Consider the following 137,894-nt stretch of genomic DNA (forward strand, 5'->3'; position numbering starts at 1 on the left):
TCACTCAAGCCATCCATGACCTTGCTTCCCATTTCACTGAGGGAGCAGAAATTATCCAAAGAGGCTCTGCTAACACCTACATTCCTCTTTCTGAGGATGATCTGTCAACCCTGCCCCTCACCACAGTCCACCTCCACTGTGTCCTACACCCAGCCCTCCTACTTTCCTAAGGAGGGCACTCCTGCAGTGTGTACCCCTCTTTCTCCTGCATTTTTATCTTTCCTGTTTTTGAGGCAGGGTCCCTGATGCCCAGGCTGGAGTGCAGTGGCACCATCATGGTTCATTGCAGCCTCGAACTCCTGGTCCTGGGCTCAAGTGATCCTCCCACCTCAACCTCCCAGGTAGCTGGGACTACAGTTGCACGCCACCACACCTGGCTAATTTTTTTTTTTTTTTTGTATTTTTTGTAGAGATAGGGTTTTGCCATGTTGCCCAGGCTGGTCTCGAACTCTTGAGTTTAAGTGATCTGCCTCAGCCTCCCAGGTAGCTGGGACTACAGGCATGAGCCCCATGCCCAGCCCTCCTGCATTTTCATTTTTCCCTCTACAGGATCTTTCCCATCATAATCACAGGCATGTACTGCTATTTCTCCATCTTAAAAAACCTGTCTCTCATGCGCCTGTAGTCCCAGCTACTTGGGAGGCCAAAGCAGCAGAATCACTTTAACCCAGGAAGCAGAGGTTGCAGTGAGCCGAGATCACGCCTCAAAAAAAAAAAAAAAAAAAAAAAAAACCTGTCTCAACAGCACATCCTCAGTTCTCTCCTTTCCTTAATAGAAAGAAGATACATCCAAAGAGCTGTCCTTTTTTTCATCCCAATTCCTATGCATTAGGAACTAGACTCTCCAGTCTTTGCCCTTCCATGTCACTGATATGACTTTGTCCAGGTCTCCAGGGACTCCAACAGCCAAACATTCACCCTGCCTCTGTCAGCTACAATCGACTCAGCTGATCACACCCTCCTCCTTGAAATGCTCTCCTCCTGGCTTCCAGGACACCAGGCTCTCCTCTCACTTGAATGTAAGCTCTGGAAGAAACAGGATATCTGTCATCTTGCCCACTGCTGTATCCTCACCACCTAAAACCGTGCTTAGCAACAGTGGAGACTCAACTCTCTTCATTGAATTCGTGAAGAGACTGCTGGTTGTCCCTCAATATCCATTCTTCCCTTCCTCTACAGTAATATTAATAGTTTAAGCTGAGTCTATGGCTACCTAGATAAAGACTACATTTCCCAGCTTACCATGCACATGGGCATGGCCACATGACTGGATTCCAGCCAATGAAATGAGGGCAGATATAAGTTGTGCAATTTTCTGTTCATGCCTTTCAAAGAAAAGGTGTATTCCTCCCTTTGTTTTTCTGCCCTTTCCATGGGCTGCAATGCAGATGTGATGGCAGGAGCTGCAGCAGCCATCATAAACCAGATGGTGAAGCCACCTGCAGGTTGAGGAAGACAGGTAATAAAATAAAAGGGGCACCCTCTCACAATTGGTCACATTATGTTCAGATTGTCACTGACAGAGAAGTAAATGTCTATCTTATTTAACTCATGGTCATTTTGGCCTTGGTTACAGCAGACAGACCTGTACTCTGAGGAAGGCACTGTTACTTTTTAAAGCAATTGTAATTTGAGTTTCCATAACTTGCAATCTGATCCATCCATCCAGGAGGGAAATGTGCACCACTATTAATTCAGGTCTTCTTCATCACGTAACAGTGATGCGGCAAGGGAGGACGTTTCTGGGGTAAGTTAATGAATACTTTGTGAGCTGGAAAGGGATGCTGGGAACCGGACCGGCAGAGTGCCCACCATGTGTGCTGCCAGGAAGGGCACCACTATGTGGATGGAGGCACCTGCTCCAGAATCCCAGCACTCGGCACTTATTCACAGCGAGCAGCTGGTGGGCAACAATGTACCTCCCAATCTTCATGCAGCACAGAGAGAAACTGAGAACATTACAATTAATCCCAGGCCACTGAGCAGACATCATTTTAGCCAGCTGTCAGAAGAGACGGGCAGAATAAAACTGCTTTTCCAACCTGACAACTCTCACTGTGGGATGAATGTGCATGTCAAGTGTTTTTTAAATGAGGGATGAGATTTTTTCAATCTTTTTAATCTTGCTTTTTTAAATTTTGTTTTGTTTTGTTTTTTGAGACTGAGTCTTGCTCTGCTGCCCAGGCTGGAGTGCAGTGGTGCAATCTCAGCTCACTGCAACTTCCGCCTCCCAGGTTCAAGTGATTCTCCTGCCTCAGCCTCCTGAGTAACTGGAACTGTAGGCATGCGCCACCACGCCCAGCTAATTTTTCATTGTTGTTGTTGTTTGGTTGGTTGGTTGGTTGTTTAGCAGAGATGGGATTTCGCCATGTGGGTCAGGCTGGTTTTGAACTCCTGACCTCAAGCGATCTGCCCACCTTGGCCTCCCAAAGTGCTGGGAGTACAGGTGTGAGCCACTGCACCTGACCTAAATTTTTTTTTAATTTTTTAAATCTTGCTCTGCCAGGAACCATGACTCATGCCTGTATTCCTAGCAATTTCAGAGGCCAAGGCGGGAGGATCTCTTGATCCCAGGAATTCAAGACTTCAGTGAGCTATTACCACATCACTCCACTCCACTCTGGGTGACGGAATGAAACCTGTCTCCAAAAAAAAAGTCTCTGTATGACACCATAATGCCATTGAAAATCACTCCTTTGATTTTAAGAAACATGACTCAGTGACACAGTAAGCACCTTGAATGATCTGACTCTGTCTCACCTTAGAGATAAAATACAATTTTCACATTTGATAAACGGTGGGGCAAACTTCTTGATCCCCAACAGCCTGACTCAGTCCCAGTCCTGGATGTTTTTGTCCACTGCTCGGGCAAAGAAATCAATGACACAGCAACGAGCACATTAAAAGCACATCCGAGCGCTGCTGTCACACAAGAAGGCATCCTCTCGAGTATGAAGTATTAAATACAACCAAAGCGGGGTCCGGGACGTTTGTCTGGACAACTTGTCAGCTCTTGAGTGTGCTGTGTGGGGCGTCTCCTCTTCTGACAGGTACTGGAAGGAGGCTTCCATGAGAAATCACCTTTTTGTCACTTCTGAAGTTGTGTCTAATCCCCAAAGCCCAGAAAAGGCACTTGCAGGCACCATCTCTGACCAACTGGCACCTAGCAAGGGGCTGCTGGCTGTGGGGAGATGAGTTCAAGGGAAGAAGCCGCCTGGATAGAAAACACGAGCTGCTGGTAGAACTAGCTTGCCATCAAGCCAGCCGGGGCCATTTGTCCACTCAGCAAATGTCCTACTATGTGCTGGTCCTAGCCGGGCTCAGTGGCTCACACCTGTAATCCCAGCACTTTGGGAGGCCGAAGTGGGCGGATCACCTGAGGTTGGAAGTTCAAGACCAGCCTGGCCAACATGGTGAAACACCATCTCTACTAAAAATATATATATATATATACTATGTGCTGGTCCTACTTGAGGACCTACTACGTGCTGGAAACACAGGGCCTGGAGACACAATGGTGAACAGGAAAAAAAAAAAAGAGGCAGAAGGATTGCAAACAGAATCATCACTCTCAGTGACACAAAACCTTGTTTTAAAAAAATTGTGATAAAAGGCTGGGCATGGTGGCTCACACCTGTAATCCCAACACTTTGGGAGGCCAAAATCGGGCAGATTGCTTGAGCCCAGGAATACAAGACCAGCCTGGGCGACATGGTAAAACCCCATCTCTACAAAAAAAAAAAAAAATACAAAAATTGACCGGGCATGGTGGTGCTTGCCTGTAATCCCACCTACTTGGGAGGCTGAGGTTGGAGGATGGCTTGAGCCCAGGAGGCAGAGGTCGCAGTGAGCTGAGATCACTGCACACTCTACTCCAACCTGAGCAACAGAGCCAGACTGTCTCAAACAAAAACAGAAACAAAGTGATGAAATATACACAATGTAAAGTTTACCATTCTTAACCTTTTTAATATTTTTTTTGGAGGGGGGATGGAGTCTCGCTCTGTCACTCAGGCTGGAGTGCAATGGCACAATCTTGGCTCACTGCAACCTCTGCCTCCCAGGTTCAACCAATTCTCCTGCCTCAGCCTCTCGAGTAGCTGCGATTACAGGCACCTGCCATCACATCCAGCTAATTTTTGTATTTTTAGTAGAGACGGCGTTTCACCATGTTGGCCAGGTGGGTCTGGAACTCCTGACCTCAGGTGATCCGCCCACCTCTGCCTCCCAAAGTCCTGGGATTTTGAGCCACCACACCCAGCCCTATATTTAACTTTTTAAGGAACTGCTAAACTGTCTTCCACAGCAGCTGCACCATCTTACATTCTATTATTAATTTTACACGTTATATTTGATTGCGATTTTTTTAATGATGACAAATCTTTTTTCAATTTCTTGATTGGTGATACACAAGGGCCCCCTGTGCCATCATGTATGTAGTCCAAAAGGTCACAAGTTTAAACGATGCTGCTCTGGGGTTTTCCAATTTTAAGATTCTGCAATTGAAGGCTGAGATGCTAAGATCTTTTCATGTGCAGCGCTCCGTTCTGAGGTTCGGAGAGCCTGGACCTGTGTGTTCGCTTCCGGACCACCATGTGTACGTGGGCTCAGCCTGCTCTGTCTTCTCCAAACTGCTTAGGGGGAAGGCTGCCAGAGGCTGGGCAGCTGGGGGGAGGGGGGCAAGAACGTACCGCCATCAGCAGCGGCAGTGGAGCTGGGACTGTGGGAATGGAGAGGAACAAGTGGACATGGGGACAGATGGAGGAGGAAAGAGCAAGACCTGGGGACTCACTGGAGAGAAGACACGAGTCCCAGGTCACCTGCCTTCCTGTCTGCCTGCCTAGGGCTGGTGCAGTGAACAGGAAGGGCTGGGAGAAGAGAAAACGTTCACTCATTCAACAGACATCCATGGAGCACTGGGATGCCAGCTGTGGGCAGAGCATATGGAGCAGAAAGACCCAGCCCTGCCCTGTGCCCACTCTTGTCTCTCCTTTCACCGAGTCTAAGCAGCCTGCCAAAGATCTCCCCAAAAAACCCACTGTCACACAAGCAGAGCCATTATGCATACAGGGTCCACTTCATGCCCCGCTTCGTTCTAAGCACTTTACCTGGATTATGAATCCTCGCCACCTGCGCCACTTTACGGGTTAGGTGACTTTAGCTCAGAGAGGCTGAGTAGCTTCCCCAGGGTCACACAGCTGGGGAGTGGAGGAACCCACAGTCGCCACCCCAAAGTGCCTCTCTACCTGCACAAGCCTTCTCAGAGGATCCTGAAGGTGAGATGTGGGAAGAGATTGACATACACAGCCAGATGCGGAGGCTCACGCCTGTAATCCCAACACTTGGGGAGGCCGAGGCGGGTGGATTGCGAGGTCAGGAGATCGAGACCATCCTGGCTCACACAGTGAAACCCCATCTCTACTAAAAATACAAAAAGTCAGGCGTGGTGGCACGTGCCTGTAGTCCCAGCTACTTGGGAGGCTGAGGCAGGAGAATCACTTGAAACCAGGAGGTGGAGGTTGCAGTGAGCCAGGATGGCACCACTGCACTCTAGCCTCATGGAGAACAGAGCGAGACTCTGTCTCAAAAAAAAAAAAAAAAAAAAAAAAATGGATAGACACTCAGTACACAAGATCAGACACTTCCAAGTCCTCCTGGAGGCAGCACCGCCATCAGTATCCCTCTGGGTAGCCCCCCACAAGCTGTCTCCAGGTCTCTCTTCCTTCTGCCCAGATCCCTGCAGCACCCACCCCACCCTCTGCAGCAACAAATTTCTCTGCCTTCTGTAAAGCGGTGGCTGACATGCCCAACCCACCATGGGGCCTCCACGGAAAGCCGGGCCGTCTCCCTCCTCATAAGCAGTAAGGGCTGCTAAGAACAAACATTTCTCCCCTTTGTCACATAGAGTAACAGACTCTTCAAAAATCACATTCCGGGAGGCTCATGGCTGAATCTTATAATCTGAGACTCTCCATCAAAGAACCTCAGAGCCACCGACTAATAGAATCTTGAAGTCAGTGACTGGAGAATCCCACGATGCTGCTCTCTCTCCATCACCGACTGGACAGCAGCTGATGTCACCGAGCAAGGCAGGCAGGGAAGCTGAGGGGTCCAGGAGGCAAGAAAGCCCTGGGGTACAGAGGACAGGCTGCGGTGCTGGAGGGAACCCCAGCCTGTTGTCATGCCGGAGGAAGCAGTTGGTGGGTGAGGCCTGGCTCTGTTACTCCGTTACTGATGGTTTTCAATTATGTAAATCAGCCCAGGGCCTGCGCCTGGCACAGGCTTGGCATTCATCTGCTGGCAGCAGAATTAATCAATAAATAAGCAGCTGGATAGGCCTGGGCATGAACACCCAGCCGCACCCCCACCAGCTCTCCAGAGGGGTCCTTCCAGGTGGGCAGGGGAGGAGGAGTTACATGGAAGCTGCAGCTCTCGGCTGTCAGTGCAGTTACACACATGTACACACATGCACGCATGCACACACACACGCGCGTGCATCGGCAGCTTGGACTCATGTGCATATGCCCAGGTGGACACACCCGCACATCCAGAGGGACGTGGCATACAAAGCGCGCACTCTACCCTCCTCCCCCACAGCCCAGCACACATTAGGGAATACAGCCGTAAGAGACGAGGGCCTTGCTGCATTTCACAGCTAAGAAACCCTCGCGTTTCACAGCTCACAGCCATGCCATTCCCCTCCACAACCCACCCTGGGAGCCTGGCTGGGCTGGACTGGGCTGAAGCCCTCGTTTTACAGATGAGGAAACAGACCCAGAGAAGGGACTTGTCCAGCGGTCCTTCCTCCCCACCCACCTCCACTCCAAGGTACAAAGGGGCTGCAGACCCAAGAGAACTGAGGAAGAAAAGTTGGGGGCATGGGTGCTAGGGGCCCCAGAGCTTCTGAGGCAAGGTCCCCTCCCTGAGAGCAAGGGCCCTTGGTGACCTGGCAGAGAATAGGGCAGGGCAAGTGACCCAGTGGGGGCACAGGCGGGGGCCAGGCAGGAGCAGGCAGTGGGGCTGGGAACCGTGATGGATGGCCCCTCCCGGCTGGCATGCTCACCCCCACTCCTGGGGCTGCCCCATAAATCAGCTCCCTCATCTCTGCCATGACTGTTCCTTGATCACTTTTCAGCATCCAGGGAACGGGGGAAGTTCACCATCCCTAGCTGCAGGAGGGGGCTAGCAGAGAGGATCATAGAATTAAGAGATTTTCTCTTCCCCTTTCTGCCTTCTGTCCACCTCCAGCTTTCTGCCAAGCCCTCTCTGGCTGGGGCTCACTAAATACTGAGGAAATAAGACCTGGACGTGGATGACTCTCTGAGACATCTAGCACGGTGTGTCTCTGTCACAACTTCAGCCATGGGGTTTCCTAGCAGCCCCCAAAGGCCGGGAGAGGAAGCAGGAAGGCGCCTTGCCTGGTCCAAGCAGATCTCAAGTGGCCCTGGAGGGAGGCCAGGAGAGGGCCTGGAGCACCGCCAGGGACCCCTTTTGGAGCCCCCCGCCCCTTGGAGCAGCTGATGAAGGGTGTGGGTGTCTGTGAAGGCCCTGGGAACTCGACGCCACACAACGCAGCAGTCAGCAGTTCAGCCTCTGGGACCAGCCTCCCCAGTCCAAGTTCAGGCTCTGCCACTTAGTAGCTGCTTGACCATGGGCAAGCTGCTTCCCCTCTCTGTGCCTGCATCCTAATCAATAGATACATATTCTTTAGAAAAGTCACTGGGGATTATAGACTTAAATGCTCTAAATATTATCAAGTGTCACCTTTCTTAAAGACAATGGTTCTCAGACCCGTGTGCTTTCACTGGAGGCTTTTCAAACCCTGATTGCTACTCCCTGAGTTCCTGTCTCAGTAGACCTGGGGAAGGGCCCAAGGTTGCATTTCTAACAAGTTACCAGCTGATGCTTGGACACTGGTCCCGGGACCACACTCTGAGAACCCACTAGAGCCCATGTTGGTATCACTGATCCAGCTCAGCCCCCTCACCACTCTATATCTTAAGAACTGAAGCCAGGCGCAGTGGCTCACACCTGTAATCCCAGCACTTTGGGAGGTAAGCAGATCACCTGAGGTCGGGAGTTCGAGAGCAGCCTGACCAACATGGAGAAACCCCGTCTCTACTAAAAATACAAAAATAGCCAGGCATGGTGGTGCATGCCTGTAATCCCAGCTACTCGGGAGGCTGAGGCAGGAGAATCACATGAACCTGGGAGGCAGAGGTTGCAGTGAGCCGAGATCGCACCATTGCACTCCAGCCTGGGCAACAAGAGCAAAACTCCATCTCAAAAAACGAAAAAAGAACTGAGGCCCAGAAAGGTGAGCTTGTGCCCAGACCCATACGCAGTGAGGGTGACCCAGGCCTCAGTCTACCAGTGGGGGCGGTCCTCAGCAGGAAGTCAGGGGAGGGGACCTGGAGGTGGAGGCACCTCCATCACGACCACCACCTGCCCTCCTTTCTCCCCCACTCCCCCTGCCAGCTCCAAGAGCAAAGAGACAGAATTTGCCTTCCTGGCCAGAGGTAATCTTTTAATCTCTTTGGCTTTAATCTTGCAGCCCAACATAAACCCAAATCCGTACAGGGGAAGGAAGGGGGTAGGAGACACAGATCTCCTGTCCTGGGGAGGGAGAATCTAGGCTTTGCCTTTCACTTTGCCACAGATCTCCCATACCATCTCTGCCTTCCCCGCTCCTGCTTCTGGGAGCACTGGGCTGAGAGGCGGATCAAATAGGGCATGAGGAGGCAGACAGAGCAGCCAGATGGGGGGAGGCAAGGGAGATTCACTTGTTAAAAAGACCCCACTTTGATAGGCAAAGTTTTCTTAAACAAGACATAAAAAGCATTAGACATAAAAGGAAAAAAACTGCAAATTGGGCTTCCTTACAATTAAAAACTTATGTTCAGCAAAACACATCATCAAGAGAAAGAAAAATTAATCCACACATTCAGAAAATAAATTTCAGTACATATATCTGACAAAAGACTAGTAGCCAGCATATATAAAGAACTCCTATAAATCAATAAGAAAAAAAAAATATTTAAGTGGGCAAAAGATATGAGCAGGCACTTCACAAAAGTGAATATCAAAATACCCAGTTTACACTAGAAAACGACACTGACCATGAACAAGCAGCAGAGATACACAGCTTGAAATTACCCCAAGCTGTCATTCACACTCACCAGACTGGCAACATTTAAAAGAATGAAAACATCAAATGTTGGAAGGATGAGGATCAACTCTGTTACGCGGCGAGTGGGAGTGTGAATGGTTCGATCACTTTGAAAAACTGTTTGGCAGTTTCTTCCTGCCATGGTTTGAAGGTTTGCATCCCCTCCAAAATTCATGTTGAAACTTAGTTGCCAATGGGGTAGGACTGAGAGATGAGACCTTTAGGAGATGATGAAGCCATGAGGGTGGGAATGATGGTTTTATAGAGGAGGTTCAAGGGAGCTGTTCATCCCAGTTTGTCCCTTCCACCGTGTGAGGATGTAGAAAGAAAGCCCAGGCCCTCACCAGACACTGAACTTGCAGGCATCTTGATCTTGGACTTCCCAGCCTCCAGAACTATGGGAAATATATTTCTCTTATATGAATTACCCAGTCTCAGGTATTTTGCTGAAGAAGGGACTAAGATACTTAAAAAGCTAAATCAACACCTGTTCTATAACCTAACCATTCCACTCCTAGGTATTTCTAGAAGATAAATGAAAGCAGGCCAGACGCTATGGCTCACACCTGTAATCCCAGCACTTTGGGAGGCCAAGGCAGGAGGATCACTTGAGGCCAGGGGTTTGAAACCAGCCTAGTCACATAGTAAGACCCCATCTCCACAAAAGAAACATAAAGAAAATTAGCTGGGCGTGGTGGCACGAGCCTGTAGTTCCAGCTACTCAGGAGGCTGAGGTAGGAGGATCGTTTGAGCCCAGGAGGTCGAGGTTGCAATAAGCCAAGATCATGCCACTGCACTCCAGCCTAGGCGACAGAATGAGACCTTGCCTCAAAAAAAAAAAAAAAAAGAGAGAGAGAAATGAAAGCCTATGTTTATACAATGAACACAAATGCTCACTAAGTTTAGCTCAAAACAGAAAACAACTCAAATGTCCATTAACAGGTGAATGAATAAACAAATTCTGGTCTATCCCCACAGTGGAGTTCCACTCAGCCATAAAAAAGGATCGATTCCTGACATACAAACCACAACCCGGAAGAATCTCACAAGCTTACGCTAAGTCCAAGAAGCAAGAGAACATACTTTATGAATCTATTTGAGGCGTAAGAACAGGAAAAACCAATTTTTAGTGATAGGGGTTAGAAAAGTGGTTACCTTCGTGGGATGAGAGGTCAGTGACTAGGAAGGGACACAAAAGGGACGTTTGGGGGGTTTTGTGTTTGTTTTCGTTTTTTTGAGACGGAGTTTCCCTCTTGTCATCCAGGCTGGAGTGCAATAGCGGAATCTCAGCTCACTGCAACCTCCGCCTCCTGGGTTCAAGCGATTCTCCTACCTCGGCCTCCTGAGTAGCTGGGATTACAGGTGCCTAGCTAATTTTTTGTATTTTTAGTAGAGACAGGGTTTCACCATGTTGGCCAGGCTGGTCTTGAACTCCTGACCTCAGGTGATCCACCCGCCTCAGCCTCCCAAAGTGCTGGGATTACAGGTGTGAGCTGCCATGCCAGGCCAAAAGGAACCTTTTTGGAATGCCAGAAATGTTTGGTAAATGTATGCATATCACTGAACTAAACACTTAAAACCCATGCACTTTCTTTTCTTTTCTCTGTGTAAACTATACCTCAATTTTTTTAAGTTAAAGTAAAAAAGAAAAGGCACCGCATTTGGAGATGCACTCAGGCCATCCCCCACCCCCCTGGGAATCAAGGACGCAGGGACCCAGTCCAGCTCTCCCACCGTGTGACTTCCACCTCATTTTTTAGCCTCCCTCAGCCTCTGCACCTGTACACCCTCCTCATCTGTAAAACGGGGATGAACATCTCTGCCCACCCTATCCAACGTGGGGAGGACCAATGGAAAAATGGAGGTGAATGTCCCTTCCTGATTAAATGTTCCCTCTCATTGTCACAACCCTCATGATGCTCTCCCAGGGCCCAGCAGAAAGAATGAGGAGCCGGGAGCGTGGGCTTGGTCACTGGCCTTGCCACAGAATCTCAAGAGGCTCTTTCTTCCAGGCGGCCTGGCATCTGCGGGCCACCACAGCCGCAAGACGCCAGGGTGCTTCTGTCCTGCCCTCCCAGGTGGACCACCAAGACCCCCCAACTCAGAGCGATACCTGCGGTGCCAGACGACTGTACTGTCACTGCTATGGCCACAGTTCCTCGCAGAACATACCCGCAAGGCACAGAGACCCTTGCCTGGCAGCCTTCTCCTTCTCTCCCCACACCCCTCCCTGGCTGTCCAGCAGCATCTCCCTCCCCAGGGCTGTAACTGCCACAGCGTACTAAGGGAGAAATAAAACCCGGAACTCAGGCTGGGCACGGTGGCTCACGCCTGTAATCCCAGCATTTTGGGAGGCCAAGGCGGGTGGATCACAAGGTCAGGAGTTTGAGACCAGCCTGGCCAGCATGGTGAAACCCCTTCTCTACTAAAAATACAAAAAATTAGCTGGGCATGGTGGCGCACACCTGTAATCCCAGTTAGTCGGGAGGCTGAGGCAGGAGAATCGCTTGAAACCAGGAGGCAGAGGTTGCAGTGAGCCGAGATCGTGCCACTGCACTCCAGCCTGGGCGACAGAGCAAGACTCCAACTCAAAAAAAAAAAAAAAAAAACCCAAACTCAGCTGAAGGGGTGGGTTTCCAGTGCTCGCCTATGGGACTCCTTCCTTCTCACCTATCTGGCTGTTTGAGCTGAAACAGTCACAGCGCTTGGACAAATAGGTCACACCTCGGGGTGCACAGGAGTCTGCTGCACACTGTGGCAGAGACTGTGGGGTGCCCTTACCAAATCCTGTCTCCCACTTGCCTCAACAACCAATAGACCCTTGGATGACAATGTGCCTGGCCAAAAGGCTCCATTTCTCAGCCTCCTTGGCAGCTAGGAGTGGCCAATGAGGCCCATGTGTAAGTTGTCAGGTGGGACAGAAGGGAACATTGGGCCAGTGTGTGCCCACTCCCCACTGGAAGTTAGATGTGATGATGGAGGCCCAGCAGCCCTCTTGGATCATGAGGTGGTGACCTTGAGGATGGGAGCTGGATGCTAAGGTTGGTGGGGCTGAAAGAGAGAAGGAGCCTGGGTCCCTGAAAACACCATTGAGCCCCCACCAACCCAGGATGCCTACCCCCTGACATGTTTTAGGTAAGAGAGAGAGAAATCTGGATATGGTTTCAACCACCATTATTAATATTTCCAGCCACTTTCCTCAGCAATGGGAAATAAGCCCTGACTGACACACAAACCCTTTGAGGTTGATACTGCTGTGCAACCCCTGCCTCTTGCACCTCCGCTTTATAGATGCACCCCCAGCCTCCCTGCCTCCCTCTGTGAGGTCCACCATGCCCAAGAGACCAGCGTTCCATTCCCAGCCCCGTGACACAGTAAGTCAACCCCTGCTGGACCTGGAGTGGGCCCCACGGCTGCAATGTCAACAGTGCTCCATGCAGACGGCTGCAGCTGGAGCTGGTGACATGAGCGCTGTTGAGAAAGCAAAGTGTTGTCGTGGACACTGTGCCTGCTGTAGAGATCAAGGGGAAGCCGGAGAATATTTACAAACCCCAGAGAACAGACACACGAAACGAGTACTAGATGGGTATAGCAAAAAGCCTCTTTGAAACCTGTCCTCCTCATTCTTTGCCATGTGAAATTAACTGGTTGGCAACATGCTCTCTGGTGACACTAAGGTTTGCGGTTCTGCCTCAGGAAACACCGTGCATTCCACGCCGTGGCCACCTGCGGAGCTGCCCTGCAATGCCAGGCACAGAGGCTGGGTACTTGGCAAGGATGCTACATGGCCTAGGCTCTCATCCCTGCTCCGTGAACTGGTTAATCTCGGGACAAATTACTTCGCTTCTTTGTGCTTTAGTTTCTGCCTCTGTGAAATGGGCAACAGAGGGCAGCTGATCTGGGAAGAGCTTAGACCGGACCCTGCTGCAGAGGAGGGACTATTAAGGATCAGCACCACTCTCGGATTCACGGTGAGAACTTAACTTCCTAATGAGGAAATTGTCTGTTTGTTATAGGAAACTGAATTTACTCACCAGCATGGGAACGTTCCATCCGCTGAGTCACACTCGCTTCTCTTATCATCGTTAACCCTGTGTAGAGGCTCGTGGCGCCAGGAGGAGCAACCCTTTCTCTTGGTGAGGTTGGTGTGAGTCAAAATCAGTGGTGATTATAAGTGATTCATTTGTCAAACGCAAGATCAAGGGTCCCAGTTTGTACATGTCACTAAGGCAGCATCAAGAAGCTCCCCACATCCCATACTGTCTCCCCTCCGACAAGACGGAAATTTCACTATCAGAGCCAGGGAACTCCGAGGAGGAGAAGTGATTTCTGAGCACGGCATCTTAGCATAAATGCACATATCAAGATCAGCTGGGGGTGTGAGGGGTGGGGGAATCATGGCAAGGAAAGGGAGGGAAGGCCACGGGCAAGCGTTTGGACCCTCTCAGGGTGGCTGAGGATTCTGCAGCCACTAAAGGTGCATGCACACACACGCACACACACACGCACGCACACACACACATGCCGGTAATCGCTTTACCCCAGTAGCAGGGGCTTAAGCCTCTATCTAGGCTAGCCTCACCCCCACCCGCAACTGCACCAGCCACCTCTGTCCCAAGGCAGGATCCCCAGAGGTTCAGCAAGGAAACCCTGCAGGGCTGGAAGCCGAATGCAACAGAATTAGCAGCTGCCAGTGGTCATATACAACTCACACACACACACACACACACTCACTCACTCACGCACTCATACACACAGACAACACACTAGACTCAGGCACCCACCGAGCTGTCCTCTCAAGGTCATGACAAATATAAAGAGATGTCCACAGAATTGTCCTGTCCCAGAGAAAGCTACAGAAACACAGGGAGATGTGCACTGAGATGGTCACACTGCCCCCAGATCTCTCTGCCTGGGTGCCCCTGTTCCTGCCCCTAGATAGACATTCTGTCCCCGGGGAGACAACCCCAGCCAAGGTTTCCTCTCCACACCTCTCCTTTCCAAGGTACGCAGGCCCCCAGTACATTTTCACCTCCTGTACTTCCTCCACGTCTGCCCCTTCTCGCCCGGGACCGGTGAGGACCCAAGAATGAGGACAGTCTGTCATTTTCCTGCAGCTTCCCCAGCCCCCGTGGCAGGAGCCACAAATCTCCTCCTACCCTTCGCTTAGGGTTCACGCCTCATCCCAGTTCCTCGGAGAAGCTGGTGGCTCTTCTCATTTTCCAGTGAGTGCGTGAAAATACAGATTAGTCCAATTAGGGAAAAGTCATCAGAGGGCAAGGCGGGAGCCACCACCGCACTCGATCGTCAGCTCCAGCAACGCACGATGAGGCAGACTCACAGATGACAAACACACAAATTCCGATGCAGGAAGGGGGTGGCTGGAGGGGGACGGGCGAGCTGCATTTTAGATCCCCTTGTTTTTGTTTAGATGGCTCTCCCCTGTTGGCAACCCACTTCCACATCCATGCTCCCAGGAGAAGCAGGTAGGGTGGGAGTGATTTCGGTCCCATCTTACAGAAGGGGAAAATGAGACCCAAGGGACTAGTAAAGGACAGTTGCAGAAGTCCCGGGCCACCCTCACTGGTCTTCCTGACTGGGCTGGAGGTGAGGATGGGGGGGCCAGTCCCCAGGAGAGCCCCCATTGGCCGGAAGTCTGCTCTACATTCGTGCTCCTCCTTGCCCAGGGACTGTGTCCCACTCCTCTCTCTACAAAGAACCAGCAGCGTTGAGTGGAGGGCGGGTTAAGGGGCAGACCACGAGTGCACTGTTTATCCAGTGGGCTTGGCATGTGCTCCAGGGGCAACCTTGCCCTTCACCAAATGCCGGGATTATTTAACTGATGGCTGCTGTCCCCCAAATGGTCACGTTTGTTAAATCTGGTAAGGAGACGTGCTGTGTGCTTTTCTTCCCCCAGCTGGGGAGGATTTTCTCCAAATCTGAGTGCAAGAGGCCCACTTTCATGCCGTTATCCCATAAGGCCCCTCCCAAGCCTGGCGTGGTCCCCCCAGCGGCACCCCAGTCATCTTAACCTTCCAGCCAGGGCTGCCTTGCCCTCGACCAGATGAAAAGCCAGTGGTGAGGCATGAGTGGCCCCTGCTGGTGATGTTATGCACTGTCCACTGGGACTCCAACCTCGGGTCCAGCCAGGTAGCAGCATCCCCCACACAACTCCAGGACTGCCTGGCTGGGTGAAGGAAGGAGTGGGCATCTGTGGGAGGAGCACAGAGCCCTAAGAATGTGTGCTTCTTAAAGGCCTGAGGAAGCTGGGGACAGCCCCATTCCTGTTCCGGCAGCAGGGGGTGTGACTGTGGGTGGCAGGTACACACTGAGCATTTTCCAGCAGGGGAGCAGGCTAAGGTGCCTGTCATTGAGTATGGACTGTCAGAGAGGCTCACAATATACGGGATGGATGAAGAAAGGAATGAGTGAATGAAGGAATGAATGAACTCATTTCCTAAAAGTTCATTTGAATAACACTAGTAAGCTCTCAGGGTCATTTTTAGATAATAGTGATGAACTTCTTTAAGAGTTATTTTTATTGTATCCAACCCGTCACATTCATTAATATTTAAAACAAATGTCTTTAGGTACAAAAGGATCCATGTAAAGGAACACATTAGGTAAATAACATGTATGTAGTCTCAGCTGCTGGCATAGGTATTCAATAAATGCTAGGAACGAATGAGTGAATGAATGAATGAATGAGTGAATGAACGAATGAACAGGTGCATGTATTGCTGACGAGGCAGATCGTGGAAGATCATTATAGGCCAGTAGGTTCCACACTTAGCTGTACCTTGACATCACCTGGGAGCTTTACAAATTATCTCTGGGCAACTCTGTGTCTCTGAATCTCAGGGGGCTTGGGAGGAAGCTGGGGCACCCCGGACAAACCCTCAGAAGAGGAGAAAATCACAGCCATCCAATTTGGGCCGCAAATCAGAAGCAGCATGGATTCACTGCCTTTTGAAATAGTGAAACTGCCATCATTGGAGAAAGGCAAGCTGTGCTTAGGAGACCTGGGATTCCTCTGCTGGAAGAGAGGCTGAACTCGGTGAACTTGAAGGTTTCATGCGAGGAAAGAGAAGTGAGCTGATATCTGTGAGGTTTGTTCTTGGGTTCTTGCCGAATTTAAAAAGAAGAAACTGAGGCCAACACAAGAAGATCCAATATGAAGGAATTTATTCAGGCTCCCGGGCGAGGTTCTGCGGTCCGACAGGAGGGGCCGGAGAAGTCACACGCACTCCTCTCAGACGTGGGGTTTCATAGGGAGTGAAGGAGCTCGATTGGTTGTGGGAGAGCAGGACTACTATTAGATAAGGTTACAAACCTTTGTTTGCATACAGGACTTGGCTGCTATTGGTTAGAATTACTCGGCTGCTATTGGCTAGAATCACAAGACCCCGCTTGCATACTGGGTTCTTAAGGGAAGGCCAGGCTATGCAAGAAAGGGAGAAGGGAACATGCCCGAGCATGTCTGAGCTTTCAGAAAAAGGGTGGGGGGGTGTGTGTCCGAGCTCCTGGCAAGGCAGCCGGCCTTACAATATCTATGTAAACCAGCTTCTAGATTGACACTGAGTATAAAGCTAATGTATTTACTATAGCTTTCATCTATACTGATTAAGAATGTCGGCCGGACGTGGTGGCTCACGCCTGTAATCCTAGCACTCTGGGAGGCCAAGACGGGTGGATCACCTGAGGTCAGGAGTTTAAGACCAGTCTGACCAACATGTAGATACCCTGTCTCTATGAAAAATACAAAAATTAGCCGGGCGTGGTGGTACACACCTGTAATCCCAGCTACTCAGGAGGCTGAAACAGGAGAATCGCTTGAACCCAGGAGGTAGAGGTTGTGGTGAGCCGAGATCGCACCATCGCACTCCAGCCTGGGCAACAAGAGCAAAACTCCATCTCAAAAAAAAATTTTAAAAGAATGTCTCATTTATTCACCTGCACATCATGTTTTACTTGGCATAAGTCTAAATATTACATTAGTTGCTTACAGAGCATATGGAACTTGCTGTCCTGAGTTTATTTACAAGTTAGTGCTTCATTTATGAGACTTTTGGCCCCTTAAGAACCTCCCCCTCCTTGAAAACTGTGACTGGTTCATTATGAGCATATATTCATATAATGGTGTTAATGTGGTTATCATCTGTTTATCTCTTTTAATTAGGTCCTGATGTGCCCATAACAATTTCACTCACTTTCTTAATTACGGTTGGAGGAGTGTGTGGTTTGGTGTGGGCCTGGTAAAGTGCTGCTGCCTGCTTCTCTAAATCCACACATAGCATAATCTGTGCAGGTTGAGTTAATATTTGATATGTCAGTTGTTCCCTTATCTTGTTAGATACTCTTGATAAAAGAATTCCCAGTCATGAATTTTCATGGGAAAGAATTGAGAAACATAAATGTTGTACTGTTTGGAAAGATTGACAGACACGTTGCAACTGAGTCTGAGTGTTGATATCAGCTTAATGGTATTCAAATAGCAGCTCTTTTTTTTTTAGCTCTGAGCGGATTTTTAAAACATAAAGCATAAACAGATTTGTCATAGTGCAGGGTCAAAATTAGTTCTGTTGATGGCAAGTTATGCAATATTAATTCTGTCTCATGAACAAATGCAATTAAGTTGCAAATCCCTTGACAGAGTGCAATGTTAGGCCAATGTTTACGTCGGTATAAGGAAATGTAAGATTAGCCTCCCCAAGGAAGACAAAAATCTTGGCACAATGCTGAAAACATACGTGTTTGTTTTATAGCTGTGCCTTGCTCTCTTACATGACCGATGGGAATAAAAGCGGACGCACTCTCAAGGACAATTGGACAGCGTCTACCTAAATGATAAATGCACCTTCTCTTTAATCCACCAATCCTCCAATATACTTACACCTGCACATAATAGCACGTGTATGAGAAAATTCACTGTAGTATTGTTTGAACAGCACATGATTGGAAAAACCATCCAAACGCCCATCTGTAGAGGACTGGTCAGTAGAATACTGTACAATTATTATTTAGAATATTATATGGCTGCCAAAAAAAAGAATGAGGACTCAACAACAACAAAACCACCTGAATAAAAACTGGGCAAAAGAGTTGAATAGATATTGCTCCAAAGATGCTATACAATGGGTGGCCGATAACAGCTGAAAAAACATCCAAGATCCCTAATCATTAGGAGAATGCCAATCAAAACCACAAAGAGAGGCTGGGCGCGGTGGTTCACATTTGTAATTCCAGTACTTTAGGAGGCTGAGGCAGGCAGATCAAGAGGTCAGGAGTTCCAGACCAGCCTGGCCAATGTGGAGAAACACTGTCTCTACTAAAAATACAAAAATTAGCTGGGCGTGTTGGCAGGTGCCTGTAACACCAGCTACTAGGGAGGCTGAGGCAGAACTGTTTGAACCCGGGAGGTGGAGGTTGCAGTGAGCCGAGATTATGCCACTGCACTCCAGCCTGGGTGACAGGGCGAGACTCCGTCTCAAAAAAAAATTTTTTTTAAACAGAAAATAAGTGTTGGCAAGGATGTGAAGAAATTACAATCCTTGTGCGTTGCTGGTAAGAATATAAAATGATGTGGCTGGGTGCAGTGGTTCATGCCTGTATTCCTAGCACTTTGGGAGACTGAGGCTAGCAGATCATGAGGTCAGGAGATTGAGACCACCCTGGCCAACATGGTGAAACTCTGTCTCTACCAAAAATACAAAAATTAGCTGGGTGTGGTGGTGCATGCCTGTAATCCCAGCTACTCGGGAGGCTGAGGCAGTAGAATCGCTTGAACCAGGAAATTGGAGGTTGCAGTGAGGCAAGATTGCACTACTGCACTCCAGCCTGGTGACAGAGCAAGACTCCATCTCAAAAAAAAAAAAATGTTCTACTACAGAAAACAGTATACCAGTTCCACAAAAAAATTAAACAGAATTCTCACATGATCTGGCAATTCTGGATATATGCCCTGAAAAACTTGAAAGTGGGGACTTAGACAGATATCTGTAAATCCACGTTCATACCAGCATTATCCACAATAGTCAAAAGATGGAAGTAAGCCAAACGTCCATTGACAGATGAATGGATAAGCAAACTGAAACATATTCATTCAGTGGAATAGTATGCTGCCATAAAAAAGGAATGAGATTCTGATATATGCCACAACATGGATGACCCTTGAAAACATTATGCTTAAACATTACAAAAAAGTTGTGATGATGGTCACACAACCTTGTGAACAAAATCAGTCCCACTGAATCGTACACTTAAAAGTGGTGAAAGACCAAGAACAAGAGGATTGCTTTGGGAGAGGCGGGAGGATCGTTTGCCCAGCCTGCGCGAAATGGCAAGATCCCATCTCTACAAAAAAAAAAAAAAGATTTAAATTAGCCAGGGTGTGGTGGCATGTGCCTACAGTCCCAGCTACTCAGGAGGCTGAGGTGGGAGGATGGATTGAACCCAGGAATTCAAGGCTGCAGTGAGCTATGATTGTGCCAGCACTCCAGCCTGGGCAACAGAGTGAGACCTTGTCTCAAACAAACAAAAAAAAAATTGTTAAAATGGCAAATTTTGTTATGATCTTTTAATGCAATTCTTAAAAATTAATAATGTCATTCTTAAAAGCGTGGCAGTCTGGGGCGGGGCACGGTGGCTCATGCCTGTAATCCCAGTACTTTGGGAGGCCGAGGTGAGTGGATCACTTGAGGTCAGGAGTTCAAGACCAGCCTGGCCAACATGGTGAAACCCCTTCTCTACTAAAAATACAAAAATTAGCTGGCATGGTGGCATGAACCTGTTATTTCAGCTACTCGGGAGGCTGAGGCATGAGAATCGCTTGAACCTGGTATTGGGGGTAGGGGTGGAGGTTGCGGTGAGCCAAGATACTGCCACTGCACTCCAGCCTTGGTGATAGGGCGAGACGCTGTCTCAAAAATAAATAAATAAATAAAATAGTGGAAGTCTAAATCCCCTCCCTTCGAATATGGGCTGACCTTGGTTACTGGATTCTATTGGCATGATGCTGTCTGCCTTCCTAGGCCAAGTAATAAGAGGTCCTTTGACTTCTACCTGGCTGTCTTAGCTGAGAGTCCTGAGCCAACATATAGGAGGCCAGGTACCCTGCAACAAGGTACTGGAGAGTCCTCATAGCCTTAGTGAATGATGCCCGCCTGATGCCGGCCCAAGAGGACAAGCTGTTCCAGCCCCAGCTATCAGGGTCTGCCCCACCTGGGCCTCAGACAGGTGAGAAAGCCTCCAGATTGTCCCAGCCCCCACTTGGGGCCACCTCAGCCAACACAGTACAGAGGTGGATGGAGCAGAGATGAGCTCTCCCATGGAGCCTGCCAAATTGCAGATTCATCAACAAAGATGAGTGTTGTTGCTGTTTTATGCCATGAAGTTTTGGGGTGGTTTGTAAAACAGCTGTAGATAAATGGAACAGTAAACATATTACTTATGTAGTCGAATTTATTTCAATTTAATTTAAAATCGTCCGATTTAAATAAAACGGATTTAAACTACATAAATAGGTCTCTTGCAAACCAGTTGGTAAATTGGATGGTTTTCATTCTCATGGTCTGCATCTTGCCTCTATAAAGGTATTAAAGGTGCAGAAATGCTTTCACCTGAATACTGAACAAAGCTTAGAGTTTTGGGGTGATCAGTGAAGTGAAGCGATGGGGAATATAGTTCTATTGGAAAGCTCTGCCTCCAGAAGGCAAGGGTGGGGAGGAGAAAGGTGGCTGGGGCTACATACCATGAAGGGGCAGGTTTCCAACCCAGAAATTAAAGACAAACCTGGACAGCAGGTCCTTGGAATAAAACCCAGAATGTAGAGGAGTTAAGTGAGTGACCGATACCCTTGAGATGGGATTTCAGGAGGCTTCAGAAGGGAAGGAAGTTATATGGCCTAAGACCAGGACCACTGAGGAGCTAAAGGTTTATTCGTTAAGCTTAGAAGAACTTAAAAGAGTCGGGTGCAGTGGCTCACGTCTGTAATCCCAGCCCTTTGGGAGGCTGAAGCAGGCGGATCATGAGGTCAGGTGCTCGAGACTAGCCTGACCAACATGATGAAACCCTGTGTCTACTAAAAATACAAAAATTAGGTGGGTGGGTGGTGAGCACCTGTAATCCCAGCTACTCAGGAGGTTGAGGCAGGAGAATCACTTGAACTTAGGAGGTGGAGGTTGCAGTGAGCCAAGATCACGCCACTGCACTCCAGCCTGGTGACAGAGCAAGAGACTCAGTCTAAAAGAAAAAAAAAACACTTAAAAGAAATCCATAATGTATCCTCCCCAAGGATTCTCCACTGTCCCTTCCTGTTTATTTGTTCCATCACTCCATCATCTCTGAAACTCCTGCTTGTTTGTACCTGCTTGATGTCTGTCTCTCTGTACTAGTCAGGACAGGCTAACTGCTGCAACAAACACCCCAAAATGTAGGGCCTCAACTCAACACTGGTGTGTTTCTGTTGCTCGTAACAGTTCAGTGCCACTATTTGGTGAACAGACTTCCCCCAGCTGTGTCTGGGACCTGGGCCCCTCCTGTCTCCAGGCTCTGCCCTTTTCTCACCCAGAGGCTTCTCTAACCAGCCAGGGATGAAGATGAAAAGAGATCATCTCGTGGGGGAGGGCTTTATGGGCCAGGCCTGCAAGTGGGGCACATCCATCAGGCAGAACTCAGTCACATGGCCACCTTCACTGCAAGCGAAGCTAGAAATGTCGCACAGCTGGGGGCCCAGGAGCAAGAGAGGAGGAGCCATGGCTGCCTTGCTCTCCCAGTCTCAGACCCCAGCATATCAGCTCTCATCCACCTTATTGTCTGTGTCTGGCACTGCACCTGGCGTGTAATGGGTTGTGGAGTCTATGAATAAATGAATGGTGCTCAGTCTGGGTCCTGGGAGCCAGGCCAGGTGGGCACTTTCCTAGTACATGCTGAGCGGGGAGAGAAGGGGATAGAGGGAGGGATGCAGCCACTCCCATTTTTCAGATCAGGAAACCGAGGCTCTGAGAGCAACGCCACATGCACAAGGCCACATAGCTTCTCAGTGCCAGTTCTCAAATTCAGCCTCTGCCACCAAATGTCTGTTGTCTCCACTTCCCTGGCTGCCTCTTTAACACGCACACTGACCGACTCAGAGTCTGGTTATCTTCAAGGCTGCTCTCCTTTCTAACAACCAATGAACCATGTTTGACAAGCTGCAGGTTGCTTGAGGCGGCGGCTGTACCTCTCTCATCCCTACATGCCCTGTGGCTACTGGCACAGCCCTTGAACACAGTAGGTGCTTAAACCATGTTTGGGGGATTAATTTGTTCACACAGGCTCAGGCTTCATGCTTTGCTGCTTGCACAGTATGGGGGTTACTTACAACTTATAAAAGAAATCGAGGGGATATTTATTACATGGCCCCTCCCTGGGCAGAGTCGGAGCTGTCTCTGAAACAAGACCATTGTCCTACCTGAAACTTGCTCCCGAAGCAGGGACTGGGGCTGCGTCATGTGGGGGTCAAGACCACAGATGTCACCTGGCCCCCATTAGGGTTAGACTATGGATCCCTGCCACACACAGAGACTGATGTTCCTTGGGAAAGAGAGTTGATGGAGGCGGCTGTGTGTCTCTGTCCACGGTGCTGAACTCCCCTCTTTTTTTTTTTTTTTTTTGAGACGGAGTTTCACTCTTGTTACCCAGGCTGGAGTGCAATGGCGCGATCTCGGCTCACCGCAACCTCTGCCTCCTGGGTTCAGGCAATTCTCCTGCCTCAGCCTCCCGAGTACCTGGGATTACAGGCACGCGCCACCATGCCCAGCTAATTTTTGTATTTTTAGTAGAGACGGGGTTTCACCATGTTGACCAGGATGGTCTCGATCTCTTGACCTCGTGATCCACCCGCCTCGGCCTCTCAAAGTGCTGGGATTACAGGCGTGAGTATTTTTATTTTTACTTATTTTATTTTATTTTTTGAGACAGAATCTTGCTCTGTCGCCAGGCTGGAGTACAATGGCGTGGTCTCGGCTCACTGCAACCTCCGCTTCCTGGGTTCAAGTGATTCTCCTGCCTCAGCCTCCCTAGTAGCTGGGACTACAGGCACATGCCACCACACCCAGCTTTAGTAGAGACGAGGTTTCACCATGTTGACCAGGATGGTCTCGATCTCCTGACCTTGTGACTACGTGCTTTGGCCTCCCAAAGTGCTGGGATTACAGGTGTGAGCCACCGCGCCCGGCCTGGGTGCTATTATTATTAATGTTGTCATCATTGATATTGCTGTGTGGCAACTGGAATCCAGTAACTGGTGGGGGGTGTCAGTTGGCCTCTCTGATTTGGGACGTGTCACGGTCTGCCAAGTCAGAGCCCAGTTAGCCCAGAGATGCTGCCCTCAAGATGATGAGTCAGTGCCGGGACCTGAGGTCCGCTGGCTGCAAAGTCCAGGCCCAGGCCCAGGTGTGGGTGGAAGTTACTGATGGGGAAGCGTAAGGACAACTCCAGAGAGGATCAGCTTCCGTTCTTGGGGGGCAGATTATGTGAGTCCAAGAAGGACATGCAGAGAAAGGACAAAGGATGAGACAGGCCACCTTGATGAGGCTGAGTGGTGGTCGGAGACCATCCTTTGCCTGATTTTAGCAGGTAAACATGCAGGAGGCTCAGAGAGGGTGAGGGCCTGGCTCAGGGTCACACAGCAGCTGTCGCTGGGAGCAGGCCTGCCAGCTCCGGGGCCTGGGTGCTGTCCCCCTCTGTGAAAGAGGGAGGTGATCGTTTATCAGGGGAGTTTAATAATTAATGAAGTTGAAGCGTCTTTAATGCAGGCAGCAGGCCTGAAGTAATAAGGGATCCTGTATTAATTCAGAAGTTAATGAATATGCAGGTGTGTCTGAATGATTAATGGGGCTCCTGAAGGCCTTGGAAAGGGGTACGTGAGCTGCTGCTGATGGAAATATGAATATTACATACATCTGGGAAGTTGGATAAACCGGGGAGCCAGATGGGCATCAACCAACCGGAGGGCTCCAGCAGCCGAGACTGGAATGTACATATGTGTGGGGACAAACGTATACGGGCGTGGGGAGCACGTTCACTTCTTGTAATGTGATCGCGGGGACATCACTTAACCTCTGTGAGCCTTACTTCCCTCACCCGCGGAACGGGTGTGAAAATAATACCTGGTTCCTAGCATCCCGAGGATGAATCTCTTAACAAGGGCAGGCTCGTTGGGAGCCCCTGATGGACACAGGTACAGCCTCTTTAGAGAATAGGGCAGAGAAGTGGTTGAGGAGGGCCAAGGAAAGTGTAACTAGCAGTTAACGGCCGGGCGCGGTGGCTCACGCCTGTAATCCCAGCACTTTGGGAGGCTGGGGCGGGTGGATCACGAGGTCAGGAGTTCCAGACCATCCTGGCCAACATGGTGAAACCCCGTCTCTACTAAAAATACAAAACTTAGCTGGGCGTGGTGGCACACGCCTGTAATCCCAGCTACTCGGGAGGCTGAGGCAGGAGAATCGCTTGAACCCGGGAGGTGAAGGTTGCAGTGAGCTGAGATCGCGCCATTGCACTCCAGCCTGGCCACAGAGCAGTTAAATTCCCTGAAGATGGGCGGTGCTTCTGTTGCACTGACAGTAAGAAGGAAGAACAAAGATAAACGGCACTTTACAGTTTATAAAGGGGAGTTGCTTAGCGGGTATCCTTTTTCTCCTTCTTGCAGCAGCTACGTGGGGCAGAGGAGATGGGTCTTGGGGAAACTGAGGCTCCGAGAGAGCCAGTCCCTGTCCATGTCACTGAGCCAAGTGAGGGCCAGAGTTGGTCCTGGGCCCTGGTCTGCCCGCACTGCCTGAGAAGGGCCTTTCCAATATTTGCCAGGCCTGGGGCTAGGGGACAGGGTCATCACTCAGAGCCTCAGTTTCTCTCCCTGTCATGTGAGGGTGTGTCTGCCGCTCAGGGTTGTTTTGAGGCTCTGAGGAGGAAGTGGGATACTGTCCCCTCACCTATGCTTGGCCTTCGGGGAGTCCCAGACACCGTCTCTTTGATGGTCAGCCTGCTGCATCAGCTGGACTTACATCTGGGGAATCGTCATGAATTACTCGGGGCCACTTTAGCTGTGGGCTCTCGGCACGTCTCTTGCTGTTTCTCAGCCTCAGTTTCCTCATCCTTCACATAGGCACGACAGTGTGGCTGCCATGTGTGAAGTGTGCAGGGCCTGGCACACAGTGGGTACTGGATGGGTGTGCTCCTGTCCTCAGACCCGTGTGATGGCCCTGTGCAAGGTGGCTCTCTTATGTTTCCAGGGTGATGGTTTTCAGCTGTGGGCATATACAGAGAGCCTGCCTCGCATGGTGCTGGGCCTGGGCTCACAGGGTGAGTGAGACTGTCCACCACCTGGTCCCTGCCCTCTATGAGGCCGTGGTCCAGGCAGAAGGTGGATGTAAAACCAGTGTCCCTGTCATGCGAGCTGAGATGGGGGTGGGGAGCCAGAGGGCGGCCCCTTCCCAGCCTTGGGTGGAGAGGGAAAGAGATGCCCATTCATCTCCCCGTCTTCCCCACCAGAGCCCCAACTGGAAGCCCAGGCTTTGGCTGTGAGTCCTCCGCTCGCAGGAGGCGATGCTCACAGAATGGCTGTTTGAATGCAGAGGGAGTGAATGAACGAATGGCTGGTTTCTAGGCCCCTTTCTCTGCCTCTTCTCAGTTCCAGGCCAGTGCACAGGGGCATAGGCAGGCCCCTCACTCGACTGTCTCCGGGATCCGGGGTGATCCTGCTGAACAACCTTCTCTCCTCCTCAGCACCCTGGGCCAGCCTGGCTGGAGTCAGAGAACTGTGTGTTGCTGGGTGAAGAGCCTTAGGAGTCACGGTCATGGTGCAGCCTGCTGTTGACAAGCAAGGAAACCGAGGCCCAGAAGGGAGAGGGGTGGCGGGAGGGGCAGGGCCGGGGTTAGAGCTTCTGTCTTGGCTGTGCCAGGTGGGCGGCCCCACAGTGTCTAGCCTGGTTGTGTATTTATAGTCCCTACTGATCTATATTAACACCCAGGCCTGCCCAGCCCTTTGCAGCCTCCGGATCTGAGGATGACTTTGAACCCTCTGGGGGGCTATAGAATCAGAGCTCACCCCCATGGGGAGGGGCAAATGCAGCTTCTCACCCTTCCCTTCACAGCCCTGGGCCCTTTGCCTGCAGGATCTTTGCCAGCCTGGGCGAGCCTGGGGCCACCCTTTGTGGGGTTTAGCTTCTTCGTCTGGGGTTCATTATCACACCTTGATTCCCTGTGGCTTGGCAGGGAGGCCGTGTGTACAGCATGAGATGAATGCATGGGCTGCGTGGCCTTGGGCAAGCCAGGCCCCGCTCCAAGCCTCAGTCTCCTCATCTGCAGAATGGGCATCATTCCCACGTGACTCTCCTGTGCCAGGCACTGGGCACTCCATGCTTGTGAGCTAGGGGTCACTGTGTACACTCCTCATGTCTCTCTGGTCCTCATCACAAGCAGTCCTCAGAGCCTGGAGGGACCGGAGTGTCATCTCCATTTGACAGATGAGGCCAGTGAGGCCCTGCCACAGCGTGACGTACCAGAGCCATGCTGCCTGTTGGGGCAGAATTCGGACTCATCTAAGTCTGAATGGTCCAGCTTCCCAGGCCCCTCCCCAGGGCCCGTGGGCTCCTTGGGGCAGGGCAGACTCCTCACCCCGCCAGCTTGGTTCCCGCCCCCTGGTCACCATGGGGAGAGCTCCACTAACTCTATGCTTTTCTTACAGAGCAGAGACGACTGGCTGCCCTGAGCGCAATTCAATTCAACAGACATTTACTGAGTGCCTACTATGCGCCAGGCCTTAGGCTGGGCACTGGGGGAGGGGTGCAGAGAGGAAGATGGGGTCCTGTCCTCAGATAGCTCCAGGCTGGGGGGCATGGAGGGGACAGGCAAAGGCTGAACAGCTCAGCACCAGGAGAGAAGCCGCTTGGTGGGCTGCATGCAGCAGAGCCCTGGGTTCGAGTGCATCACGGAGACCTGCCATTCCTCGTCTGCACCTCAGTCTCCCCATGTGCAAAATGGGGGAGACGATCTCTAGGAGCCATGCAGGATTCCAAGAGCAATACCTCGGGGTTGTGGGGGCAGAGCAGAGGGGTCACCCTGCAGAAGGGAGATCTCCAAAGGCTTCTCAGAAGAGGTGGCATAAGGTCTGGACCCAGGGGTTGGGGACAGGTGGGCATGGCTCCCAGGGTTAGGACCGGCGTGAGTGAAGGCCTGGTGCACGTGGCTGTAGGCATGCTCCCAGTTCCATAGGGTTGTGAGGGGACACATCGGGGTGGGAGTGAGCTTAGAGAGGGACAGAGGGGTTCTAGGGCCACAGGTCGGGGTGGGAGCCATTGCGGGCTGTTGAGGGATAGCCAGGAACAGCTGGTCCTGCTGTGTCCCACCTCCTTCTCCCTCCCTCTCTGGGGCACACTTCAGGATCACTTCCTGTAGAACCTGGCAGCTGTGTGGCCTCGGCAGCACCTGCACTGTGCTAGGCACTGTGTACATTAGTCCTCACTGGGCCCCAATTCACAGAGGAGGACACCGAGCTCTGAGAGGAAGCTTCTTGCCCACGGTCATGATCTGACTCCCAAGCCCCCCATGCTTTTCCCATTACCTCCCACTGAGAGGGTTCCTGTTCTCTGCGACCTCTCCCATCCTGGGGATCCCCCGCAACAAAGCCCTGGGGAGTGCCCACCAAGGGCAATGCAGTTGAGTTTGGAGGGCGAAGGTAGGAAAATCCCAGATGTTGGAAGGACTGGCTTTCTCCAAGACCTGAGTTTCTGCCCCAGCATCCACCCTCTGGGATAGAGTGAGGCGGGACTCCTTCCCACTTTACAGATGAGTAGACTGAGGCCCTGAGAGTCATGTGGCTAGTCCAAGGTCAAACTCAAGGGAGTGACAGCCTCGGCTAGAAGCTGGTCTCTTCATTGCCCAACTGAGGCTGGAGGGAGGCTCAAGTCCTTTGAGATCTGTGCAAAAGCTGAGCGCCCCCCCACCGACCCCCGACCTCCCCAGGTAGCAGAGAAGCCCGGCCCTGGAGTCGCAGACCTGGTTCAAATCCCGGTTTTGTCTTTGCATGAACTGTGTGATCTGAGCAAGTCATGAATTACTCGGGGCCTCGATTTCCTTATCTACAAGAGGGCAGCGAGCTGGCCTCCTTCACTCAGCTATGAGCAATTATTTATTGAACACCTACTGGGAGAAGCAGGGTCCTTCCTCAGGAACTCAGTCCAGAGGTAGCAGCAGCAGTTATGATTCCGGTTGTGATGGAGGAAGTGCAGGGAGCTGTGGGGACCCATAGGAGAGACCCCAGCCAGGTGGGGAGAAGGCAGGTGGGTAGGAGAGCAGAACGGGCAGTGGCTCCCGCAGGACCACGTGGGCTGCGCTCTGGATGCTGTTGGAATTTTCCCAGATCAGCCGCAGCCAACGAAGGCTTTCTGGCAGGGGAGTGCTATGCTCAGGTTGACGTTCTAAAAAGCTCATCCTCTGCTGGGCTCGGAGTGGGGAGGTAGGGTTCGAGGTAGAGAGGCAGCAGGAGCAGTAGGGCAGAGGGGCAGCACCAAGGTGGCAGTGAGGGCAGCCGGGCAGGTGTGGCTGCCTCTCACCGGGTCTGGGAGCTGCAAGAGAAGTGGGGGAGGAGGGGGAAGGGGCCGTGGGAGATTAGGCCAGTCGTGGAGGTGGACGTGGATAAGTGAATTTCAGGTGCCAGGAAAGGGCCCCCCCGCCCCGAGGCTGCTGGGTATGGTGGTTTGGGTGTGGTCAGCCCGGAGCGGACATTAGAAGCCTTGGTGGGAGGGGGGCGCTGATGGGCTCTTGGGGTGGGGGAGGGGGAAGCAGGTTTGAGAAGGGCAGTGAGCAGAGACCAGGACATCAGGGGAAGCCACTGCTTGGGTACAAGCAGAGGAGCCTGAGGGGACGCAGCCTGGGAGGTCTCGGGCAGGTCCCCAGCCCGGGAAGGAGGTGGCGGGGCTTAGGTCTGCGGAGAGATTTCAGAAGGCGGCGTGTCGGGCACTGTGCCCTGCACCGTCGCAGAGGAGGTGCCCGGGAGGGTCAGCTCCCGAATCTTTTCACCCGAAGGCAGAAGCTGAGTTTCTGTCCCTTGCCCTCCTGGGGAGGAGGAGGCTGCAGAGGGGGAAGGTTTCGGGGAAGGAGGACAAGGGGAAAAACATTTGCATGCATGACAAGGCTGAAGTGAGAGAGAGAGAAAGGGGGAGAAAGAGAGGAAAATAAATTACCATACACCAGGATCTTGTTATTCAAGCTAATTTTCAAAGGACCACAGCTGTCACACTGAGATAATTCGTTAATTATAACAGCCATTGTGCTTTGGCAGTGGGAGAGGAAACCAAGGCCGGAGAACAGGCTGAAGGTGGGGGTGGGAGCAGGCCGCTGGGAGGCCTGGACTTCAGAGAGGGGACAGGGACAGAGGCAAAGAGAGGTGCGTTACCCTCAGGACTGAAAGGAAGACATTGCCAGGTCAGCCCTGTCCCTCCTCACTGTCATTGTTGCGGTGCAGGCCTGTGCCACGTGCCATGCACCAGCCGCCCACAGCGACACCTGCAGGAGGCAGCTTCCTGGAGTAGTGACTGCCCAGACCCTGGCCTGTGGCCGTTCCCTCTGCAGCCCGCTGAGCTGGTGCCCTTCTTGTCGCACTTTACAGAAGAGGAAACTGAGACCCAGGGAGGATTAGCTTGCCAGGACCAGGGAGTGAGGTGGCGTAGCCTGATTCGAGCTGAACGTGGACCCAGCACTTTGGCAGCACGCTAGGGAGGGCCGGTCTTGGCGGACTGGCCACGTGGAGTTGGCAGACACACGAGCTGTCACATAAGATAGCCTCACGTTCGGGCTGTGGTTTCTGCCCAGCCGGCAGTCCTAGGGCGGCCCTCCCCCGGGAGTTTCCGGGGCTCCGTGGCGACCCCTCTGTGGACAGAGCCTCCTTGTTCTCTGATGCCGCAGCTGCAGGCCCCCTGCAGCCTTGGAGGCGGCTGTCAGTCTGGGCTGGGCTCTCCCACCTGCTCCAGAGAAAGCGGCTCTCAGGGCAGGGGGAGGGAATTCGGACCATCCCAGGTGGTATCTATGCTGACCCCTTGCCACCGTCTGGTTAGAGGTTGGAAGGTGACAGAAGGTGAATGGGGTTTCTCAGCTTGGGGCTGGAGGGCCTGGAGGGATCCAGGACCCTGGGTGCTGAGGCCTGGTAGAGACAGGGGGCTGGGGGAGGCAGGCACAGGTGAGCAGAGTGAGGGACCCTAAGTCCGTGGGGAGAGGGGTGGGACCCAGGAGCCGTTCCAGAAACCCCAGGTCCCCTTGAGCTGCAGTGTGGCTTCAGGAACTCAGGGGTCCTGGGGTTCACAGTGGCCATACCTAGAGACAGCACCTAGGCTAGGCCAGCTGGCAGCGTTCTGTGGGGTGGGAATAGTGTCTGGGAGAGGGTACCCCTCAAACCCCAGAAGGACCCCCAAACTTGGCCCAGGCAGCGTTGTTGGCAGGGGAGCAGTGGGCCCCACAGGGCGACAGGTGGGCCTAGGGTGGTCGTGTGGGGGCCCCCTTGGCTTGGGGACCTCTCCCCAGTGGAGCTGCTTGGAGCCAAGGGGAAGCTGTCGGAGGGTCAGGACAGCTTAAAGTCCTGTAGATTTGGTGACCCACGGAGGCCAAGACACAGGAGACTTTTAGGATCAAGCAAGTGACAGATACACCCTAGAACCCTCAACGCAGACTCCCTGAATGACAGATCCACGCTGTTGGTGTCCTGGTGCTAAAACTCAAGAGCCATGGGTCAGGAGGACAGGGGATGGGGCTCCAGGTCAGGCAGGGGCCAAGTGCAGGAGGCAGGGACTGGGGCACCCCTGGGTCCCAGGCTGAGAGGCTCATAGGATTACCCCTGACAGGCTGGGGTTCTGCTTGTCCCCACTCGGGGGTTCCCCCTTGTCGCTGGCCTCATAAACTCCAGTGTTCAGGGGTCAGCTGGCCACCCAAGCCAGACAGGCAGGGAGGAGGTTGGACAGCGCCCCGCTGTGCCACTGTCGTCCCTCCAGGGATGCAGACCTAGGGAAGCCAGATCTTCCCTGTTTCTCAGTGGATTCCAGAAACAGGGATTTTTGAAACAAAATCTGCCAAGTTTTCAATATTGGCAACTGATTTAAAAAATGTGAAAACCACCATCCAGCTGAGACAGGATCCCACTGCGTCTCTCGAACAGAGCCTGGGGGCGTGGAGGGTGGAATCCACTGCGTAGCAGTTGTGAGACCTCAGTTTCCTCATCTGCAAAGTGGGAATAGTGATAGCGCTTTTAAGACTTTTAAAATTGGCTCGGGATTAAATGAGTTAACATGGGAAGTGCGGAGGCCCAGCCGGTGCAAGTACTGAAGACTCTTCACTTTGTCGGAGGCTGCCCATCCCTCCCCAGGCCAGCTCTCAGGGGGCTTCGCTCTCCGCCGCTGGAACCTCCACTTCTCCCTGGGGACCCCCACATGCCCTGCCCCTGTCTTGGGACAGCCCTGAGGATGCTGGAGGGCAGGGAAGCGTTTGCCCCTTGGGACCCTGGAGGAGGAGCAGGTGGAGGAGGCAGAGCTGGGAGGGTGGGCCTAGCCGGTGCCTGGTACATAGTAGGTGCTCCATAAATGTTTATTGAATGAATGAATGGAGGCCGTGCAGGCAGAGGCAGCCGTGCTGCGCAGGCACTGGTGAAAGAGCGGGTCCAGTGGAGACTGGTGAGTAGTGCCCAGGGGCTGCAGCTGAGGGGGCCAGGAGGGGCCCGGGGTGGGGGAGGTGAAGGTCAGGTTGGGACAGGGCAGGGGTCAGATGGGGAGAGGCCAGGGGTCAGGTGGTGAGAGGATAGGGGTCAGGTGTGGGAGGCAGGGTCAGGTGGGGGAGGTAAGGATAAGTGGGGTGAGGCCAGGGGTCAGCTGGGGAGGTGGGATCAGGTGTGGGAGGCAGAGTCCATGGGGGAGCTGGGATCCAAGGGAGGAGAGGTAAAGGCCAGGCTGGGGAGAGGGGGGTGAGGGAGGAGTCTCCTGAGTAGCCTGGAGGATTCTGGGGAAGCCAGGAAACGATCCCTGAGGTGGTGCCAGGAGGTGGGTTTTTAATACAGGTCATCCTTGACTGTGGGACAATCCTGTCCCCAGGTGCCTGGTGGTGGGTGGGCTGTGGGGGTTGGGGGGTTGCCAGGGAGTGGACCCTCCCTGCTCACAGGCCATGAGGCTCAAGCCTCTCCTGTCAGGCCATGGGGTGGTTTGCCAAGGCCAAGAGCTTTGGTAAAACCCTCCACCCCCTGCCTCCTTCCACAAAGGCCTTGACACAGAGTAGGTACTAAAGATGACTGTGGCACCCTGTGAGCAGGGGAGGCACGGGGACCAGGTGAGCCATGGGGGGTGACATGGTGGACAGGTGACAGGGCTTTGGGAGGGCCCCAGCAAACCAGAGACACATGTGTACTGTGGTTTTCCTCCAAACAGATGAGGAAACTGAGGCCCAGGGAGGTGAGGTGCCGACTTGCCCCAGGTCACGCTGCAGCCCAGCTGCCCAGCCCCAAGCCTCTTCTTTGGCCGAGGTTACGCCTGGAGAGGCGTGTCCAAAGCACCTCAGCCTTGCAGAGCCCCTGACACCTTGGCTGTCAGCTGTTGGTGCTGTGTCGTTCTTGTTAAGTTCTTTTGAGTAAGAAGGCAACTTAGTGAAGGGGAGGCAAGTCTGTGTGCTCCAGGGCCAGGCACGTAGCAGGGAATACATGTGGAACATGTAAGAAATGTGGGCGGGGCCGGGTGCCGTGGCTCACACCTGTAATCCCAGCACTTTGGGAGGCGGAGGCAGGCGGATCACCTGAGGTTGGGAGTTTGAGACCAGCCTGACCAACATGGTGAAACCCTGTCTCTACTAAAAATACAAAAAATTAGCCAGGTGTGGTGGCGCATGCCTGTAATCCCAGCTACTCGGGTGGCTGAGGCAGGAGAATCACTTGCATTGCTTGAACCTGGGAGGAGGAGGTTGTGGTGACCCGAGATCACAGCCATTGCACTCCAGCCTGGGCAACAAGAGTGAGACTCTGTCTCAAAAAAAAAATTAAAAAAAAAAAGTCAGCTGGGCATAGTGGCGCACACCTGTAATCTTAGCTACTAGGGAGGCTGAGGCAGGAGAATCGCTTGCACCTGGGAGGAGGAGGTTGTGGTGAGCCAAGGTCACGGCCATTGCACTCTAGCCTGGGTGACAAGAGCGAAACTCATCTCAAAAAAAAAAAAAAGAATGAAATGTGGGCAGGTGTGCGGCTGCTTGGGCATCATGCCTCACCCAGGCAGGGCCCCTAGCCCGGACCTGGTCCCTGTTTCTCTGTGACACAGATGCAGCCATGGCCTGCTCACCCAGTGCAGGATGACACAGAGCCTGGAGTAGGTGCCAAGGAAGTGAGGGTCAGGAGCCAGCTCCCCTGGGACCCGGAGCAGCTGGTGTGCAGAACTGAGACTAACAAGACATGATTGAATGGGGGTGGACGAACACCCAGCATCTTGGGCGGGGGGACCTAAGCAGATGCTGCCCAGAGCTGCCCGAGGACCTTGTGAGGGCACCAGGGCTGCCTGGCCGTGTGTGCCAAGGGCCTGGGGGTTTGGTTGACATCTAGGACACGGTGAAGACGCAGCGCTGGTGCCTCCTGCCTCCACTGCATGAACAGAAGCAGGGAGCCCAGCCGAGGGAGGTGGGGGCCTCTGGAGCTGATCCTGCTCTGAATGCATTGGCACTTGGCTCCAGGTGACGCGTTGTAAGAGGGACCTTGACAGCAAGCATGACTCGGGCAGCTGGACCCGAGGGCAGGAGGGAGTTGACACCTCAGCACAGGAAGAGCAGGTAGAGGACGCGGTGCTGTTCAGCCTGGATAAACGGAGCGATGATAGACCGGTAGATGTCGGAAGAGCCTTTTATGGGGTACTGGCCTCGTCCCTAGTGGCTCCAGAGAGCGAGCTGGCACCCATGAACAGAAGTACAAGGAGCCAGACTTGGCTTTGTACTAGAAGAAGAAATTTCTAGCAATCAGAGCTGTTCAGGAAGGGAATCTGGGCCGGGCGCGGTGGCTCGTGCCTGTGATCCCAGCACTTTGGTAGGTGTAGGTGGGTGGATCGCTTGAGTTCAGGAGTTCAAGACCAGCCTGGGCAATGTGGTGAAACCCCATCTCTGCCAAAAGTGCAAAAAATTAGCTGGGCATGGTGGCAGGTGCCTGTGGTCCCAGCTACTTGGGAGGCTGAGACACGATGAGAATTGCTTGCGGCTAGGAGGCAGGGGTTGCGGTGAGCACCACTGCACTCCAGCCTGGGTGACAGAGCTATCTAGACTCTGTCTCAAAAAAAAAGAAAGAAGAGAATCAGTAGCTTCAAGTGGGTGCTGAGAGCCCTGTCACTGGAGGTCTGCAGGTGGGTGCTGAGAGCCCTGTCACTGGAGGTCTGCAGGTGATGAGACATTGTCTTCCAGGGAGGAATCTTGGAAAGCCTGCCCATTCCACCAGCTCAGGCTGGCCTGGGTTCTTGGCTGTGTGGTCTAACAGTGCCAGCCATGTGGGGTTGATGTAAGATTCCAGGAACATCAAATGTCAGACACGAAGGAACCATTGGATAAGGGGCATATGACTCTCTTAGAGGCCAGGAGACTGAAGCCCAGAGGAGTTAGGTAATGTGCCTGATGTCACACAGCTCAGCATTCAATCCCAGATCCCTTCCCCACACCGTCCACAGCCTGCAGCTGGATTCATTCATTGCACTGGAAATGCAGTTAACTTACCAAAGAGTGTTCCTCGGCGAGGGTATAATCATCCCATTTTACAGAAGAGGAACTGAGGCCCAGGGAGCTCCATGAGGTGGAGGCAGTGACAGCACTAGTGTTCAGACCCCCGGCTTGAGTCTCTTCCCCAGGGGGTGGCAGGCTTTGTCCCCGAGGGCAGAGTTCCCGGCCTGATGCTGGGCTTCCAGCAGCGAGGGGCGAGGTGGCTGCCTGCCTGAGAGATCTGCCAGGAGTCCTCGGTCCTCCTAATCCTGGGTAATGGCATTGACACGGACGGTGACAATGACACCTCGGGGAGCCTTGGCCAGCCTGGCCCAGGGAAGAGCCTGTGCCAGGGCTTATGAGCTGCTGCAAATGAGATTTCCCTGGCCGAGCCTCATGTCCCTCTCCTGGGAGGCCAGGACACAGACTGCGCTTCCCCTATCTGCTCCTGGAGCTGGTGGGTGTCCCTGGAAGAAGAGTGTGGCCACATGAGTGGGAGCCCGGCATGGTGTGTTTGTGAGGCCTCCTCCCCTGGACTGAGCGTGTGTGTCTCTGTCATGTCCTGGGGTTTCTGAGGAGCCCTGGGAGCTGGGTGGTACTCACCTTGCCACGCAGGGAGAAACTGAGGCTCGGAGAGGGCCTGCGACTCACCCAGGGTCTCAGAGCCGGTCGGGTCTGCATCTTCCCTGCTGACCTCTGCTGCCTGCATCCCTGGCTGGCCTCGCTCTGTCCACCCTCTCACCCACCCTGGGGAGTTGGCCTGACCCCCCCTCAGCCCCTCCCACATGCCACAGTGCCTCGGGGGGCTCTCCCCAGGGGGGCGGGTCCAGACTGTCCTCTGACAGGGAGGCTTGGGAGTCAGCCTGCAGTGGGGGGCCGAGAGGATGTGACCCTGAGGTTCAGTGAGCCTGAGTCCAGAGGAGACCTGATCTTGGGTGATGAGGGTGCCTGACCTCTGTGAAGAGCAGTTGCTGTTATTAACAGCAACTGCTGTTCACAGAGGTCAGGCACTGTGCCCGGCTTGCCCTCCAAGAGGGGCAGGGGTGGGGCTGAGCCAGGACTCCTTGTCTTCCCAGTTCTGACTTGTCTTCCAGAGGGGCCCAGGATCTTGGGGTACCCTGGCGGGAAGGGCACACACCAGCGGGATCACTGGGTAGCTGATTACGCCTGAGGCCCAGAGAGGGGAGGCATTTGCTTTGAGTGACTCTGGGGTCTGCGGTCCTGCCTAGTTCTGAACTGAGACCCCCGCACCACCAGCTCTGCCCCAAGAGCAGCAAGTGCTGCAGGGTCTCACTGACTCTCATCTCTGCCCACGAATATTCTCATGAGAGGGGTCGGTCATCATACAGCATGCACCTGCAGACCCAGGGCCCCCAGAAACCTCATGCACCCTGGCTGTGCAGCCGTTTCTTCTGTGGTGGAAGGAGAGAGCACCCCTTAAAGAGAGCTGCTTGGCTGGGCACAGTGGCTCACGCCTGTAATCCCAACACTTTGGGAGGCCGAGGTGGGCAGATCACGAGGTCAGGAGTTCGAGACCAGCCTGGCCAACGTGGTGAAACCCCGTCTCTACTAAAAAGACAAAAATTAGTCAGGCGTGGTGACGGGCACGTATAATCCCAGCTACTCCGGAGGCTGAGGCAGGAGAATCGCTTGACCCCAGGAGGTAGAGGTTTCAGTGAGCCGAGATTGCACCACTGGGGCACTTGGGGCCTGAAGGGGAAGACGCTCTAGGGGAGGGGTCCAGTCAGGTCAGGGCACGGGAGCACTGCTCTTTGTAGAACATGCCACCCCCATGCCTGCTTGCTTGCATATCTGTACCCATCCTGGGCTATGCCACCAAGGCCCTGGGCAGAAAAGGCCTCTGCTTCCCACAGCTGCTCCTGCCGCTCCCTGCTCCCTCGGGCTGGTCACAGGATGCATTTTGGTGGTTCAGCCAGACCAGGTGTCATCTGTCTCCCTGGCCTCTGGGCTGCCTCCATCTATCATCTAGATAGCTCACTGCCATCGGTGCCTCTGTCTCAGACGTGCTTCCTCCTTTTCTCTCTTTCTCTGTCTGTCTCTGCTTGGCGGCCTGGATATTTTTGTTTTGCCACTATTGTCCATCCTCGCCTCTTCCCTGCAGCCCCCCTTCTTCCCGTCTCTCACCACCTGGGTATGTGGGGTGCTGTCCTTACCCCCTGCAGTATGTGTCAGAGGATCACCCTCATGGGAGGAGGGGAAGGGCACGACCTTGCCCATCTGCCCACTGGACCCTCAGCCTCAGACCTGAGAGGACAGGTTAGTGCCCCTGACGCCCACACCTTGAGTTTGTAAGCAGCTGGGCCAGGGGCCAAGTGCTGCTGTCAGCGGCTTCTTGGCCTCAGCCTCTCTGTTCCCTCTCTGGCTGTGTCAGGTCTCCATGGGTGGCAGGCAGGCAGCCCGGGATGGGGACCGGGCAGCTGACGCACCTGAGACAGGGAGATGGAAGCCTACTTCCAGCTCCGTCTGAGTCACAGGGGCAGGTGGGAGCTGGGCCCAGCCCAAGTCATCCTGGAGACCAGGAGGAAGAGGAGAGACCATGGGCGGGTCACCTTGAGGCTTAGGTGGGCAGAGCTTGGAGGCCCTGGGGTTGGGGCACCGAGGGCCTCTGCCCATCCTGGACTGTTTGGGAAGAGCTAGGGCAGGACTAGCTCCCCTCCCACGTGGGCCTCTTCTCCCATGCGCCTCCACACTCAGCCTCTTCACATCCTTCGGCAGGGTCTGCCTTTCCCAAGGCTCCAGCCAGCCTGCCTTCGCCCAGTTCCCCGGGCCTGCTGTGGGGATGCTGGTTTGAGCAACTCAGATGCGAGGAGAGGGGCCGGAGTGGCACAGATGCACACACACACACATGTAGAACACACAGAACATGCATGTACTTAAACATGCCAACTATAACACAGATGGGTGCCTGCCTTCCCTGAGACGGCCCGACACACATGCCTTCCCACCCTCCACACACAGGCACATGCCCCAAAGCTGATGCACATGCACAAATGTGTGCACACGCGGCTGCCTGCACGTCGTCGGCTTGTACATGTCAGCACACCCCTGTGTCAGCACCCTGAGCCACCTGCATGTGCACCTGCATACAAATGCGGTCCCCAGACATTCCCCGATGAGGAGGAGGGACTACATTGGAGCAGACGAGGGTTCTCTGACAGGCCGGCTCAAGGATCTCTGAAGTGGGAAGCGTGGAGACTCAGCCTCTTCCAGTACAACCTTGCTACCTGTGGGAGGGGAAACTGAGGCTTAGAGAGGGGCAGAACTGGCCTGGGGTCCCCCAGGAGCCAGTGGCCATGCTGGCTGGGGGCCAAGGTCTCTCCAGCCCTGAGACCTTTGCATAGCACAGCCAAGGACAGAGCTGCTGTCTGCTGTCTGGGCACCCCTTCCTGCCTGGCTGCCTTGTGGCACCCCCAGGCTGGTCCTGCAGCGACTGGGGAGGTGTGAGGCTTGCCTCAAGGGTCCCGATCATCACAGCCTCTGACGTAGCATCAGCCTTTAGTCTAGCGGGCCCTGTGGACTCCCTGTTCACCTTTCACCATCCCAACCAAAAATGGCCTGCCTGGGACTTCCTGTGGGATTAAGCCCCGCCCCACACCCATTTCCCTTTTCTCTGTTCCTGCCCTCTGGGGCTCAGTGCTGTAAATTGGTTTTGCTTTAATGGCAAAGACTTAGACATTGTTTTAAAGCCCCTTTCCTGGACTTTCCCAGGAGGAGGAGGAGGAGGAGAGGGAGGCAGAGGTGGCTCCTGTGAACTGTCCCCGGCTTTTTGTGTCCAAATTTCTGGATTTCTGAGACCTAATCTTCACATCCCTGGCCCCTGCCCAGGGCAGAGGGAGGGAGAACTGGGCTGTTTCCATAGTTGAGAGCACAGGGTAGGAGCTGGTGCTGGGGTCTGTCTAAAGGGCTGTGTCCAGCGTGGTGGGCAACCTGGCCAAGTCTTTCCTGGGTCTGGGACTCAGTTTCCCCACTTGGAAAGTGAGGGTTGATCCTGAAGGCCTACTGCTGTGACCCCTGGGCCGCCTTCCCTGCCCTTCTGCATCTTGGAAATGGGCAGCATGAGTCCTCGGCTTCTTCTCTCCCATCAGATGGGCCGGAAAGGGACCCGCTTTGTTAGATGTGGAAATAGACTCAGATGTTGTGGTTTGCCTGGCTAATTGGGCTGGGTAGATAGATGGGGCACCAGGCCTCCTAACTCCTGGCTTGGGCTCAGCGCCTCGGGAGCCTTGATCCTGGTCCAGGCTGTGCTGTGTTACTTGGGGCAACTCCCTGTCCCTCTCTGGGCCTCTGACTCTCCAGCCATGGAAGGGGAGCCGGGCCTCAGTCATGCTATTCCAGAGGGCTGGCCCCCTCCCAAGGATCAAGGTGCCCCAGGGGAGGCACTCTGGGGAGATGATGGGGGTATCTCTGGCCTCCCTGAGGCTTGCCTTTCTTTCCCTTGGTGCTGCTCTGCCTGTGGGATGAGCTCTCCCCACACCCTCCCACAGCAGGAGACCCCGGCTTCTGCATCCCCTGCTTGGGGGGCCTCACAGCTGCGACATTCTGCTCCCCCTCCCCCATGGAAGCTGAGACAAGGGAATTATTTTTGGAACAAGAGCAGTTACACAACAAATGAATTATTTATCTTTTGGGCATGGAGGAAAGAAGGCATGTTGCTGAGCTTCTTAATTCTTTATCTGGGTCCAGGGGTGCCTGCTTGGGCTGGTGGACACGTGCCTAGGGGCCTGCTTCTTGTGTGCAGATTGTAGGTGTGCTTGTGTGTGTGTGTAGCTGTGTACGTGTGCATGGTGTGGAGGTCTGGCTCAGGTGGGGGCATGTGGGACTCTGTGCAGGTGGGGGGATGAGCGTGGCCTCCAGTGTGCTGGGGGGGTGTGCCCACACCTATGCCCACCTGTTGCTCTCCAGTGTCCCTTCTGTGCCCACAGTCCTCAGACTCTGCCCCTACTCCCCCTATTCTTCTGTCTCCCTCCATCCCAGCCCCTGGGGCTCCTCCTGCCTCTTGCCACCCACCAAGCCTGGCTTCTTGGATGTAACAGGGACCGTAGAGTGCTTGCTGGCACAGAGGCCCTGGGACGGGGTGTGGAGAAGGGACGGGGGCGTGGGGGGAGCCTGTGCTGGAGCTTGACAGAGCTGCTCCGAGCCCTCACACTGATCTGTCACCTGCTCTCCATGCTGCCTTTCAGGAACCAGGTGCAGATGGGTCTCTTCCTTCCTGCCCCCGTCTCTCTCACGCCCTGCTCAGTGCGCGCTCTCCAGCCACCTATGGGAATCGTGTGAAGTTCTGAGCCCGGAAGCCAAGGAGGAAGAAGAGGAGGAGGAGGAGTGAGAGGAGGTCAATCCCTGAGAACCTGTGCACCTTCTCAGCAGGAGACAAGCAGCCACGCTGTGGGGGGAGCAGGCTGTGGGGCCCCCACCCTTAGCCCCAGCCAGGCCTAGTGCCTGCCGTAGCACCCCAGAAGGCCCCCAGCAGTTGGCACTAGCTGTACCCACCTTGCCTGGGGCCCCCGTGCTGGGGGTCGCCCCCAAGATGGTGGCAGCCCCGGGGAGGACTGTACCGCCAGCCCCAGCCTCCGGCCGCTAGGCACCACCCCCCAAGCCTCGCCCTGCCCCTCACTCCAGGCCCGCGCCATGCTGCGCCTGGGGCTGTGCGCAGCGGCGCTGCTGTGCGTGTGCCGGCCCGGCGTCGTGCGCGCCGACTGCTGGCTCATCGAGGGCGACAAGGGCTACGTGTGGCTGGCCATCTGCAGCCAGAACCAGCCGCCCTACGAGACCATCCCACAGCACATCAACAGCACCGTGCATGACCTGCGGCTCAACGAGAACAAGCTCAAAGCTGTGCTCTACTCCTCCCTCAACCGCTTCGGGAACCTCACCGACCTCAACCTCACCAAGAACGAGATCTCCTACATCGAGGACGGCGCCTTCCTGGGCCAGTCGAGCCTGCAGGTCCTGCAGCTGGGCTACAACAAGCTCAGCAACCTGACGGAGGGCATGCTGCGGGGCATGAGCCGCCTGCAGTTCCTCTTTGTCCAGCACAACCTCATCGAGGTGGTGACGCCCACTGCCTTCTCCGAGTGCCCCAGCCTCATCAGCATCGACCTGTCCTCCAACCGCCTCAGCCGCCTGGACGGCGCCACCTTTGCCAGCCTCGCCAGCCTGATGGTGTGTGAGCTGGCCGGCAACCCCTTCAACTGTGAGTGCGACCTCTTCGGCTTCCTGGCCTGGCTGGTGGTCTTCAACAACGTCACCAAGAACTACGACCGCCTGCAGTGCGAGTCGCCGCGGGAGTTTGCCGGCTACCCGCTGCTGGTGCCCCGGCCCTACCACAGCCTCAACGCCATCACTGTGCTCCAGGCCAAGTGCCGGAACGGCTCGCTGCCAGCCCGGCCCGTGAGCCACCCCACGCCCTACTCCACCGACGCCCAGAGAGAGCCGGACGAGAACTCGGGCTTCAACCCCGATGAGATCCTCTCGGTGGAGCCGCCGGCCTCGTCCACCACGGATGCGTCCGCGGGGCCCGCCATCAAGCTGCACCACGTCACCTTCACCTCGGCCACCCTGGTGGTCATCATCCCACACCCCTACAGCAAGATGTACGTCCTGGTGCAGTACAACAACAGCTACTTCTCTGACGTCATGACCCTCAAGAACAAGAAGGAGATCGTGACGCTGGACAAGCTGCGGGCACACACCGAGTACACCTTCTGCGTGACCTCACTGCGCAACAGCCGCCGCTTCAACCACACCTGCCTGACCTTCACCACGCGGGACCCCGTCCCCGGTGACTTGGCGCCCAAAACCTCCACCACCACCCACTACATCATGACCATCCTGGGCTGCCTCTTCGGCATGGTCATCGTGCTGGGGGCCGTGTACTACTGCCTGCGCAAGCGTCGCATGCAGGAGGAGAAGCAGAAGTCCGTCAACGTCAAGAAAACCATCCTGGAAATGCGGTACGGGGCCGACGTGGACGCCGGCTCCATCGTGCACGCCGCCCAGAAGCTGGGTGAGCCCCCCGTGCTGCCTGTGTCTCGCATGGCCTCCATCCCCTCCATGATTGGGGAGAAGCTGCCCACCGCCAAGGGCTTGGAGGCCGGGCTGGACACGCCCAAGGTGGCCACCAAGGGCAACTATATCGAGGTGCGTACAGGGGCCGGCGGGGACGGCCTGGCTCGGCCCGAGGATGACCTCCCGGACCTCGAGAACGGCCAGGGCTCGGCTGCGGAGATCTCCACCATTGCCAAGGAGGTGGACAAGGTCAACCAGATCATCAACAACTGCATCGACGCCCTCAAACTGGACTCGGCCTCTTTCCTGGGAGGCGGCAGCGGCAGTGGGGATCCCGAGCTGGCCTTCGAGTGCCAGTCCCTCCCTGCAGCTGCTGCCGCCTCCTCGGCCGCTGTCCCCGGGCCGCTGGAGCGGCCCAGCTTCCTTTCGCCTCCCTACAAGGAGAGCTCCCACCACCCGTTGCAGCGCCAGCTGAGCGCCGACGCGGCCGTGACCCGCAAGACCTGCAGCGTGTCTTCCAGCGGTTCCATCAAGAGCGCCAAGGTCTTTAGCCTGGACGTGCCTGACCATCCGGCCGCCACGGGGCTGGCCAAGGGCGACTCCAAGTATATAGAGAAGGGCAGCCCTCTCAACAGCCCACTGGACCGGCTCCCACTGGTGCCGGCGGGCAGCGGCGGGGGCAGCGGTGGGGGCGGGGGCATCCACCACCTGGAGGTGAAGCCAGCCTACCACTGCAGCGAGCACCGGCACAGCTTCCCCGCCCTCTACTACGAGGAGGGCGCCGACAGCCTGAGCCAGCGCGTGTCCTTCCTCAAGCCGCTGACCCGCTCCAAGCGTGACTCCACCTACTCACAGCTCTCCCCCAGACACTACTACTCAGGGTACTCCTCCAGCCCCGAGTACTCATCCGAGAGCACGCACAAGATCTGGGAGCGCTTCCGGCCCTACAAGAAGCACCACCGGGAGGAGGTGTACATGGCCGCTGGCCACGCCCTGCGCAAGAAGGTCCAGTTCGCCAAGGACGAGGATCTGCACGACATCCTCGATTACTGGAAGGGGGTCTCGGCCCAGCAGAAGCTGTGACCCCCTCCTCCCTGGTGAGGTCGGAGCCAGAGGGCTGGAGGCCCTCTGGGGGAAGGGTCCGGGCGGCCAGGGCGGGGAAGCAGACTCGGGGGCTGAGGCCCAGGAGAGGACGCACACGCAGACCCGCACGCACGCACGCACACACACACACACACACCTGACCACCACCCGACTGTGAACAAAACAACATCCGACAATAACGGACAGGAAAACAAAGACACATCTTCCTTAAAGTTTACAAACTGATACCGAAACCAGTCGTCTTTACTGTGCTGCCCAGGGACTCTGCTGGGGGGTGCAGGGCCGGGGGCCGGCGGGGGGAGGAAGGAAGCCAAGAGAGGGTGTGGGGTCTGGGGGTCTGGGGCGAGAAACAGGTGTGTGGACCAAGAAGCCCAGGGTAGAGAGAGACTGAAGCCCCTCTGGGACAGAGGGAGGCTCTCCTCCCAAGCTGGGGGTCAGGTCTCTTGAAGATTTAGCATTAGACAGGCATTGGGCATTGTCTCCTTCCACTTTAGAGGGAGGGGGAAACTGAGGCCCGGAGAGGGGAGCTGACAACCCTAGGGTCACATAGCAGCTTAGCCTCAAGTCCCTCAACTTCCTAGCCCAGTGCTGTCCCCGACCCCCCCACCCCGCAGCTGCCTTGTGGGACCTCGCCTGCCCCATGCCCAACCTGTGGCAGGCGAGGTCCCACAAGGCAGGTCCCACACCCCCTTCCAACCTGTGGTCCCTTGGGGCTGAGGGATTTGCGAGTCAGGCAGGTGCTTTTTCTTCCTAGAAAGCCACATGGCAGTGCCCCCAGAGCATGCAGCTGTGATTCAGAATCCTGGGGGGCTCTTGTCCCCTACGCTAGCACCCGGGAGAAGGGAGAGGGTCCTGTTGATGGGAAAGGAGCTGAGGCAGGGCGACATTCCACCAGCCCACTTCAAGTGTCTTCCTTGTGGCCCGGGAGGAGTGGGGTGTGTGGCGGCAGGCCGGCTCCCAGGACATCTCAGGTGCAGCCCCCACCCAGCAGACCCCCGCCCACCGCAGAAGTACAGCGGTGCACTGTGATGCCTGGGGGGCTGCAGGGAGGAGGTGTCATGGGGATATCCTGCCTGTCCCTGTGGCCTGGATCCCCACCTGCCTGACCCCATCATGGGATCTTGGCTCCTGTCTCAGCCGGCCAGGGAAGGAGGGCTTTCTCGCCCACCCCCTCTCGGCTGCTCTTCGCAGCCTGGCCCCCTGGCCGGAGGGGCTCCCATGTTTTCATGGCAATGGCCACTCCCCTCTTTCTGACCCCCACCCAACATCAAACAAAGCACAAACAGTGAGGCACCCTGCTGGTCTGGGAGGGGTGGGGAGCAGGCTGGGTTTGTGGTGCCCCGCCCCCGCCCAGCCATCCTCTGTCGCCATGGTAACCCTGTGCCTGGCAGTTGGTGCTGAGTGACCGTTGGGCTCTGGGGTTCTCTGACCGTTGGGCTCTGAGTCCGTTCTCTGTCCGTGTGCGCAGTGGCAGTTGGTGGTGAAGGTGGTGTGGGAGGACCAGCCTGGTGGGAGCTCCTGGGGCCAGCTCTTTTGGGAGGCAAATCTAGGGTCCTGAGACTGGGGTCTTAACCAGTCGGGATGCTTAGGGGCGGGAGTCCATCATCCTTCACCTCTGGGTGGGAGCTGGGCCGGTGGGGCGTGGAGAAGCCTGTACTAGCAACTTTGCCCGCCTGGCGACGTGCCCCTCGGCTCCCACCCACCTCAGCATGGGAGGGGGGCCTCGGCTCTCCCCACGCCCCTGCCAGAGACCCCTAACCTTGGGGCTGTGGCCCACATGGGTTTCCTGAGATTCGGAGAGTATGACTGAGGGGTGAGGGTAGGGGCTGGGGTGGGACAAGGCGGACACTGTTGGTGGGGAGGGACTGACTGGGAAAGTGCGTGCCATCCCTGGGGTGGCCCCAACCATCTTCCTGCTGGGGGCAAGGGGTCCAGGGGGACAGCGGAGGGCTGGGAGGCTCAGGCTCAGCTCAGCACCTCTCTCATCCCAACTGTGGGGTGAACGAAGCCCAGGGCTCACTTTGGGGGTGACATTTGCAAAGAAAAGACTGTTCTCCCCGGGGCGAGGAGGGGAGGGGGCGGCATGGACACTTGGAGCAGACCTCCCTCCCCCGGCCCCCCAAACCTGCCCCAACCCCTCCTCACACCCAGTCGGCACAACTGACAACAGCAAGCAGGTAGAGAAGCCAGGGGTGTGAGCAAGCAGACTCCCCGTTCTATTTGCATGACGATTTTACTGTATTTTTCTGAGCAAACATCTGTCGTGTATGTGCCAGTTTGTCCAGACTCCCCCGCCCCCTCCCTGACGCCCTCCTTTCCCACATTGCGTCTGTTGTGATCTGACGAGCAGCTCTTGAAACCCAGGGAGGGGTCAGCTCTGCAAACAGACCCAAAACAGGTGCCACCGAGACACAGCCCCGCCCCACACCACCTCCTGCCTCTCTGGGCATTGGGCCTGCAAGTGCCACCTCCCTTCCTCCCTCCATCTCCCCACTGCCACCTCCCTTTTCCCCAGTTCCTTCCCCTCCTCCATGCCAGGGAGGGCAGCCCCAGGGAAGCCTCCTTGACGGCCCGTGTCCGGGTGGAAGGGACCGTCCGTCCGTCCTGCTTGTTCCCATTTTGCAGATGAGGAAGTCAGGGCTCTCAGACAGGGGCCTGGTGACTTGGCCGGCCAGCGGCAGTGCAGGGTCGGTTACACTGCTGAGTATAGGAGGCCAGGAGCTTGGGGCTTTGTGGGGGGCTTCATGGAGAGGCTGGGGGCTTTGAGAAAGGAACCGTGGGAAGAAGGAGCCCACCTGAGTGGGCCACAGGGAGGGTTCCCGGCAGTAGGAGTGGGCGCCCGTCCTTGCCATTTCCCCATCCTTCCTGCCTGAAGATACCTATCAAAACCTCAGACGCTCCGACTGCAGGAACAGGGCCCCGTCTGGAGAGCAGGACCCTGATACTCCGGGAGGGGACTGGCCTTGAAGACACGGTTCATGTGGTTCTTTGTGAGGCAGAGCAGAGTCTAAGAGTCAGGTCTGTGGCCTCCCCGGCCAGGCCAGACCCCAACTTTTCAGCTGGATGAGGGCCCTTCCACCTGGAGGCTGGTCTGCATCTGTGTCCTGCCTCCTGCTCAGGATGAGTTTTTCCCAGGCGGGAGGGAAGGATTCACAAAACACACTTGAGCGTTGCCATCTAGGAGTCTGGTCAAGATTTGGGTTTGTGATGGTGATGAGCACGGTGGAGCTGGGGCAGGCCGGGGGGCAGACACCCAGGAGAGGAGGGCAGGGGGGCCCCAGGGAGCGAGGGAGATGGGGGCCTGGTGGAGTGAGGGGGTGAGCTGAGCTGGCTGGAGGACATGTGGGTGCAGCGCCCTGGACCTCTGCGGGGAGGTCTCCTGCCTTGGGCCCGAACGAGGTCACACCTGGGCTTGCCCATCCCTGGTACCTGTTGGAGACTTACCTCTGGAGCTGTTTCTGGGAAGTAGGCATGAGTCTGCTCCCTCCTGAAGGGCACAGCTGGTGCGGCTAGCCCTCTGTTGGAGCTCATGGCCTTCTAGAAGCAAAACATGGAGGCTGACAGGAAGGCAAGAAAGCCTAGGTGGTGGGGACACCTCTTCACGGGCCCCGGCCTTTCGGCCTCGCTTCTCCCCGCAGCAGGAGTCGTCTCTCTCTGCCTACCAACGATCCCTCCCTTGAGCTCCCCTCCTGGGCAGTGTGGGAGGCCCGTGGGGGTAGGTCTGGGAAAAGGGCCGTCAGGGCAGCGAAGGAGGGTGGGAATAAAAAGACTCACTTGGGAAGGCAGGGCCTGGCTCGCCCCTGAGAGGCAGCAGCGCTGGGGCGGCAGCAGCATGGTGTTGGGCTGGCCGAAAGTTGGTTGCCTGCCCCACCCACCTTCTGGAAATTTAACAGAGTGGGAGACAGAAGTGCAGAGAAGAAAAGTAGAGGGAAGGAAACTTAGAGTCAAGAAACCCAGCAGTGACAGTGCTAAGGCCAGGATGGCATCAGGAATTAGGGACAGCAGTGACAGGTCCCCGCTTCTGAGGCATCTAAGTGCAGGGAAGGAACAGACACAAAGCTCCCGGGTGACTGGTTCCTTGCAGAGAGTTAAAATAGGGTGATGGGGTGGGGAGGGCCAAGGGTGGTCAGGGAGCATCCTCTGTGGGATGGGGGGGACAGGGGGCCAAGCTCTGAATGACCAGAGGAGCCAGAAGGACGGGTGGGCAGGTGTGAAGACGAGCCTGGAGGGAATGGGGTTGCAGTGGGTGCCTGTCCCCCAAGCACCACCTCCATCCCCTACCACTCTGCCCCTGCCCATTCCAGGCCCAGCAGGGTCCCGTCTCCATGAGCATGGCCCCTGAGGGGCTTACTTGGCCCGGGGAAGCCGGTGTGAAGGTTGGGGCAAGGCTGCCCCACCTTACTGCCATCTCTCCTCTCTGATGAGGTGGCTGCTCTGGAGGTGGCTGAGCTGCAGGAGAGGGGCCCTCCCCTACTCAGGCTCAGATCCCGTCCTGACACACTCCTTCCCTGACCCTGGGTCCTCCCACCTCTAAGACAGAACCAGGGTGCACACTGCTTGCCTCTGGAGGCAGCCTCAGCCCTCACTCAAGGTCAGGCAGTCCTGCAGAGCAGGAGGGAGAGGAAGGGGTCCAGTAGGATGGGCAGGATGGTTTGGGCCTCCTTCCTCCTGCCCCTCTGCCACTCCACCCAGCTCAGGGCTGGGCGGGGGATTGGAGTTCCTGCAGTGTCAGTCACACAGCCTTCCCGCCGTCCCTCCCTCCCTCCCTCCCTCCCAAGCCGCCAGCCCCCAAGTTGGCTGTGGTAGGGCACCTGGTTTGGGTCTTGCAGAGCTGGGCTCCGGCCCTGGGCTCTGAACCTGTGAACCCTTGCTGTGTCCGGACCTTTCCTTCCTCTGAGGGCCTTGAACCCTCTCCTTTTCTTCTCTTTTTTTTCCAGGGGGCGGTTAACTTTATTTTCTCTTCCCTATATCTGCCTCTCCCTCCTCTCAATTTCCTGTTTTAAAACTGAATGGCACGAAATTGTTTTCCTCAACTCGGAGATTCCTGTATGGAGAGAATCGATTTCTATATTTGCAATAAATTTCTTATTTAAAGCTACGGGGCCACGGTCTACGTCCTGTTGTAGTCCTCCCACGTTGCGCTGCCACGACCCCTGCTGCCCGTTTCACCATTTCCCTTCCCACTGGGAGCCCCCCTCATGGGGCCAAGGCTTAGTGGACAGGGGTGGGTGGGGGATCACTGCCTGCGGTCAAGGGAAAAAAGAAGGGGGTCGGCAGAGAGAGGGGGCCAGCAGGGAAATCAATTCCAGGGTCACCGTGCATCTGGACACCACACCCATCTGATGGGTTGGGGGCCCGATGACCTTCCTTCCCCACATCCTAGACACCTTTCAGTTGTGCACCCTCTATTTTCTGCTGCTGTGGCCTCTCACGCCCAGGACACAGAGAGGCAGGGCCCGGTGGCGGCATCCCTGGACCTCAGCCCCCCGTCAGTGACCCTGGGTCCCAGGGTCTCTGAGGTCAGCCTCTTTCTGCACCCTGTCTAGGGCGAGTTCAGGGTCTCCGTGGGACCCCCTGGGCCTCCTACAGGCCTGTCCTGTCCCTGGCCCACACCTCCTCTGGTGCCTTCCCAACTGCTGCCATTTTCCACGGCTGGGAAGCGCTCCTCACTGGCCCTTCTGGCCTTCTAGTCCTTCTCAGATTTAGGAGATGCCTCGTGTCTCTGGTCAGACTGAGGCACTCAGGTCAGGGTTCAGTGACCTCAGGCTGAACCACCCAAGCCTCTGCTCCAGCGGAGTCTGGAGCCCATCGGCCAGCCACAGCCTCCTCGCTTCCCAGGGGCAGAGCCCGCCTGTCCTTCTCTCAGATCTTGTTCTCCAGTTGCTACAAAACCCTCCTCCAGCAAAGTGCCTAGATTCAGCCTGGATTGCTGCAGGGTATTTTGAACTCCATGGGTCTGAGCTACTCCCCGATGTCACACTGTGGCCTTCAGCCCAGTCCTAGGTCCACGGGAGCTGTGTCCAGGTGGCTGCGGTGGCCCGCAGGGTTGGTCTGCCCCCTGTCTGCTTCCGTTGGGGTTGGTTGTACTTTGGGGACCCTCTGGGATGGCCCAGGGCCTAGGGCCACTCACCTTCTGCCGCCTGTCCAAGTGCCCTCACACAGTCTCAGTGCAGCCATCCCAAGGGGGCCACAGCCAGCCACGGTCCCTCCGTTGCTCTGCTTCCTGGCAGCGCAGGGCCTCCTCTGTGAGTGAAGTTTCACTGTGAGCCTGCACCAAGCAGAGAGGGGGAGGAGGGTGGGACGCATTTGTGGGAGGCGCAGAGGGCTAGGCCCTGGGCCCCGACAGGCTCTGTCCCCTCAGGACCCTCATCTAGGGCTGTCCTATGTTCACTGGACCCAACCCTGGGCCCCGGGAGCCCCTGCTCAGCTCCCTGCCTGCCGCACTACCAATGTTCTCTTCACCAGCAGGGGCCATTTCTGTTGAAGGACTCGTTTTGGTCCTAAGGACACTAGGAGGTGATTAAAGGTGTCAGTGAACCCGGTTAGTCCAAGTTCAGGCCATTCCCCTCGGCTGCCTTCCTGGGCCTTGGGCGAGGGGAGCCCTGTGGCTCCTGGGAGTGTGGAAGTGTCCTCCGGGATGGCTTCGCTCCCGTGCGTGGAAATCTGGCAGCATCCTTACTCAGGCTTAGAAAGTCACTGTTATTCTCTAACGTTACAAAGGCAACCCCCCGGCCTTTTCATTTTAACTCAGAAGTGGTTGTGTTTCTAAATCGAGCACGTTTAAACATTCACGTTCCGGGGGGCTTGGGACTAGTTTGGGTCCTGTTTACAAATGCAAACAGGGACATGTCCTTAAGTACCCCCCACTCCGTAAGTGTCGCATATCTGCTTCCCTTTCTGCACGCCTCGATTATCTGAAGAGCCAGCAAGCGCTGTGAGCCCACACAGTTTCATCTTAACCTACGAGCCGTTATGGAAAAGAAGACCCCAATTCTGAATGAAGGTCTTCCTTACATATAATCAATTGATTTGCAAGTGCTCCAGGATGCTGGCAAATACCTGAAACACACCACGTGACACAAAATAGCCGCGACACAAAGGTGGCCTGTCATCGTGTTCACTTGGTATGGTTTCTCCGTTGTGGACAAATGGCTCTAAGTGTGGCTGGACCTTGTGGACAGTGTTGGGTGAATGAAGCCTCCTGTGCTGGCCGGGCCCCAGGAACTGGGTATTTCAGGAGGGACAGGGGTCTGGGTGCCGTAAGTGGGGCAGCACCCTGTGGGTGAGGTCCAGGAATGCCCCACATAGCCCTGCCTCTCTGTATCCCGGGTGTGGGAGGCCGGAACAGCAGAAAATAGAGTGAGGGCACACGACAGAGGGGCGTCTAGGATTTTGGGAAGGGAGGTTGCCGGGGGACCCCACTTTGACATGTTCTATGTCATGCCCTCTTAAGTAGGGTGCTGTTCCCAAGCCCGCCCTACCCAAGGGCCAAGTTGCTGGTGTGTAAATGCCTCATTTCCTAGGATGTCTGTCACCCAAGCCGCACGGGCCACCTGGCCCTCTCCAGCCCGGGCAGGCTTCCTTCTCCAGAGTCTTGAATGTTCTTCCTCGCAGCAGAGTCCCCGGATGCCCAGTGTCCTTAGCACCACTCCCTGGGCTCTGCTGGGGCTTGGTTCAAAGGAATTCACAGTTCCAAGGTGACTCTGGTGACCCTGGAAGCCTCTGGGCCAGGCACTTCCTTTTCTGTTTGGCTGCTTAGCTGAATAGTCCACTCCCTCAAGCTCCACCCTCCCAGCAGTCATAAACGTTCCCCTTGCAGAGATGCTACCAAGAGCCTTGCGGCTGCAGGGTTTAGGGGATCACCGGGTCTCCCTGGGTCTCGGGGTCTTCTTTAGTCCCTGAAGGCAGCGTTCCGGGCACTCAACCCCAGGCCCAGCGTCTCAGAGGCCGGCCTCCTCCCACTCCTACTCCTGTCATTGATGGGTCCAGGGTCTCCGTGGAACCCGCTGGCCCTCCTCTGGGCCCAGCCTGGGCAGCCTGTCCTGGACCCCGGGCCCACCCCCTCCTCTGGTGCCTTTCCACCATCTGCTGTTCATTCCTCCACAGCCAGGAAGGACTCCTGCCCTGTCTCAGATTTAGGCTGGCTGGCACTGCAGTTTATCACATCTTTATTCTCCCATGTCGCTTTTTCAGTCTCTTGGATGTTGGTCTTGTACATCTCCCTGTGGTGTCTCTGAATCCTTCCGGGGATCGGCGGGGACGTTTAGTGGGTAGGGGCCCCTCAGCTCTCCCCACCTCCATTCCTGGGGAGGGACCAGTCGGAGACTTTGGCTGCCAGCTGTGGGTAGGTAACAGCTGCTTGCTGGAAGAGCTGCAGCATCCTTGGGCTGGGTGTCCTCCCATTCCATGGGGGAATCCGAGGAGTTGCGGAGGTGGTCTTTCCCCAGCACCTGGGAGCAGCCGGGAACTGGGCCAGGGAGCACTGCTGGAGCTGGGTTGTTGGGGTCTCTCACGTTGGAACAGGGCCCCAATACCTGGAAGAGAGAGTGTGCGGAAGAAAAGAATGTCAGAAAGATGGGGTCTGGAGGGCTGATGAGGCAATGCCCCAGTCAGCAGTTTATTTCGTGCACAGGGTCTCATTATATACTTTTCAGCCCACAATGGCTGACATCAAATCATTACAACAAAGGGGAACAGAACATTGCAAGCCTGGGGATCAAGATAAAACTAGTACATAAAGATTGATCCAAAAAATCATAAAACAAACAGATGACCTTTTCTACTTACAGGAATAAGATAACATTTTACAACTGTCAAAGCAAGCCATAAATCTTGAGGACAACAATTTCAAATGGCATGAGAATAATCACAAGCTTCAGTGAATACTTGGTAAACAAAGTGATAAAACTAGCCCAGTACAAAAACTTCAAGAAACACAATGTCTAATAAAACCACACAGCCTTCACCCAGCCATAATATTAGGTCAGTGAACCAGAAATAGACTTTTGCAATATCAAACTCCTTTCAGTTCCTTCTTTCCCTCAGCTCAACAGCTTCCAGGGGGGAAAAACGTGTCTGGGCTCAAACTCTGTTATGGCGGAGACACTTGGGGGTCTCTACACTGGAGTGATCCCCACACTGAGTCAGGCTTCCCAAAGGGAAGGACGCCTCCTGCAGGGCTGCGTGCGCTGGGCACTCCATGGCCCTTGGAGTGGAAACTCACAGGCACCTGGGCCTTGTCAGCCCTGTTCATTTCTGTCAGGCTCCTGCTATGGACATTTCCCTTTAAGGCCCTGGGACTGCAGTCGACGGAAGCGAGGTTTCCCTGAGTCTCCAGGGGCCTCGAGATAGATGCTGCTCCCCCACTGCTACAGGGACCCCCTTTCTCCTCCTCCTGCCCCTGGGTCTCTACCTGATTGTCCACTTCCATCGCTTCTTCCAGCTCTTCTCCTGCCCTCACCTCCGCCTTTGGGGTCTGGCCCGGCGCTTTCCCTACGGTGCTTCTGCGGCCTGCAAAGTTGTGTGGAGACAGCACAGGTTTCTTGCTTGATGGGGGCCTCCAGACCCGGGGAGGAGGTTCCCACTGTTGGTTGCTCGTGCTCAGGATCTTGCAGCTGACTACTATGCAAAGTTGAAGACCCGGCTCAGGGGTCAAGGTGAAGCGATGAGAGTTTAGCGCTCCCGGGGCAGGCGCACGCGCAGGAACTGCGGGGTGAACCTGGCGAGTTGAAGAGTCTTCATGGACATTAGGTGACCATGGTGGGGCAGGCAGATGCGCAGGAACTGAGGGGTGAACCTGGCAAGTTGAAGGGTCTTCATGGACATTAGGTGACCATGGTGGGGCAGGCAGACGCGCAGGAACTGCGGGGTGAACCTGGTGAGTTGAAGAGTTTGCGTGGACGGGAGGTGACCCTTGCAGTTGCCACTGCTGCTGGAGCCTGCGGTGTACCCAGGAACGAAATACACTTAGTAAATTTCCCATGTTAGAAAAGTTGTGCACAGACCAACACAATGGTCAGAAATGGAGAGGGTAGTCCTGAGTCACCCACTAGTCTGTGTCCGGGTGGGGCACTGGGCAGCTGGGCTCTTATGACATCTCAATGGGGCTGGTGACAGAGCAGGGCCGGTTGCCTCTCCGGGGGCTCAGACACACCCCTTCCCCTCTCTGGGAGCTCGGATACACCCCCTCCCCCTCTCCGGGGACTCGGACATGCCCCCTTCCCCTCTCCGGGAGCTTGGACACACCCTCTTCCCTCTCCGGGAGTCTGGGAAAAAAGCCCCATCAGAACCTACCTGATACCATTTTGTCCCATCCAGGCCCCACTCCCTACCTACCATTTTGTCTTCTGCAGGCCCCACTCTGTGCCTGTCATTTTGTCTTCTGCAGGCCCCACCCTGTGCCTGCCATTTTGTCTTCCTGCCTACTACTTTGTCCTATCTGGGCCCCTCTCCCTGCCTACTATTTTGTCCTATCTGGGCCCCACTCCCCTCCATTTTGTTCCATCCGGGTCCCACTCCCCTCCATTTTGTCCCACTCACCTTGGGCACAGCCAATCAAACACCTCCACTCCCTATAAAACCCCGTGCCTGAGAGGAGTCCGCGTGACTTCTCCGGCCCCTCCTGTCTGGACCACAGAACCTCACCCGGGAGCCTGAATAAATTCCTTCGCATTGGATTATCTTCGTGCTGGCCTCAGTTTCTTCATTTCAAACGTGGCAAGAACCCAAGAACAAAGCTTACAAGTGGTGCCGATACCCGGGAGGAGTTGTAAGACCCCTCCTGGGGGAAACTGATTCCTCCACTCAACGCCGGACCGGGGAGCACAAGGTCAGGGTCAGGATTTGGAGGGAGACATCCCCACTTTCCTGAACCCTCTCGCTGTCGGTGCTCGGTAAGCATGGCCTGGGACGCTTAGCCGCTCTTCCGACCACCACCGCAGCAGCGACTAAGGTGTGGGTATTCAGAAGCCCCATTACCCCCGGCTCATACCAAATTTGTTGTTTTAAATTAGCCCATTTGGCATAAAAGGCTCCCGTTTATTTAAAAAAAAAAAAAACTGTATTTTCGGCTTCTTTCTTTTTCTGTCTCTCTCTTAGCTTTCTCTCTTTCTCCCTCTCAAAATGGTGGCCGTACCATGCCCTTAAGATGGCGGCCGCTTCACACTCTTAGCTTTCTCTTCCACCTAAGATGGCGGCCGCACCACACCCTTAAGATGGCGGCTGGACCGCACTCTTAAGATGGCGGCAGCTTTCTATTTTTAACTACTTTCTCCCGCTTTCTACTTTAACTCTATTTTTCTCCCTTTCTTCCTAATTCCGGTGCGAGTGAGTGAGTGAGTGAGTTTATGTGTAGTCCCATGACCTGACAGCTACGGGGCTTGTGTGGGCCTCAACCCGCCGTTCCACGGGAACGTGGCCGGGAAGGCATCAGACTGGTCTCCCATTTGGGGGGCACCCACTCTTTGTCTGTCAGTCTTGTATGTGGTACCGTCTTTATTGTAACCTCTAATTTTGCCATGTGGCAGATAGCTCTAGCCCTGTCTCTTTTTATTTTCTTCCTTGTTGTAATCATTATAGCCTGTAAGTTTTCTCAGCCACCTCCTCCGGGAAAGGAACTCTTCTGCCCGTGTTGGGTGTAGTACTGTTCCTATCCCTTCCTCACCTTCGACTGCCCCACAAAAGCCAACTATGGGGAACCAGAAGTCCCACTTAGACCCCAAGTCATCATTAAGATGCCTAGCCCAAAACCTACCCAAACTAGGGCTTTCCATAAAGAAAAGAAAAAAATGCCTTCTTTACCATTCCTCTACACTCTGAGTCTTACTTTCTCTTTAAAAATCCTTCAGTCAGCTTTCCTCTCACTTCTCTACTCAACTTGGCTACTTTGTTTCCTCTTCCATCCCATTCCCCCTCCCCCGCCCATTCCTGTCCTAAGCTAATGGATACATTTGTTACACCTCGGGAGGGCCTCTAACCTTTCTCTCTCTAGCCCAGACCTTGCCTTTTTGTAAATGGGAGTTCAATAGTGACAGCTGAGGGACGACAAAAAGCGGCCTATGCAGTAGTTACAGATTCAGCCACCCTCGAGGCACGTCGCCTCCCCAGTGGACCTACCGAATAAGGCCACCTTAACTAACCGACTCAGGCCCTCGAGATAAAGATGACTGTTAATAACGGTGGTAGTAATGAAAGTAGTAATGCTGATGAAGGTAGCGGTAGTATGTCGTAGGTGATGATGGAGGCGATAGTGATGATGGTGAAAGTAGTAGTGATCATAATGAAGGTTATGGTAATGGTGATAATGCTGAAGGTAGTGATGATAAAGGTTGCAGTAATGACAGTAGTAATGATAAGGGTGATAATGAAGGTGCAACAATCCCCCCCGTCCTCCATCTCCTAATTCCAACCTAGCCTCTCCCGTTAGTGCACACATCCGCTCACGCAGCGCTCCTAGCGACGAAGCCTCCCTCCTTTGCCCCCTCCGCGAGGTGGCCGGAGCGGAGGGTATTGTCCGAGTGCACGTTCCCTTCTCCCTCTCTGATCTGTCAGCCATTGAGAAACGCCTAGGATCTTTCTCCACCAATCCTACTGCTTACACCAAAGAAATCCGCTACCTTACTCAGGCATATGATTTAACCTGGCATGACACATTTGTAATCCTATCCTCCACCCTTACCCCAGATGAGCGTGACCGGATTTTTACAGCAGCCCAGGAACACACTAATCAGGTACATCTGACTAACAACCAGATGCCAGTAGGCGCGGCAGCAGTCCCCGAGGCCGACCCTAACTGGGATTATCAGGACAGTTGGGATGGCTGCCGCCTCCGAGACCAGAGGATGTGAGAAATTATTGGAGGATGAGTGGGGAGAGGAATGTGCCCAGGGGAAGGGTTCCTGGTTGCAAAGCAGTTGAGACAAGGGCTCAGAACCCAAAGAAATCAGGGTGGGCCTCTGAGAAACCAGGCAACAGGCCAAGTGCAAATCAGGCAGGGGCCGGCGTTGAGTCAAGGCTTGCCTTTCCTTCTCCGGGTGTTTGGGGCTAACGGGAAGTGGGGCCAGGACAGCTGTGCCTGGTGAAACAGATGTTCTCTGGGCCTGAATGTGGGGCATGGAGGAGGGGGGAACTGGAAGGGGAGGGCCACAGCCAGAGAAATGAAGTATCCACAGACCCACTTCTGTTTATTCCATTTTACTTTTAGCATGGAAAGCCCCAAAACCCCTACAGAAGTAGAGGGACTGGTTTGAGGAACCCCCACGCACCCATCACCCAGCTCAAAGTGCCATCCCCACCTTGCAGTTCTCATTCCATCTCTCCCTCAAGCCCCTTGTTAACAAAAATGTCAGACGCCAGATCATTTCACCCATGAATATTTCAGAATGTATTTCTCACATTAGCACATTTCTAAAAACAAGCACATCATCACCACACCTAATTAAATGAACCATTCCTTAAGCTCCTCTAATAAGCAATTCATCTTCACATGTTCTCATTTTCCTGAAAAATGTCCTTTTACGGTTCATCTGTTTGAATAAAGATCTAAACAAGGTCCATATATTCCCAGGCTGGAGTACAGTAGCATGATCTTGATCTCGGCTCACTGCAACCTCCGCCTCCCAGGTTCAAGCAATTCTCCTGCCTCAGCCTCCTGAGTAGCTGGGATTACAGGTGTCCGCCACCATGCCCAGCTAATTTTTGTATTTTTAGTAGAGATGAGGTTTCACCACGTTGGTCAGGCTGCTCTCAAACTCCTGACTTCAAGCGATCCTTTTGCCTCGGCCTCCCAAAGTGCTGGGGTTACAGGCATGAGCCACAGCGCCTGGTCTATACATTGCATTTTGGTGCTTTATCTCTTAAATCTCTTTTCATCTCTAACAGTCCTTTCTCCCTTCCTTTTTCTGCCCTTTAACTTGTTGAGGAAACCCAGCCCTTTCTTCATGTGAGACTGTCCTCCTTGTTGATGTGACGGACCGAACCCTCATGGTGTCATTTAACATGGGGCACTGTCCTGCTTCCTGTAGACTGGCGTTTAGGTCCAGAGGGTTGATGTGGTGTAGGGTCAATTATTCTGTCAAGCAGACTTCCTGGGAAGCGCTGCATCCTTCCTATGGGATCACACCTGTAGCGTACTAAGAATACTTCCTGGGTGATACTAAGAATGCTTGGTGCATTCTAATGTTGCCAGCCTGATCCCTCCATTAGAAAGCTCCTATCATCTTGCCTTAGTCATTTCAGTACCTTTCATAGAACCTTAAAGCACTGACAGAGCTGGAAGAAATCTGAGAAGCCCATTCACTTATGTTTCTATTCATTCCTCAAATATCTGTTGAGCATCTACTATGCCAGGTCATGAGCTGCAGGGAACAGAACCAAAGGGATCCCTGATCATGGAGCTAACAGCCAGGTGAGAGTAGATACCTGGAAGACAGGTCTGCAGGAGTGATGGGTTATAAGTGACTGTAGGGGAAGGTGACTTATGGCCGCCAGGTGGCTGCTGTGTGATGGGGCTAGGGAGCCTCCCTAAGAGGTGGGACATGGGAGCTTGACAAGAGCAAGCCAGCTGTGCAGGGATGGAGGTTGCAATACAAGGAGAGGCAAGAACTGGTGCTGGCAGAGAACCTGGCACCTGCCAGAGCAAGCAAGAGCCAGTGAGCAACGGAGAGGGGACTACGGGAGCAGCAAGGTGGCTGCTGTGATAACAGCCCGGGTAGGCAGTGGAGGTGATGGCCAGCCCACTACTCCTACCTCTTACTGCAGAGAACATGAGCTCAGAGAGGATGGAGAGGTGCTGCTTACTGAGCAACCACCCCACATCAGGAGCTTTCTATGCCACATCTCAAAGCCTCACAGCCTGCTGCATAGGAGTCATTGCCCATTTTACAGATGAGGCCAGTGAACAGTGAGGCCGCCTGCCTAAGGGCATAGAGCCACAGGTGGGCAGCAGGGTGGAGCCCAGGCTGATGAGGTTCCCCAACACTTCAAAGTCGCCCCCGCATCGAGATGACCACTGCAGAGCCAGGCTGCCTCCAACCTTGGCTCTGGCACCAAGAAGACCTGTGACCGGCCCAAGGACCTTCTCCCCTTCGGTGCCTCAGCTTCCCAATCTGTAAAATGGGAATAATGATTGTACCTACTCCAAATAGGTGGGGATGAAATGAACTAATTTATGTTAAGTACTAAGGAAAGTACCTGACCCCCAGCAAGCACTTGATGGTAGATATTTATGTTTATAGTTCCACTGGCCTCGATACTTACAGAAAGGCAAAGCTGAGATGATAGGTAGCCAGCCTCCTGGGGTGGAGTCCACCTCACTCATAGCAGGTTCAGGTGCATCCATTGAAAGTTTACCAGGGCCAGGCGCGGTGGCTCACACCTATAATCTCAGCACTTTGGGAGGCCAAGGCGGGCAGATCACTTGAGGTCAGGAGTTTGAGACCAACCTGGCCAACTTGGCAAAACCCTATCTCTACCAAAAATACAAAAATTAGTAGGGTGAGGTGGTGCACGCCTGCGATCCCAACTACTCAGGAGGCTGAGACAAGAGAATCACTGGAACCCAAGAGGCGGAGATTGCATTGAGCCAAGATCACACCACTGCACTCCAGCCTGGGTGGCAGAGTGAGACTCTGTCTCAAAAAAAAAGGTTGCTGGGAGGAGAGGAGGCTTACCTTAGGGCCCCTGCACACTCCTTGCTGGGGATGGGACTGGCTGGGGGAGCCACAGATCCCTGTAGGAGATCTCCAGGCTCTTTCTAATGCCTGCCCCAGGACAGGCTCCCGTTCTGGAGTCACTCTCTGTCCCCGTTATCATGGGGGCCCACCCTCAGCTACCCAGCCCAAGAATCAATGACCACCCATGGCCCTCAAACATCCCATCCACATGCACCCTAATATGGGCAGACAGGGCTCAGGCTGAATGTGAGGAGGCTGAGCAGCAGCTACGTGCCCAAGGGGCATAGCAGGGCCAAGACTAGGTGGTCTAACCTTGCCACCCCACCCCACACTTAGGCACTGCCTCTGGGGCCCAGATGGGTCACTTCAGCACAGGGCACAAGGAGTTTCATAACTTCCCAGGCAGACACCCAAAGGGTTAAACTCAGGCTCCCTCCTTCCTCCATCTCAATTCCGATCCTTGCTGACTCTGCTCCCCCTCCCTAGCCCCAGCTATTCTGGGACAATGGAGGCAGCAGATGGCCCGAGTCCTGTTCCCTCCACCCGACCCTCAGGATCTTGGAACAACCCAAAAATCTGCTGCTGCGTCTAAATGCAGGCCGACCAGCAGCCTTCCCTGGGTGGGTGGAGAGGACGGCGGCTGTGGATGGCACCATTCCAGCTCCACCGGGCTGCAGGGCCGGGGCTGCCCTCACTCGAGGCATCCCATAAACCCAGCCCTGGGCCAGCCTAGAAAGAAACAGGGCTTTGGAGAAGCACAAGCAGCCAGCTATACCCAACTTACTGTGTGACCACAGCACGTGGCAGTCCCTCTCTGGACCTCTCCTCCCTGGAAAACAAGGGGCTGGCTTCAGGTGCTCAGTGGTTCCAGATGTCCCCAACACAGATGTGGCCAGAACAAGGTTTCTGATTCTTCAAGGGTGGAGCCCCTGGCCCTGGATGCCTGGGTCAGGACCCTCTGGCCCTCGGGATCTCTCCTCCTCCTTCCCCATCCCAGAGCCCCACTGTGACCCCAACTCCCAGCATCACTGGGCATGATATGACCTTCCCTCCATAACCCTCCCCTCCCCACCTATGTGCCACCATTCCTGAAATTTCAGTATGATCGCTTTCATTCATCCATCCCCCTCCTTGGGATCCGAAATTCCAAGGGCACTTGCGTTTACTCAGTGCTTGCCCCTGGCTGTCAAACAGCCCTTTGGCGCCATTATCTGATACCTGAGGCTAAGTCCCTCTGCCCTGAGTCTCCATTCCACCTTCCCTGATTCTCTGACCTCCCCCCACCCAAGCCCTGGGGGCAGAGAAAAGGAGGAAGCACTCCACAGCTCACAGCACACACGTTCACATATATACATCATGCACACATGTGCCACATAGCCACAAAAACACACATCACATACACATCTTCATGCAGCATCCACTGAGCCCTTCCTTTCTCTGTGCCAGGCTCTTTAAAATGGTCTTGGCATACATCCTATCAGGCCACCAAAAATGACCGCCATCTCCACTGTAATAGACAGATAAAGACCCACCCCTGTCAGGAACACTGTGGCTGCCTGTAACAGAAAACTGAACCAAGAGAGACTTAAACAAATAAGCATTTAATTTTCGTACAGAACCAGATGCAGGAGGGAATAGCTGTGGGTGATTGTCTGGGCCTTTCCTTCATGGTAGCAAGGTGGCTGCCCCAGGTCCAGCCATCACACCCACATTCACAGCAGGAATATGGGGAGTGGGCTGCAAAACCTTCCCCAGAAATGTCTCTATTGGCTTTGCTTAGTTCCCTCTGGTCAGAGCTAGTCCCATGGTAGCCCCTAATAGCAAGGGAGGCTGGGAAATGAGCAAAAGGATCGTCATGATTGGCTGGGACCCATCATGCTCCTTCATCTGGGCCCAGGTATGCTGAGGCTCCAAACAAAATCTGAACAGGGGGTGGAGAGCAAGGAGCTTTGTGAGACTGGTCGGCAACAACGGCAGCCGCTGAGGACCCTGGATTCTGCCATCCTTCCACCCGTGTCCCTTCAGTGACTTGGGACCCAGTCGAGGGAGGCGGGAGTGGGCAGCTCAGTGCTTGAGCCCCAGAGGAATGCCTGAGAGACATTAGCCAGAGGCAAGAGCCAGGCCCCACCCAGAGGCCATGTCACTGCCTAAAGGGTTAGGACCCCTGAGCCCCGGCCCAGTTCTAGTGCCCCCTGCCTTTTTTGCAATTCAGCCTCCTGAAAGAGTCTACCCCCTGGAGCCTCTCTGGCCATCACCTGGTCCACCTGGTCCCCTGGGCCGTCTAACTCCCCCCCAGGGGCCTGGGATGCCTTCAGTGCCCATTGCCACCCAGATCCTGGGCTTGCCAACCACCGGAAGGCCCTGCCAGGAACTGCCTATCACAAGACACTTGCCAGGGGCCCTCAGTGCCACCCTGGGAGCTAAGGAACAGCCAGAAGCCTCTGCCCAAACTTTGCCCAGCAGTTCAGGATTCATCGGGCAACCAGCTGTGGACACCAGGGTGTATCTGGGTAGAGGAGACAATGGAGGGAGCGAAACCTGCAGAGAAACCAGAAAAAGACAGGACAGTCACCCCCACTTCTGCTCTCAGCCCACTCTCCTAGGGGGACGCAAGCCACAGACAGTTTGCAGCAGGGTTTCTCTACTAATGCTTAGGGCTACAGAATTCTTTGTTGTGGCTCTGTCTGTACCTTGCAAAATATTTAACAGCATTCCTGGGCTCTACCCACGAGATTCCGGTAGCATCTCCCCGAATCATAATAATCAAAAATGTCTCCAGACCTTGCCAGATGTCCCCCAGAAGACAAATCACTGCCACTTGAGAACCGCTAGTTTGGAGAAACTTCAAAGGCCAGAGAAGCCATCAATAGACCTCAGCTGAGGCCAAGCATCTGACCACGTGCCTCTGAATCTCTCGGTGGCTCCAGATCCATTTGGCAGTAATCTATGGCTTCTAGAAACTTCAGGCTTACAGGAAATTTAACATCAATTCCTTTTTTTTTTTTTTTTTTTCTTGAGACGGAGTCTTGCTCTGTCTCCCAGGTTGGAGTGCAGTGGCACAATCTTGACTACGTTTTGGATGCCTAGACTTGGCCCTCGTTCCTCCCATCCAAGGTTCCAGCCCCCAGACCCACCTGGAGGGGTCCTCCTCCGGGGAGAAGGGGCCCTGTAGCTTAATGACGTTGAGTTTCCCTTCAAAGACACCGTAGCTGAGGGTGACCTGGGCAGGGTGATGAAGGAGTTAGTATTCGGGCGTCACGCTGGGGATCCCCACAAGGGGGCAGCATTCTGGCACAAGCATTATTAAGCTGCAGGGAAAGCTGTGAGGGCACGTGAAATTAATTCCCCACTGGCTGTGGGAGCTCCTTACCCCAAGGCACTTTACAGCTGGACGAGCACTACCATGCCCTTAATCCCATTTGCTCCCTCGATAGCTGGGCTCCCTGAGAGGCTGGAACAATTCCCCCATCTACAGATTTGGAAACTGAGGCTCAACAGGAAAAGGCACCTTTTCAGTAAGCTGTATGCCTGGACTAGAACGGCGGTCTTCTGAGACTCACTGGAGGGGCTCAGCACATCCCTCTTCACCTGGAGCCTCTACTCCGCCAGGCAGTGAGGACGTGGATCACGATTTCAACTCAGAGGCTGTAGAGGTTTAAGACTGTGGGCTTAGGGACCACCCAGCTAGGGTTCCAGGGCCCCTCTGCCCCATACTAGCTGTGTGCCACGGTCAGTTTAGCTCACCGGGCCTCACTTTCCCCATCTGTGGAAAGGGGATAATGTGAGTACTTAACCTCATGTGAATATTGTTAACAACCAGAGAGTTAAAGAAGGGTGGCCTAGCGCGTTGGCTCACGCCTGTAATCCCAGCACTTTGGGAGGCTGAAGCGGGCAGATTACTTGAGGTCAGGAGTTTAAAACCAATCTGGCCAACACGGTGAAACCCCGTCTCTACTAAAAATACAAAAATTAGCCGGGCATGGTGGTGCTGTGCCTGTAATCCCAGCTACTCGGGAGACTGAGGCAGGAGAATCGCTTGAACCCGGGAGGTAGAGGTTGCAGTGAGCCAAGATCACGCCGCTGCACTCCAGCCTGGGCAACAAGAGTAAGATTCCGTCTCAAAAAAACAAAAAACAAAAAAAGAAGGGAAGGCTCCCAGTGTGGTGCTTGGCATTGTGGGTGCTCAGAATACCCTAACCATTAGGGTGCCCTGGTTTGGGCTGCCCCAGATCTGCCTCCCTTTCCTGGCTTCAGGCCCTGCCATCCTAATGAGACCAACCTCACACCCCAGTTCCAGGTCTGGCCAATCATCACTAACTCCAGGTGCTGGTAGGAGACGGGTCACGTGACCCAAGCCCAATCAATCAGACCAATGAACACCAGCCCTGGGATCTGAAGGAAGGAGGCGCTCGCCTCCCTCCCATGGCGGGCGGGAAAGCTGGGCTGCCATCTTGTCTGCGTGAAGGCTGAGCCTGCCTGAGGACGGGGCCAACTTGGGGGAGAGCGGATGAGAGAGGAGAGAGTCTGGGAGGCCGTTTGCACGCCTAGACCCCGCCAGACCTAGCCCACCAGGCCCTCAGCTTCTCAGGTATGTGAGCCAAGCATTTCCTTTTCGGGTTAACCAGCCCATGTTGAGCTTCGTCGCACTGTTGGGCAGGAGATCTCAGGGACACTCTCAGCCAGGACCATCTACAGAGTCAGAGGCCAGCCTCTGCCAGGCAGAGCCAGTTGGACCTGTGTTACCTGCCAGGTGGTGGGATAAGGGTCCCACTCCTCCCCCAGCCTAACATCCATTCCCCCTGAAGCCATTTCCATCCCAGTAACCTCAGGGTTGGAAGGAACAGCGCTGAACCATGGATAGGGAAGTTTTGATGAAACAGGGGCTCCCAACGGGTAAAAGCAGAAAGGGCCCCCTGGCTCCCCGGGAGGAATGTGGGGAAGATGGAAGATTGAGGAGTAGAGCCAGGGGTGGGGGCAGGCTGGTGGGAACCCAATGTCAGTTTCACAGATGCTAATCCTTGAGGGTTAGAGGTGAAGGGGTTGAGTCACTGTGTGCCCTTAGGGGGTCCTTGGCCACCCTAGACCTCAGTTTCCCCATCAATAGGGAACAGTCAAGCCCCATAATCTAGAGTTCCAGGTTTCTTTCAAACACCAGAAGGGAGGGTTGGGGAAACCTCATGTCTCACGTTCCTTTGGGGGAACCCCTCCTCTCTCCTGCTTCCCATTGCCACCTGCCCCAAGGACAGCACACCTGTTCAGGGAGCTCCGCAGTCCTCAGCAGCTGCAGGGTCTCCAGGTGGGAGTGGAAGAGGGGGCTGGGCTGCAGGCGGCCGCCCAGCTTGCACTCAATGATGTAGCCCACAGTGCAGTCATCAGGCAGCCGGATGAGAGCAGATGTGTCCATGAAACGGGAGCCGCTGAGGGACAGAGCCGGACTGTAGACACTGGCCCGGGTCCTCCACATCCAGAGCCCCCACCCTGAGAAGGCCCTCTGCTGGCACAAGCTGGCACAGCAGAGCGCCTGCCTCCCGGACACTGTATGACCTTGAGCAAGTCAGGAACCTCCGGGAGCCTCAGCCTTGGTCTTGTCTTCTGTGAAATGGGGATGCTAACGGCCCTGTCTTCACAGAGCTGTTGTGAGGATTAAACGGAGGAATAGGAAGGTGATACCCTTTATAAATGTAGCCTTCCTTCTCTCCCTGTCTGGTCATTCATTCATTCACTCATTTATTCATGGTTGAGCTTGAGAATCTACCTGGTACCAGAGACCATGCTAGGGCTGAAGATACAGAGATAAGAAAGACTTCCTGCCCTTAACAGCAGCCCCCATTCTGGAGGGAGACAGAGCAGGGAGGAGGTCTTTCAGCATAGGAGAGTGGTGCTAAGTCCACGCTGCCCGGGGGTATAGGGAGAATCAGGCAGGCTTCCTGGAGGAGGTGGCAGCTTTTTTTGGTTTGTTTCCTTGTTTTGTTTTGGTTTTTTTGAGACAGATTCTCCCTCTGTTGCCCAGGCTGGAGTGCAGTGGTGCAATCTCAGCTCACTGCAACCTCGGCCTCCCAGGTTCAAGTGATTCTCCCGTCTCAGCCTCCCCAGTAGCTGGGACTACAGGCATCCACCACCATGCCCAGATAATTTTTGTATTTTTAGTAGACAGGGTTTCACCATGTTGACCAGGCTGGTCTTGAACTCCTGACCTCAAGTGATTCACCCACCTTGGCCTCCCAAAGTGCTGGGATTGCAGACATGAGCCACTGCACCTGGCCTCTCCCCCACTACCCCACCCCTGCCCGAGACAGTCTTGCTGTACCACCCAGGCTGCAGTGCAAGCGGTGCTGATGCACCACCTCTTCCTGGAAGCCTTCCCTTCTGCCCTCAACCAGAAGGCCCTTCTCCCTCCTCTGAAGGCCCTTACATTTGGCCTTCACCTCCCCTATGGCACTGACCAGTCAGAAGAGGGCTGCAAATAGCAACTACCAGGGCCAGTCCGAACATTTTCTCATTTAACCGTTACCACGCCATTGGCCATTGATCAGGTCCACATGCAGATTGTGGGGACGGAGGCTCTTGGAGATGACATGACTTGCCTGTGTGTGGCAGTGTGCACTCAGCAGTGCAGCCGCTGAGGGCAGGTGGCAGGTGGCTTGCTCACCACTAACTGCTGCTCTGACACACGTGGATGAGGAGCAGTTTCTCCTGAGCTCACTCAAAGCCCTTCCTGCTGCAAAGGCCCCTCCTGTACCCCAGCGGCTAGCCCCTCCCCGCCTTCCTGCCCACCCCTGGGTCTTTGCTTACCTGGCCCATGGAGCCATCTTCAAAGCCAGTTTGCGATTGATGCAGAAGCCAGCGCCCCCGGTGGCGAACCAGAACTGTACCAGCCTCTGAGGGAGAGGAGGGCGAAGGGACAGAGTGAGCCTAGCGGGAGTTGGCGGGGAAAGGGACACCCCCAACCAGCATGGCTCAAAACCTCTTTATTTTGACTCTCACTAGAGTCTTCTTACATCGTGGCATTATTGTGCCATTTTATAGATAAGAAAACAGGCCCGAAGTCACATAGCTAATTATGAGTGGTGAGGTCGCTGATCAGACCCAGGTGCAGCTGGATTCCAGTTAAAGGGCATGTGTGTTGTTTTACTCACCCGGCCACCGTGCCCTTTCCCCCCCGAGAAAGGTCTCTACCTCACTCCATGTGGCTTGGGAGGGGCTGCCAAACACGGCACCTACCTTCCTGGGGCTGCTTACCCACAGAGGTGGACCTAGGTTGAAGGGGCCTGGATGCGCACAGTAGAGATGAGGCTGGGAAAGGAGGGCTGGGCTGTGCCCAATACGAATCACTAGGACTTTCTTTTTCTTTTTCTTTCTTTCTTTTCTTTTCTTTTTTTTTTTTTTTTTGAGAGTCAGAGTCTTGCTCTGTCACCCAGGCTGGAGTGCAGTGACACCATCTTAGCTCACTGCAGCAACCTCCACCTCCCGGGTTCAAGCGATTCTCCTGCCTCAGCTTCCCAAGTAGCTACAGGTGTGTACCACCACGCCCAGCTAATTTTTGTATTTTTAGTAGAGATGAGGTTTCTCTATATGTTGGCCAGGCTGGTCTCGAAATCCTGACCTCAGGTGATCCACCTGCCTTGGCCTCCCAGAGTGCTGGGATTACAGGCCTGAGCCACCGCACCTGGCCTCGGATCACTAACACTTTCTAGGGTTGACTTCGTGCCAGGTCCCATTCCAAAGACTTGGATAGATGACCTCATTTAATTCTTTCTTCTATATTCACAACCACTGTATGAGTAGGGGCTGTTATTACCCATTTCACAGATTAGGAAACTGAGGCACAGAGGTGAGGTGACCTCAAGCAAGGTCACACAGCCAGGAGGTGGCAGGGCTGCCGGGTACACCCAGAGAGTCAGGCTCCAGCGTGCAGTTCTCCAGCCCAGAAGCAAACTGCTTAGGCAGAGGTGAGTGGCCAGCGGTGCAGTAGTGTGGGAGCCTGGGGGACTCCCTGGCTCCCCTGGAATCGCTCACACACAGAGCCCCGAGGCCCAGAAAGATTTAATTAAGGCTCAGAGGCTGATTAGCTACTGATAATTAAGGCTTTGTATTTTCTGCTCTTGGTTTTCCTAATGAAGCAGATGGTGACCTGGGGAGGGAGGGTGAGCCCCGCTGTGTGCCCAGCTCCTGCACCAGGCACGGTCTCTAGAGAGGGACCTCCCGACCGTTTCCTGAGGCCAACGGAGGCCTAGGGCCTGGACTGCTCTAACACCTGATACCCAGTGGGTCCTGGGGACAGGGAGGGAACCATGCAATATTTGGGACAGACTTATACTAAAAAATTCCTCATTATTTGTCTGAAAGTCAGGTTTCACTGGATGTAGTGGTTTTTCATTTATTCTTTTTTGAGATGGAGTCTCACTCTGTCGCCAGGCTGGAGTGCAGTGGGGTGATCTCAGCTCACTGCAACCTCCGCCTCCTGGGTTCAAGGGGTTCTCCTGCCTCAGCCTCCCGAGTAACTGGGACTACAGGCGCCTGCCACCACACCCAGCTAATTTTTGTATTTTTACTAGAGACAGGGTTTCACCATGTTGGCCAGGATGGTCTCGATCTCTTGACCTTGTGATCTGTCCACCTCAGCCTCCCAAAGCGCTGGGATTACAGGCGTGAGCCACTGCGCCCAGCCCTATTTATTTGTTTTCTAAATCTGGCAACCTGAATCAGTGTCCATCCAGATCTGGAACTGAGGCTGGTACGGGGTCCCCTGTCAGGTGTCAACTCTTCAGTCACAGGCTAGTGGAGGTGTCTGGAGAGAGAGGGTGCCCAAGGCGAGGAAGGGTTCTGGGGCTTGGGCAGCAGCCATCCATCACCCAGCCCACAGTATTCCAGCAATTTTTTTTTTTTTTTTTTGAGATGAAGTCTCATTCTGCTGCCCAGGCTAGAGTGCAGTGGCGCAATTTCAGCTCACTGCAACCTCTGCCTCCTGGGTTCAAGCGATTCTTCTGCCTCAGCCTCCCGAGTTGCTGGGATTACCGGCGCACACCACCACACCTGGCTAATTTTTGTATTTTTAATAGAGACAGGGTTTCACCATATTGGTCAGACTGGTCTCGAACTCCTGACCTCAGATGATCCACCCACCTCAGCCTCCCAAAGTGCTGGGATTACAGGCTTGAGCCACTGGGACAATGCACCCGGACATTCCAGCATTTTAACAGCCTGCACACCTACATGGTGACGCCAGGTGGCTGGGAGCCCTGCTGCAGAGTCGCGCAGCCTCAGCTCACCTGAACGCTCCCTGAGTGACCAGGACAAGCCGTGACTCCTGGGGGACAGAGGCCTCACTATGTACTGTCTCTGTGCCACAACTGCATGAGCTCAGTCTCTCATTTCACAGAGGAAGAGACTGAGGGTCAAAGAGAGGAAGCCACCAGCCCAAACCCACAGACATGGGGCCAGACCTGAAACTCAGAACCCCTCTTACCTCTCTAGCACATCCTCACCTCTGGGACTGGCCCCACCCTGGGACCAGCGGGCCAAGGGGCAAAGGAGGAAGAGAGGGACCCACCGTGCGGTTGTGGGACTGCGGCTCCGAGGCGTGGATGGGCCGGTTCAGGCTGGGCCTTCCCACGTAGACGTCTCGGGTCAGCGGGAAGGCTCTCAGCAGCTGCAGCAGCGCCCTTGGGTTCACGTAATTGTCATCATCCACGTGGCAGAACCACCTGTAGGGATGAAACGGGGACAGTGAACTTGTTGGTTGGGGAAGGGGTTCCAAGCCAGGGTCCCCAGGCACCCCCACAGTCAGCCAACAGTGATAGAGTTCAGAGTAGGGGTGGAAGGGGCTGGCATTTAAGGCGTCTGTTTCGTGTCAAGTTGCATATTGTGTAAGATTTTGAGAATGGTGTCCATTTCACAGATGAGGGCCAACACTGAGAGGCTAAGACACTTGCCCTGGCCGGGCACGGTGGCTCACACCTGTAATCCCAGCACTTTGGGCAGCTGAGGCCGCTGAATCACCTGAGGTCAGGAGTTCAAGACCAGCCTGGCCAACATGGTGAATCCCCGTCTCTACCAAAATTGCAAAAACTTAGCCAGGCATGGTGGGGTGCGCCTGTAATCCCAGCTACTCGGAAGGCTGAGGCAGGAGAATCACTTGAATCCAGGAGGTGGAGGTTGCAGTGAGCCGAGATCCCGCCATTGCACTCCAGCCTGGGTGAGAAGAGCAAAACTCTGTCTTGAAAAAAGAAAAAAGAAGTCATTTGCCCAAGGTCACATAGACAATCCTGAATGGCAGGACTGGAACCCAGCTGGACTTCCTAGCCATCTGCCCACTGCGTGCTAGGGGAGTAGGGGCTGAAGTCAGACCCCAGGAGGCCCAGGGGTTATTTTCACTGGGGCCAAACCACACCTATCCCCAGAGACCCAGGAACACTCACCTACGCCCACTGGCCAAGAAGGTGTCGAACTCAGCAGCCATCTTGCAGGACAGAGCTGGGTGACTGTGTTCTGCAGAGCAATTGGTGACCACAAGGTGGGACCCTGGAGAAGTGAGGAGGAGTCAGGGGACCCTGCCCGGCTCCCGCTTCACAGCCCGGAACACAGAATACAGAGCAAGGCCGGGCTGCAGGGAGTCTGGATCAGCCCACCCACTCCCATTTTACACATGGTGACACTGAGGTCCGGGGAGGGCAGACCTGCCCAGGACCACAGAGCTACTGGACAGCAGGTTGGGCTGGGACTCAGGCGTCCAGGGCCTTGTCCAGCACAGCGCCTCCCCACAGCCACGCCCACACCGGTTTCCAGGGAAAACGCCCACTTCCCTCCTGGGCAAAGGGGAATCCCCACATGCCAAGGGCGAGCAGCCCACTTCCTGGGAACCCTCAGGCCAGGACACAGCCCCCCTCCCCCGGCTTTCCTGGGCAACAGCTGAAGTCCCCCACCCCACCTAGGCCAGGCAGAGTTACCCAGTCTCTCCTGGAGGCCTTCGTCTGGGCTGTCGGTGAAGATGAACGTCTAGGGAGGAGGAGAAGGGGTCAGGATTCCCGTCGGCCAAGGGAAGCACCAAACCGATCCACAGCCCACCACCACCCAGCCCCAGATGGACTCTGCACTCCTTCAGTGACAGACACACCTCTCTCCTGTCGCACGCTCCTTTAGGACAACATATAACACACAATCCAGCTTTTGTAGACACACAACTTCAGGGCGTACACAGGCCACCGTATAAACACATGTACTCACCTCCTTTCCAGAGCGGCACCACAGGGACCCAACCATAGCCCCACACCTGGGCAGCATCTCACCCTCTTCTATCAGGCGCACGGGTGTGTGCACACACACACACATATACACACACATACACGCTTACACACACACACATATACACACATACATACACATATACGCTTATATACATATACATACACGCACGCTTACACACATACATACACACACATACACATACACATATACACACACACATACAGTCACAGCCACACTCAGCCCCTCCACAATTACATAACCACAACCCTAAACTCATCAGGACACAAACTATGTGAACAGACCCACACCCACACCCAGGGACACCACACCACTAGGGAGACGTCACACTTTCACAGCCAAGCAAACTTCCTGTGCCAGCCACCTCAGAGATGCTCCCACAACCCAGTCCAGCTCCCCAGATTGGACAGCGCCCCGCCAAGAGCTTCCAAATGCTTTGTCCCTAGCGACCCTCAAACCTCACAAGGCAGGTGTCACCTGTTCCCTTCCCAGATGACAAAAAGGAGGCTGAGTGACAGACCAGGGCTAGCAAGTGCCAGACTGAGATTCAAACCCACAGGCCTCGGACCTCTCCCTGCCGCCTCCCAGGCAGCTAAAGCTGCTCAGCGCCCTACATAAACCAAACCCAGACTCTGAATGAGAGGCAGAGGCAGCATGTGACACCACAAAGATGAGCCCGGCTGGGGACTGCTGTCCTTCCCATTCCAGGCACGGCCCAGCATGGGGAGAGCTTCTCGGCTGCCTAAGTGGGTCCGCTCACACCCAGTGAGCACCCAAGGGCCTTTGAGGGCGTCCCTGGCCCTGGGACTGCCCTGCCCAGGACTCGGGACGATTCTGGACCCCTTCCAAGTGTCCCACCTAATGTTTAAAGCCTCCAGACTCTCTCAGCCCCCACTGGGGCCACACCTGTGGCCTATCCCTGACGTCCCTCCAAGCTGTCTGTCTGCCTCCAAGAGGTAGACAGTTAGTAGAGTTAATGTGGTTCCTCTGAGTAGGTGCATTAGTAGGTGACCTGCTGTGATGTTAGCTGTTAATCGTATGGCTATGCTACTGGTTGAATAAAAAGACAGATTGTTTCGATGATGATTAGCATAGGAATAAGTGGGATAGGTGTTCTTTGGGGTAAGAAATGGGCTAGAGATGCTTTTGTTTTAAATCGAAATCCTGTGAGTACAGTGGCTGCTCGTAGGGGAATTGCTATGCCTAAATTTATTGATAGTTGAGTAGTTGGTGTAAACGCATAGGGTGTAAGTCCGAGGCGGTTATTTACGGCGATAAAGGTAATTAGGGCTAAGAGTATAAGGGATCGAATTCGTCCTTTAATATTATGAACTGTTGTTATTTGTTTTAGTGGAAGTTGAATTAATCATTGTTGGAGCGAGGAAAGTCGGTTGTTGATTAGGTTATTAGAAGGCATAATCAATGTAGTAGGAAATAATTAATATTGCTAGGGGGATTCCTAAGATCGTTGGGATATTGAAAGAGGTGAATAGATTTTCGTTCATTTTAGTTCTCAAGTTGTTTTATGTTTTTGTGTCTTAATTAACTGATGATGGCATGGTGTGGAAGGTAAAATTCAGTATTTTTAATTGAATAATATAGAATAAGGCTACAACTATTGATAAGATCACCACTGGTTGTGTTGAAATATCTAGTTGGGGCATTCACTGTAGAGAGAGGTTCTCTCAATCTTTAACTTAAAAGGTTAATGCTAAGTAGCTTTACAGTGATGCCATGTATAGAGATGAGGCTCAGACTTCAAAGTCTTTGAAATATAGGAATTCTAGAACGATGGGTATAAAGCTATGATTTGATCCGCAAATTTCTGAGCATTGCCCATAAAATAGGCCTGGTCGTATAGAGGCTGGGACAGCTTGATTTAAACGTCCGGGGATTGCATCTGTTTTAACGCCTAGTGATGGGACAGCTCATGAGTGTAAGACGTCGTCTGATGAAATCAGCATATGTATATCTGCTTCTATTGGCAAGGTTGTTCGGTTATCTACTTCAAGAAGTCAAAATTCGCCGGGTTCAAGAAAATATGTTGATGTAAGAATCAAAAGCTAAGTCTTCATAGTCTGAGTATTCGTAGTTTCAGTATCATTGGTGACCAGTTGCTTTACGGGTTAAGTAGGGTTTATTAAACTCATCTGTTATGTACAGGGTTCGTAGGGATGGGAGGGCAATTACAATAATAACGGCGGGTAGGATAGTTCAGATTATTTCAATTTCTTGAGCGTTTATGGTGCTGGTATGGGTTAGCTTTATAGTAAGTATTAGGGAAATAACACAGGACTAGAGAGCTAAATAGGAAAATAATTATGAGGGCGTGATCATGAAAAGCAATTAGTTCTATAATGGGAGATGTAGCGTTTTGTAGACCTAGTTGGGCTGGGTGAGCCATTAAGATATATGGAGTTTGGTCTATAACTTTGACACAGTTATGTAATTATTTTACTAATATCTTATTGAAAAAGTCATAGGGTCTATGGGATTGGCTTGAAACCAGTTTTGGGGGGTTCAGATCCTTCCTTTTTCGCTTAAAGATTTTACGTAGGTAGACTCTTCAAATGTGTGATAAGGAGGAGGGCAGCCATAGAGTCATTCTAGATTGGTAGATAGCTGCTGGATAGTTGAAACTTTTCGTTTTGAGGAGAAGGCTTCTCAAATATGAAAATTATTAGAATAACTGCTGTTAATGAAATGAATGAGCCTACAGATGAGACGATATTTCATGTAGTATATGCATCAGGATAATCAGAGTACCGTTGGGGTATTCCGGATAAGCCAAGAAAATGTTGTGGAAAGAAAGTTAAATTTACGCCCACAAATACAGTCGTAAAGTGAATTTTAGCATAGGTCTGGTCAAGTGTATAACCCGAGAATAAAGAGAATCAGTGAATAAAGCCCCCGATGATAGCAAATACTGCTCCTATGGATAGGACGTAATGGAAATGAGCTACCTCATAGCATGTGTCGTGTAAGACAATGTCTGATGACGAGTTGGCTAGTACGATTCCTGTTAATCCACCTACGGCGAAAAGGAAGATAAAGCCCGGGGCTCAGAATATTGCGGGAGATCATTTAATATTACCGCCATGCAGCGTAGCTAATCGGCTAAAGACTTTTACTCAAGTGAGGATAGCAATAATTATAGTAGCTGATGCAAAATGTGCACGTGTATCTACATCTGTCCCTACTGTGAATGTGTGATGGGCCCATACGATAAATCCTAGGAAGCCAATCGATATTAGAGCTCATACTATTCCCATGTATCCTAATGGTTCTTTTTTGTTGGAGTGATGTGTTACAACATGTGAAATTATTCCGATGCCTGGTAGGATGAGGATATATACTTCAGGATGCCCAAAAAATCAAAATAGGTGTTGATACAGAATGGGATCCCCACCACCAGCAGGGTCAAAGAAAGTGGTACTAAGGTTGCGATCAGTTATAATATAGTGATTCCGGCAGCTAGAACCGGGAGGGAGAGCAGTAGAAGAACTGCTGTAATAAGGACGGATCAATTGAAAGCGGTGTTTGATATTGAGTTATGGCTGGAGGCTTTATATTGATAATTGTTGTGATAAAATTAATGGCCCCTAAGATAGAGGAAATGCCTGCTAAGTGAAGCGGAACAATAGTTAGGTCCACAGAGGCTCCTGGATGCGACATATTTCCTGCTAGGGGCGGATAAACTGTTCAGCCAGTTCCGGCGCCAGCTTCCAGTGTTGAGGATGCAAGTAGGAGAAGTGATGGGGGAAGAAGTCAGAAGCTTATATTATTTATTCGGGGAAATGCTATATCGGGAGCACCAATTATTAGAGGAATAAGGTTCCAAAGCCCCCGATTATGATTGGTATAACTATAAAGAAGATTATAATGAATGCGTGGGAGGTAACAATAACATTATAAACATGGTCATCTTCTATTAGATTTCCTGGTTGACCCAGTTCTGCTCGAATTAGGAGGCTTAGGGCTGTTCCTACTGCTCCTGCTCATGTGCCAAATAATAGGTATAGTGTTCCGATATCTTTCTGGTTAGTTGAACATAGCGATTTGTGAACATAGGTAGAGGAGGGTAAAATGGCTGAGCAAGCATTAGACTGTAAACCTAAAGACAGGGGAACAGTCCTCTTTTTACCGGCTCCGAGGTGATATATCAAATGAAATTGCAAATTCAAAGAAGCAGCTTCAACCCTGCCGGGGCTTCTCCCACCTTTGTTCCCCTTATGGCAGGAGAAGTAGATTGAAGCCAGTTGATTAGGACGTTTAGCTGTTGACTAAATTTTTGTGGGTTAAAGTCCCATCAAACTAGAAAGGGCTTAGCTTAATTAAAGTAATTGATTTGTGTTCAGTTGATGCAAAATAAAGTTTTGCAGTCCTTACAGTAGCACAGAAATGAAGTACAACTTACTAAGGGCTTTGAAGGCTCTTGGTCTTGTTAACCTAAATTTCTAGTTTATTAATACGAATGGGGTTGTGGGCAGGAGAAAGGCGGAAGAAATGATAAGAGGGGTGAGAAATGGTATTGGCTTTATGTATTTGAGTTGTCATTTAATTTTTGTATTATTAGATGTGGGAAATATTTTTATTGAAATGGAGTATGTTAGGCGCATATAAAAATATGTTTATTAGTGTTAGTATGGCCATAGTAAGGGGGATAATAAGATTATTATTTTTTGTAAGTTCTTGTATGATAGCTCATTTGGGGGAAAGCCTCCTAAAGGTAGTATTAGTGGAATTATGGGTATTATTCATGTAAGTTTGTTTCAGGTATGTGATAGTGATAGGCTTGTTACGTTTGAGTTTAAGTAAAATATTATGAATATAGAGATTGTTAAGAGATAAATGAGTCGGCTTAGAATGGTAATACTTGGGTCATGATACAGTACTATCATGATTCAGCCTATATGAGTGGCTGAGGAGTAAGCTAAGACTTTGCCTAGTTGTGTTTGGTTAAGTCCCCTCAACTGCCTGTTATAATTGATAAAATTGAGACTGTTAAGAGGGTGTTTATATTGACTGGTGGGAAGATTTGGAGTATAAATGATACGGGGCTAGTTTTTGTCATGTAAGGATGAGTATGGCGGGCATTAGGGGAATGCCTTGGGTCACTTCTGGGAGTCAGAAGTGAAGGGGGACTAGTCCTAGTTTTATTGCGAGGGCTGTTAGTATTGTTGTAGATAAAATTTGGTTTAGAGATGGGTTAATTGTTCATTGTCCGGAGAATAGATTGTTGAGGAGGATAGTTATTATGAGGATTATGGATGCGGTTGCCTGTATTAAAAAGTATTTAGTGGCTGCTTCCGTGGAGCGGGGGCTGGTGTTTTTGACTAGTATTGGTACAATAGCTAGTATATTTAGTTCTAAGCCTGTTCAGATGAGGAATCAGTGTGAGCTTAGTATTGTGATTACAGTTCCGGTTAAAATTGTAAGGGAAAGAATGAGGTGGGCTAAAGGATTAATTAGTACAGGAGGGATTGAACAACATTTTTGGGGTATGGGCCCGATAGCTTATTTGGCTGACCTCACTTAGAATATGGAGTAGTAGGTAGCACGGAGAGTTTTGAGTTCTCAGGTATGGGTTCAATTCCTATAGTTCCAGAAATAAGAGGATTTAAACCTCTATGATTTACCCTATCGAAGTAATTCTTTTGTCAGACATATTTCTTACGTTTGGGGCGGGATGCCGGATGTTAGGATGGGTATTGAAATATACACATAGTGCTAGTGTAAGTGGTAAAAAATTTTTTCGTAGGAGGTGTATCAGTTGGTCATAGCGGAATCGAGGGTATGCTGTTCGAATTTATAAAAATAGGGTGGTTAAGAGGAGGGTTTTAGCTATAAAATTTATTGTATAGAGTTCTGGTATAGCTGTAGTGTAAGGTGTTGCTAAAAAGATAGTAATAGGGCATTTATTATGATATTTATATATTCTGCTATAAAGAACAGGGCGAGTGAGCCCGCAGCATATTCAATGTTAAACCCTGAAACTAGTTCTGATTTGCCTTCTGTTAGATCAAAGGGATCTCAGTTGGTTTCTGCTAGTGTGGAGCTAAATCATATGATGGCTAGGAGTCATGATGGTAGTAGAAGTCAGGAGTGCTCTTGTGTTGTAAGAAGTGAATGTAAATTAAATGAGCCACTTATTAGTAGGGTTGATAATAGAATAATAGCTAGGGTGACGTCATATGAGATTGAGCCACAGCTTGTAATGCGTGGATCAGTGCGTAGTTTGAGTTGGATGCTCATCTGGATCATAAGATTGAGTAAACAGCTAGACCTGATGTTGCTAGTATAAATAAAAGGCCTAGGTTAAAGTTAATTAGGGGATAAGATATGGGGAGGGGAGTTCACAGGAGAAGAGCGATGGAGAGGGCTAAGGTTGGGGTGGTTACGTCTAGGGTTGTAGTGGATGTGGTAGGTAGTAGGGATTCTTTTGCGAAAAGTTTTATGGCATCGGCAATTGGTTGAAATGTTCCGTAGGGGCCTACAATGTTAGGGCCTTTACTAAATTGTATACAGCCTAAGATTTTTCGTTCTGTGAGTGTCAAGAATACTATAGCGACTAAGGCAGGAATAACTAGTAAGAGTGAATTAATTATAAACACGTTAAGAAGAGGAACTGAACCTCTGGTTGTAAAGTTTTAAGTTTTATGCAATTGCTGGGCTCTGCCATCTTAATGAGCCCTGTTCTGGGGGGAAAAAGTAATAATTTATAAGATTAAGATAATCATCTGATTTGTGAGGGCGCTTTGTGAAGTAGTCTCTATTTCTCTTGTCCTTTCGTACTGAGAGAAATATTTAATAGATAGAAACCGATCTGGATTTCTCCGGTCTGAACTCAGATCACGTAAGACTTTAATCGTTGGACAAATGAACCTTTAATAGCAGCTGCACCATTAGGATGTCCTGATCCAACATCGAGGTTGTAAACCCTATTGTCGATATGGACCCTAGAATAGGATTGCGCTGTTATCCCTAGGGTAACTTGGTCCGTCGATCAAGTTATTGGGTCAATAAATGTAGATTTACTTAGACTAGTAAGGTCTTGGTATATGTTTTTCGGGGGCTGCGTTATACTCCAAGGTCACCCCAACCGAAATTTATAATACACAGATGGTGGGTTAGTGCCTGTGGGTTTTTAAGATATTAGTTTGTCTTATTAAATTGAAGCTCCATAGGGTCTTCTCGTCTTATTTAGTATATCCGCCTCTTCACGGATAGGTCAATTTCACTGATTAAAAGTAAGAGACAGTTAAACCCTCATGTGGCCATTCATACAAGTCCCGATTTGGAGAACAAGTGATTATGCTACCTTTGCACGGTCAGGGTACCGCGGCCGTTGAACACGTGTCACTGAGCAGGCAGTGCCTCTGATACTGGTGATGCTAGAGGTGGTGTTTTTGGTAAACAGGCGGGGGTAACGTTTGCCGAGTTCCTTTTACTTTTTTTAATCTTACCTGGAGGCATGCCTGTGTTGGGTTAACAGTTTGGGTAATAGATTAGTTAAACTGTAGGGTATAACGATTGGGCTGTTAACTAACAGTAGTTGTTTCGGTCTGAAATAAGCTTAGGCGGGGAGAATAATTTCATGTTACTTATACTAACATTGTTGCTTCTATTAAGTAATAGATTAGTCCAATGTGTTTTAGGAGTTTAGTAAAATGAATAGGATTAAGAGTAATTGAGTATTGGGCTTAAACGCTTTCTTAATTGGCGGCTGCTTTTAGGTCAACTATGGTAGTGAAATGTTTTACTCTCTATAAAAGGTATTTCCTAGGCTGTAAAGAGCTGTCCCTCTTTAGACTAACGATTAGATTTCCGGGAGGATTAAATAGTTCTGTAAGTAAATTTAAGGTTGAACTAAGATTCTGTCTTGGACAACCAGCTATCACCAGGCTCAGTAGTTTGTCGCTACTACCCAGAGAATTTCCCACTATTTTGCCACATAGACGGGTGCGCTCTTTTAGCTGTCCTTGGGCAGCTTGCTTGGTTTCGGGGGGCGTTGTCGAAGTTCTCTACACAAAGCTATTTCTAGTTAATTCACTATGCAGAAGGTAGAAGGGTTTGTCTTTGCTTTTTTATGGTTTGTTAGGATTTTGTCTTTCCCTTATGGTACTATATCTATTGCGCCTAAATATAATTTCTATCGCCTATACTTTTGTAATAGGTAAATGATTTAATTATCGTAGTTAAATAATAGTTATATGAGGCTGGGGCTAGAGTTAGCTCAAAGTGATCAGTTATTGGTGAGATCTTCCGGGTGTAAGCCGGATGCTTTAGTTTAAGCCACACTTTGATTCGTCCAAGCGCACTTTCCGGTACACTTACCATGTTACGACTTACCCCTCTGTATCAGTGTGTAGTGGCTTATCGGCAAGATACTTTTATGTGATGTTTGAGGAGGGCGACGGGCGGTGTGTGCCTGCTTCATGGCCTTTATTCAGTCAAGCTCTCTATTCTTGATTTACTGCTAAATCCACCTTAGGTCTTTAGATTTCATAAAGGTGCCCATCTGTCTCCTAGTCCCAGCACCTGGTTCTCCTCGGGGAGGCCGGGGCAGCATCCACCTTCTGAGCCTCTCCCTGGGCTCTGTCTCACCGTCAGATTTAGCTAATGCTGGAGGTCTCTGGATTTCCTCGGGGGAAAATGTCGCTGGTCCAAGCCTAGGCCCTGGTCCGCTTCTCCACGAAGCCCACTCCCTTGGTGACGCCATGCAGCCTCTCAGCTTTAACCACCATCCAGGAGCTGGAGACTCGTGTCCGCCGCCAGCCCTAGCCTCTCCCTGAGCTCCAAACCGCCAGACCCCCCACAGCAACCACATCTCCACAGTGTCTTAAAGCATCAAGAATGAGCCCCAGCTCACCAAGATCCTCCCTCTCACTGGTTGGGACCTAAAACCTCGGAGTCCCCGCCCCTCCTCTCTTCCTCTCACACCCTCCCCAAGCCTGTCAGCAACTCTGCTCACCAGCCTCCAAATCTCTACTCGTCCCTCCAGCCCACCCGGCCACCCAGAGCCCCGCCACTGTTGTCACCTGCAACCTGCCTTGCTGCAGTCCCTCCTCCCTGGCATCCCTGCTCTGTTCTGCCACCACCCCAAGTCTGTTTTCAACACAGCCCCAAGGGATCCCATAAAAGGAGCCAGGCCTTTCCTACCCTGCCCCCAGCAAACTTTTGCCACCAAACAGGCACCAGATAGTGGAGCGCTCTCTAGTTTGGAGCATGGGCCAAATGGGCTGAGGAACATTTCCTGGTGAAGACCTAGTAAGCCCGAATAAAGCAGGAGAATAGGCACTTTGGGAGGCTGAGGCAGGCGGATCACTTGAAGCCAGGAGTTCAAGACCAGCCTGGCCAACATGATGAAACCCCATCTCTACTAAAAATAGAAAAATTAGCCGAGTGTGGTGGTGCCTGCCTGTAATCCCAGCTACTCAGGAAGCTGAGGATCGCTTGAAACCAGGAGGCAGAGATTGCAGTGAGCTAGGATCGTGCCACTGCACTCCAGCCTGGGCAACAGAGCAAGACTCTGTCTCAAAAAAAAGCAGGAGAATAGAGCAGCCCTGAGCAGAGGGAGGGAGGGAGCTGAGAAGGGAAGTCCAGGTCCAGAGGGGGCAGGGGCATGGGAGAGGGCAGCGAAGCTGGTGCTGTCAGTCCCTGGGAATCCTGAGGTTGGCCCAGAGCACTGGGCAGAGTTTCCTCAGAGCTGAGGGCTGCATTTGATTTGTTTAAGGAGAGGGCCTGACAATGGTGGAAACTTCACAGGCGGCCGCGGGAAACAAAGGGACACGCAGCCTGCTGGGGTAGGGGAGGGGTGGCCGGGGACCATCTGCTGTGGAGGAGGGGAGTTGTGGGGCCTCTGCCACCTCTCCCCCACCACCGTCACCGCCCCCGCCCCCGCCCCCTGCCCACAAGGGGAGGAGAAAGACTCCCCTTGAGTGCAAAACCCGCCTCCCCCAGCCCACCCCCTCGGCCCAGGACAAAGGCCGGCACACGAGTCCCCGGCCCCTGCCACAAGGCCCACCTGCTACCCGGCTGCCCTTAACCAGCCAGAGGGGCACCCAGTGTTGCAGTTAACCAACTCAGGCCCTGTCCAGACACTCCCGCCGCCGCATGGAGATGGGGAAACTGCAGGCCGAAAGGGGAGGGCCTTGGCCAAGGTCACAGAGAGAAGTGAGCCAAACGGTGAGAGAGACGTGGGGTGGCGAGCGAGGACCTCCCTGTCCTCCCACCTCCTCCTCCATCTCAGCATCCTTCCTTCTTTCAACTTTAAAGACAAGACTTCTGGAGTCTGCCCCTCGCCCCTTGGGTCCCGCTGAGTGGCTTCATCTCCCACCTCGGCTGAACCTGCTCAGTGTTTGCACTGTGAGGTGGGAACGTCACGGGTGTCACAGTCGACCTCTGCGGCTTGCCGTGAGGGTGAAACAAGCAACTTGCCTGATCTGCAGCCCATAGCTGCCAGCACCCCCACTGCCACCCCACCGCCTGATTCACAGCTGGGATTGAGCTTGGGACACGGAGGGATTGTTCTTGCCTGCCTCTGCTGCCCTGGTTCTGTCAGGCACAGCCGCCCAGACTGAAGGCCAAGGACCCTCTCCTGTAGCCCAGTGGCCCAGGCCTCACGGGGTTCCCAAGTCTCAGCAGGGAAGAAAGGCGCCCAGACAGGAGCAAGGCTCTAGGCCCCGCTGGGCTCTGACCCCTCAGGCCTTCTGCGTGACGCTGCGCCAGCCAGCACTTCCTCCTCTCTGGCCTCAGTTTCCCCATCCAGGGCAAGGGCATCACCATGGTGATGGAGACAGGACAGGAAAAGGCCGTGGGCCATGTGAGGCCACGCTCCCGGGTACACAGACGCATAAACAGGAAGGCCTGCGGGAGGGCCCGCCTCAGCGGCTTCCGCAGGAAGAACCAAGATCTCCCCAAGAGGAGAAGCTGTGTGGGGTCCAGAGAAGAGCTGGGGTGCTGGGGACCAGCTGGGGAAGCGTTAATCCTGGGTGTAAGAGCCAAAATCAGGGCAGGGTGCCCTCCCCAGGACGGCCTGGCCTCCCAGGCATCCTCTCCCTGTCTTGGTCTTTCAGGAGGCCTAACTCCCTCCAAAGACTCAGTCACTTCCTCCTATTGAGCCAGCCTCCAAAAAGGGGCGGGTGTGTGTGTGTGTGTGTGTGTGCGCGCGCGCGCGTGTGTGCGCCCGTTCTCCACCTCCCCAGCAATGGTCCCTAACACTGGGCATCACTGACTTTGTTTGAGGAAGATACTGGATTCGAGGAGGGGAAGGGCTGGAAGGGACTTGGCTTGCCGGAGCCACGCACCCATGTGACACCCACGCCTCTTGTCACGGCATATCTAGCACGCTCCAGCTCCGTGCATGTGAGCACACGCACACACACAATCCTGCACGCCAGCCAGGCCTCCCGACCTCCTGCCACCACTCCTCACCCTCCACCCTGGCAGCACCCGCTCTCCTTCCCTCCCTCTGAAGCAGCCCCGCAGAAAGCCAGCATAGGAGGCCAGACATGGCACCCTCGGCACGCCCCGGGCAGCAGAGGCACGGCGCCAGGGGCTGTCGGGAAGCCTGAAAGGATGCCTCCCCCAGAACAGACCCCACCTAGACAGTCTCCCCACTCTGCCGCCCTCAGAGCCTGGGCCAAGGACCCAGTGCCCCAGGCCTCACAGGGTTCAGGTGGTCCTAAGGACAGCACCTAGGGCCTGGGTGGGGCAGCCTGGCCTGGGCGTGGGTCACGGTCAGGACCTCTTGGAGGCCTCCATCCCAGCTGCCCAACACTCACCATTGCCCCCAGTGCCAGGCTGGGCCTTGGTGGCTAGGAGTGAAGCCCCCACAGGAGAAGCTAGGAATAAAAGAACCCCCAGGAGAGACCCAGGAGCCTGGGGCAGGGGCCCAGGCTGGCCCCCAAAAGTGGTGGAGCAGTGGGCCCTGGGTGCACCTGGAGTCAGAACGAGTGCAGGGCACAGGCAGGGCCGCAGGCAGCCCCTGAGACCCGGAAGAAGGAGAGGGGAAGAGGATCCCAGATTGGGCAGGTATCGGGCAGCTTCTCCCACGAGGTAGTCAGGGACCCCAGCCCAGGAGAAAGGCCTCTGAGAACCCCTTAGGCCAGGGACCACTCCCAGGGCCCAATGTCACCCACTTGTCACCTGTTCCCTGGTCCTGGAGACCCACGTGTCAAGCAGCAGCTCCAGGCGCAAACGGTGGAAGGCCCGGGTCGTCTTAACTGCGATGAAGACATCGCGCAGCTGTAGCTCAGGGGGCCCCGGGTTCGGCTGGCTCAGCTTGGGGGTCTCCTGCACCCGCTGCGGGGACAGGCTCAAGTGGTACCGCAGACACAGGAGCCCCATGCACAGGAGGGTGAGGAGGGCTCCGGCCAGGCCCCGCAGGAGCCGGCACTGCATTGGTTGGCCCTGGGACCCCAGACAGCTCAGCCCCCAAATCCCAGTCAGACGGGGAGGGAGGCTGGTCAGGCAGGGGCTCCGGCAGAGGCAAAAATCTGGCAAGCATCAGGGGCTGGCAAGGAGGGAAGAGGTAGGAGCCGAGACTCTGGACCCGGAGGCTGAGCCATGGCAGCACGATCTCGACCGCGCCAGCCCTCCACCTGCTCCCGGCCGGTCGGCCAGAGCCTCCGGGACTGCCTGGCCCCGCCCCGCTCAGCCCGAGGGGCGGGGCCAGACGCAGGGAACCCCAGACAGGCGGCTGAAAGGAGGCACCAGCAGAAGGGGCAGCCCTGGCTCTACCAGCTGCTGCGGTGAGAGGAAGTCACAACAAACCCTCCACGCGCGGTGGAAGGGAGGGTCCTCCAGGACCATCCACGACCCCAGAGACCTGTCAGCTTGGCCCATTCAACACCCATTACTTTGGTGTCCTGCTTCGTCCGGCGCCCAGCTTTTGCTCAGTTTCCCTTCGGGATGCTGTCCCCTCCCACCAGCCTCACCCACATTCCCTCCGCTAGGCTGAATTCTATCTGAACTTTAAAGCTCAAGGGTTCCCTTCTCCAGGAAGCCTTCCGTGATGCCCCCTCTTAACATCTGGGGCTCCCGTGGTAGTTTGCTGATATCCTGTGGTCTTCACAACAGCACTGGGACTGTCACTCCCAGTTTATGGCTGAGGATGTAAGTAAGGCACAAAGGCACAGAATGAGCAGAGATGATCCAGCAACTCAGCTGCAGAGCTGACGGAACACAGGTCCCTCATCTGGTTCTCAGGAGGTCCTGTCCCGCCGTGGTCCTGTCCCGCCGTGGCCCTGCCCATACCCAACCTCACTCCGCAGTCTCTGGAGCTGCTGCTCTCCCAGCACCCGGCCAGTGGACACACAGAGGGCCTTCTCCAGCCACCACCTCCGTCTTGTTTCGGAAAAGCTCACTCACACCTCCTCTCTCCGCCGCTCAAAGCCTGCACTGGCTCCCATTTTCTTCAGAACAAAAGCCAAAAAAGCACTCAGCAGCCCACAAGCCCCTGTGTGAGCTAGCCCCCAAGTTCCTCCCACCCCGTCCTGCTACTCACTCTGCTCCACTGCAGACCCCTGAGATCCCGGCTGCCACAGGACCTTGTCACTTACTGTCCCCACCCACAACCCTCCCGAGAGACCTGCTCATCTTACTCTCCCACTCCCTCTGGGCTTTACACAAAGGTCACCATCTCTGTGAGGCCTTCCCTGGCCACTTTATTAACATTGCAATCCCTTGCCCCCTCCTTCCCAGCCCCCCAGGCCTGTCCTTCCCAAGCCTCCTTTTTTTTTTTTTTTTTTTTGAGATGGAGTCTCACTCTGTTGGCCAGGCTGGAATGCAATGGCGCCAACTCTACTTACTGCAACCTCTGCCTCCTGGGTTCAAGCAATTCTCCTGCCTCAGCCTCCCGAGTAGCCGGGATTACAGGCGCCCGCCACCACACCCAGCTAATTTTTTTGTATTTTTACTAGAGACGGGGTTTCACCATCTTGGCCAGGCTGGTCTTGAACTCCTGACCTGGGGATCCACCCGCCTCAGCCTCCCAAAGTGCTGGGATTACAGGCATGAGCCACCAAGCCTGGCCCAGCCCCCTTCTTCACTGTTTTCTCCATCACGCTTTTCATCTTCAACATCCTGTATGTCTTATTTATTGTCTGTCCTCCTCATGAGACTGTCAGGGCAGGATTTCTTTTTTAACCACTGAGTCCCTAATCCCCAGTGCCTAGGACAGTGCCTTGCAGACAAGAACTCAATCAGTATTCATTCAGCACAACAAAGTACCAGGTGGCCGGTGAAGTGAACTGGCCCTGCCGGGCTCAACCCTGCATGAGGACAGCTAGGGGAGAGGAAGGGAAACCAACCCTTTGAATCACCTTCTCATGGGCCAGCCCCCAGCCAGGCCCTTCACAGCCCATATTCTCAGAATGGTGACAATGCCAGCCTTAGTGATGATCACAGGCTCTGTGCCCCACAGACCAGGTTCAAATCCCGACTGGGGGCCGGGCACCGTGGCTCACGTCTGTAATCCCAGCATTTTGGGAGGCTGAGGCAGGCAGATCACTTGAGGTCAGGAGTTCCAGACTAGCCTGGCCAACGTGGTGAAACCCCATCTCTACTAAAAATAAAAAATCAGCCAGGCATTATGGCGGGCACCTGTAATCCCAGCTACTCGGGAGGATGAGGCAGGAGAATCACTTGAACCCGGGAGGCAGGAGGTTGCAGTGAGCCAAGATGGCACCACTGCACTCCAGCCTGGGTGACAAGAGTGAGACTCCATCTCAAAAAAAAATCCCTACTGGGCCACTCACTGTCTGTGTGACCCCAGGCAAGCTACCTTTATCATTTGTAAAATGGGGACAAAAATGTAACTTGGTGATGATTATGGGATGAGTGGGCTTCTCCACCACACAGAAAGGACACTTGACACGGGGAGCAGGCAGAGGCAGTCGAGCCACAGGGCCCAGCCTGTCCCCGGACCAAGCACTGGGGCAGGGGGAGGTTCATTTACCCCAATGCCCAGGGAGTCACAGACATCAAGAGACAGCCACACAGACTCCCTCGTCCTGCCATAAGGCAGAACATGGCACGACCCAGAGAAGTTCCAAGGGCTGGGAGGCTCTGGTGGGCTTTGTGGAGGTGGCATCTCAGCCAGGCTTCAAAGGTCAGGAAGATTCAGGCAGGGATAGCAGCCCAGGCAGCGGGCCACACAAGCACAGGGGCACAGCTGAGGGCAGATTCGGAGCCCGCCACATGAGTTGGGGGGATAAGCCTGGAGGAAGCCCTGGAGTGGAAAGGGACATTGCAGCTGATTCCCATGCAGGGGGTGGCCCTTCCCCCACCACAGCGCCTTTGCCACTCAAGAGTCCAACTCTCCAACCCCTACCCCAGTGGTGACAGACTGGCGGGCCTGAAGGTCCAATCTGCACCTTGTTAAAGACGCCCTGTCGCGGAGAGAGTGGGAAGAGCTGTTTCCCAGGCAATGGCTCCGCCCCAGCCACGCATGCTCACCCAGCCGTGGCCAATCAGTACCCCCATGCTCATTCCACCAGCCACAGGGGAGGACCCTGGGTCCAGAGAGGCCATCTGAGTTGCCAGGGGTCACCTGGCTGGCCAGAGCTTTGGCTTTCGACCAAACCACAGTGCCCTGTGCACCCTGCACTCCATCCTGGGAAAGCCTCTGTGGGCTCCTGGGGCAGCCTGAGCCCACCATCCACCCTGGCAACTCCATGCCCAAGCACCGTCATCCTGCGTGATCCAGCCTCTGAGGCCCTCGCCACCTCTCCCCTATACCCAGTCCTTGTCTCTTCCCACTAGAGATGGGCGCCCCATCCACACCCCAAACCCCTCTCTCAGCTTCCCCATTCCGTTCTCCACCCACCACCCCAAATCCCCAGACCTTAGCCCTTAAGAATTTTTCTTGTCAAACATGGAGATCCAGACCCACCCCTGGAGGCCACAGAGCCCCTCCTTCCTGTCTGCTCCTCTCTTTTTCACTACCCCCCCCTCCCTCCATCCCCTAATCCAGTTGGCCTCAGTCCTGCGCCAACCCCAAACCAGAGTTTCCACAGCCCTGCTCCCCCATCCTTGGAGGCTCCCACAGCCTACAAGGCACAGCCCAAGCTCCTCTGCACTCCCATACCCACCCCAGGACTGCCCTTCCTGACCTCATTTCCAACCCCTCCCCAGGTGGCCAGATCCAACCCAGGTGCTGCCCCTGAGCTTTCGCCCTGGAAGCGACACTTACCTAGTTAGTACATTCAGACCCCCAAGCACCACGGCCTGCCCAGGCTCATCACTGTGGCTGAGGACAGTCACCTGCACTTGGACACATAGGTCCAGTAAATGGTTCTTGAAGAAAGGAATCCCAATTCCCAAGCTCAAGTGGCACCTTCTCCAGGAAGGCTGCCTGGATTGCTCCCAGTGGGAGCAACCATCCTCTCTTGAGTGGAGCCATCTCAGGAACCTGCGAGCATACTGAGGGTTTGCTTTTGAGCTCCTGGGCTCAGCAGTCAGGTCCCTTCAGTCTGAGACCACACCCTGCCAGTTTTGGTGTCCCACTCCAGGGGGCACTCCTCTGATGATCAGCCATGGGATGGGCTGAGCGCTGGGGTGGCCCATCCGTGTGGCCCTTCTCTGGTCATTCAGGGGCGGGTAAGGTGATGCCAGCACAGATGGCGGGCGGCTCTGGGACGAGGCAGGCAGGAAATCTGACCCTCCCGACAGGCAATCAGGGACCTGAAAGGTGGTATCTGCCTGAGCTGGGAGTGGGGACAAATGAGAATGGCAGGGGCCCAGGCCAGGGATACAAGCAAGCAGAAGGCCACTAGTGTCTACGACAAAAGTGTTTAATGTTCCATAATATGCAGCTTCTGAGTGAAAAAGGCCCATTAATCATCCACGGGCTGTACATTCTCATGACAGAGCCCTCCCCTTCCCCCCCCCCAAGAGTGAGGCAGAGGCAGGGGTCTGGCCCTGCGAGGCACGGTCCTGCGTGTGCCCACTGGGAACGCACACGTTAGTGCCCACGTGAAACGGGCGGGGTGTGACATTTACACAGGAGAGAACCACAGACACCCATGTGAGGAGACACGAGGGGCACAGGTGACCGAGGGCGCGGGACACGCCCGCCCCCCCAAACCCCCCGACTGTCCATGCATGGCTGAATCCACGAGGAACGTGAGCTGGATGGCAGAAGTCACACGATAATGGGCTCGGGGCTCCTGGGAGCAGAACAGGCCCAGGCCCTTGGGAGACCTGAGCCTGCCCGTGAGAACTTGAGTGTGCAAACCTGCACAGAGGTGTGAGAACAGACTCCAGGTCGAGTGTTTGTTTAAGGAGAAGACACAGACACACTAGTGAGACCCACTAGTGGGAACGTGGAGACCCCAGGACAGGTGGGGAGGCCCAGAGCAGCAAGTACAGGGGGGAGGGCGCTCTGTCCCGGGGCTCCCGCAGGCTGGGCAGGGCCGAGACAGCCTCGGGGTAAGAGGCCAGAGCCAAGGGCCCTGCGACTGAGAGTCCAAGGTTCTAGGAAGGCTCAGGGCGGGAGGACCCAGCTGGCCTGGGAAGAAGCTGCAGGTATCAGATGAGCCTCAGGCCTCACTGCTGCCGCCACAGCCTCTGCTGCTGCCGCGCTCCACCCACACGAGGCGGGCCTGCTCCTGCAGGATGCGGCCGCGCACCACCTTGGCCAACTCCTCCGCGTGGCCCCACTCATGGGCGGGCACCTGCACCCAGGAGCAGGGCAGCCCCCAGAGCACCTGCTCCGAGCCACGGCACTGCCGCAGCAGCTCTGAGTCCCGCCAGCCTGGCCGGCCCAGCAGTCCCCTGCCGAGAGAGGAGTGGGCAGTGGTCAAAGTGGGGGACGAGGCAGGCGGGAAATCTGACCCTCCCGACGGGCAAGCGGGGACCTGAAAGGTGGTATCTGCCTGAGCTGGGGGTGGGAACAAATGAGGAGAGTGGCCGGGGCCCAGGCCAGGGATACAAGCAAGCAGAAGGCCACCAGGGTCTACTACAAAAGCGTTTAATGTTCCATAATGCGCAGCTTCTGACTAAGGGGAAAGAGTGAAGACAGATAACCCACGAGAGACAGACGGCAGATGGGGCAGGGGAGAGAGGGAGGGAGGCATCCTCCAGGAGGACGTGCTCTGGTCCGAGTGCCCTGCACACTGCCCACTGCCTGATGAGCCACCCACCCACCTCACCTGACTTCCCGGACGTTTTTCTCTGTCACCTCCACGTGGATGACGATGGGGTAGATCTCATTCTGCACCAGCTCCCGCACACCCTGAGCACCCAGCTCCAGCAGGCAGTGCTTCTGCTCGGAGGATCGAGGCTACACTGTACTCCCGGCCCAGAGACATCAGCCTCCCAGGCTCTGCCCCTAGATGGGTGCCTGATCACACCCTCCCAGGTGCCAGTCCTGCTTCCCCACCCACAGGGACCCTGGCAGCAAAGAAGGAACCCAAAGGAGAGACAGGGGACCTGGGCTCATGGGACGACCTGGAGAACAGACCTCCCCCTCGGGATTTAGGCCTCCCCACCTGGAGGATGGAGCTGACCCAAACCCACCCGCCACCCTACAGCTGACCGCCAGCTCCCAGATAGTGGCAAGTGCAAGGACAAGAACGTGTAGATGAGCTGTGTCAGTAGAACACCTTGAGGGGGACCCGCAGGCAGTCAACTGTGCCCTCCCACCCAGGTGAGGAAACTGAGGACCACAGGAGGGAAAGAATTTGCCCAGGGTTGCCCTGGCAGTGAGCAGCAGAGCCTGGGTGGCACTCAGACGCTGGCGCTCAAGCCCAGAACAGCAGCACCCAGCACCTACCTTCCCAACAGACTCCTGGATGGCCCGGATCCTGCTGCCCAGCCCAGGGATGGCAGGCTGGGCCTTGGGGGCTCCGGGCGCTGAGGATGGGCACAGTTCCTCCCCAGAGAGGCTTTCTGCACAGGGAACAGAGAGGGAGAGATGAAGAGTCCGTGGATCGGGCTGCCCGAAACCCCACAGCCCTCCCGGGCACACGGTCTCACCCGCGGGGCACACTTGGAAGTCCAGCCGGGAGCTGGGCAGGTCTAGCAGGTTGCGGATGAGCCGGGGCGCCAGGCACTCGGGCAACAGCACCACAGGCCGCAGGGCAGACACCAGCAGTGGCCGCACCAAACTGTAGGGTCTGAGGCTGCGCTCTGGCTCTGTGGCAGGGGAGGGGCACAGAAGAGATAAGGGCACAGGCAGGCAGGGCAGCAACTCCTCAATACCCCGAAACCCCCACCACCCCTCCCTTCCTAAGTCCTGCTCCTCCTACACGAGTGCGTGTGTGTGTGCACACAGTAGGACGGTGGCAGTAGGTTCCTGCCTGATCCTCTGCCTCATCCCTGCCCCCTACAGGTCATTCTCCACCCAGCGGCCAGAGAGGCTTTAAGAAGCAAATCTGATCATGTTAACTCCCCTGCTTTCGACACACCAGTGACCTCCCAGATTCTCAGGAATAAAAGCCACCTGCTCCACGTGGGTGACGCAGCCCTGCCTGAGCACCTGGGGAGGCTGCCAGCCACCGACCCCACACCATCAGCCTCCTCTCTCCCTTCAGCTGCCTCCAACCACAGGGACTTTGCATGTCCTGGGGCCACTGGAAACCCCACCCCTGCACTACTCAGCCCAGGTAACCCTTGCCCTCCTTCAGAGCCTAGGTCTCACCTTCCCTGGTCCCCAGACAGCAGGGCCCTGGCATGTGCTCCACGGCCTCCAGTTCTCCTCCACTACACACCTCACTCTAATTGTGTTCACAGGCGGGATTATCTGATCCTCTACCCGCTCATTAGACAGCTGAATGAGGGCAGGGAGTCACGTCCCCAATGCCTGACAGAGCTGGTACTCAATACTCACCTGCTGTACCCAACACCCTCCAAGCACACCACACACAGCCATGCCTCTGTGCCTTCTGCCTGGAACGAACTCCTCTTCATCCTTGAAGGCCCCAGTGGAAACTCCCTCTCTTCCAGGAAGTCCTCCCCAACTACCCGCTCCTCTTGCCCTAGATTTGCTACTCCCTCATTTGAGCTCCCTCAGCCCCTTCTCCCTGTCTGGCCTAAGGCCTCACCCTACTGCCTCCGGGAACGCCCCCCCACCCGGGTCCTCATGGCACCTGCCACCACACGTGTGTCAGGAGCGCTGCTACACACACACTGCGAGACAAAAACAGGCCCGTGTTTGTGCAGACGCACAGTCACAGCCACATGCACCTCCCCGCAGGGTCTCCCTCAACCTTGGCAATCACCATGGCTGGGGGTGGGGCTTGTCTCTCAGGCCCCCAGCATGACCCCCACTGAACCCTCACAACAGGCCCTTCTAGGCCAAAGGGGCCACCCAGACTACAGGACACCCAGCTGCACACATTCCTGGCCACCAGGCGCAACACGGGATCCAGCTTTGCGCCCGCACACTCACCTCCACAGGGCTCCAGCAGTGGCTGCTCTGGGGAGTCCCCTGCGGCTGCTCCCACAGGCTTGGGCCTCACCAGCCGCAGTTGGTCCAGGGCTCTCTTCTTCAGCTGGGAGGGTGCAGGGAGATAGGAGGAAACGGGACCCCGGGCTGAGTGGGCCCCACTGCCACCGTGGTCCAGGCTTGCCAGAAGAGCCTGGGTCAGCAAAGGTGCCCTCCTCCACCAGGCCCTCTCCTGTTCTCCCCAGAGCCCAGCACAGTCCCCCAGGCAGGGGAACTGCACCTGCTGTAAACAACACCCTCCAAGCACACCACACACAGCCATGCCTCTGTGCCTTCTGCCTGGAACGAATTCCTTTTCATCCTCAAAGGTGACCAGCTCTGAGGCCCGAGGGAAGCCAGCCCATCCGAGCCTGGTGGAGGAGCCTTAGGTCTGCCCGCCAAGTTACAGACGGGGAGACTGAGGCCCAGAGATCAAGAGGAACCAAATATCACATAGGAGGCCAACTTTAGGGTCTCTGCCAGTGAATTAGCAATGTGGCCTTGGTAGGAAAGCTGATGAAACCAGTAACAACAGCACTGATTATACCAATACCGGACCGGTCTCGAATGCCTGCGACATGACAGACGCTCACTAGCTCACGGAAGCCATCTATCGCCATGGACAGCCTGAGAGGCGGTGCAGCCCTCGCATTTTACAGATGAGGAAACAGCCCCAAGGAAGGTTCAGGAGATTGTCTAAAGTCACACAGCTGTAAGGGGCCGAGCTGGGGCTCCAACGCAGGCTGCCTGGCTGGGCCCTCGCTCTTCCTTTATCTGATGTCTCTGAGCCTCACTTGCCCGTGTGCACAGCAGGACATGCAGCCCAGCCGCCATCCAGGCGTTGGAAAAGGGGATGTGACCGCTGTTTTGTCAAATGCTTACTATGTGCCAAGGTACTCCTGAATACTGGGCATGCTTTATCTCATTTCTAAACTACCCTGCACAGTGAGCTCTGCTGTTCTGTTTTCTGGGCACATAGTAGATGACCAATTAAATCCCCAGGGAAGGAGGGAGGGAGTATCTTCCTAGGTTGCCAGAGAACAGAGCTTGTTAGCTCCCTTTTGGACCCCACCCTTGGGGCCCCCCTCCCACTGCCCACCCAGCCATGCTCACATTACTGCGGGGGCCTCGGTGCCGGCTGGAGGGCAGGCATTTCTCCTGAACTTCTAGGAGCTGCTGGGCTCTGTGGGAGAAAGTGGGATCATGTGTGTAGGAAGGAGAGCCTCTCATCTCCTCCTCAAATGGTGAGAGACAGTGGGAGGAGGGAGAGCACCCCCATCTGGGCCTGGCTCCCAGGGGGACCCCATCCCCGGCTCCTGGCTCTGCGTCACCTCTGATAATTGGGCACAGTGCCCCGGTCCAGGTCCCGCAGAGTGAGGGGGTCAACCCGGGTGCAGAACCATTCCTGCCTCCGCTTGTACGCCGGGTCCACCAGCCGAAGAATCTCTTGGGCTTTCACGCAAAGGGCATGGGGATCTGCCCTCTCGGGCAGGGTGAGGTTGGCACGGATGTAGAAGGGCTCGGCCCCTGGCCCCTTCGCCCAGGCTTCTAGGGCCTCATGGAAGGACTGGCAGGCTGGGCATGGATAGGGCAGGGAGGACGAGAGGAGGATGGTGAGGTCCAGGAATGCCCTTGGTGGGGCCACAAACATGGCCCTCTCGAGGCCTGAGCTTCCAGGACCTCACCTTCCCCTTCTTAGAATGAGAGACTTAGGTTCAGAAGGGGCAGGCACTTGCCCAAGCCCAGTACCCTCTAGGAACAGAGCCAGGACTCAAACCCACATCTCTGGACCCCTAATGCAGTGCTCCTTTCACTGTAAGCTGCTTACAGAGGAAGGGATAGAAGGAGGCAGCAGCCACGGGGAGCCAGGAGAAGGGCAACCGGGGCAAGGCCAGTCCCTTCTCAGGCCCTTGGTCCCCAGCATGCACCACGGACTAGGGAACCCCTCTCTCGGGCCATCAGCTCCAACTCCCAAGCCAGACTTACCCTTCGAGTCCATCAGGGAGGGGAGTGTGGACCCCTGGTTCCAGAGCAAGGTTTTCTGCTGGGCCTCAGCCTCCAGGCACACCCCCTCCAGACCAGCAGCTTCCACTCTTTGCTGGGAGAAAACCCAGGCAGGGAGGGAAAGAAGTGAGCCTCTAAGAGTAGAGCAGCCCAGGGGCTGGTGGAACACCAGGTGTAGGGGTGATCATGCCTCACAGTTCAGATGGTGCCCCCTCGGGAACTGCCATGCCCAGCCCAGTCAGACCCACTCCCATCCACAGGACACCCCACCAACCCACCCAGCTTATCCAGGTCTTTCCCCAGTTGAAGCACAGGGATGTAACGTGCTGTCAGTTGGCCCCACCTCCCAGCCCACACCCAATCAGACTTCAATTAACCCTGGCTGAGCAGGGCAACTGCAGCTAATCAGTGAGCCCACTTCTGCTCTGGCCAATCCCCAGAAGCTCCACCCAGTAATCTTGATCCGCCAACCAGGGGGCGTCCAGCTGGAGCCAAAGCACTGACTCCACCCCCCAGCTCAGGAGGCGGGACCTCACCTCTCTCGGTTCCATCCTGGCTGACCCAGGCCCAGAGATCACCCTCCGCACCACAGCCCCAGACCATCTGTCCCCATAAAATGACAGTCCATCTGGGCCCTTGTCCTGTGGCTCTGGGCCCCCTGGGGGGCTCCGGCCAGACACTCGGATAGCCAGAGACCTGAGAAGCGAGAAAGGAGATGGGAATTAGAGTCCAGTCAGTACTTGGATTCAGTTCAGCATTCTTGGAAAACCACAATGATTCCATTCCCCAAGTATGCCATGACTCGAATCCCCAGGCCTCTGCATCTTCTGTGCCCTCTGCCTGGAATGCCCTTCCTCACCTTCTCTACCTGGGAAATGCTGCTCATCTTTCAAAGCTCAAGTCACAAGCAGCCTCTCCCCTGGACCCCTGGGCACACGGTGCGGTGGAGTCTGCCACAGGAGCACTCCAACTTTGCCTTGCCACAGCCCTTTCATTTCCTCCGTGAGAACAAACACCTTCAGGACCAAACCTGTATACTGTTCAGCTCTGAATCCCTGGCCCAAACCCAGTCTCTGGTACATAGCAGATGACTCATAAAAGCTTGTTATGCAGCCAGGCATGGTGGCTCATGCTTGTAATCCCAGGTAATCCCAGCACTTTGGGAGGCCAAAATGGGTGGATCACGAGGTCAGGAGTTCAAGACCAGCCTGGCCAACATAATGAAACCCTGTCTCTACTAAAAATACAAAAAAATTAGCCAGGCGTGGTGGCGGACACCTGTAATTCCAGCTACTCGGGAGGCTGAGGCAGGAGAATTGCTTAAACCCGGGAGGCGGGGGTTGCAGGGAGCCAAGATCACACCATTGCACTCCAGCCTGAGTGACAGAGTGAAACTCCATTTCAAAAACAAAAAAAAAAAAGCTGGTTATGCTCACAGTCTGGGATGGGAGGTCGCCATTAGCATGTGGCACAGATCTGAAGGTGGTTACAGCCAGCAGTGGAAGCAGAGAGGAGAGCCTTCCCACGGAAGAAGTGCCTGGGCTATACCCTGCTGAAGAACAGAAGCACTTTGGTGACGGATGGAGGGAATGGAGTTCCAGGCTGAAGGAATAAAGTAGAGCAAAGGTATGGAGGACAGAATACAGGATGTGTGGAAGAACCGAATAACAGTAGTAGCAGCGAGCACTTCCTGGGTGCTTTCCATGCGCCAGACACCATGCTGAGCTTCTTGCCCTAATTCTCGTTTCACATCCGGGGAAGCAGCTGCCAGGAAAGACAAACTGGAGCCAGCCTTTAAAGGGCATGGAACAGAGGCGTCTGGTTTTCCTCCCATGGGCAGTGGGACCACTGACAGTTAAGACATCACCAAAATCCCCATCATGGTAGGGTTCTTGGATGAGAAAAGGTGAGGCCTTGGGGCCAGGCTCAGAGAGAAGTGAACCCCAAGTCTCCTGCCAGACCCCCGGGCCTGGAGGAGGTTGGGAGACCAAGGTTGGCAGGTGTGCCGACTGGAGAGGCAGCGGGGCAAAGCGTCTCCTCCTACCCCAGCAGCTGCAGCCCAGACACAGCTGCACTGCCCCCTGCTGCCAGCCTGGGGAGGGTGAGGCTGCAGAGAGCTTCACCCAATTGGCACGGCTGTAGGGAGCAGCCCCGCCCCCTCAGGTAAGACACAGAGCCAGGCGTGGGAAGCAACGTTCAGCGCACCTTGTCCTGGCTGCATGGAGGTGACCTGGAAAGGGGGGAGGCCTGAGACCCAGCCTGGCTATGCTGGCCGTGGCTGTATGGCTGGAGCACACGGTCTACTCCAAACCCCAGCACAAACTGCACCCTAACCTGGGCAAATGAGCCAGCTGCTAAGCGTCAGTTACCGCATGCATAACACAAGGCTGACAATGGCACCCCAGACCTCTGTGGGTGTGGGGGGCACATGACACAAATAAAAGATGATAATGCAGGGAGAGGTGGAAACCAGAGGGCTCCGGGGCCTTCAAACTGCAGGCCCCGCCCGTAGTGGGTGCTGACATTTACTGGGTTGTGGCCAGCGCAGCTAGATAATGTGATGCAAGAGAAAGTAGAAGGCTACCCCCGCCCCACCACCGCCCCAGTACTTCCAATTGTTATCTCATGACCCTTTTGTTCCAGGCGTGTGCACCGGGTTTCCCTCACTGTGGGTTGTGGCCAGATGGTCTGAGAAGAGCAGCACGCAGTGCGCCAGCAGGAACGCTGGGGTCAGACGGCCGGGCTGCTCAGCTGCTGAGCCTTGGCTCCACCTACTTCCCTCACTACTCGCTGAGTTCAGACATGGGCAGCTCTCAGAACAGGGCCCAGTAGACACTAAGTGCTTGGACAAAACTAGACATTTACTGGCATCAGGTGTGATTCATAACAAATCACCTCTCTCGCCTCAGTTTCCCCACCTGTTTTAAACCCACAGACAACTGACCATCATGGCCTCCCCGGACCAGAGCCCAGTGAGCAAAGGCACCCAGACTCTGCTGCCAACCCCACCCACCCCTACTCAATCCCTCTTCCACCCACCTCTCCTCTGCAATGGAAGCATCAAGGCTGACCTCAGCCTTGACCTCAGACCTTCAGGCTCTTGACAACTCCTGCAGCTCCCTGAAGACCCAGCTCAGGCGTTCCCCTCCTCCAGGACGCCCCTACCAACCTCCCCAAAGGACCAGTGACTTCTCTGAGCCTCCACAGACATGGATACCCGCTCCCAGCACTCCTCGGAGTCTGCAGAGCCCACCTGGGGTTGGCCAGGAGCAGGGTCCAGAGAGGGTCCCTCCCACCCCAGCCTCAGCAGACAAGCAGGAGGGGTAGAGAAAGGACACGGCAGGGAGAGGGGCTGCCTGCTCCCCACTCCCAGGACTGGCTGACCAGCTGGCTGCCTCCACACCTGCCTGTGGGTGCTGAGAAGCACAGCATCCCTAGCCAGCAGGTGATGGCTCCCAGCCCCTCCCCAGTCAGGTCATGTCAGGCACACAGGAACAGGCAAGTCTACCAGCTCGGCCAGCTCTGAGCAGTGATGGACCACATGGCCTCAGTGAGTGTCACCCAGGGCGATCTCTGAGTAGTCTTCGTGCCTGCTTGGTACCAGGTGAGGGACCTGATGCTGAGACTGACGCATGCCACACAAATCACCTCAGTCAATCCTCCTGACAACCCAAAGGTTGAGGTAAGGAAAACTGAAACACAGGAAAGTTAACTTGCCAAGAACGGCACAGCCAGTGGGCCATGGAGCCAGGCAATGACTTATAGTAACACTCTCTTTGCAAGGAAGGTGTCAGAGATCCCCTGGGTCCACGTGAACGAGCAGGGGCAGTGGCAGGGCTATGCTGGGGAGACGGCACCCCGAAACCCTCCAGTGCTCTCCATGCCCTGCCCCTCTCACCCAGCACCTCACTTGGCTCATATGCTCTCCCTTGCTGTCCCTCACCCGGCTATCTGTCAGCCTGACCCTGGCCTGCCCCAGTCCCTGACTAGCCATCATCCCCTCCCAGGCTCCAAGAGCTGGAAAGGGCAGGGCAGAGAGGCTGAGGGCAAGAGATGGGCAGAAAATGGGAAAAAGGAGAGAAAATCCCCAGCATGATGCCCAGCACACAGTGGGCACACGACACAGGCGCGAGAGCTCCAACAGCCCGGCACACAGTGGGCGCACGACACAGGAGAGAGAGCTCCAGCAGCCCGGCACACAGTGGGTGCACGACACAGGCGCGAGAGCTCCAGCAGCCCAGCACACAGTGGGCACACAGTGGGCACACGACACAGGCGCGCGAGCTCCAGCAGCCCGGCGCACAGTGGGCGCACGACACAGGCGCGAGAGCTCCAGCAGCCCGGCGCACAGTGGGCGCACGACGCAGGCGCGAGAGCTCCAGCAGCCCGGCGCACAGTGGGCGCATGACACAGGCGCGAGAGCTCCAACAGCCCGGCACACAGTGGGCACACAGTGGGCACACGACGCAGGCGCGAGAGCTCCAACAGCCCGGCGCACAGTGGGCGCACGACGCAGGCGCGAGAGCTCCAGCAGCCCGGCGCACAGTGGGCGCACGACGCAGGCGCGAGAGCTCCAGCAGCCCGGCGCACAGTGGGCGCACGACGCAGGCGCGAGAGCTCCAGCAGCCCGGCGCACAGTGGGCGCACGACGCAGGCGCGAGAGCTCCAGCAGCTAAGATAAGGGAAGGCACATCGGAATCCCCAATCGGCTCCGAGGGGCCTGTGACTTGGGAGCAATGTCTAACTGATGGAACTTCAGTGTCCTGGTCTGTGTAACCAGGTTAAAATTCCAGCCTTGCAAAGTTGCTCTGGGGGCTAAACCGCAACGGCAGCAGTCATCATGGCAAAGAGCCAGCGTGTGCTGATGTCCACTGTGCGTGTTCTGAGCGTTCTAGAAGGGAGACTGGGACCCCCCACCTAGTGACCCAGGGGACAGGCACTACTGGAGCCCATTTTATAGAGCAGGAAACTGAGGCACTGGGAAATTCAGAGACTTGCCCACGGTCCCACAGTAGCAAGTGCTGGCACCAAAGCCTGCTCTTCCCACCTCACCATAAGACACCCCCAGGAGACACACAAGTTACCCCAACCAGGGCCCTGTCCACACCCTCATCTCCCCTCTGCCTGTCCGCCTCCGTCCCTCTCTCTCTCCCTCTCTGTCCACCACCTCCATGCCCTCCCCAGCCTGTGTTCTTCCCCAGGAACCCCTCTCCTCCCCAGGAACAGCACGGGCAGCAGAAGTGGCCCCATGTGATCGCGGGGCCTGGGCGGGGCAGGGACAGAGGCTCTTGCTCCCTGGCTGCATCCTGGCGCCCCCGGGACAGCAGCCAGGACCCCTGCTGCAGCCCAAACTGGAGGAAGGGAGGAAGGGCTGAGGCGGGCAGGAAGGGAGACGCCTCCACCCCTTTCCCGAGAAGCACGTCCTGCTCAGGCAGAAACAATGTCTCGCTAGGCCCACTGCCGGGGGTCAGGTGGGGGCAGGGCCTGGGTGGACACTGGGCTGACCAAGCTGCTTCGGAGGCCCTGGTCCTATGCTATACTGATCTGCTGTGTGACCTGTCCCTCTGCACCCAACACCGTCACATTCCAGCGCTGACAGTCTGTGCTTCTGACGCCCTTTGCAAAACCCAAGTCCAATCAGGTCACTGTGAACCCAGACCTGGTGCTTCCCAACTGTGTGATCCTGGGTAAGTTGCTTAACCTCTCTGAGCCTCTATAAAACAGATCATTAGCCGGGCACAGTGGCTCACGCCTATAATCCTAGCTCTTTGGGAGGCCGAGGTGGGTGGATCACGAGGTCAAGAGATCGAGACCATCCTGGCCAGCATGATGAAACCCCATCTCTACTAAAAATACAAAAATTAGCCGGGCATGGTGGCGCACACCTGTAGTCCCAGCTACTCGGGAGGCTGAGGCAGGAGAATTGCTTGAACCCAGGAGGCGAAGGTTGCGGTGAGCGGAGATCCCGCCATTGCACTCCAGCCTGGGTAACAAGAGTGAAACTCCGTCTCAAAAAAAAAACAGAGATCATCATAATTATGCCTCCTCCCAGGAGAAAGGGCATGCTGTAAAACAGCCAGCAGCTGGCCTTACAGTTAATAACTAAACCCTCCCAGGGTTCCCAGAGTCTACAAGCCAAAGTCCGCACTCTCCCAGCCTGACTCAGGACGCCCTCCCCCTCGCTCCCCCTCCAGCCACCGGATGCTCTCCCTACCTGCTCTCTCCTCCCAGCTGAGTCCCAAGACCACAGTGGCAGTGCGGCCCCCGCTGTGCCCCAGCCCTCCTGAGATCCACTGGCAAGTCTGAACAGCGGCCACGCACCCAGCACGTGGCCTGCAGTGCACACTCTGCACTAATGGGTTTTGTGACTCCTGTTACCGGCCCATGGCTGGCCCAGTCACAGGGAGTCCCAGCCCACCCACAGCATGAAGCTTTGCTGGGTGGCTCAGTCCCAGGGACTCAGGATAGGCAAGACATTGAGACAAGGACAGCTTGTAAGTAACTTTGACTGAGCACCTGCTGCAGGTCTGGCAGAGCTGGGGGCTTTGCTTATGTGAGCAGAGCCCTCAAAAGACCCACGTGCAAAAAGGGTCATCTCCCTTTAGCACTGAGGAAACAGAGGCCCAGAGAGGTGAAGGGACCAGCCCAGGTCACAGGGACAATCAATAGTGGCAGCAGGATTTGAATCCAAGGGCTGTCCCTGTCTATGGACCTTCATCTTCCAGCAGTTGCATAAAACAGGGGTGAGGCAGCTTCTCCTCCCACCTTGCCCCTGTTCCCTCTCAGTCTCCCTGGCTCCACCCACTGCAGGCAGCCGCAGTACCTGTTAAGGAAGTCCAGGCCACAGCCCCGCGCCAGGAGGCCTTCCGGCTTTCCCAAAGGCCACACGCTGTCGGAGGAGGACGACGAAGAGAGGCCAGGGGACCAGGGCTTAAGTGTCACACTCCCTGGGAAAGAAGAATGAGGTTCAGGGGTCTAGGACCAGGAAACAGGGGCAGCCAGGGTCCATGACTGGGACAGACACCCCTCCAGCCCAGGACCCGAGGGCCTTGGCAGGTTTGACCCAGAAGCACATCAGACCCACATGGGCTCAGAGATAGGTCAGGGCCCACCAGGCTGATCCCGCAGTTTCCCGGAAGAGGGTGAAAGGTGGCCCAGAACTGAAGAGCCTCATACATCACAGCCAGGAAGAGAAGTGAGGGCCAGGACTTGGCTCAGGGTGAGAGGCCAGAACCAAAGGCCCCAGGGGCCTCCCAGGCACAGCCTTTCTGCCTGGCAGGGGCCACAGTGGGGCTTCAGGGAAGGGGATACAGGCCAAGGGTAGGGCAGGTCGCACAGACTCCAGGTGGGCTGCAAAGCCATTCCCCCGCCCCCGGATGAGCCCTCCCCATGGAGCTCAAGGGCTGTTACCTGTGATGTCTGACATGCTGCTGAAGGACCTGGGCAGAGAAAGGGCAGGGAGGGGGCAGGAGGTGAGGCACGGTGGGCACTCTGCCTTGCCCCCTCGTCCTGCCCCCACACCAGAAAAAGGTCTCACAGCCACCAAGCAAATGCAGGCTAGACTCAAGGTGGGGTCCCAGGCACAGGGCACCCATGCCACCTGGCTCTCCTAAACTCACAGGGCAAGAAGTTAATGTCCTGGTCTCTGTCCATTGTTGTTCAACCCCGAATGCCCTGGCATGCCCTTCAAAGCCAGCTCTTTCAATGCCACCTCCTCCTAGAAGCCTCCCCTGATCTCTCACCCCCTCATCTCACCCTCCTTTGCCACCTTTGTGGTTTGTGGCTCCCAGGTACACCTCCTAAATTAAACCATGATCTCTTCATCAGACACCCCCTTGGGACAGACCCACACAGACCAAGACGATCCTGATCACAGCCTCCCAGCGCCCAGCCCCTCACCGGTAAAGGGATAAATCAAGGGCTACTTACAAGGGGGAAACGGTGACAGGGAACATGCCCAGGAGGCAGGTATCTCCCACCCTTGGTCTTGCCATCAGAGGCTGTCCCTTGGTTTTTCTGGTCCCTATTTGCTGCTGATGCCCAAACCTGGGGCCTGGCTTTCTTGCCCAAGGTCCCTGACACCTTGAACCATTCTCCACGTCCCCTAGTCCTGAAGCATCAAGCTTCTCCTTGGGTACAGGATCTTCAAGGCTTGACCTCCAGTGACTCTCCTGCCAGGCTAGGGCTGAGTTCACTCTGCCTATTGGCCTTGTTTTAACCCTGACCTCGGTCACCCCGTGACTCACAGGGCCTGGGTTTCCAGAGCTCCTGCCACCTGAGGGCAATAAAGGGAGGTGACTGCCTGGACCTGACTCTGGCATTGCAGATTCTGAGAGGTGGCTGTTCGGGAAACAGTAGCCCCACCTCCCTGGGCGTCTGCTGCTGCTATCTCCAGCCATCTCACCTCTTAGGGGGTTCCGGGTCCTCCTCACGCTGCCGGCGGAGGATGGAGCCGGCACTGGGCGGGAAGGGCAGGATGGAGAGCCGGTTGATCTCCCTTTCACTGTCTGTGGTCTCCTCCTGCGATGCCATGACAGGGCCTGGGTCACCTTCCCAGTCCTCAGCACACCTGGCTTGTGCCCCTTCCACAGATGAGGAGCAGGGCCCAGGGCAGAGGAGTGGGCTCTGCAAGGTCACAGTGTACAGTGGCTCCCCAGCTCTCCCAGCACCCAGCCCCGGCAAGGAACTGGCTCTGGGTGAGCTTCAATAAAGTACTTGGCCTCCCTGCGCCTCGGTGTCCTCACCTGTGAAATGGAGCCTTCAGAAAGCACTCTCTGCCTTAGTAATAATGTCATAGCAGCGTACCCCTTTATTTGGGATGGGGCAGGTGTCTTACCGAGGGGTGAGGCTCAGATCCCCCTGTGACAGCGGCCTCCCCAGTTGCCTCTGGGCCTCCCAGAGGGGAGGGGAACTCGCTCAGGCTCCAAGTGCTGCTGAGGTTGGAGCACAGGGAATGGGAGGAGGCGCAGGCCTAGAAGAGGGAGAGGAGAAGAAGAAGGTGAGCAGTGCCAGGCCCAAGCCAGCCACAGGCCTTTCCTGACTGCCTGCCATGTGCCAGCACGGGACAGATCCCTGTCCTCAGGGAGTTCACAGCCTAGAAGAGACAAACTGTCAATCAGCAGACACGGGAACAAAATAACGCCAAGCTGAGACGACAGCAGAAGGAAGCTGCCGGGCACAGAAAACACACAAAGACCCCTCCAGCCTGGGGCCCAAGTACTTTCCAAAGAAAGTAGGGTTTGAACTGAGAGCCCGAGGGTATACAGGTGCTAAGCAGGTCCAGCTGGGATGGGCCAGGCAGAGGAACAGCATGTGCAATAGCCCTGAGGCAGCACTGTGATGCATTCCAGTTAAAAGGCTAAAACCCATAGAACCCGGCTAGAGGACAACAGGAACCTCATCTGCAGGGCCTCTTGGGCATGAAAAGGGACTCTGTCTCTACCTAACCGCAAAAAAGCCAACTGGAGGTTTAAAAAAAAGTCATCAGGCTGGGCACAGTGGCTTACGCCTGTAATCCCAGCACTTTGGGAGGCTGAGGTGGGTGGATCACCTGAGGTCAGGAGTTCGAGGCCAGCCTGACAACAAGGAGAAACCCTGTCTCTACTTAAAATACAAAATTATCTGGGCGTGGTGGCACAGGCCTGCAATCCCAGCAACTCGGGAGGCAGGAGAATCTCTTGAAACCGCTAGAGGGAGGTTGCAGTGAGCCAAGATCGTGGCATCGCATGCCAGCCTGGGCAACAAGAGTGAAACTGTCTCAAAAAAAAAAAAAAAAAGTCAGGGATTCATGCTTACTTCCATTCCCCCAGACCCTAGTGCTTCAAAACCAGGCCTGCAGAGTTCATTGTCAGGCAACTCAAAATAAGAAAAAGCAGGCTAGGCGTTCACGCCTCTAATCCCAGCACTTTGGGAGGCCGAAGCTGAAGAATCACTTGAAGTCAGGAGTGTGAAACCAGCTGAAACCCCGTCTCTACTAAAAATACAAAAAACTTAACTGGGCCTGGTGGCAGGTGCCTGTAATCCCAGCTACTAGGGAGGCTGAGAATAGCTTGAACCTGACATCCAGCCTGGGCGACACATCGAGACTCTATCTCAAAAAAAGAAAAAAGGAAAAATCAGAGCTCCCAGAAGCAGCCTGAGGACCATGGTCCAATGTACAAAGGCTCTGGGACTCCAGCTCCAATGCCAGCTGGCTGTGTGGCCTTGGGCAAGCCCCCGACCCTCTCTGGGCCCTGTCCGATGAGAGGATTAGACCAGCTGGTCTCTGAGGGATGCTTATGCCCATGTTAGTCCTAACTAGCTGGTCTCTGAGGCCCACGTTTGGCATTCCAACATGCACACAGGACCCCGGGCAGCCAGGCTTCCCCAGCTAAATGCAAAGACCAGCTCCAAACTACCCTTCGTGTCCCAGGAGCAACTCCAGAAACTCAGAGACCAACATGTACCTTTCCCTCCCACCCCCCCGGCTTACCAGCCCAAACCCAGCCCACCCTGGGTCCCAGTTCCCACCCCTAACTAAGGGCTCTTCCCACTTCCCCCAAGCTTCCTCCCCTGGCTGAGGTCTCCCACCAGAGCTGGCACGTTCCCAGCCCTGGCCAAGAGCTCCTGCCAGGACCCCCACAATCCTGACCCGCTCACCTTGAGGCAGGTGCCACCCTGGGCCCGCTGCAGCTGCACCTCCAGCAGAGCCTTGGTGCCCTCCAGGCTGGTGAGCGCCGTCAGCAGTTCATCGCGCTCTGCCTCCAGGCCCCGCACCTGCTTGCGGTACTGGTCCTTCTCAATGAGGCTCTGTGAGTACTGCAGCTGGATCCGGTCACGGCTCTGGATGGCCTAGGGTGGGGGGAAGGGAGGCAGCAGCTGAAGGAGCCACCCTGGCCCAGCTGTCCGGGCCTATGACTTGGAGAATGGGGACAGTAACGAGAACGGCAGCTATCACTTACTGAGCACTGTGTACCGGGCCCTGAGCTCAGTATCAGCTTATTTAAATATCTTCACACAAACTGGCTACGTTAGATACTATTAATATTATTTTTGTTCTGCAGATTGGGGAAACTAAGCCTGGAGGGACAGAGCTGGGATTTAAATCAGGAAGTCCATTTGCACGATCCCGGCTCTCACCATTTCACCAAGAACTGAAAACCTTTCCATGAGACGTGCTGTGTGCCAGGGGCTTTACTCACGGCATCCCAGTCGGTGGAGAAGCTGAGTCAAACCCAGCCTATTGCATCCACAGTGAAGACCAGGGGCTCTGTCACCTGTCACCCACGGCCTTAGAGCTGAGGGGAGCCCCATAAAATGCAGATTCCTGAGGCCCACCCCGGACACCTGAATCAGAATGTCCAGAGAATGAAGCCCCAGATTTGCATTTTGAAGCCTGCCAGGGGATCCTGAGGCCATTTCTAATATATAGACTTCGGCTAAGCAAGGTGGTTCACACCTGTAATCGCGGCACTTTGGGAGGCTGAGGGGGATGGATCGGTTGAGCCCAGCCTGGTCAATAGGATGAAACCCTCCCTCTACTAAAGAAACAAAAACTAGCCAGGCATGGTGGCACATGCCTGTAATGCCAGCTACTTGGGAGGCTGAGGCAGGAGAATCATTTGAACCCACGAGGCAGAGACCACAGTGAGCTGAGATCAAACCCTGCACTCCAGCCTGGGCGACAAAGCTAGACCCAGTCTCAAAAGTAATCCTAATAGTAATATGTAGACTTCAACTCTTCCAGTGGAATTCACACTTGGTCAAGGACAAAAACCTCCTGCCCGCCCCTGCTGCACATGGAGCCTCACACCAGGAGGCTTGGGGCCTGGTGGCACTGGCCGGAGGTCCTCAGCACACCCCACAACCTTGGCAGGAGACAAGGGTCATAGTGCCCAGGGACTGAGAGGCAAAACTTTGAGGCATTTCTTCATCAGCAGCTGCTTCTAAGCACCTCCTCTGTGCTGAGCTTGTCTTTGAGATGGAGAAAACAAGGGATTCAGAAATGAAGACACCAGGGTCAGCTTCTGTAACTGTCACGGAAGCTGAGATGAGGCCGGCGGCTCCAGGGTGTCAGGTTGGTATCTCAAGGGCTCCAGGTCCCCGTCTGTCTCCCTGCCGCCTACGTGCCCCATCCTAACCCACCAGGGAGCTGCTCACGTCTCTTTCTACCATTCTAGTCCCCTCCATTCCTCCTCGTCTCCCCCCACATGAGAACTAGCACCTGGCTGAGGGCCTGGCACACAGCAGGCCGGGCTCACCTGGTCCCGCTCCTTCTCGATCTCCTCGAGCTGAGTCAGGACAGTGGCCATGCGGTGCTTGTACAGGTCACAGTCCTTCTGCAGTGTGCGGTGCTTCAGCTGCAGGTCTTCCATCCCCTGCAGGTACTGAGGGCAGCACGGGCGGGGTCAGACCACAGGGCTGGGGACCACAAGAAATCTCACCAGCAGGTGCCCGGGAGCGCCAGTGAGAGACGCTCTCCCCGAGCCTGAGACCCAAAACAAGTCCCCTCCTGCCCAGTGGAGTGGTCTGAGCCACTGACTTTACCTCCCAGGCCCTCAACTGCCTAATCTGTAAAATGAGAAGAATGATCATCATTTCACCCAGCCAGCCACCCTTGGCCTCCCCACTGAAGCCAAAACCGGCCCCTTCCCCAGCTCTGCATCTCCCACGGTGCTCATTGCCTTCAGCTGCAGGAAATAGCTGACGTGGGACTGTGTGTCTCAGGTACTGCCAGCCTCCCCTGCTGGAGTTCCCCCTAAGGGAGCAGGCACCTTTGTTTTGCTCACTGCGGCGTCTCAAGCACAGTGAAGGTGTGCCTCCATCAATATCCGAGAATGAATGAACACAGTTCTCAGCACAGCGCCCGCGTGAAGTGGATGCTCAGGGAAGGCGTGAGCACGCAGGCCCTGCCTGACACCCTCCCCAACCAGGGGCAGAGCACGGGTAGGGCCCCACCTGGTCTCGCAGCTCCTCGGCCCACTGCAGCTCCCCCTGCACGTCGTGCAGCTTCTGGCACAGCTCCTGCTTGCTGTCCTGCGCCTCCCTCCAGTCATGCTCTAGGATGTCCAGCAGGATTCGCTCAGAGCCCGGGGCCCCCGGCTGGCTCGCTTCCTGGGGATCGCAGGGCAGGGCCACCTCAGGGTCTGGCTCAGGGCCCACCCTAGGCATGGGGAGGAAGGGGACATGCAGCTCTCCAAACCCACCTGACCAGCTCTGCCATGCTGGCCTGGGGCCTTGACCTCTCTGGATCTCCATCTCCCGCTCTGCAGAGTGGGCGTGGCCCCGCCAGCCCTCCCCACCCTCCAGAGAGCATCTGGGGTGCAAATAAGCTAAGTGGATGAGGGTGTGGCTGGACAAGTTCAGCCAGGATCTGATTCCTAAGCAAGCACCAGGCGCAAAGTCATGCTCTGGCCCTCACCCAGCATCCGGGGCAGCAGACAACGGCCACTTCCAAGGCCTACCCGCCCCCCATGACTGGGGGTCTTCAAGGGGCTGAGCCTGGCCCAAACAGGTAGACCCTGGACCTAAGATCCTGCCCCCAGAACCATACCCAGCCAAGTGCCCCAACCCCAGGAAAGGCACTAGCTCCCATCCCCCACTTCCTGCATGGAACAATGGCCAAGATCAGGCCCATGCAGCCGCTGACCTGCCACTGACCTGCCACAGGACATGAAGCAAGCCTGGACCACCAGACCACACCCTCTACAAATCCGATCAAAGCTGGGACCCTTTCCCCAGAAAAATGCTCACACTCAAAATCAAGTGGACAGTTTTAGGGAGTTCGGGGGCCTTCTGGAGGCTGCTCACACACCCCAGACCAGGCATCCAGAGACAGCCACGTGCTAAGGGCCCTCAGCTCAGAGCTTCAGGCAAGAGGCTGCCGGGACTCCAACCAGATCTCAAATTCCTCATTCTGAAATCCTCAGCTTCCCAGGCCTTGGGAGGATGAGTGAGCAGCAAGAGGGCCTGGTTTCCGGATCTGACCCCGCCCCACCTCTGTGCCCACAAGCCCCAGCCCTCGTACCAGCTGCAGACCCTCCTAACCCCCACAACCCCCATGCCCATGAGCCCTGGCCCTGGTACCTGGTGCAGGCCCTCCTGCAGCTCCCGCAGTGACGCCGTCAGCCGCTGGTTCTCAGCACGCAGCTCGCAGACAAGGTCCACGTTGTCCGGCTCCTTCTCCTTCTCCTTCTCCTTCTCCTCCGCCCCAGGAGGCGGCCCCCTGGCCCTTCGCAGCAGTGCACACTCTTCCTCCAGCCGACTCACCTTGAGCTTGAGCTGATCCACCTGGAGCCCAAGACATGGGTCAGCCCAGAGGGGGACACACTGGGAGCCACAGGTCACAGGGGCATCACTGGGTGCCTCCCAGATTCCCAGAGAGGCCTGAGCAGAAGCCCTCCCCAGGCTTGTCTGTGAAGACAGGACAGGCCACGCAGATATTAAACAAACGGCTGAGGAAGGAGCATGGGGCAGCCAGGTCAAGGACACCTCCCAGGGGAATCCACTCTAAGAACTTGTAACCGGACGTGCCGCATCACCACGTGCTGTCTGACCGGCATTGCAACACTGAGTGCCATCAATTCAGCCCGGTATTCTCATGGCAGAAAAGGAGGAGGGGCCACATCAAGAATGAGAATAGCCGGGCGCGGTGGCTCCCGCCTGTAATCTCAACACTTTAGGAGGCTGAGGCAGGTGGATCATCTGAGGTCAGGAGTTTAAGACCAGCCTGACCAACATGGTGAAACCCCGCCTCTACTAAAAATATAAAAATTAGCCAGGAGTGGTGGCACATGCCTGTAGTCCCAGCTACTCGGGAGGCTGAGGCAGGAGAATGGTTTGAACCTAGGAGGCGGAGGTTGCAGTGAGCTGGGATTCCACCACTACATTCCAGCCTGGGCGACAGAGCGAGACAATGTCTCAAAAAAGAAAAAAAAAAAAAAAATGGAGGGAACCAGGCTAGGTGTGGTGCTCACGCCTGTAATCCTTACACTTTAGGAGGCCGAGGCGGGTGGATCGAGACTAGCCTCAGTAACACAGTGAGACCTCGTCTCGACAAAAAATTCAAAGCATTAGTTGGGTGTGGTGGTGAGCGCCTATTATCCTAGCTACTCAGGAGGCTGAAGTGGGAGAATCACTTGAACTTTGGGAGGTTGAGGCTGCAGAGAAGCATATTCACACCACTGCACTCCAGCCTGGGCTACAGAGCGAAACCCAGTCTCAAAAGATAAAAAAAAATGGGAAACGGTCAGACCCCAGCTCTGTTTCTAGCTGTGTGTGACCCTGGGCAAGTCATGGCCCCTCTCTGTACCTCAATCTCATCTGTACCTGGGGTACAGGAGAGGAGAGGGTGATGGTTTTGAAAGTTGAGGGTCTCATCCGGAACAGGAACTAGAGGCTCCCCCGACAAGCCAACATCTCACCTCAACACACTCTCAGGAAACAGACTTGCATCTGTCCACTCTGAAAGGAATTCCTAACAGAGCCTCTACTCTCTAAGATCTGGCTGTTGGTTCATCTCCCTCAACTGTCATCCTCTACAAGTCACTTACGTCCTCTGGGCCTCAGTTTCTTCATCAGTAAAATGGGCCCAGTCAATCTCCTGGCCTCATCATTTGCCTCCCAAAAGTGTTGCAAGAATCAAACAAGACAACATGTGGGCAGAGACCTCTAAACGGTGAGGGGCAGGCTACAGAGCTGCCACAGTGTGACCACAGCTTTAAATAAAATCCCAGGCCGCTAACTGATCACCAGTTTGGAGTGTGCAGCCAGAATCTGGCCCAGTGCGATGGGTGGGCAGCTGTGGGGTGACCGCCTGGCTGGGGGAGCAGACATGCACGGCCAGTTTGCTGGACTATGAGTGCACTCGGCCAGGGGTGAGTGCACATGGGGTCTGAGGTGGCCAGACAGTGACAAGAGTGGCATGGCAGCAGGTGGCAGGCCATAAAATGAAGTCATTGTTGGGAAAAGGTCACAATGACTTTTGGTGCTATAGTCAGGCATGCAACATCTGATGCCCTAGGACTGCCCTGGCCTCTTGTGGAAAATGACTTGCTAGTCCCCCAGCCTTCAGAGGCTAGAATGGCACACCACACACACAAATACACACACACATACACACATACACATAAACACAAACACACATGCACACACACACATACATACACACAGGCACACATACACATATACACACACACGCACACATACACACACACGGGTCTGGAGGCTGGGTCGGGCAATTGTACAAATGAACAGTCCACTCCTCCTCCTCCGCAAAAGACTCAGAAAGAAATTCATGACTCCTGCATTCCTTTCCACTCACAAAACATGCTTTGTGAGCAGCCAGAGAAAGACAGCTCGTTACAAGGACAACTGGGGTCACACCCGCTCAGCAAACCGCAGCCACACACCAGGGCCTCCTCCCTGACCCTGGGCCAGCCAGCTTCCCTGATTGAGCTCTAAGGACAGGACACCTGGGTGTCTCCGACGGGCACCAGGAATTATGGATGCATTTAATCCCAGTGTACAAACCCACTGGGCACAAAATTATAGTGTTCGTGCCGTCAGTTTATGTTGCTTAGAAATAACAGCTCATTAAATTTGCACCTTATAAAACACGGTATTAAATCTCAGCCACCACACACCTGTCCATGGGAGGTGGGGACACAGCTGCCAGGCACAATCAGCTGCTCTGTTCAGATCCATCTGCAACACCTTTGTTAATTTCGGCGCAGAAAGCTCCAAACAGTTAAAGTAAATTTAGAGCAGTTAAGTTTAATTTCCTTTTTTTCTTTTTTTTTTTTTTTTGAGACAGAGTCTTGCTCTGTCGCCCAGGCTGGAGTGCAGTGGCACAATCTCGGCTCACTGCAACCTTCGCCTCCCAGGTTCAAGCAATTCTCCTGCCTCAGCCTCCGGAGTAGCTGGTATTACAGGCGCCCACCACCATGCCTGGCTAATTTTTTGTATTTTTAGTAGAGATGGGGTTTCACCTCAGGATGGTCTCAATCTCCTGACCTGGTGATCCACCTGCCTCCCAAAGTGCTGGGATTACAGGCGTGAGCCACTGTGTCCAGCCAGTTTCACGTCTTAGGCCCCTAAAATAGGAAAAAGCAGCCACTCTGCCTCGAGGCAGATAACGTAACTCCTACAAGGTCATCCTATGCAGACTTGCAGCTGACCTGCAGACGTGCAAAGGCATCTCCAACCATCTCTTTTCCATTCCCCTCCCCTGTCCCAGCAGCCCCCAGACGGTAACACACTCAGGACATCCCCCCTATCCCAGTCACACCCAACCCAAAGGTGGGGCAAGCCGTGCGGGCTGCAGCCTCTCCCAGTGCCCCTCCCCTCGGCCCCCACACCGCCCTCTCTGAGCAGCGGGTTATTTCTTCTGAGAAAACCTTACAGCAAGCCCCATGTCTGTTTCAGAAAACAGGGGAAGCCCTGTGGATAAAGAGAGGAGAGCACCCCCCACATGCTGCCCACCACCCCTCAGCAGGGCTGACAGCCAACTCAGAAATCCTTCGATCCAGCCAGGCGCAGTGGCTCACACCTGTAATCCCAGCACTTTGGGAGGCCGAGGGGGGCAAATCATCTGAGGTCAGGAATTCGAGACCATCCTGGTCAACCTGGTGAAACCCCATCTCTACTAAAAATACAAAAAAAAAATTAGCCAGGCATGGTGGCACGCCCCTGTAATCCCAGCTACTCGGGAGGCTAAGGCAGGAGAATCACTTGAACCTGGGAAGCAGAGGTTGCAGTGAGCCGACATCGAGTCATTGCACTCCAGCCTGGGTGACAGAGCAAAACTCCACCTCAAAAAAAAAAAAAAAAAAAAATCCTTCATTCCTGGGACATTGGGAAAGTGCTCAAACCAACTTCTCTGTGCCTCAGTTTCCTCCTCTAGAAACGGGAAAGGCACTGTGATCCACCCCAGCATAGGGTGGCTGGAAAATTAAAGCGGTCTGTTCATGGTAAGCACTTAGGACAGTACCTGGTGCACGGGGGTCTTTCATAACTGTGACATCATCCATATCTGTGATGAGGATGAGGAAACCGAGGTACAGAAAGGCAAGCCCTGCCCATGCCACATGGTTTTTCATAGGAGAGCTGGCCTGAGATCTGTGTCCCTGTCCCTGCCCAGTACCCCTCAGAAAGCAGGGCCAGGCACAGTGGCTCTTGCCTATAATCCCATAGCTTTGGGAAGCCAACCGAGGCAGGCGGATCACAAGGTCAAGAGTTTGAGACCAGCTCGGCCAACATGGTGAAACCTCATCTCTACTGAAAATATAAAAAATTAGCCGGGTGTGATGGCAGGTGCCTGTAATCCCAGCTACTTGGAGGCTGAGGCAGAAGAACTGCTTGAACCCGAGAAGCAGAGGTTGCAGTGAGCTGAGACTGCGCCACTGCACTCCAGCTTGTGTGATAGAGTGAGACTCCGTCTCAGAAAAATAGAAAGAAAGCCTCTGCCTCATGTCTCACACCAAGTGGGACCTGGAACGATGGCCTCCCGGTCACCTCACAACCTCAAACCAGCCATCCACATCCTCAAGCTAGACCCTTCAACTGGTGGCCTCAACACCCCGATCAGGGCTCACCTCCCCAAGATATGGACCCACCTGGCATGCACAAACTCAGGGACTGGCACACAGATGCACCCGTGCCCACAGCCTCACAGCCACCTGCAGCACTTCAGCCACAGCCTCAGCCTCCTGGGGTAGGGAGGCTTCAAACTCCACAGTCACAACCCACCATGGAGCCTCGAGCAACATGGCTGGAGAGAGCCTCCTGCGTGCCGTGTGGCTGGCACTTCTAAGCCCTTGACGTGAATCAGCTCATTAAATCCTTGCAACGACGCCCTGTGGCAGTCAAATACCAGTATGATCCCCCTGCTAAGTCCCATTTGGAAACCAAGAAAGTAGATGCAGTAGGAGGCACAGCCTCACCTGCCGTTGGCGGGAGTCAGGTGAGACCTCCCCACACAGGGAGCAGATGGAACAGCAGCATGGAAGGGAGCTGGCACTGGGGCCAGCCGGGCCTGGTTCAAATCCAGGCTGTGCCGCTTCCTGGCTCTGTGACCTTGAGCAAGTCCTTTCCCTAATCTGAGTCTCAGAGTCTGTATTTGGAAATGAGGACTTGGCACACGGTGCTTTGGGGAGGATGAAGACCTGATGCTTGTAATCTGTGTGCCTCTTGATGATATCAACAATGGCTACTGATGACACAAGTTACGAGCAGTATGCTGGGCACTGCACATGTCTGAAACTCTGCGTCTTAAACTCACTGGGCCAGGTGTGGTGGCTCACGCCTGTAATCCCAGCACTTTGGGAGGCTGAGGCAGGCGGATCACCTGAAGTCAGGAGTTGGAGACCAGCCTGGCCAACATGGAGAAACCCCATCTCTACTAAAAATAGAAAAATTAGCTGGGCATGGTGGCGTGCGCCTATAATCCCAGCTACCCAGGAGGCTGATTCAGGAGAATCACGGGAACCCAGGAGGCAGAGGCTGCAGTGAGCTGAGATCGCGCCTCTGCACTCCAGCCTGGGTGACAAGGGTGAGACTCTAAACTCACTGAATCCTCATAACCCAAGGTTTCTCAGCCCCAGGCCTACCAACATTTTAGGCTGGGTGATTCTTTGTTGGGGACTGCTCTGGGCCCTGCAGGGTGTTTGGCAGCATCCCTGGCCTCTACACAGCAGATGCCAATAAAACCCCACTAGTTGTGACAACCAGAAATGCTTCCCAGACATGGCCAAATGTTTCTAGGGAGTCAACATCACCCCACGTTGAGAACCACAGTCATAACCCAATGAAGTAGGCACACCAAGCAGTAAAAGGACTTACCGTGTCAAAGAGCCAGCGATGGTGGCTCTGGAACACAGGCTGGCTGGCTACCATACTGCAAAAGCTGCCCCTTCCCTTGCCTCCCCGACTCGTCTCCCCAGGGCCTACCGCCAGCTGCAGGTCACGGCTGCGAAGCACAGCGGAGTTCTTCTCCTCACTGAGCTGGGCCAGGCGCATGGCGATCATGTAGTTCTCATCCTTGAGTCGCAGGAGCTCCAGGCTGCTCGCCTCCCAGTCCTCCCGCAGCCGCTGACAGCGCTCCTGAGCCTGCTGCTGGTCCCGCAGCCGCTGCTCCAACCCCGCCCGCTCCTCCTCCAGCACGCGGCCCCGGGCCTGCAGTTGCTGTTCCCGCTGTAGCTGGCTCTTGCGAGCTTCCCGCAGCCGTCGAACCTCTGTCATCAAGAATTGGGTCAGGCCCTCAGGCCCCTCCTCATCTGCCAGGACAGAACAGGAGACAGAATAGGCAGGTCAGGTAAGTAAAATCCAGGAGACAACAGACTATGTCAAAAACCTCAAATCATAAAAACACTAGAGGGAAATTCTGAAATATATTTTTAGAATCTGGGAGCAGGGGAGATCTTCCTAAACAACACACAAAATCCAGGAGTTATAAGAAAAAGGATGGACAAATCCATGTAAATATGTTTAAACCTTTAGAAAATGAAAGATGTAACAAAGTTAAACAGTAAGCAACAGAGTGGGAGAAAATATAACAAGAACTCAGAGCCATAATATATAAAGAGCTCCTACAAATCAATAAGAAAAGAACAACCACCAAGTAAAAATATAGGCAAAAACTATCAATAGGCAAGTGCCAAAATAAAAATGGCTAATAAATACAGGAAAATATGCACAAACCTACCAACAACAATTACAGTGGTTACTACTGTATATTTGCTAACTTCATTCTTTGTTCTAGATATAGATATATATAGATATATGAATAAACTTAATCTTTATGATAATACCATAAGGTAGGTACTATTATTGTACTCATTTTAAAGAAAGAAAAACTGAAGCACAGAGCAGTTATTTACCCAAGATTTACTAACTGGTAACCGATGAACTGTATCGCTCAATGAATATTAACTTAAAACAATAACATTATTTTTTACATATCAGAATGGCAAAAATGTTTAAACACGATCCCCAGGATCCAAATGGGCACTTACACACTCCTGGTAGGAAGTATGTTGACTTAACAGTTTAAATACACACACTCTGAGAAATTCTTCTCAGAACCTCTTCTCCTGAAATACATCTGCACAAAGACGCATATGCAAGGATGCTCCCCGCATTGTAGTAATAACACAAAACTGGAAACCAGGTATCCATCAACTAGAAATGGGTTAAATGAATTATGTCCTAACTTCACTAATGAACAGGACGCAGTCACTTAAAACAAGTGTATGTAACAGAGGTGAAGGAATCACTAAAATCAGTTGTTCTAAGAAAAAGCAAAATACCTATGTGTGTATGCGTGTGTGTGTATTTCTTTTATATAAAAAAATTCAGGCCAGGCACAGTGGCTCACACTTGCAATCCCAGCACTTTGGGAGGCCAAGGTGGACGGACCACGAGGTCAGGAGTTCAAGACCACCCTAACCAACATGGTGAAACCCTGTCTCTACTAAAAATACAAAAATTAGATGGGCATGGTGGCGCAGGCCTGTAGTCCCAGCTACTCAGGAGGCTGAGGCAGGAGAATCACTTGAACCTGGGAGGCAGAGGTTGCAGTGAGCCAAGATCGCACCACTGCACTCCAGCCTGGGTGACAGAGCAAGACACCATCTCGAAAAAAAAAAAAAAAATTTAAAGTCACCTGGAGCCTTTGGATTTTTATATACAAAACCTGGACATCTGTGTACGTCAGACATATGTCTGAAAACAGTATCAAGAAAAAGAGCCATCTTAAGCATGTGTCTCTGAACTTGGAAGAACAAGACTAGCATCCAGCCCCACCCTCAGCCCACCCTGGGGTCCTAAGCAAGCCCCTTCAGTTTCTCCATGCCTCAGTTTCCCTTACTGTTCAACGAGGATAGTGGGAGCGCCTTCCTAATAGGGATGGGATCAGGAGCCTGTAAAATGGAGGCCGAGGCCCAGCACCCACTGCAGATCCACTCACCGAGGATCATGGAGCAGCGCTGGGCGGGTTCCTGGCCGGTGAGCAGCGTGAAGTGTTCGGGGTAGTAGAACTCCAGGGCTTCCAGGAAGGCCTCATAGCCCCTCTTGCCACGGCAGCGCAAGATATCCATCAGGCGCCCTGGAGAGCAGTGAGGGGAATGCACCCAGGGTCCAGGGGAGGGCTTCCCCAGGTGCCTGGTTGCTTCTGCTCCCACCATGCTCCAGGCCCACGTTCCCCAGATTTTTGAGCCAGTGACACACACAGGGGCCTGTCCCAACACATCAGGGAAGAGACGAGAGCCCGTGTGCCACAGCCAGGGGAGCCAAACTCCCTCATGGCTCCTGGGCTCCCTAACACCCCCCACAGACACAGATGCGGGCCGCAAATGCGCCCTGCCTTTTGAATGGCACAGAGAAGCCCCCTCCATCTCCAAAAGCAAAGTAAATACTTGGTAAATACCTGGTAAATACCAAGTAAATACCCATTGGCCATGCCTGAAATTCTACCATTAAAGACCATTTCATCATGCCTTTGTCAGCTCTGGTTCAAAGGCAAACTCTGTGGGAGAAGGGACCCTCATAAAGCTGAGATGGATCTTGACTCTGGAAAAATAACTCTCCCGGGAGTGTGTGGCGCACAGCGGAGGGGGCAGACAGAACCCGGAGATCAAAGCGCGCAGGAAAGGTGCCAAGTCCGCCGGCTGTGACCGGGAGGTCCCAGGCCCAGCCGGCCCTGGCAGCCACATCAACCCTCTGCTTTCATGTGGGCCCAGGAAGTGGGAGGGAACCCCAAGGGACAAAACCCTGACGCCGGTGTGGGCAACGCGGACCGCCTGGGCGCGGCGGTGGTTGGGGAGGAGGCAGGCTGGTGGGCATCCCAGCCGGGCCCCTCTACCGCTGCGGAGACCAAGCCCCGGGACAGCAGAGCCCTAGCTTCTCGCTCCACGGCTCTGGACGCTGCGCCCAAGGGCACGGTCGGCCCGGGACGTGACCCCCTCGGGCCCCGCGGCTCACCGGTGCGGTTAACGCGGCACGGGAAGCGGTAGGTGCTCAGCACCTCCTCCTCGTCCTGCTCGTCGATGACCCGGCACTGGCGAAGATACGGCGTGAGCTTGGCCGGGTTCAGGGCGCGCGCCAGCCGGTGCCGCACGCCCTCGATCCGCTCCCACAGCGCGTCCTCCTCCGCCTCGGACCCGGAGCCGGCCCCGGCCTCCTCCTCGGCCTCCCCCGCCTCCGCCCGGCCCGGCATGGCTGCGTCCTCGGGGTCTGCGGGCAACAGGCGCACGGGGGTCGACTGGGGCGCCCTAGGGCTGGGTGTGCCGCCGAGCCCACCCCGGGGCGTTACCCGCAGGACTCGCCGTCAGGGTCGCCAGCGTCCCCCACCCGCGCCCGGCGGCCGTCGGGGGCGCGCCCTGAGCTCCCCGGGACTCACCCCGCACGCCGCAGCCGCCTCGGGCTCCCGGGTCCGCGCTCGGGCGGCGGCTCCGCCGGCGCAGGGGGGCGGTGCCCGCGGCGCCCCCGGCTCCGCCCCCGTCCCCGCCGCCCCCGGGGCTGCCCGGGCCTCCCCACATCGCCGCCCGCCCCGGTCCGCGCGTCCCACCGCCGGCCGCCCCGCACGTCCGCCCGCACGCCCTCCCTCCCTCCCTCCCTTCTGGCCGTCCGGCCGCGCCTCCCCCCGCTTCCTGTTTCCCGCCGGCTCTCCCGGCCCGACTCGGCGGGGTCCCGGCCGCCTGCCCACACCTGCCCGGCCTCGGGGCGGGGCGAGGGCGGGCACGCGCGCTCACACCCCCCCGCGCGCCGCTACACACCTTCCCCGGGCCACGCGCATCGCTTCCCCACGCCCACAGCGCGTCCGCCCGCGCGGGGATAGCCGCTCACGCCTGGCGTAGCCTGCGGGTACACAACCTGGGGTTGCCCTTCCCCGGTCCCCTCAAAAGACTGCAGGCTCCGGAGCTTCCCTGGAGCACAGGAGAGCCCCGCCGGGGGCGGGAGGGGGGCAGCAAAGGGCAGAGGTCATGGCGCCTTCTGCAAGATAGGGGGTTCTGAACCTGCAAGGCAGCACTGCCAACTCCCCTCCTACACAAAGTCCCCTGGCACATGGGGACCGTAGACCCCATAATTCTCAAAGGGCCTTCCTCTAGGTGCTGGTCCCAGAGATGCTGCGGCGGGTTGTGACTAGTCATCCATACTCCCGCTCCCGCCTGGGAGGCCGATGGTCACTTACCGTGATACTGGCTGAGTCTACACGGTGTCTGCAGGTGCATGCGATACCATCTTGCTATGCATTAGCAGCTGCCAGGTACCTGCTGCCAGGGAGAAACAGAGGAGGCACAGCTGGTACAGGAACGAGGTGTGAGCTTCCCAAACTTCTGAATTAGATACCATGCACATATGTATTACTTATCCAAATAAATGAGGTTTGAATCAGTCAAGGCTCTGAAAAGCCTTGCATTAAGGCCAGGTGTGGTGGCTCACGCCTGTAAACCTAGCACTTTGGGAGACTGAGGCAGGTGGATCACTTGAGGTCAGGAGTTTGAGACCAGCCTGATTAACATGGCGAAACCCCATCTCTACTAAAAATACAAAAATTAGCCAGGCATGGTGGTGCGCGCCTGTAATCTCAGCTACTCGGGAGGCGGAGGCAGGAGAATCGCTTGAACCCAGGAGGCGGAGGTTGCAGTGATATTGTGCCACTGCACTCCAGCAGCAGCCTGGGCAACAGAGTGAGACTCTGTCTCAATAAAAAAAAGAAGAAGGAGGCCCTGCATAAAGAGACAGATTTAACCTTATATATCATGGTGTCCTTTTCCAAACTTCATTAACCACAGCCGTTTTTTGGTTTGGATTTATTATTCACTTGTTTTTGCTTTGGATGTCATCCGTTTGCATGCAGAAGAAATGCTTTGGGAGAACTGAATTCTGATGCAAATTCCTCCATTCACAGAGTGGGAAGCAGAGCTCAGAGAGGGCTAGGAACTTGCCCAAATTCACACAGCAAGGCCAAGGCCGTAGTGAGAATAGGCCGGAGCCCAGCCTCTGGCCTCTCTCCTCATCAAGCCCTGAGTCCACGCACACACGAGGCCTCCCTTTCAACACGTCCTTTCCCTCTCTGTGGCCTTGGTTGCCCTCCCACGCAGAGCAGCAGCTCCTCCCACTAACAGCCCTACTCCTTGTGAATATTTTTAACGTGGCCAGCAAGGAGGGATGGATGCCTTGGAAAATGAGGCTATGGTTAATTATTTTTTCATCAAGAAGCCTAAGCAGGGCCCAGGGATAAGGCACAGAAGCCAAGAGGTCTCTGCAAATAAGTGGACAGAGAAGTGAGGGCACACTGGGTCTGAACAGGCAGGGAGCTGGGTGCCCTGGGTGCCCCAGGGGCCTGGCATTCGAGGGAAAACGACAGGGTTCCTGTGGGCACCACATTCACACATTCACACGTACAATGACACAGGCACGCAGAGTCACATACATATGCACACATGCACACATACACACTCGCCCACTTCGGGCATCCGGCCAGGCAGGAGGCGGACAGGGGCGTACCCACTTCCCCACAAACATCTGAGCCTCCTCATCCTTCCCCTGTCCCTTGGCGTCCACAGCACCGAGTGTGGAAGCGTGTGATTAGGCACCACGTCCATTATTGTCCTCTTGTGAGTTCCGCTACATTCATCTTCTCTCTAGAGCTATGCCAGGAAGCTGGGCAGGGACTGCAGCAGGGACACAGAGAATCTAGACTTTGTACCGAGGCCCTGGGTCCTATGGCGAGCTCACCGATCTGAGTATTGTTCTTCTTTGAGTCTCCATTTCCCTGTCTGCAAAAGGCAGGCGGTGAGTAGTCCCAGCCACACCTACAAAGGCAAACAGTCCAGGAGCAGAGTCCTCTGGAGACCAACATTCAGCCTTAGCTGCGTCTACTCAGACAAATTCCTCCCCCTCTCAATTTCTACCTCTGAAAAATGGCACAATAGTCCCCCATGTGCAGAGAGTGCCTCTGAATTGCAGTTCCTCCGTCTGTGAAATGGGTACAGGAATGTCAGTCCTCTTCACAATTCATCGAAAGGCATGCCCCCTTGTCTCAAACTGGTCCGCGTCCTAGCACCTGTAGCCCCGCTGGTCCAAGCCGCACACGCCCCTCCACACTCCCACTCACAGCGCTCTAGGCTATGCTTTGTTATCTGCTCTGCAGCCTTAATGATGTTTGATTGGTTGGGAGGTTTTTTGGAGACAAGGTCTCACTCTGTCACCCAGCCTAGTGGCCCAATCATAGCTCACTGCAGCCTTGAACTCCTGGGCTCAAGCACTCCTTCTGCCCCAGTCTCCCACGTAGCTGGGACTACCTGTGCACCACCAGGCCCAGCTACTTTATCTTTATTTATTTTTTTAAGATGGAGTCTTGCTCTGTCACCAGGCTGGAGTGCAGTGGCACAATCTCAGCTCACTGCAACTTCCACCTCCTGGGTTAAAGCGATTCTCCTGCCTCAGCCTCCTGAGTAGCTGGGATTACAGGCACCCACCACCACGCCCAGCTAATTTTTGCATTTTTTAGTAGGGACGGGGTTTCACCATGTTGGCCAGGATGGTCTCGATCTCTTGACCTCATACTCTGCTGGCCCCAGCCTCCTAAAGTGCTGGGATGACAGGCATGAGCCATTGTGCCCAGCCCCTAGCTACTACTTTTTTTTATTTTTTTATTATTTGTAGAGAGAGGTCTTGCTACGTTACCTAAGCTGAAAGAATGATGGTTTTAAAAACAGAACAGGTTTTTCTCTGGCTTAAAACCTCTTAATGGTTTCCCACCAAACTGGAATAAAATGCAGACTGACTCCAGATCCTGCCAGCTCCCCCGCCTCCCCCTGCCCCACTCACTCACCAGCCTCATTCTCTTCCTGGAACAGGTCAGCTTTTTCTACCTCAAGGCCCTTGTCCAGCCTGTTGCCTCTGCTGGGACTGCTTGTCCCTCCACTCCTGGTATGGAGGGTTCTTTCTAGGTTTTCAGGTCCTAGATCAAATGTCACCTCCCTTGATTCAGGAGCCCTCCAGGTGGGGGGTTCCATGCACCCCTTCAAAGCCACTCGGTGCTATGTGGGGACCAAAGACAGCTTCCCCTTCACCCGCTAAAGGTTCACCAGAAACGTGCTGACAATAGACAGATTAGGCTGGACAAAGTGCCTGTAATCCCAGCACTTTGAGAGACCAAGACAGGTGGATCAACTGAGGTTAGGAGTTCGAGACCACCCTGGCCAAAATGGTGAAACCCTGCCTCTACTAAAATACAAATATTAGCTGAGTGTGGTGGCAGGCACCTGTAATCCCAGCTATTCAGGAAGCTGAGGCAGGGGAATTGCTTGAACCCAGGAGGCAGAGGTGGCAGTGAGCTGAGATCGCCCCATTGCACTGGGCGACAAGAACAAGACTGTCTCAAAAAAGAAAAAAATAGGCAGACGAATCGAAGAAAAAAAGCATAAAAAAATGTATTTAACATGCATAGCACAGGGAAATCGTGGGAAAATGATTATCCAGTAATCCACTGAGGTCCAGATGTTTATATCCGATTCTTCACTGGGGAAGGGGAGATGGGGCAATAGGAGTAAATGATTGTTAGGCGGCATTAATGCACCTGGGAGGCAGACATTATCTTATAAATGACTTTCTTTGGAAATTGAATGGGACCGAAGGAGAAGCACTCGTTTGGGGCAAAGTTAGTCTGTACTTCTAGATGTGGTGTTTAATTTTCTCTTCCTCTGTGATGTGAATTTTATTCTCCAGTTAATGAAATTTCAGGGACGGGATCGAAAGCAATTGTGTTCCTCTTTGCCGGTTCGGTTTCTCATAGATAAGGGAACTTCAGGAAGCAGCCTCCTCCTGTGCTTTGGGAGAGACGGAATCGACAGACAGGATAGAGGAAAGGTAGGCAGAGAGACCTTGAGGCTGCGTCTTTATTCAGCCTGTCAGAGCGCCGTATTTGGCAGGTATCGTGTTCTGAGCCCGACAGCTATTTTCTCCCTGACATTTTCCCGGTGCTTGCTTTACTGCACCGGGAAAATGTCAGCAACCTGTATGTTGCCTGCTTTCATTCCAAGAACAGAGCTGTCCTTGGCTAGCAGGAGTGGGCTGGAATGTTCCAAGAGCAGTGAGGATGAGGAGCGGAGCAGGGAGAAGAGGAGGTTGGAGAAGGATTGGAAGTAGGGCAGACAGAGCAGAAGGCTTTGAAGGTCATTATCAGGACTTTGACCTTCACTTTTCTCGGTGGTCATACTTCACGATCATTGTCTTCCCCAAACCAGCCACAAAGGCCACAAAACGGGAATCCACCTTTTTGTTCATTCCTTCAAGCATGCCCCTGGCCCCAGCAACCCTTCCGTTCCTCTTTGTCAGCCTCTGATTACATCCAGAAATGTGGATCTGGAGTTCTCTGTCCCTAAGGATGCTTGCCTGGTGAACCTGCGCTCCCCAACCCCAGCCCCCAGCCCCATCTCGCCTCCTCTGGCCATCTCTTCACTAGGATCAGGGCCTGGGCTGAGTCGTTCCCAGCACAGGACCCAGCACTCAGGTGTTCAGCAAGAGATAAGTGAGTGGGCCCAAGAGTGGGGAGAATTCCTGTGATGAGCTGCTCTACACCGCAGACGGAACACCCAGGGTTCAAATTCCAAGACAATGTGTACCTGTGATCTTGAGCAAGTTCCTAATCCTTTCTGTTCTCGTCTGAGGGCCTCTAGCACAGCCTGAGCACGAGGCGGATGCTAAATGCCCATCCTCCATTGAATTCGTCCCGAGATGTCGCTTCTCCTCCCGATCGCCCCGTGGCCCCCTGTACATGGCAGCCTTCTCTAGGTCCTATTCTGTGGGACTAGGGAGAGAAGAGGCTGGGGACGCTTCTGTACCCAATCACAAGAGTCTAGGCTGAAAGGTCCCTCAGATCTTTATTTCATATCCAGGCACGGTGGCTCACACCTGTAATCCCAGAGCTTTTAGAGGCCAAGGTGGGTGGATCACTTGAGGTCAGGAGTTCAAGATCAGCCTGACCAACATGGTGAAACCCCATCTCCACTAAAATAAAAAAAAAAATTAGCCAGGTGTGGTGGCGCGAGTCTGTAATCCCAGCTACTCAGGAGGCTGAGCAGGAGAATCACTTGAACCTGGGAGGCAAAGGTTGCAGTGAGCTGAGATGGTGCCACTGCACTCCAGCCTCAGTGACAGAGCAAGACTCTGTCTCAAAAAAAAAAAAAAAACCATTATTTTATAGATATTGGGGAAACTGAGGTCACAGTGGCCCAAGTGCACAGCAAACCCTAGGTTCCCCAAGGCAGAGAGAGCAGAGTAGAGAGAAGCAGAGATAGGAACGGCCAAATGGATGGCGCTGCCCTCCAGTATCAGGTGACTGCCTGTCCCTGAGAACCGGGGACTCCTGCAGGGGCCAGAGGAAGGGTGGCCCTGTCCCCACCTTCCCTTTCTCCCACGGCCACCCCCAGCAACCTTGACAGCAAGGAGTAGAAATGCTGACCCACCCTCAGCCCAATTCAGACCAGTTATGGAGATGTGTGCCAACTGCCTGGCCTTGAGCTGGGCAAGGAGCTGGGCTGGGCTGGGGGGATCCAAGGTGGGGCAGGAACCTGTGCCAAGAGGTAAGAAATGGGGCTGGAGCAGGCTGGGAGAAGACAGAAAACTGAAGCTGGGCTCCCCAGGCCTGGCTCCCCTCCCTGAGGCTGCGCCACCCAGTCCCGTCCCTGCCCATCTCTGTGCCTCGGTTTACCCCTCTGCACCACAAGGTGATTGGAGGGAGATGCTCATCCTAGCAAACCCCCTACACCTGAAAGGAGTTCCAAGGGGACACAGGACACAGCCAAGGGCAGCCACAGGAGCTCAAGCCACTCACCAGCATCCCCATGGAGGAACACTGCCTGGGGCCCTGAATTCCAGAGAAGAGCCTGTGGAATCACTGTGGCTGAGTCAGAGGAAAGGGCGGGCCAGGGGAGCAGTGGCTCTGAGTCACTGGGGCTCCGCAGGCTAGCATGCCTTCCTCTGCTGCCCACCCAACCACCAAGTTTCAACCACGGAGTCATCCTGACCTGGATTCAAATCCCAGGTCAGTAAGGTTGTGAGGTCATGACCCTGGATGGAACCAATCTGTAGAGACAAGAATAATTGTGTCTGATTAAATGAATGACTTTGCCGGGCGAGGTGGCTCACACTTGTAATCCCAGCATTTTAGGAAGCCAAGGCGGGTGGATCACAAGATCAGGAGTTCAAGACCAGACTGACCAACATGGTAAAACCCCATCTCTACTAAAAATACAAAAATCAGCCAGGCATAGTAGTGTGCCCTGTAATCCCAGCTACTCAGGAGGCTGAGGCAGGAGAATCACTTGAACCTGGGAGGCTGAGGTTGCAATGAGCCAAGATTGCACCACTGCACTCCAGCCTGGGCAACAGAGTGAGACTTCATCTCAAAAAAAGAAAAAAAAAGAATGAGTTTATGTAAAGTGCTTGGCACAAAGTTGACACCCAGTGGCAAACACTTCTCTCAGTAGCAAACAGTTTGGAGCACTTTACGATGCACCCCACATATTAGGTATAAGCATTTTCCAGGGTTAGCTCCTTAAATAGTCTTAATAAACCCGGGAGGTAAGTCCTCCAATTCTCCCCCACTTTTCAGATGATGGAACAAGTTCGCTGAGGTCCTAGAGCTAGCACATGTGGACCTAAAACAAAGTTACTTAAGTGTGGGGTGAGGGTCTGCCCTGCACCGTCCCTCACCCTGCAGCCCAGATTGTGACCTGACCCCACCTGCCAGCACGGTCCCCTGCCGTCTCTGTGCCCAGCCCTGTCTGGTGCCCTGAGGACCCACATGAATGGACTAACCCAAGCCTGGTCTGAGAAAGCAAGTTCATACCCAACCACTTTAAGTTGCTCACACTGATGAGAGGAGGAAATCCTCAATCGCCCAGAGGCATCAAAAACTAAAGCAGAGAAAGAAACAAAAGAGGAAAAGTGGTCCGGGCGGGAGGAACAGGCATCGCAGAGGCCCAGAGCCCCGAAGCCTCATGCCAGGCTCCCATGGGGATCCTCGTCCCTCGCTTGCTTTAACTTGCACAGTTTCTTGCAGTTTCAGTCCTGTTCACCCTTGTTCCTGTGACTCAGATGCCCCCCGCACAGGGGAGGAGGAGCCAGAGAGTGGGCAGTCCCTGCCTGGAAGGCTAGTGAATAATTGTCCCACTGGTGTTCACACTAGGACCGTGCCAGGTGCTGAACTCATTCCATCTCAGGCTACCCCAGGGGGCGGGGCCTGTGACTGCCCCAGGCCCAAGTGGGGAGGTCTCTGCAGGTAAGGCCGTGGGCAGAGCGGCCCGGTCCCACTCAGGCACCTACATCAGCCTCAGCACACTCTTGGGAGAATGAGCAGCCTCTGTGGCTGCGGAAACCCGAGTTCAAATCCCTACTCTGCCCCTCCTTTGTTACGAGACTCTGGGGAGTTGACACGTCCTTTCTTGGCCCTATTTTCCATCCCTGTGCAGTGGGGGCGGCCTGAATGAAAAAGACTGCAGCATGGCCTGGGGTCAGGAGCACGGGCTCTGGAGCCGGACCACCTGCATTCACAGCCTCTCTCTGGGCCTCAGTCTCCTTATCTGTAAAATGGGAGGATGGGAGCACTGTCAAATGACAACACATTTAGTTTAAAGATCCAGTCGGCTTTTAAGGCTGGGTGCCGTGGCTCGCACCTGTAATCCCAGCACTTTGGGAGGCCAAGGTGGGCGGATTGCTTGAGGTCAGGAGTTCGAGACCAGCCTGGCCAACATGGTAAAACCACATCTCCATTAAAAATACAAAAATTAGTCAGATATGGTGGTACATGCCTGTAATCCCAGCTACTTGGGAGGCTGAGTGAGGAGAATCACTTGAACCTGGCAGGCAGAGGTTGCAGTGAGCCAAGATTGTGCCATTGCACTCCAGTCTGGATAACAAGAGTGAAACTCTGTCTCAAAAAATAATAATAATTGCCAACATTACAGAGTGCTTGTTATGTGCTAGGGAGCGTTCTGAGTGCTTTCTATAGATTCGCACCTTTCATCCTCACGACAAACCTGTGAAGCAGTCGCTCTTTCTTTTTTGTTTGTTTGTCTGAGACTGAGTCCCATTCCTGTCACCCAGGCTGGAGTGCAGTGATGCAATCTCGGCTCACTGCAACCTCCACCTCCTGGGTTCAAGCGGTTCTCCTGCCTCAGCCTCCCGAGTAGCTGGGATTACAGGCGCGCCACCATGCCCGGCTAACTTTTGTATTTTTAGGAGAGACAGGTTTTCTCCATGTTGGCCAGGCTGGTCTTGAACTCCTGAGCTCAGGTGATCCACCCGCCTCAGCCTCCGAAAGTGATGGGATTACAGGAATGAGCCACCGCACCTGGCCAGCAGCCACTATTTCTATCCAGATTTTATAGATGAGCAAACTGAGGTTCGGAGGCAAGTAACTTGCCCAAGGGCACCCAGCTGTGTGACCTGGGATTTGAACCTAGGCACACTCTGGTTCATATAGTCTGCTTGCTTTTCAACACTGCCCACTACTGCAAGCAGGAAGGCTTCCTGGAGGAGATGTGGCAGAAGCTGGGCCTGGGACAGTGGAACAGAGTCCTACAATAGGGAACTGGGTGTAGCCGGGCGCAGCAGCTGGCATGTGTGAGCAGATAGGGCACTGGGGAATAAGGTTGGCAGGTGTTTCAGTTATGCATTGCTGACAGCAATCCACCCCAAAACATGTCAGCATTGACTTAGCAACAACCATATACTAAGCTCAGGAATCTGCAATTGGTAGGACTCAGCAGGGACAGCTCATATCTGCTCCCATGACATCAGTCCTCTGTGGTCTCACTACCTGGCCTCCATAACATGGTGGCCACAGGGACAGCCAGCTTCCTACATGGCGGTTTCAAAGACACATGTCAAGAGACAGCCAGAGGAAGCCATTGCCTTTTATGATCTGGCCTTGGAAGTCAGCCAGTGTCACTTCTGTTATGTTATATTAGTCAAAATCTAAGTCTGCCCAGGTTCAGGGGAAAGGGGAGGACTGGGCATACAGCCTGTTTTATACAGCATGATGGATAGTTCTGGAGGCCGACAAGTCCAAGATCAAGGAGTCAGGAGATTTGGGTCTGGTGAGGGCTCACTTTCTGGTTCATTGATGGTGCCTTCTCACTGTGCCTTCATGATGGAAGGGGCGAGGGGTTTCTCAAAGGTTTCTTTTATAAGGGGACTAATCCCACTCATAAGGGCTCCACCCTCATGATCTAATCACCTCCTCAAAGCCCCACCTCCTGACACCATCACCTTGAAGGTTAGGGTCTCAACGTACGAATTTTAGGAAGAAACAAACACTCAGACCGTGGCATCATGAAAAAGCAGCATTTAAATGTTATAATCCCTGACAAAGCAAAAATCACATAAACAATAATGGTAGGAGGGGAGGCCGGGCAAGGTGACTCATGCCTATAACCCAGCACTTTGGGAGGCTGAGGCGGGAGGATCACAAAGTCAGGAGATCGAGACCATCCTGGCTAAGACAGCGAAACCCCGTCTCTACTAAAAATATGAAAAATTAGCCAGGTATGGTGGCAAGCGCCTGTGGTCCCAGCTACTCAAGAGGCTGGGGCAGGAGAACCATTTGAACCCAGGAGGCGGAGGTTGCATTGAGCCGAGATGGCACCACTACACTTCAGCCTGGGTGGCAGAGCAAGACTCTGTCTAAAAAAAAAAAAAAAGTAGGAGGGGAAACGGGAAAATGTAAAAGAGCTTTCACCTTTTATTACAAAGGATCAATTAATACTGATTAAATTGAAACACGTCGTTTTTTAAAATTATTCCAAATAAAAGATAAGACTGTCAGGCTGAATAAAAGTAACAAACCCCTCTATATGCTACTTACAAGAGATATGATTTAAATATAAGAACACAGAAAGGCTGCAAATTAAAAGATAGAGATATACCACCTAAACAAACAAAAAAATCTACTGTAAATTAAAAGATAGAAAGAGATGTACCACCCGAACAATAACCACAAAAAATCTGCTGTACCTGTCCCAATGTTAAAGAGTAGAATTTAAGGTAAGAAGCATTAGCAGAAACTTTATTTCAGTTAGGAAGGTATCAGAATCCCAAATCTGTGTACAGTCAATAGCAGAGCTTCAAAATACAAGCAAAGTCTAATGGAACTAACAGGAGAAATGGACGAACCTAGTCCTGGAAAGAGACTTGAACAAACAGCTCTAAAAACCTTCGAGAATTTAGCAGTCACTAGATATGGGTCAATACATAAAGTCAACTATATCTCTGTCTGCTAGCCACAAATATAAACAATGTTTCTTAAATGAACCCATTAAACTCCTAGCAGATGATGTAGAAGAAAATCTAGATGACCGTGGGTTTGGCAATGACTTTTTCTTTTTCTTTTGTTTTTGGAGACAGGGTCTTGCACTGTCACCCGGGCTGGAGTGCAGTGGCACAATCATGGTTCACTGCAGACTCGACCTTCTGGGCTCGAGCAACCCTCCCACCTCGGCCTCCCGAGGCGCTGGGATTGCACACGTAAGCCGCTACAGCCAGTCTTATTTTTCTTTTTATTGCTTTCCTTTTGGTTTGTCATGGGCTCAGAAAGAGGGAATGACTCTTTAGATACAACTGCAAAGTCATAATCCATAAAAGAAATAATTGATGAGTTGGGCTTCGTTCAATTTAAACCCTGTGCTCTGAGAAAGACACTGTCGAGAGAATAAAAAGGTAAGACCAGGAGAAAATATTTGCAAAAGACATATCGGATAAAAGACTGTTGGCCAAAATAGATGAAACCTTTAAAACTCAACAATAAGAAAATAAACAGCTCATGCCTGTAATCCCAGCACTTTGGGAGGCCGAGGCGGGTGGATCACAAGGTCAAGAGATCAAGACCATCCTGGCCAACATGGTGAAACCCCGTCTCTACTAAAAATACAAAAACTAGGTGGGCGTGGTGGCACACGCCCATAGTCCTAGCTACTCAGGAGGCTGAGGCAGGAGAATCACTTGAACCGGGGAGATGGAGGTTGTAGTGAGCCGAGATAGCACCACTGCACTCCAGCCTGGGTGACAGAGCGAGACTCCCTAATGAGTCATCAGGCCATGAAAAGACATGGAGGAACCTTAACCGCATATTCCTAAATGAAAGACACCAGTGTGAGTAGGCTACATACTGCGTGATTTCAAGTATATGATATTCTGGAAAAGGCAAAACTAGGAGACAGCCAAAGGATCAGCGTTTGCCAGGGGCCCTGGGGAGGGAGGGATGATTGCGTGGAGCACAGAGGATTTTTAGGCAGTGAAACTCTTGACTATGATACTATAAGGGTGGACACATGTCATTACAATTTGTCAGTTTCACCGAATGTACATCAAGGGTTTACAATGAAGCCTTTGTCAGCTATGAGCTTTGAGTGGTAAAGATGTCTCTATCCGTGTACCTTCACTCATTATAGCAAACGTGCCACTCTGGTGTGTGATGTTCACAGAGAATTCCAAGTTGGTGGGGGTGGGTGTTATACGGGAAATCTCTGTACTTTCAGCTGAATTTTACTACGAACCTAAAACTGCTCTAAAAAATAAAGAACGTCTATTTTTAAAATGAAGCCATTTATGGAAGCATCAAACATCAACTTCTTAGGAACCAAACAAACAAAAGATGTGTGAGATCTGTACACTGAAAACCACAGAACGTTATTACATATGAGTAACTCAGAAATGCAGATCCAAACCACAATTCGATACCACCTCGCACCCACTAAGACGGTCATAATCAAAAAGACAAACAAAGCGAGCGCTCGCCAGAATGCGGGGAAATGAGCTCCTCACACATCGTTGGTGGGAACACACAATGGCACGGTCGCTTTGGGAAACGGTTTAGCAGTTCCTCAAAAAGTTAAATATAGAGTTACCATATGACCCAGCCGCTTCACTCCTAGGTATGAAATACCCAAGAGAATTGAAAATACGTGCCCACATAGACACTCACACACGATGTTCATAGCAACATTATTCATAATAGAAAAAAAGTGTGAATGACCCAAATGCACATAAATGGGTGAGTGGATAAACATATCATTCAGCCCCATAGAAAGAAATGAAGTTCTGCCGGGGGCAGTGGCTCACGCCTGTAATCCCAGCACTTTGGGAGGCCAAGGCGGGTGGATCACGAGGTCAGGAGTTTGAGACCAGCCTGGCCAACATGACAAAAACCTGTCACTACTAAAAATACAAAAATTATCCAGGCGAAGTGGCAAATGCCTGTAATCCCAGCTACTCAGGAGGTTGAAGCAGGAGAATTGCTTGAACCCATGAGGCAGAGGTTGCAGTGAGCTGATATTGAGCCATTTCACTCTAGCCTTGGCGAACAAGCAAGACTCTGTGTCAAAAAAAAAAAAAAAAAAGACTGGCATTGTAACCCTAGCACTTTGGGAGGCTGAGGTATAAGGATGGCTTGAGCCCAGGAGTCCAAGTCAGCCTGGCACCATAGTGAGACCCCCCCCAATACAAATTAACCAGGTGTGGTGGTGGTATGTCCAGCTAACCTGGAGGCTGAGGCAGGAGGATGGCTTGAGCCCAGGAGGTCAAGACTACAGTGAGCCGTGATCATGCCACTGCACTCCAGCCAGGGCAACAGAGCGAGACTGTCTCTAAAAACAAAAACAAAACATAAAGAGGTGACTAAGGTAAAATTAGAGGATGGGTGCAGTGGCTCACACCTGTAATCCCAGCACTTTGGGAAGCTGAGAGAGCACTTAAGGTCAGGAGTTCGAGACCAGCCTGGCCAACAGGTGAAACTTTGTCTCTACTAAAAATACAAAAATTAGCTGGGCTTGGTGGTGCATGCCTGGAATTCCAGCTACTCAGGAGGTTGAGTCAGGAGAATCACTTGAACCCGGGAGGCAGAGTTTGCAGTGAGCCAAGATCTCACCACTGCACTCCAGCCAGGGCAACAGAGTGATACCCTGTCTCAAAAAAAAGTTAAAATGAGGTCTTTAGGAGAAACCCTAATCCAATATGATTTAGGTCTTTATTTGGTTGCTGGCTACATGCCGAGCTCACTCTGTATACACTTATTTCATACATATAGTATCGATCAAAATTGTACCCTTGCTTCTTATAGGAAAAGGAGATTTGGACACAAGTGTACAGAGGAAAGATGACAGGAAGGCGGCCATCTGAAAGCCAAGGAGAGAGGCCATACCTTGGTCTTGAACTTCCAACCTCCAGACTGTGAAGAAATCAATTTCTGCTGTTTCAGCCCCGCGGACTGCAGTCCAAACTAATACAACCCCAAAGGTCAAGTGTATGTAATCATATGCAAAATAAATGCGAAAATGTCATTAGGTGGCAAAAGAAAGTACAGAAGTGGATATCGTATGCCACCATTTGTTTTAGAAAAGAAGTAGGGGAACGTGTGTGGTGTGTGTATCTGCATATAATGTTTACATATACATACATACACATACACACATACGCACACATACATACATATACATACATACATACACACATGCATAAACATACACGCATACATATACATGTACATACATATACATATGCATGCATATATACATACATACACATGCATACATGCACAAACATGCATGCATACACATACATACATAAACATACATGCATACATACACATGTGCATGCATGCATATACATACATAAATCATCCCAGATCATCTCTGGGAGAATATAGAGGAAACTGCCATTAGCTGTTGGTTTTCATTTACTTTATTACTTTTTTTATTTTTTTTGAGACGCAGTCTCACTCTGTTGCCCATGCTGGAGTGCCGTGGTGCGATCTCGGCTCACCGCAACCTCTGCCTCCCGGTTCAAGCACTTCTCCCTGCCTCAGCCTCCAGAGTAGCTGGGATTACAGGTTCCTCCCACCAGACCCAGCTAATTTTTGTATTTTAATAGGGGTTTCACTCTGTGGCCAGGCTGGTCTCAAACTCCTGACTTCAGGTGATCCACACCCCTCAGCCTCCCAAAGTGCTGGGATTACAGGCGTGAGCCACGACACCCAGACTGTTTTTTTCTTTTTAACAGAGACAGGGTCTCACCATGTTGCCTAGGCTGGTCTCAAAGACCTGGCCTCAAGTGAACCTCCTGCCTTGGCTTCCCCAAAGTGCTGGGATTACAGGTGTGAGCCACTGCGCTCAGCCAGCTGTCGTCTTTTAGAGGGGAACTGGAGGACTACATAAAGTTAGTTTCATTTTGTTTTGCTTTTTGAGAGAGAGGAGTCTCGCTCTGTTGCCCAGGCTGGAGTACAGTGGCACAATCTCAGCTCACTGCAACCTCCGCTTCCCAGGTTCAAGCAATTCTCCTGCCTTAGCCTCCTGAGTAGCTGGGATTACAGGCATGCCCCACCATGCCTGGCTAATTTTGGTACTTTTAGTATAGACAGGGTTTCATCATGCTGGCCTGGCTGGTCTCGAACTCCTGAACTCAAGTGATCCACCCACCATGGCCTCCCAAAGTGTTGGGATTACAAGCATGAGCCACTGCACCCAGCCCTACATAAAGTTATAACCCAGTAAGCATATTTTTTAAATCACTAAATAGTTCACACATATGTAAATGTTTAGAGAAAAACAACACCAAAACATTCAAGAAGACCAATGTTTGGAAAGTACTCAGAACTGTGTTCCCCCAAAATTCATTTCCCCAAGACCCACAGGACACCTCGGCCAAATCCTCAGGGGTCTACAGAGACAGGGAAGGAGCCACCTGGCAGGGGAGGTCGTTGGCTCCGTCCCCACTTTACAGAAGAGGAAACAGGACACCCTGAGAAGTCTGAAGATTCACACCCAGACCCAAGCAGAGGTCTGGTTTTTGTCTGTCCACAGCATGGCGTGGGTGTGGCTTTGGAGTGGGCGGCAGCTGAAAGCTGGGTGACCTTGGCAGGGTCTGAGCTCAGTCTCCTCATCTGAAAAGCTGGATAGTAATTCCCTCTTTATCTTTCGGCTGTGAGGAAGAGGACCGACGTGTGTGGAGTGACTGGTGGACGGCAGGCGTTCTGTAAGTGGCTGTCAGCAGGGCAGGGGCTGGGCTCAAGCCTGCGACCACACTGCTCCAAGCTAGACACACGGTGGCGCTCTCGTCCCGCAGGTGCAGCCAGTTCAGGCCTCTGGTGGCCTGTTACTGGAGGGAGGGAAGAAGAGAGGAAGTTATATCTGCAAACATATTGACCACTCTGGGCCCTAGGGGTGGAAAGGTGAATGAGGATCACACAGTTCCTACTCAAGGAGGCTGGACTGGAGGGGCTGGGAGCCCCGAGGCGAAGAGGAACGTGGGAGAGAGCACTGCCTGGGGATTTTGCTGTGGGTTGACCGGTGACCCTCCTGCAGAAGACACTTTCACCTGGAACCTGGGAATGTGGCCTTATTTGGAAAAGAGTCTGCGGATGTAATGAAGATAAGGATCTCGGCTGGGTGCTGGTGGCTCACGCCTGTAATTCCAGCACTTTGGGAGGCTGAGGCTGGCGGATCACCTGAGGTCAGGAATTTGAGACCAGCCTGGCCAACACAGCAAAACCCAATCTCTACTAAAAATATAAATTAAAAAAATTACCCAAGGATAGTGGCAGGTGCCTGTAATCCTAGCTACTTGGGAGACTGAGGCAGGAGAATCGCTTGAACCTGGGAGGTGGAGGTTGCAGTGAGCAGAGATCACGCCACTGCACTCCAGCCTGGGTGACAAGAGCGAAAAAGAAGAGAAGCAGCTGTCACAGAGGGAGCTACCCAGAAATGGTGGGACAGGCAGGAGTGAGGCTGTCACAGACAAGGACATCTGGAGCCACCAGAGCAGGAAAAGGCCAGGAAGGATTTGCCCCTAGCCCTTCAGAGGGAGTGGGGCCCCTCCAACACCTTGATTTCAGACTTCTGGATTCCAGAACTAACCAGTTTGTTTTTTTAATTTTTTTTCACGGACAGGGTCTCGCTCTATTGCCCAGATTGGAGTACACTGATGTGATCGTAGCTCACTGCAGCCTTCACCTCCTCGGCTCAAGCGATTCTCCCACCTCAGCCTCCCAAGTACCTGAGACTCCCAGCGCACACCCACCACCATGTCCAGCTAATTTTTTAAAGTTTTTTTGTAGAGATGAGGGTCTCACTATGTTGCCCAAGCTGGTCTCCAACTACTGGGCTCAAGCGATCCTCCTGCCTCAGCCTCCCAAAGTGCTGGGACCACAGGCAAGAGCCCTGCACCTGGCATGGACAGAGTAAATTTGGTGGTGGTGGTGGTGGTGGTGGTGGGTTTTTTTTAGATGAAGTCTTGCTGTGTCACCAGGCTGGAGTGCAGTGATGTGATCTTGGCTCAGTATAACCTCTGTCTCCCAGGTTCAAGTGATTCCCCTGCCTCAGCCTTCCAAGTAGCTGGGACCACAGGCTATTTTTTTCTATTTTAGTAGAGATGGGGTTTCAGTCCTGCCATGTGGGCCAGGATGGTCTCGAACTCCTGACCTCGTGATCCGCCCGCCTCGGCCCCCCAAAGTGCTGAGATTCTAGGCATGAGCCACTGTGCCTGGCCGATTTGTGTTGTTTTAAGCCACCAAGTTTGTGGTCATTTGTCACAGCTGCCACAGGAAACTAACAGAGATGTTTAAATTCTCTTCCTGCCACTCGGTTCGCTGACCCCACTATCCACAGCCTACAGGATGGCGCCCAAGGCCCCAAACTCTTGGTCCTCCCACCTTCCCCCAAACCCAAACTCCACCACGTCCACTGCTCTCCAGACGCACAGGGTCTTTGACACCTCTGCACTCTTGCTTTGGGGGCTCTCTGTCTGGGATGCCCTTCCCTTGCTGATCCCCTGGACAACTCTCATAGATACTTCAAAGTCCTCCTTCAAGCGGTGGCTCACGCCTGTCATCCCAGCACTTTGGGAGGCCGAGGTCGGCAGATCACCTGAGGTCGGGAGTTCCAGAACAGCCTGACCAACATGGAGAAACCCTGTCTTTACTAAAAATAAGCCATCCTTATACCTCAGCCTCCCAAAGTACTAGGATTACAGGTGTGAGCCACCTCACCCAGTCTTTTTTTTTTTGAGACAGAGTCTTGCTGTGCTGCCCAGGCTGGAGTGCAGTGGCGCGATCTCGGCTCACTGCAACCTCTGCCTGCCGGGTTCAAGCAATTCTCCTGCCTCAGCCTCCCGAGGATCTGGGATTATAGGCATGCATCACCACACCTGGCTAATTTTTGTATTATTAGTAGAGATGGGATTTTGCCATGTGGCCAGGTTGGTCTCAAACTCCTGACCTCAAGTGATCTGCCCACCTTGACCCCCCAAGGGCTGGCATTACAGGTGTGAGCCATGACGCCCAGCTTACCCAGTCTTCAGTCACCTCTTTAAAGACCTTACCTCCAAATATGGTCATATCCTGAGATACTGGGGGTTAGGACTTCAACATACGGATTTTTGGGGAATGCACATCAGCCCATGGCAGAGAAGCAGGGGCACAATTTTGATTGAAATGTTACATATATGAATAAGTGTATGCAGAGTAAGGACAAGCATACTAATATTTTTAGGAGAGGATGTTGAAGGAAGACTTTTTTTTTTTGAGACAGAGTCTCGCTCTGTTGCCCAGGCTAGAGTGCAATGGTGCAATCTTGGCTCATTGTAACCTCCACCACCCAGGTTCAAGCGATTCTCCTGCCTCAGCCTCCTGAGTAGCTGGGATTACAGGCGCGCACCACCAAGCCCAGCTGATTTTTGTATTTGTAGTAGAGACAGTGTTTCACCATGTTGGTCAGGCTGGTCTCGAACTCCTGACCTCGTGATCCTTCCACCTCAGCCTCCCAAAGTGCTGGGATTTCAGGCATGAGCCACCGCGCCCAGCATGTGTTAACCCTTTGAATTCTCATAAGAACCCCAGGAAAAAGGCACCATTCCTGGGTCCAGCTCACAGATGGGAAACCGAGGTCCAGATGGGTGAAGAACCATTCCAAAGTGGCCGAAGGAGCTGATCACAGCCTGTACTGTCTCCCCTCCTGGTGCCTCAGAATTGTTGAACCTCCCCTTAACCACACCAAGCCCAAATTCACCACCCTTTCCTCCGTGGATTCCAAAGTTTGTAAACACATTGATTCCAAATTTTCCCTCTCTGTGCTGTGCAAGGGTTACCCCGATTACATGGTGGTCTCCCCCTCCCAGAAGCTCCCGGAAAACTTCACTGTACTTGCCTAGGTCCCTGGTAACTGGCGCAGTGCAGGGGTTTAATAAACGAGAATGAATGAGCTCATGAGCGAAAGGTTTCCAGGGAAATCGGGCCCTGGGGGTTTCTCACCCTCCTCAAAGAACAAATTATGCAAATTCTCTGGGACCAGGCCCTTTGCTTTCCCCCTCCCCTCTAGGTTTCTGGGAGGGTGTCTGGGCTCACCAGAAAGTGCCCCAGGCTCTCTAGTGGCCCGTTTCCTGATTACAAATGAAACTAGGGCTTAAAGCTGGTGAATCACTAGCAACCGCCAGCCAGGGCGTGCTGGGTGTCAGGTGGGGTGGACGGGAGAAGGCAGGCGTGCAGCCAGACTTCCTACTGCTCCTGCCACCCCCTGCTTTGCTGTCGCGGTGTGACCTCCCCAGCCACTGGAGTCTTGGTGGCACTAGCTAGGAAAGAGCCTAGCTCTGGGGACAGACAAGCTTGAGCAACTCCTGGACTGTCCACTCTCCTAACCCTGGGCCCACCACGCCTGGGTCCCAAGGAACCCACAGCCTGAAGGGGGTTCGCAAACCCCCTTCCCAAGTCCCATCTCAGGGAACTCAGGGGTAGTATCCAGGGAGGTGCTGTATCCCCATTTTAGAGATACAGAAACCAAAGCTGGGGGTGAGGGAACTACCCAAGACCACCCCAAAGAAAGTAAGTGGGGGCTAGGAAGGTGAACCCCAGTCTTCTGCCTCCTCAGTGGGGTTTAAAGCAGAGCCTGGGAATGGCCCTGGGGCCCAGGCTGGAGTGCAGTGGCACAATCACAGCTCACTGCAGCCTCAAACTCCTGGGTTCAAGCGATCCTCCTGCCTCAGCCTCCTGAGTAGCACCAGCTCATTTAGCTTATTTTCTTTCTTTATTTTATTAAGAGATGGAGTCTCACTGTGTTGCCCAGGCTGGTCTCGAACTCTGAGCCTCAAGCATTCGGCCATTTCTTAATTCAAGCATCACAAACTTAGAGGGCAAAAGAGTGAAAAGTAAGGATCCCAGCCCCTACCCAAGACTCCTGGAGGAATTTCATCAAGTGTTCAGGGATTCTGAGGCAGGCCGGCAAACTGCGAACCAATCGGTAAGAGCCCGTGTCCAGGCTCAGATCTCAAGCGGACGCCTCACAGGTCACAGGGTTTTGTGACCTTGGGCAAGTTTCTTAGCTTCTATAGGTCTCAGTTTCCCCATCAGTGAAATGGGAGCAAATCTAAGTGCCTACTGCAACACAGGATTGTGGTGAGGATGAGAGGAATCAACTCGGATGAGACTCAGAGCAGTGCCAGGCAGGCAATACATGCTCAACAAACAGCAGGGTTTTTAAAAGTATTTTGAAGGATTCACTTCCTAAGGAGGACTCATTTGGAGTGAGTCCTTGTCATCAGAGAGGAATGTTCCCCACACCTGCCTGGTAGAAGGCTCAGGCCTGGGGCCTCCTTAGAAATCCCAAGACCTGTCCCACATATACCTGCCCTGTCAGACTTAGAGGAGGAAAGCTGATATTTTTGGTTTCTTTTTTTTTTTGAGACGGAGTTTCGCTCTTGCTGACCAGCTGGAGTGCAATGGCGAGATCTCGGCTCACTGCAACCTCCGTCTCCCAAGTTCAAGTGACTCTCCTGCCTCAGCCTCTGGAGTAGGAGGGATTACAGGCATTCACCACCGGGCCCAGCTAATTTTGTATTTAATTTGTATTACTAAAGTAGAGACGGGTTTCACCATTTGTCAGGCTGGTCTCGAACTCCTGACTACAGGTGGTCCACCCACCTCAGCCTCTCAAAGTGCTGGGATTACAGGCATGATCCTCAGGTGATCCACCATGCCCGGCCTTTTTTTTTTTTTTGAGATGGAGACTTGCTCTGTCGCCCAGGCTGGAGGGCAGTGGTGCAATATAAGCTCACTGCAAACTCCGCCTCCCAAGTTCAAGATTCTCCTGCCTCAGCCTCCTGAGTAGCTGGGATTACAGGCACGCCACCACACCTGGATTTCTTTCTTTTTTTTTTTTTTTTCAGTATAGATGAGGTTTCACCATGTTGCCCAGGCTGGTCTCGAACTCCTGACCTCAGGTGATCCACCCGCCTTAGCCTCTCAAAGTGCTGGGATTACGAGTGTGAGCCACTGTCCCAGGCCAGAAGCTGACATTTTGAACCACAGCCCCAGGGAGTTTCTTGGATCAGGCAAGTCTGGGAATCCTAGAGGCTGAGTATCAGGTCCTTCTTTGAAGACTCTTCAGGTGAAACGCCTTCCGCCCACCTGTCAACACGTCCTGGAGGTAAAGCCAACTTTCTCTACTTCTCATTAATAATAATGCTTCCTAACTGGAATTGGGTGCTCACTAGTGCCAGGTGGTTTCTAAAATGTAAATTAATTTCATCCATCAATAGCCCACTGAGGCAGTTATTTTTAGTTCCATCTTACAGAGGGGGAAACTGAGGCCCATTCATCACTCACCCAAGGTCACACAGTTGGAAACTTGGAAGAGCCAGGACTCTTCCCCACCACAGAACAGCCTGTGAGAGCCGCCCCAGTGCCCCAGTCAAGCGCCAACAGGTCTCACAGGGCTGAAAACCTGGGGTCTTCTCAGGGCAGTAGGGTGGCTTCACAGAGCTAGAGACTGGAGTCCTGGTCCCAGTCCCCAGGCCAGTCCCCTCGCCAAGTCTGCAAAGCCACATCAAGTTGTGGTGGTTCCTTTACCCAGCTTCCCTCTGCCTTCCTGCCTGGGGCAAAAGAGGGCGCTCCAGAGCCACAGAAAGTGCACTGGGACGAATGACCTCATCCTTCCACCCCAGCCCTCTGCTCCCTAAAACCTCCTCTCCTTCCCTCACCTGTGCCTTTCTCCAACCCTATCGTGTCACTAGCATTTCCCTAGAAGTGCCATGCCTTTAGCCAGGTTGTTTCCTGGGCCAGGCACACTCTTTCCCAATTTTAGGCTTCTATATCGAGAGGGTGACCTCCTCCAGGAAGCTGCCCCTCCGACTGCTTCCTCTGAGCTAGCTAGCTCCACTGTGCCCCCACAACCTCTGGGGGATGACTGCCTCAAGCATTGATCATTTTGTGCCCTAAGGGACTGGGGTTGGAGAGGGGAAACAGAGGACAGGGGTCACCTACCTCCTTTGGGGTTAGGTGAGGGAGCGGTGGGGGATGGGGCGGTCTCCCTCTGCCCGGCCTCTTCTGGCCCAGCGGCCGTGACCCTCAGGCCCTCAGTCAATACTGTTGGGCAACCACGGGACCGATTGGCTGGGGCTGCCTGGAGTGGGAGGTTGGCAGGATTGTTTGCTTCCCCAGGGGCACCTTTGGCCAGCCCCACCCCTCCGTGAAGGCCTCCCC

General features: G+C 54.1%; 4 protein-coding genes across 6 annotated transcripts; 1 reads left to right on the plus strand and 3 right to left on the minus strand.

Annotated features, from left to right (window-relative positions):
* Positions 1-40,534: 40,534 nt before the first annotated feature.
* On the plus strand, positions 40,535-43,274 carry LOC135271308 (protein phosphatase 1 regulatory subunit 29). Its single transcript, XM_064368332.1, has one exon. The coding sequence runs from the start codon at positions 40,535-40,537 to the stop codon at positions 42,995-42,997; it is 2,463 nt and encodes an 820-aa protein (XP_064224402.1). The 3' UTR covers positions 42,998-43,274.
* A 3,450-nt stretch (positions 43,275-46,724) lies between these two features.
* LOC135271240 (putative UPF0607 protein ENSP00000383783) lies at positions 46,725-60,166 on the minus strand. Its single transcript, XM_064368017.1, has 6 exons — positions 60,090-60,166; positions 59,474-59,518; positions 52,431-52,956; positions 50,500-51,552; positions 49,149-49,286; positions 46,725-46,896 (listed from the first exon to the last, which is right to left on the minus strand). Exons 1-4 carry the CDS (start codon positions 60,104-60,106, stop codon positions 51,208-51,210), a joined length of 933 nt encoding a protein of 310 aa, XP_064224087.1. The 5' UTR covers positions 60,107-60,166; the 3' UTR covers positions 46,725-46,896; positions 49,149-49,286; positions 50,500-51,207.
* A 103-nt stretch (positions 60,167-60,269) lies between these two features.
* MFNG (MFNG O-fucosylpeptide 3-beta-N-acetylglucosaminyltransferase) lies at positions 60,270-82,574 on the minus strand. 3 transcript variants are annotated; one of them, XM_064368016.1, is made up of 9 exons: positions 82,102-82,574; positions 69,636-69,684; positions 69,108-69,210; positions 68,825-68,905; positions 68,240-68,393; positions 65,482-65,567; positions 63,941-64,106; positions 61,824-61,909; positions 60,270-61,227 (listed from the first exon to the last, which is right to left on the minus strand). In XM_064368016.1, exons 1-9 carry the CDS (start codon positions 82,354-82,356, stop codon positions 61,161-61,163), a joined length of 1,047 nt encoding a protein of 348 aa, XP_064224086.1. In that variant the 5' UTR covers positions 82,357-82,574; the 3' UTR covers positions 60,270-61,160. The 3 variants fall into 3 exon arrangements, 2 of the variants coding, with proteins under 2 accessions (XP_064224086.1, XP_012314329.1); XR_010339356.1 differs by lacking the exon at positions 60,270-61,227 and adding an exon at positions 62,198-62,334 and having other exon boundaries at positions 61,822-61,909; XM_012458906.2 differs by lacking the exon at positions 68,825-68,905.
* A 4,160-nt stretch (positions 82,575-86,734) lies between these two features.
* CARD10 (caspase recruitment domain family member 10) lies at positions 86,735-115,580 on the minus strand. The gene is made up of 20 exons (XM_012458908.3): positions 115,346-115,580; positions 114,333-114,470; positions 112,316-112,641; positions 106,454-106,657; positions 105,326-105,481; positions 104,629-104,754; positions 103,028-103,219; positions 101,226-101,360; positions 100,794-100,909; positions 99,800-99,828; positions 99,213-99,336; positions 92,926-93,085; positions 92,372-92,483; positions 91,717-91,960; positions 91,499-91,568; positions 90,350-90,452; positions 88,936-89,094; positions 88,733-88,848; positions 88,110-88,222; positions 86,735-87,732 (listed from the first exon to the last, which is right to left on the minus strand). The coding sequence occupies exons 1-20, from the start codon at positions 115,578-115,580 to the stop codon at positions 87,498-87,500; spliced, it is 3,093 nt and encodes a 1,030-aa protein (XP_012314331.2). The 3' UTR covers positions 86,735-87,497.
* Positions 115,581-137,894: the final 22,314 nt, after the last annotated feature.

Source organism: Aotus nancymaae, unplaced genomic scaffold (genome assembly GCF_030222135.1).
Source record: "Aotus nancymaae isolate 86718 unplaced genomic scaffold, 86718_ANA_hifiasm-v0.15.2.pri h1tg000076l, whole genome shotgun sequence".
NCBI lineage: Eukaryota > Metazoa > Chordata > Mammalia > Primates > Aotidae > Aotus > Aotus nancymaae.

What these genes read in the sequence shown, in the direction of transcription:
- MFNG (XM_064368016.1), bottom strand. Translation starts at nt 82,356, where the DNA reads ATGCAGTGCCGGCTCCTGCGGGGCCTGGCCGGAGCCCTCCTCACCCTC. An exon ending in CGCAGTCCCACAACCGCACG is followed by an intron (nt 65,568 to 68,239) that starts GTGGGTCCCTCT and finishes CCTCTCCCTCAG; the next exon opens with AGGCTGGTACAGTTCTGGTT. An exon ending in CCGGAGGAGGACCCCTCCAG is followed by an intron (nt 61,228 to 61,823) that starts GTGGGTCTGGGG and finishes GTTTCTCTGCAG; the next exon opens with GTTTCGCTCCCTCCATTGTC.
- LOC135271240 (XM_064368017.1), bottom strand. An exon ending in CCACGTGCTGTGGTCACACA is followed by an intron (nt 52,957 to 59,473) that starts GTAAGTTGGGTA and finishes GGTACACCGCAG; the next exon opens with GCTCCAGCAGCAGTGGCAAC. An exon ending in CGATGGAAGTGGACAATCAG is followed by an intron (nt 51,553 to 52,430) that starts GTAGAGACCCAG and finishes TCTCTCTTCCAG; the next exon opens with GTATTGGGGCCCTGTTCCAA.
- CARD10 (XM_012458908.3), bottom strand. Translation starts at nt 115,580, where the DNA reads ATGCCGGGCCGGGCGGAGGCGGGGGAGGCCGAGGAGGAGGCCGGGGCC. An exon ending in GCGCTGCTCCATGATCCTCG is followed by an intron (nt 112,642 to 114,332) that starts GTGAGTGGATCT and finishes CTGTCCTGGCAG; the next exon opens with ATGAGGAGGGGCCTGAGGGC. An exon ending in ACCGAGGCCCCCGCAGTAAT is followed by an intron (nt 90,453 to 91,498) that starts GTGAGCATGGCT and finishes GCACCCTCCCAG; the next exon opens with CTGAAGAAGAGAGCCCTGGA.
- LOC135271308 (XM_064368332.1), top strand. Translation starts at nt 40,535, where the DNA reads ATGCTGCGCCTGGGGCTGTGCGCAGCGGCGCTGCTGTGCGTGTGCCGG.